Source organism: Panicum virgatum, chromosome 3N (assembly GCF_016808335.1).
Source record: "Panicum virgatum strain AP13 chromosome 3N, P.virgatum_v5, whole genome shotgun sequence".
In the NCBI taxonomy this organism is placed as follows: Eukaryota; Viridiplantae; Streptophyta; class Magnoliopsida; order Poales; family Poaceae; genus Panicum; species Panicum virgatum.
This window is the reverse complement of record NC_053147.1, coordinates 30,029,371-30,156,886: the sequence shown is the minus strand read 5'-3', so window position 1 is coordinate 30,156,886 and position 127,516 is coordinate 30,029,371. Positions and strand designations below refer to the sequence as shown.

General features: G+C 49.7%; 3 protein-coding genes, 2 long non-coding RNA genes and 3 pseudogenes across 21 annotated transcripts; 6 read left to right on the top strand and 2 right to left on the bottom strand.

Moving 5' to 3' along the window:
• Positions 1 to 13,995: 13,995 nt before the first annotated feature.
• Positions 13,996 to 15,470, top strand: LOC120665627. The gene is made up of 4 exons (XR_005671253.1): positions 13,996 to 14,334; positions 14,504 to 14,652; positions 14,741 to 14,893; positions 14,988 to 15,470. It is a non-coding gene; the product is annotated as an uncharacterized LOC120665627 (long non-coding RNA).
• Positions 15,471 to 21,201: 5,731 nt separating this feature from the next.
• Positions 21,202 to 29,311, top strand: LOC120667734 (annotated as a pseudogene).
• Positions 29,312 to 47,136: 17,825 nt separating this feature from the next.
• Positions 47,137 to 63,503, top strand: LOC120667733 (peroxygenase-like). Its single transcript, XM_039947748.1, is given in 7 exon segments — positions 47,137 to 47,332; positions 54,204 to 54,353; positions 54,650 to 54,735; positions 54,945 to 55,044; positions 55,162 to 55,282; positions 55,398 to 55,460; positions 63,413 to 63,503. Coding segments are annotated over 7 exon segments (807 nt in total).
• On the top strand, positions 55,494 to 62,315 carry LOC120665624. Of its 5 annotated transcripts, XR_005671251.1 has the most exons (7): positions 55,502 to 57,086; positions 59,804 to 59,966; positions 60,067 to 60,149; positions 61,206 to 61,279; positions 61,357 to 61,440; positions 61,638 to 61,719; positions 61,797 to 62,315. It is a non-coding gene; the product is annotated as an uncharacterized LOC120665624 (long non-coding RNA). The 5 variants fall into 5 exon arrangements; XR_005671249.1 differs by lacking the exons at positions 61,206 to 61,279; positions 61,357 to 61,440; positions 61,638 to 61,719; positions 61,797 to 62,315 and having other exon boundaries at positions 55,494 to 56,620; positions 56,749 to 57,086; positions 60,067 to 60,611; XR_005671250.1 differs by lacking the exons at positions 61,206 to 61,279; positions 61,357 to 61,440; positions 61,638 to 61,719; positions 61,797 to 62,315 and having other exon boundaries at positions 55,507 to 56,620; positions 57,045 to 57,086; positions 60,067 to 60,611.
• A 51-nt stretch (positions 63,504 to 63,554) lies between the features above and the next one.
• On the top strand, positions 63,555 to 73,871 carry LOC120667732 (annotated as a pseudogene).
• A 1,110-nt stretch (positions 73,872 to 74,981) lies between these two features.
• Positions 74,982 to 78,218, bottom strand: LOC120668101 (annotated as a pseudogene).
• A 1,397-nt stretch (positions 78,219 to 79,615) lies between these two features.
• On the bottom strand, positions 79,616 to 83,798 carry LOC120665623. 6 transcript variants are annotated; one of them, XM_039945233.1, is made up of 7 exons: positions 83,242 to 83,798; positions 83,078 to 83,136; positions 82,255 to 82,321; positions 81,977 to 82,174; positions 80,520 to 80,935; positions 80,193 to 80,423; positions 79,616 to 80,117 (listed from the first exon to the last, which is right to left on the bottom strand). In XM_039945233.1, the coding sequence occupies exons 4-7, from the start codon at positions 82,057 to 82,059 to the stop codon at positions 79,987 to 79,989; spliced, it is 861 nt and encodes a 286-aa protein (XP_039801167.1). In that variant the 5' UTR covers positions 82,060 to 82,174; positions 82,255 to 82,321; positions 83,078 to 83,136; positions 83,242 to 83,798; the 3' UTR covers positions 79,616 to 79,986. The 6 variants fall into 6 exon arrangements, with proteins under 6 accessions (XP_039801167.1, XP_039801168.1, XP_039801166.1 ...); XM_039945234.1 differs by lacking the exon at positions 83,078 to 83,136 and having other exon boundaries at positions 82,255 to 83,073; XM_039945232.1 differs by lacking the exon at positions 83,078 to 83,136.
• Positions 83,799 to 99,502: 15,704 nt separating this feature from the next.
• On the top strand, positions 99,503 to 117,961 carry LOC120665621. 8 transcript variants are annotated; one of them, XR_005671244.1, is made up of 18 exons: positions 99,503 to 99,686; positions 99,921 to 99,975; positions 100,059 to 100,890; positions 111,952 to 113,674; positions 113,752 to 113,848; positions 113,935 to 114,569; positions 114,672 to 114,832; positions 114,919 to 115,392; positions 115,468 to 115,674; positions 115,773 to 115,868; positions 115,951 to 116,052; positions 116,138 to 116,498; positions 116,583 to 116,663; positions 116,744 to 116,908; positions 116,991 to 117,245; positions 117,332 to 117,376; positions 117,497 to 117,619; positions 117,709 to 117,961. XR_005671244.1 is itself a non-coding variant. In XM_039945228.1 (10 exons), exons 4-9 carry the CDS (start codon positions 116,421 to 116,423, stop codon positions 117,587 to 117,589), a joined length of 717 nt encoding a protein of 238 aa, XP_039801162.1. In that variant the 5' UTR covers positions 115,431 to 115,674; positions 115,773 to 115,868; positions 115,951 to 116,052; positions 116,138 to 116,420; the 3' UTR covers positions 117,590 to 117,615; positions 117,709 to 117,810. The 8 variants fall into 8 exon arrangements, 2 of the variants coding, with proteins under 2 accessions (XP_039801162.1, XP_039801163.1); XR_005671246.1 differs by lacking the exons at positions 99,503 to 99,686; positions 99,921 to 99,975; positions 100,059 to 100,890; positions 111,952 to 113,674 and having other exon boundaries at positions 113,699 to 113,848; positions 117,497 to 117,615; positions 117,709 to 117,810; XR_005671247.1 differs by lacking the exons at positions 99,921 to 99,975; positions 100,059 to 100,890; positions 111,952 to 113,674; positions 113,752 to 113,848; positions 113,935 to 114,569 and having other exon boundaries at positions 99,510 to 99,686; positions 117,497 to 117,615; positions 117,709 to 117,810.
• Positions 117,962 to 127,516: the final 9,555 nt, after the last annotated feature.

Here is a 127,516-nt window from a genome sequence, read left to right as displayed (position 1 = left end):
CGTCGTGGCGAGACGGCTGGCCTTTAATGCCTTCGTACGGCGAGCGGTTGGGCGGCGGAGCCGTTTGTCCCTTGTGCCGAGAGACGGCCTCGAGCGAGGCGGAGATGAGTCACCGCTCGAGGGTAGATCCGCTACCCTCGAGCGAGGCGGAGGTGTGTTGTGTGATCGAGGGTCCCGAGAGGGACCCTCGAGCGAGGCAGAGAATGAGTTACCCGCTCGAGGGTATATCTGCTACCCTCGAGCGAGGCAGAGATTGGTCACCTGCTCGAGGGTAGTTCCGCTACCCTCGAGCGAGGCGGAGATTCCCCAGCGGACCCGAGAGGGACCCTCGAACGAGGCGGAGATTGTTCTGCGGGTTCGAGGGGAATGTGAATGGGCCGCACGCTGGGCTTCTTTGAGTCCTTTCCTTTCTTCCGGATGAGAAGCAGGCCGTGGGCCTTCGTGGGCCCAGTTGCCTTGACAGGTGTTTGTGTTTTTAAAGCGATCTTAGTACCCTGATTGTGGTACCCGACAGTAGCCCCCGAGGCTTTGGTCGAGTCAAGGGATTCGGCCAAAGGGTATTTCGGCGATTTCTCCCTTGGCGTGATCGGACACTGCCGTGCCCCCGCCAGGCGCGCCTGGGCGCCGACCCGGCAGATGTGACAACTCGTCAGACGGGGTTGTGCGCCTGCGGGTAGAGTACTTCGAGGCGCGTGCCTTTTTGTTTGTTTGTTTGTTTGAAGGACAAGACGTGTCCGCGCGCTGAGGGGAGCCAGGGCGACGGTGGCGCCCGCTGCTTGGCAGCTGGCGCTTTCATCACGCTGTCCCGCATGCAGGGCCTTGGCCCCAGCGTTTCTGGTTGCTTTGCGGCGCGCCGTTCGAGGGCAGCCGGCCAGAGCCGACGCTGCACCGCTTAGCATCCAGGGGCTCAGCGCCGCTTTATTTTGTTCGGTCGTGTCTCGGTGACCGAGGGCATCCTTTGCTCGTGGAGTGCCGCGTCGTCACGGGCGATACAAGCCTCCGCTCTTCGACAAGCTTGAAGCTACAAGCCCGGCGCAGCTATAAATAGGGGTCGTGGGGTTCCCTTCCCACTTCAACCTCCCAACTCTTTCTTCCAGCCTCGCCTAAATCTTGTAATGTTTCCTTTGCCTTTTTGTGACCGGCCTCCAGATGGGGTGGCCTGGCTTTTTTAGGCTTTTGGCGCTAGAAGAATGCTTGCGAGCGGTAGGGGAAGACCGGAGTGGGCGTGCGCTCCTTCCCTTAGGTTCAGTGGGATCAATAGAAGAGCATTGGGCCCGTGCGGTCCTGCTTCTGCGATGTCCCCTAGCCTGAAGGGGGATGGAGATGCCTGACCATGGCGTTTGTGCCAGGTTGGGTGGCTGTTCTTTGCATCGTCCCCCCGGGCGACAAGGTTGCTCTCGGGGAGACGGTGCGGAGGGCGCTGTCCGCCAGCTCGACCCCCCTCATGGTCTTCGGTGGAGAAGACGCTAGAAGAAGGCTTGCGAGGAAAGCATCCCGCTGGACCCGTGTGGTCTGGGGGCTGGTCCTCGCATCCCTAGCAGCCTCGCTGTTGCGTCAGCTAGGGGCTCGGTGCCTCTCTTCGTCGCTCGCTCCTCCCCAAGACAGGAAAAATTGCCACGTAGGTGGCAACGTGTTTGTATCTTTCGATGGCTTCGCGCCGGTAACCGTTTGTAATCTTTATTCGTATTGAGCAATAAAGTCCCCTTCCTCCTCTGCGGGGAGGATTACCGAGGGTATAGGGGTGTACATAGAGTTACGACCCTCGAATATGTGTGAAGTCACCTTCGCGGGGCCGCGTCAGCGCACCCGCGGGTGTAGCCCCCGAGGCCTTGGAGGAGAGTTTGTGCTCGTCCAAGGGCTATGAACGTTGTCCCACTGGGTAGCTTTACTGGGGCGGCCGTCCATCAACTTTTTCAGCTGCATCGGCACTCTTTCAGCCGGCCTCGGCACTCTTAGTGCTGGTACAGTGGCCCGACGCTTAGCTTAACCATCAGGAGAGCGCACGTCAACAGCGGAGGGTTTGGTTTAGACACGTGGAGTCTTCACGATTGACGGTCGTCGACTTATTCGAGGGTGTGGTTTGAAACGTGGTGTGCGAGGAGCCCCCGAGCCCAGGCCCGTGTGAAGGCGTTCGGGGGAGCCCTCGACTTCGATTACGACCCTCGTCGCCCTTCCGCAGGGAGGAGGGGTGAAGCGCACCATGCTACCCATGCCCGGGCCGCGAGCCATGGCTGCTTCTGTGAGCTATTAGTGGGTTGTTCAAGCGGACGTCCGTGCCCCGTTCGATAGGGGTCGGCTCGTGGTCCATGGACACATCTCATAAAGCGCTCGCGAGGGTTCGCTAGGCGGGGCTTGAACCCATTCGGTAGGGTTCGAGGGCTCGATTCTCTCCCTCGATGGGATCCCCCTTCTAGGCACCCTCGACTGGCCCTGAACACTGCGTAGGATGTCTCGAACTCCGCGTTCCTATTTGTCGTCGAGGGTGGCGCTGATCTGCAATGCCTTGTCGTCAGAGTGACTCGGATCGAGGGGCACCTTCTTGATACCCTCGGCGGGTTCGAAGCTCCCGGCGTGTCGGTGCGTGGAGTCCAAGGCCTCGCTCGCCATTTTGTCGAGGGTGGCTGCGAGGGCCTCGTCCTCCGCTTGAGCTTCCGCGCGCTCAACGCACTCAACGTCGCACTCGTAGGCGTGCTCGAACGAAGAGCCGATGGTGATGACGCCCTTTGGACTCGGCATTTTGAGCTTGAGGTAGGTGTAGTTGGGGACGGCCATAAACTTGGCGTAGCAGGGACGACCAAGGATGGCATGATAGGACCCTCGAAATCCCACCACCTCGAAAGTGAGTACCTCCTTGCGGAAGTTGGCTGCTGTGCCGAAGCACACAGGCAGATCGATCTGGCCGAGGGGTTGGACTCGCTTCCCTGGCGCAACGCCGTGAAATGGTGACTTGCTGGGGCGAAGCTTGTCCAGTCCGATCCCCATGAGCTCCAAGGTGGGCGCGTACATGATGTTGAGGCTGCTGCCTCCGTCCATGAGCACCTTGGAGAAGCGGGTGTTGCCGATGATGGGGTCGACAACAAGTGGATACCGTCCCGGATGCGGGACGTAGTCGGGGTGGTCCTCGCGGCCAAAGGCAATGGTATCCTTCGACCAGTCGAGGTAGGATGGCGTGGCTTTGGTGACGGAGAAGACTTCGCGGCGCTCACGCTTGCGCTGCCGAGAAGTCATATTCGTCATTGCTCCTCCAAAGATGAAGAAGGCGTTCTCCACTGGGGGGAACTCGTCATCTCCACCTTTGTCGCCCGCATCCTTCTTCTTGTCTTCGTCGCGATGCGCGGCGTGGTTATAATACTTCTTGAGCATTTCGCACTGCTCGAGGGTATGGTTGACCGGCCCCTTGTGATAAGGGCACGGTTTCTTAAGCATGTCGTCGAACTGGCCACCACCGCCTCGAGGGGGGCCTCGAGGTCCCTTGCGGTCTGGGGCGGCTACGAAGGCCTCTTCGGAGTCCTCTGCCTGCCCCGACCCGCGCTGGTTCGGTGGGACCGGCTTCTTTCCCTTCCTCCCCCGCTTCTGTTTCTTGGCGGGGGAGTTGGGCTTGACGTTGCCGCCCTCCGCGGGCGCATCGTCCTTGCGCTTGCTCGATTTGTCGTCGAAGATGGCACCAACAGCCTCCTCGCCGGCGGCGAAGTTGGTGGCGGCGTCAAACAACTCGTTGGTGTTAACGGGTCGGCTTCTCGCGAGCTCATGCACCAGATTCCTGCACGTCGTACCCTCGAGGAAAGCGTTAATGACCTCGACGTGGGTGACGCTGGGGAGCTCGGTGCACTGCTTGGAGAAGCGCCGCATGTAGTCACGCAGGGACTCGCGGGGCTTCTGGCGACACCCCTTGAGGTCCCAGGAATTCCCAGGGCGCACGTACGTGCCCTGGAAGTTGCCCACGAAGATGTGGACCAAGTCGGCCCAGTTGTGGATCTGATCCGCAGGCAGATGCTCGAGCCACGTTCGTGTGGCGTCAGCAAGATGAAGAGGAAGGTTGCGGATGATGACCGCGTCCTCCATCGCACCGCCTAGCTGGCATGCTAGGCGGTAGTCGTTGAGCCAGACTGCAGGGTCAGTCTCGCCCGAGTACTTGACGAGGGTGTTAGGTTGTCGAAAGCGCGGAGGAAAGGATGCAGTTCGAATCTCCCGGCTGAATACCTGGGTGCCCGGGGGCTCCGGGGACTCACCCCTGTCGTGCTCGGAGTCGAAGCGTCCACCCCGTCGAGGGGTGTACCTCCTGCCGTCGATGACGTTGCGGGCGTCGCCGTCGCCAGCGCGCCCGCGAGTGTCGCGGATTCGCTCCCTTACGGGAACTCTTCCGATGCGCTCATGCACCGAGGGTGCCCTCGCACCGGGTGTTGCAGCTGCCTTGCCCTTCCGTGCTGGTGACGTGTGCACAGAAGCCTCACGGTCCTGATGCGCAGTCCCGCCAAGCGGCTCCGGGGCCTTCAAGCGCATACGAGACGCAGAACTCTCGGCCTGCTGCACGGTAGCTTGCTCGATGAGCTCCTGTGCCTCGCGGCGCAGGATGCGTCCCGAAGGCGTCAATGGCTCGGGCATGGCTTGAAGTAGATAGGCCGCAGCGACGAGTTTTTCGCCGGCCGTTTGCAGCTCCGGAGATTTGTCGACGTTGTCGTCGGCCAGGATGCGCTCCCGGGCAACACGTCCCGCCGCCTGGGCGTGTGTACCGCGCGCGGCACGCTGCTGCTCGAGTGCGGCGCGCAGCTCCTGAGTTTGTTGACGCTGCTCGTCGAGCTTGGCTTGAAGCTCTTTGAGGCACGTGATGACGAAACGGTAGCCCCGTTCGCCTCGATGCTGAGTTGCGACATGCCAGCCTCGACCCACGTGGGGGAGCTGTGGCGTGCCGCACGACGCCGCTCCGCGCATGCTTGTCGCGAACGCTGACCCGAGCGCCTGTTGCGCCGGGCTGGCGTAGTCGGAACGATGAGGTCACGTTCGGAGGAGAGGAGCTGCATGAGGTAACCGTTGCCGGTTGCCCTGAACTCGAGACTCCCGAACGAGATCACGCGTCCCGCTGGGAACGGATCCGAAACACCCATAGGGTATGGGTTGGATTTGTTCGCCATTCCTGGAGATCAAATGGGAAAAAGAGAGAAAATGTCACGCAGACCCCCCTACCTGACGCGCCAACTGTCGGTGTCCCGACCCGGGGTCCCGGATCCCAACTAGTGAATGCTACATGTTTTCTCGTCCCAGATGATGATGCAAGAGGCAACACAGTAACGCACGGTTTATCCTGGTTCCGGCCGCGGGGCCGTACGTCCAGCAAAGGGGGTGTGCGAGGGCACTGTATTATCTTGCACCCGGAGTGCTTGTAGTAGGGGATACAAGCAATGCGAGAGAGGGAGGGAAGCTCCCAAGTCTCAGCTAAGAGTGGAGTCAGTGGAGATGAGTGCTCAGTAGTCCTTGTGCGTCCTCTTGAGGAGAGAAGCCAGAGAGACCAAGCAGACTAGAGTCCAGACGAGAGAGTCTAAAGGAAACCCGCCTCCTCCTTTTATAGTTACAAGAAGGGGCGGGACACATGAGTGGGGCATAGAAGTCGTCGTCGTTTTCCCCTGAATCGCGGGGTACAGTGGTCGGATACTGTAGTAAGTACACTGTGGGAAGGCGGCGTGCGTCGCTGTCGTCCTGGATTTCGTCCTTCGTCCTGTGAGGATTGCGCCGCCCGTCCTGCAGTGTTCCGTCCTGCAGTGCACACCAGAAGGCCCGGGGGACACGTGGAGGTCCCGGACCTCTGAGAGGAGGGGGGGAGGTCCGGGACTCCGACCGTGTGTGATGAGCGCCCCTTCCGGAAGGACACGTGACATCGCCGGACCCCTTCCCCAGTGGGAGGCGAGTCCGGGTGGTCGGTGTCGGCAGAACAAGAACGGGAGCAGTGCCGGGCCCATCTTATCTCGCACCGCATGTCCCACAGTGTCGCTACAGCCTTCGGGATGGCGGAGCGGTGACCGAAGTCAGCGGATGGGACCCCGGTCACATCCACCGTGGGAGTGGCAGCCTGACACCGTCCACCCTAGGCGTCGTGGCGAGACGGCTGGCCTTTAATGCCTTCGTACGGCGAGCGGTTGGGCGGCGGAGCCGTTTGTCCCTTGTGCCGAGAGACGGCCTCGAGCGAGGCGGAGATGAGTCACCGCTCGAGGGTAGATCCGCTACCCTCGAGCGAGGCGGAGGTGTGTTGTGTGATCGAGGGTCCCGAGAGGGACCCTCGAGCGAGGCAGAGAATGAGTTACCCGCTCGAGGGTATATCTGCTACCCTCGAGCGAGGCAGAGATTGGTCACCTGCTCGAGGGTAGTTCCGCTACCCTCGAGCGAGGCGGAGATTCCCCAGCGGACCCGAGAGGGACCCTCGAACGAGGCGGAGATTGTTCTGCGGGTTCGAGGGGAATGTGAATGGGCCGCACGCTGGGCTTCTTTGAGTCCTTTCCTTTCTTCCGGATGAGAAGCAGGCCGTGGGCCTTCGTGGGCCCAGTTGCCTTGACAGGTGTTTGTGTTTTTAAAGCGATCTTAGTACCCTGATTGTGGTACCCGACAGTAGCCCCCGAGGCTTTGGTCGAGTCAAGGGATTCGGCCAAAGGGTATTTCGGCGATTTCTCCCTTGGCGTGATCGGACACTGCCGTGCCCCCGCCAGGCGCGCCTGGGCGCCGACCCGGCAGATGTGACAACTCGTCAGACGGGGTTGTGCGCCTGCGGGTAGAGTACTTCGAGGCGCGTGCCTTTTTGTTTGTTTGTTTGTTTGAAGGACAAGACGTGTCCGCGCGCTGAGGGGAGCCAGGGCGACGGTGGCGCCCGCTGCTTGGCAGCTGGCGCTTTCATCACGCTGTCCCGCATGCAGGGCCTTGGCCCCAGCGTTTCTGGTTGCTTTGCGGCGCGCCGTTCGAGGGCAGCCGGCCAGAGCCGACGCTGCACCGCTTAGCATCCAGGGGCTCAGCGCCGCTTTATTTTGTTCGGTCGTGTCTCGGTGACCGAGGGCATCCTTTGCTCGTGGAGTGCCGCGTCGTCACGGGCGATACAAGCCTCCGCTCTTCGACAAGCTTGAAGCTACAAGCCCGGCGCAGCTATAAATAGGGGTCGTGGGGTTCCCTTCCCACTTCAACCTCCCAACTCTTTCTTCCAGCCTCGCCTAAATCTTGTAATGTTTCCTTTGCCTTTTTGTGACCGGCCTCCAGATGGGGTGGCCTGGCTTTTTTAGGCTTTTGGCGCTAGAAGAATGCTTGCGAGCGGTAGGGGAAGACCGGAGTGGGCGTGCGCTCCTTCCCTTAGGTTCAGTGGGATCAATAGAAGAGCATTGGGCCCGTGCGGTCCTGCTTCTGCGATGTCCCCTAGCCTGAAGGGGGATGGAGATGCCTGACCATGGCGTTTGTGCCAGGTTGGGTGGCTGTTCTTTGCATCGTCCCCCCGGGCGACAAGGTTGCTCTCGGGGAGACGGTGCGGAGGGCGCTGTCCGCCAGCTCGACCCCCCTCATGGTCTTCGGTGGAGAAGACGCTAGAAGAAGGCTTGCGAGGAAAGCATCCCGCTGGACCCGTGTGGTCTGGGGGCTGGTCCTCGCATCCCTAGCAGCCTCGCTGTTGCGTCAGCTAGGGGCTCGGTGCCTCTCTTCGTCGCTCGCTCCTCCCCAAGACAGGAAAAATTGCCACGTAGGTGGCAACGTGTTTGTATCTTTCGATGGCTTCGCGCCGGTAACCGTTTGTAATCTTTATTCGTATTGAGCAATAAAGTCCCCTTCCTCCTCTGCGGGGAGGATTACCGAGGGTATAGGGGTGTACATAGAGTTACGACCCTCGAATATGTGTGAAGTCACCTTCGCGGGGCCGCGTCAGCGCACCCGCGGGTGTAGCCCCCGAGGCCTTGGAGGAGAGTTTGTGCTCGTCCAAGGGCTATGAACGTTGTCCCACTGGGTAGCTTTACTGGGGCGGCCGTCCATCAACTTTTTCAGCTGCATCGGCACTCTTTCAGCCGGCCTCGGCACTCTTAGTGCTGGTACAGTGGCCCGACGCTTAGCTTAACCATCAGGAGAGCGCACGTCAACAGCGGAGGGTTTGGTTTAGACACGTGGAGTCTTCACGATTGACGGTCGTCGACTTATTCGAGGGTGTGGTTTGAAACGTGGTGTGCGAGGAGCCCCCGAGCCCAGGCCCGTGTGAAGGCGTTCGGGGGAGCCCTCGACTTCGATTACGACCCTCGTCGCCCTTCCGCAGGGAGGAGGGGTGAAGCGCACCATGCTACCCATGCCCGGGCCGCGAGCCATGGCTGCTTCTGTGAGCTATTAGTGGGTTGTTCAAGCGGACGTCCGTGCCCCGTTCGATAGGGGTCGGCTCGTGGTCCATGGACACATCTCATAAAGCGCTCGCGAGGGTTCGCTAGGCGGGGCTTGAACCCATTCGGTAGGGTTCGAGGGCTCGATTCTCTCCCTCGATGGGATCCCCCTTCTAGGCACCCTCGACTGGCCCTGAACACTGCGTAGGATGTCTCGAACTCCGCGTTCCTATTTGTCGTCGAGGGTGGCGCTGATCTGCAATGCCTTGTCGTCAGAGTGACTCGGATCGAGGGGCACCTTCTTGATACCCTCGGCGGGTTCGAAGCTCCCGGCGTGTCGGTGCGTGGAGTCCAAGGCCTCGCTCGCCATTTTGTCGAGGGTGGCTGCGAGGGCCTCGTCCTCCGCTTGAGCTTCCGCGCGCTCAACGCACTCAACGTCGCACTCGTAGGCGTGCTCGAACGAAGAGCCGATGGTGATGACGCCCTTTGGACTCGGCATTTTGAGCTTGAGGTAGGTGTAGTTGGGGACGGCCATAAACTTGGCGTAGCAGGGACGACCAAGGATGGCATGATAGGACCCTCGAAATCCCACCACCTCGAAAGTGAGTACCTCCTTGCGGAAGTTGGCTGCTGTGCCGAAGCACACAGGCAGATCGATCTGGCCGAGGGGTTGGACTCGCTTCCCTGGCGCAACGCCGTGAAATGGTGACTTGCTGGGGCGAAGCTTGTCCAGTCCGATCCCCATGAGCTCCAAGGTGGGCGCGTACATGATGTTGAGGCTGCTGCCTCCGTCCATGAGCACCTTGGAGAAGCGGGTGTTGCCGATGATGGGGTCGACAACAAGCGGATACCGTCCCGGATGCGGGACGTAGTCGGGGTGGTCCTCGCGGCCAAAGGCAATGGTATCCTTCGACCAGTCGAGGTAGGATGGCGTGGCTTTGGTGACGGAGAAGACTTCGCGGCGCTCACGCTTGCGCTGCCGAGAAGTCATATTCGTCATTGCTCCTCCAAAGATGAAGAAGGCGTTCTCCACTGGGGGGAACTCGTCATCTCCACCTTTGTCGCCCGCATCCTTCTTCTTGTCTTCGTCGCGATGCGCGGCGCGGTTATAATACTTCTTGAGCATTTCACACTGCTCGAGGGTATGGTTGACCGGCCCCTTGTGATAAGGGCACGATTTCTTAAGCATGTCGTCGAACTGGCCACCACCGCCTCGAGGGGGGCCTCGAGGTCCCTTGCGGTCTGGGGCGGCTACGAAGGCCTCTTCGGAGTCCTCTGCCTGCCCCGACCCGCGCTGGTTCGGTGGGACCGGCTTCTTTCCCTTCCTCCCCCGCTTCTGTTTCTTGGCGGGGGAGTTGGGCTTGATGTTGCCGCCCTCCGCGGGCGCATCGTCCTTGCGCTTGCTCGATTTGTCGTCGAAGATGGCACCAACAGCCTCCTCGCCGGCGGCGAAGTTGGTGGCGGCGTCAAACAACTCGTTGGTGTTAACGGGTCGGCTTCTCGCGAGCTCATGCACCAGATTCCTGCACGTCGTACCCTCGAGGAAAGCGTTAATGACCTCGACGTGGGTGACGCTGGGGAGCTCGGTGCACTGCTTGGAGAAGCGCCGCATGTAGTCACGCAGGGACTCGCGGGGCTTCTGGCGACACCCCTTGAGGTCCCAGGAATTCCCAGGGCGCACGTACGTGCCCTGGAAGTTGCCCACGAAGATGTGGACCAAGTCGGCCCAGTTGTGGATCTGATCCGCAGGCAGATGCTCGAGCCACGTTCGTGTGGCGTCAGCAAGATGAAGAGGAAGGTTGCGGATGATGACCGCGTCCTCCATCGCACCGCCTAGCTGGCACGCTAGGCGGTAGTCGTTGAGCCAGACTGCAGGGTCAGTCTCGCCCGAGTACTTGACGAGGGTGTTAGGTTGTCGAAAGCGCGGAGGAAAGGATGCAGTTCGAATCTCCCGGCTGAATACCTGGGTGCCCGGGGGCTCCGGGGACTCACCCCTGTCGTGCTCGGGGTCGAAGCGTCCACCCCGTCGAGGGGTGTACCTCCTGCCGTCGATGACGTTGCGGGCGTCGCCGTCGCCAGCGCGCCCGCGAGTGTCGCGGATTCGCTCCCTTACGGGAACTCTTCCGATGCGCTCATGCACCGAGGGTGCCCTCGCACCGGGTGTTGCAGCTGCCTTGCCCTTCCGTGCTGGTGACGTGTGCACAGAAGCCTCATGGTCCTGATGCGCAGTCCCGCCAAGCGGCTCCGGGGCCTTCAAGCGCATACGAGACGCAGAACTCTCGGCCTGCTGCACGGTAGCTTGCTCGATGAGCTCCTGTGCCTCGCGGCGCAGGATGCGTCCCGAAGGCGTCAATGGCTCGGGCATGGCTTGAAGTAGATAGGCCGCAGCGACGAGTTTTTCGCCGGCCGTTTGCAGCTCCGGAGATTTCTCGACGTTGTCGTCGGCCAGGATGCGCTCCCGGGCAACACGTCCCGCCGCCTGGGCGTGTGTACCGCGCGCGGCACGCTGCTGCTCGAGTGCGGCGCGCAGCTCCTGAGTTTGTTGACGCTGCTCGTCGAGCTTGGCTTGAAGCTCTTTGAGCTGCGCCAGCTGGGCTTGTCGCGCCGCCGAGCTTGACGAGGAAGGTGCTGCAGGCGGGTTCGCCGGTTGTTTTGCCCGCGCGTCCGCCCCGGCGTCCCCGTCGTTGCTTGGGGTGTTGTCGTTTTGCTCGTCCGCAAGGTCCACCATGAAGCACTCCCGGGAAGGATCGAAATCCCCCTCGCTGGAGTCTTCGGAGCAGGTGAGGCAGTAAGCCATCGCCAGCTGGAACGAGCAAAGAGCGTCGGGGTCGTAGACCCCGGAGTAGTCCTCGGCCTCATCGGCCGCGAAGTTGTTCATGAAGAAGTCGACGTCGTCGGCGATCGAGCTCGCCGTCTCGGGGTAGGATTCGTCGAGGGACGACGCGATGAGGTTGCGGATCGATAGAAGATGATGACCCGGCAGATCCTCATACTCGGTGAGGTTAGTGCTGATTGAAGAGGCGTAGGTGCGAGCGGCAGTGTTGCGCATCTCGAAGGGGAAGGGCGAAGTCGAGCCCCCCCTGGGAGGCACTAGCGCCGCTGCAGATGACGGTGCCGGCATAGGTGATGCCGAGGCACGTGATGACGAAACGGTAGCCCCGTTCGCCTCGATGCTGAGTTGCGACATGCCAGCCTCGACCCACGTGGGGGAGCTGTGGCGTGCCGCACGACGCCGCTCCGCGCGTGCTTGTCGCGAACGCTGACCCGAGTGCCTGTTGCGCCGGGCTGGCGTAGTCGGAACGATGAGGTCACGTTCGGAGGAGAGGAGCTGCATGAGGTAACCGTTGCCGGTTGCCCTGAACTCGAGACTCCCGAACGAGATCACGCGTCCCGCTGGGAACGGATCCGAAACACCCATAGGGTATGGGTTGGATCTGTTCGCCATTCCTGGAGATCAAATGGGAAAAAGAGAGAAAATGTCACGCAGACCCCCCTACCTGGCGCGCCAACTGTCGGTGTCCCGACCCGGGGTCCCGGATCCCAACTAGTGAATCCTGCATGTTTTCTCGTCCCAGATGATGATGCAAGAGGCAACACAGTAACGCACGGTTTATCCTGGTTCCGGCCGCGGGGCCGTACGTCCAGCAAAGGGGGTGTGCGAGGGCACTGTATTATCTTGCACCCGGAGTGCTTGTAGTAGGGGATACAAGCAATGCGAGAGAGGGAGGGAAGCTCCCAAGTCTCAGCTAAGAGTGGAGTCGGTGGAGATGAGTGCTCAGTAGTCCTTGTGCGTCCTCTTGAGGAGAGAAGCCAGAGAGACCAAGCAGACTAGAGTCCAGACGAGAGAGTCTAAAGGAAACCCGCCTCCTCCTTTTATAGTTACAAGAAGGGGCGGGACACATGAGTGGGGCATAGAAGTCGTCGTCGTTTTCCCCTGAATCGCGGGGTACAGTGGTCGGATACTGTAGTAAGTACACTGTGGGAAGGCGGCGTGCGTCGCTGTCGTCCTGGATTTCGTCCTTCGTCCTGTGAGGATTGCGCCGCCCGTCCTGCAGTGTTCCAGCGGTAGTTACGGCGCGGGATGGCCCCGGACCCCTTGGTCGGAGTGCAGGCGTGCACACTAGAAGGCCCGGGGGACACGTGGAGGTCCCGGACCTCTGAGAGGAGGGGGGAGGTCCGGGACTCCGACCGTGTGTGATGAGCGCCCCTTCCGAAAGGACACGTGACATCGCCGGACCCCTTCCCCAGTGGGAGGCGAGTCCGGGTGGTCAGTGTCGGCAGAACAAGAACGGGAGCAATGCCGGGCCCATCTTATCTCGCACCGCATGTCCCACAGTGTCGCTACAGCCTTCGGGATGGCGGAGCGGTGACCGAAGTCAGCGGATGGGACCCCGGTCACATCCACTGTGGGAGTGGCAGCCTAACACCGTCCACCCTGGGCGTCGTGGCGAGACGGCTGACCTTTAATGCCTTCGTACGGCGAGCGGTTGGGCGGCAGAGCCGTTTGTCCCTTGTGCCGAGAGACGGCCTCGAGCGAGGCGGAGATGAGTCACCGCTCGAGGGTAGATCCGCTACCCTCGAGCGAGGCGGAGTTGTGTTGCGTGATCGAGGGTCCCGAGAGGGACCCTCGAGCGAGGCAGATAATGAGTTACCCGCTCGAGGGTATATCCGCTACCCTCGAGCGAGGCGGAGATTGGTCACCTGCTCGAGGGTAGTTCCGCTACCCTCGAGCGAGGCGGAGATTGCCCAGCGGACCCGAGAGGGACCCTCGAACGAGGCGGAGATTGTTCCGCGGGTTCGAGGGGAATGTGAATGGGCCGCACGCTGGGCTTCTTTGAGTCCTTTCCTTTCTTCCGGATGGGAAGCAGGCCGTGGGCCTTCGTGGGCCCAGTTGCCTTGACAGGTGTTTGTGTTTTTAAAGCGATCTTAGTACCCTGATTGTGGTACCCGACACTAACATATCACCGCCGGTTCGTAATACGACCCGGCGGTGATGCTCTCGAGGGCATCACCGCCGGGTCGTATTACGAACCGGCGGTGATATGTTAGCATCACCGTCGGTTCGTAATATGACCCATCGGTGATGTGTTCTCCACCTATTTTAATTTTTCTCTTCCTCTCTTTCACTCATCTCCCTTACATTTTTTCATCTCTCTCGGACCTTCCCCTCCTGCTCCGCCGCACGGGCCGCTCCCCCCTCCTGCTCCGCCGCACAGGGCGCTCCCCACCCTCCTGCTCCGGCCGCCGCACGGGGCGCGCCCGCTCCACTCTCCTTTGCTCTGCGGGCCTCGCCGTGCCGCCCTCCCGCTCCCCCCCACCACCTCCTGCTCCGGCCGCCGCACGGGGCGCGTCCGCTCCAGATCCGGTGCCAGCGCGACCACTCAAGCTCGGCCGGCGCTCGAGGAGGCCGGATCCTGCCCCGGCGTGGGCGGATTCGGCGGTGGAGTGGGGGCACGGCGGCGGCCCGGAGTGGGACACTGCGGCTGCCCGGAGCGGGAGCAGCGGGGGCGCGGCGGCGGCCCGGAGAGGGAGCTGTGGGGCGGCGGAGCGGGAGCAGCGTGGCGCTGCGGCGGCCCGGAGCGGGAGCGGCGCGGGAACGGGAGCAGCGCAGGAAGCGGCGAGTGCGCAGCGGCGGGGGGAGCGGCGAGCTCGCAGCGAGCGCGGCGGCGGCGGCGGAAGCGGCGAGCTCGCAGCGAGGCGGAAGCGGCGAGCTCGCAGCGAGGCGGCAGCTGGTGTCCAGCAGCAGCTGTGGCGTGATTTTTTTTTGTTTTTTTCAAAGAGCAACACTGTCGGGTGGTGAACCGACGGTATTAGCTGTACCCATCACCATCGAGTTAGATCAAACGATGCTCAAAACCGGCGGTGATGTGTTTTTAGAACCGGCGGTGAAAGGGGTGAATGGAGTAGTGGAAGTTGTTGGAGCTGGACTAATCTCTCATGCTGGTAGTCTTTCCAATCTTGCCAAGTGCCCTGCCTCCACGCTTTAGATACTTGGTGCTGAAAAGGCCCTTTTCAGGTACTTGGGGAGCTGTTTATTTGTCTTTCAGCCTCTTATTGATTTCAAGCTATGCTCAAATCTTAATAGCTACTTGAATCCTGACTTACTGATTATTGTCACAAGTATTGAAACTTGGCCCTTCACGCCTCTGAATTTTGTTCGTTTGTTGCTCTCTATTTGATTACAGAGCTCTGAAAACTCGTGGAAATACACCAAAGTATGGCCTTATATTCCACTCATCATTCATTGGCCATGCATCACAAAAGAACAAGGGCCGGATGGCTCGATATCTGGCAAACAAGTGTTCCATCTCTTCACGCATTGATTGCTATTCAGGTCAGTTGCAAAACTTTTGTTTGCAAACATTACATAAATTGACACCCTGCCCCGAGACTCCTGACTGTTACTTTACTTTGGATTCCAGAGTTGAATACATCCATTTTCGGACAGAAACTGCGCGAACAAGTTGAGGAGAGACTTGACTTCTATGACAAGGGGGTCGCACCTCGTAAGAACCTTGATGTGCTGAAAGCTGCCATTGAGGGTATTACAAAGGAGGTATTGGAGGATGCTGATGGTATGGACCTACTCCCTTCCTCCTTGGTCCTTGAAACATTTCTATTCAACTAGTCATATGTAATTTACACGCATGGCAACATTCCTTTTTACAGGTAATGAAAAGCAAGAAAAAGAAGTCCACAGCTGAGGTTGGCGGCGAAGCAATGGATGTTAATAAACCTGATGCTGGAGAAGATGAACCTAACTTGTTCGAGCCAAGCCCAAATAACCAATATAACCACCATCTAATCACTATGTTCAATACTTATTACACAGGTAAACAAACTAAGATAGAGAAATTGAGAGAGTACACGGGCGCGCCCTGTTCGAGGTAGTCGATCGAAGGAGGAAGATGTTCGCAGTGAGAGTCGAAGGAGGAAGATAGTCATGCCGTCTCCTTCTTTTCTTGTGTTCTTTTGTGCTCGCAAGATTAGGAGACGGGAGTGCTATCTGGTGGTGCTCAGTTTCTGTAGTTTCTTGCTCAGTTTCTGTAGTTTCTGTGTCACGTAGCATGTGAAACGGGCAACTATGCAAATTAATTCTCGCAATTGACGTCAGTCATTATATTATTTGATATTATTTGGACTTGGCTCAAATTATATAAATTCAAGTTATATTTATTTGTCCATATTGGAAATCAATTGGATGCACACTGAAAGAGGCGCACACCACGTGAGTAAAAAGTTCTATAATTTATGGTCATCCTAAATCCTGAAACAAATTCATTGTTGATAGACACTACATTTTCTGCCTTTAATACACTATTTTGTGCAACCGACTTACATAAATTAGACTAATCGACATATCAGTTTTCCCCCTTGTTATTGTTATTAGCATAGGTCACAAAAGTCAATCAAATATTATGTATTTGCCTAGACTAGCAATTGATTTGTTTAGAATAGGCACGTCATCCAATTTCCTCCACTTAATCCACACAATTACTATGTTTATTTATTCCTAGGAGTTTTGTCCCATATACACTGAAAGAGAGACACTGCGTTCTCAAAGAACAATAGTTCTCAAAGAAGAATAAAAAGTTCTCAAAGAACAATAAAAAGTTCTATCATCCTGAATGTATCCTTTTGTGCAACAAACCCCACTTACATAAATTAGACTAATCAATTGTTCACAGTTTTGCCCCTTGTTATTAGCATAGTTTTCAAAAGTGAATCAAACATTTGCCTAGACTAACAGCCATGATATATTGATTTGATTTGTTTAGAATCGGAATGAAAATGTGCACGTCATCCAATTTCCTCCACCTTAATCCACACGATTACTATGTTTATTTATTCCTAGGAGTTTTGTCCCATATTGGAAAATCAATTGGATGCATTAAGACACCACCTACACAAGGTGAGAACAAAGTGAGAACAAAAGTTCTAGAAGAACAGAGAATTGTTCTCAAAGAACAATAAAAAGTTCTCAAAGAACTATGGTCATCCTCAAATGTCCTCTCATTCATCTACTGCATTTTCTGCCTTTAATACACTACTTTTGTTCCTTTTGTGCAACTAATCTAGTTACATAAATTAGACTAATCCACTTTCGCCCTTGTTATTAGCATAGGTCACAAAAGTGAATCAAAGAACATCAACTGTGTATTTAACAAATCGCAATGAAAACATAAATTTAAATGTTTGCATGTGCTTCACACACGTCGTCATCTTTGAAATAATGTTTCCTCCAGCAGGATTACACACGATTGCTGGCCATTTTAGGATTTGAGTGGTAAAACATAGCAGCCAGACCAACCGACCGTTTGCGCCGCAGAGATCGGCTGCTAGCTGCTGGACGGTGTCTCTCTTAACCGCGACAATGGACATGCAGCTGCACGCCGACTTTCACAATTCGGGAATGCGGAGCTCAAAAGCCATAGATGAGCATCTTAACCCTCGACAATCCTTGTCTCTCTTAACCAGCTGCACGCCGACTTTCACAATTCGGGAATGTGGGATGACGAGCTTGGCATATGACCGTTCAAAAGCGTCCATTCTTCTAGCCAGCCATCTATGAATACCCTGGCGACTGGCGAAGAGAACAGAAGGAAGCAGCTTCTCCTTCCTCTGGTGCCTTCTCCTCCTTCTCCTCCCCTCACTCCTGCAGCAAGTCACTGGTGCAGCCAAGCCAGGACCATGGTGTCATCGTCGTCCTCAGGCCGCCACCATCGTCAGCCGTCGCGACCTCCTTCCTCCTCTCCCCCACCACCTCCGCCAGCCCAACCGCCGGCCGGCCCCGCCCGGCTCCGCTCCGCCGCCGGCCACCTCCACTCCGCCGCCCGCCACCTCCGCCGGGCCGGCCACCTCCCCACGACCCCTTCTAAGCCTGGGGGCCCCGGACCCCCCGCCGTGAACACCACAGCCGCCTCCGGCGGGGGGCCTCCGGCGGCGACGGTGAGGGCGGAGGCGAGGGAGGAGGAAGGAGCCGGGCGGCTGGGGGGAGCGGGCCGCACACGCTCGTTTCTTATCGAGCGCGCACCGTATAAGGATTGGGTACGAGGGAGAAGATTTGTGAGACTCGGTACTCGCTTGTGTTAGGCAAAGGAGGGGATTATGTCTGCAAAACCTGGGACTTAATTAGATTAGATGGTGAGAGTCCAACGAAACGGCCATTAGAAAACAGAAGCAATCTTGCTGCAAAGCTGGCACCACCACGGTGGTCGTTTCGTATGGCCGGATGATGTAGGTCGTAGGGGCTCGGCGTGCGGCCAGCCTACACGCGCAGCTTCCAGGGGGAGGAGACCGGCTCGGAGGCAGTCTAGTCGGCGGCACAGCGTAGTGGACGCAGCGGCGTACCGAGACTGCTGGCACGGCAGCGCAGACGAGCCGGGACTGCGGGCTCGCCGGCACACGGGTCTCGGCGTGGGATCTCGCCGGCGGTGCGTCGAGGTGCCTCACGGCCGCAGCCGCGAACGTGGATGATGTACGCCCATAATGACGCGTCGACGTGGATGTGGATGCGGCAAAGGTCGTCGGCTGCGCTCGGAAGGAGGGAGGCGGCGGCAGGGCTAGGGGATTCAGAGGTTGAGCGCACAGACTGAGGATCGGATCGACGGCGATGCACACACAGGAGGTGTACGTGGATGCACTTGCCGGCGTCTTTACGTGTCATTGGATCGTGGCCCATACTTAGGAGTGGGCCATGCTAATTAGGGAGCAATTAGTCTATATTGGGTTTAATCTATATTGGATTTAATCATTTTCAAGCTTAATTTAATTCCAGAAAAGTCCAGAATCAATATTTAATGCCTGAAAAATGCCTTAAAGGCTAAAATTCCTAAAATTGTTTTGGCACCCAACAAACCCAAAGAGAAATGTTTGGAGCTCATGGAAGGATTGTTAAGATCCTCTAAAATTAGAGTTTGCCCTAGAAAAATGAGAAAGGTTTCTAAAAAAATCTAGAAAATTCCCAAAGAGGATTTATGGATGAGGAAACGTGTTTAGAAAACTTTTTACACCCAGAAACACCATGCAAGCGGCATGAATGCAACACTCAAGGCTCTACTAGCTCCTTAACTTGTTTTATTCTAAAAAGGAAAAGATTTTATTTTTCCTATACTAATTGATTGAATAATTATATAAAGGTTGGTTATTTTTAGTAAACATATGAAATTTGTTTGTTAATGTTAGTCCAAACTGGCCACCCCCAAAACGGAAAAACCTAGGGTGTGACAAACTACCCCCTTAACAGGAATCTCGTCCCGAGATTAATGAGAAGGAAAAGGCACACTTATTACAAAGAGCACAAGAACATGCACACAGAGCATATAAGCACATCACATCAGATAAAACTCGATTCTATATGCTGCTTTAAGTAAATGGTGGTCTTTCTTAAAAGGGGGAAACTATTTCTCTAAGGTCATCGACGAGAGAACTGAAGCGGAAGATATGTCAAAGATGAGATATGAGGAAGATGTTATGAGTAGAGAAGAAGATTAGATGGTAGAGTAATTAATATATCTCGTGAAGTAGAGAAATAAGGAGGGAGAATGTATATAAGAGAAGATATAAAGACATTAGAATTGGACAAGTAAAACTGAACAACGAGGATAGGAAAAGGACAAGACAAGGTTGAGTGTGTAAAAAGGCCGAGGCTGTATACATTGTACAATGATAGCAATTTAATAGCAGGAAAGTAAGGATAGAGAAATTGACCTAGGCTTCGTCCTAGAGTGAAACACAACTCTGATACCACTTGTCACACTCTATTTTAAGAACAAAACCGAATGCTAACCATATGCATGCCCAGAAATATAATTCACGCATATGGTGACATTAACAGTGTTACAAAAGCGATAAACCTCTAAAACACAGACTTACAGAACACAGCGGAAGACTAAAACGTAGCGGAGACTCCACTCCACAGGAAAGGCTTGACTTGGGGCACGCACGCCTCAGCACCTCGAAGTCTTCATGGTAATCACCTCCTTCTATCTTTCACTTTGAATCATGTACCGTTTCGAGCAGGTCTATATTGTTGGGAGATAGCAAGGGTGAGCACATGGCGTACTCAGTAAGAATTCATAAACATAAATGCATACCAAAGTTTAACTCACATACAAAACTTAATTATCATCCACATAAGGATCTAAGGCCGCTCATAACCATGAGCACGGCTAATGCATCAGTTTATTAACCTTCTCGAGAAGTTGTACACTTTGCCCACAAATCGTGATCCCCATATGCCACGGATGGCCAGACCCTTTAAACACTTCCAAGGTGAGTCGGCAGTGTTTCACTACAAGGCCTTTACAAAGGGTTACTAGATTATGGCGGCACGTGAGGTTTCCCCGCGACCAGCATGGACACTCCCCAAGGGGTGACTAAAGACAGCAAATAAAACCACTGCACCACCATTAGCCCCCTAGCCTTTTCAGGAAAACTGACCAATAACCTAGCTTCCCACGCCCTAATCGCGACAACCATCGGCACAAACACATACAGAAAGACAAACAGGCACACATAAGAACATTACACCAAACAAACAAAAAGGCTTTATAAACCACGTGCCAAAAGAGAGGGCTCGTCACTATGGTCACGTGAGAAGAAGAAGCGCTAAAAACGGAGCTACGGTTGAAAAGATAAAGCTAACGGAAGATGTGCATAGTTAACAAAAAGAAAAGACTACGTGTTGGGTTTATTTTAATTAACAAAGCATATGCAGAGCGGAGAAATATCTAAGTTTTAGCAAAATTAGATTATATTTGAACTTAGAAACCATTGTTGCACTTAGTCATATTTTATTCATAACAATTTCATATAAGTTATGACGGTTAAACACATATCTTTATAAATAAAAGGGAGACACGTGAGAGCATCTAATCGACATAAGACATGTGTCGTGTTTGGCTAAGCAATTTATTAAATATAATACATTAAAGTTGGTATTAATAATGCTAGTATTTGTTTGTAAAAGATCGGAGTTAAAACTCTAGATTGGTTTTAATTAGAAAAGATAATTAAATAAACATTGAGCAAATTAACATTAATTTAATTGTATAAAATGTTGACATGATAAAACATCGATACTAAAGCGTACCAAACACCGTAATAAAGCTAACATTCTCTTGAAAGGATTAGGCAGAGATCAAACTGATTTGATAACTGATTTGATACGAAAGATCAAAGATTGAGGGACATATGTACACATAGTTAAAGATAGCTTACATGGCCTCACCTGAGGGAGAAGATTTATGAGACTCGGTACTCGCATGTTAGCCAAAGGAGGGGATTATGTCTGCAAAAGCTGGGACTGAATTAGATTAGACGGTGAGAGTCCAACGAAACGGCCATGATAGAAAATGATTGAATTCGTATTAGAAAACAGAAGCGACCTTGCTGCAAAGCTGGCACCACCACGGATTCATCTGGTCGCTTCGTATGGCCGGATGATATAGGTCGTAGGGGCTCGGCGTGCGGCCAGCCTACACGCGCAGCTTGGAGGGGGAGGAGCCCAGCTCGGAGGCAGTCTAGCCGGCGGCACAGCGTAGTGGACGCAGCGGCCGTACCGAGACTGCTGGCTGGTTCGCACGGCACGACACGGCAGCGCAGACGAGCCAGGGACTGCGGGCTCGCCGGCACACGGAAGGGTCTCGGCTTGGGATCTCGCCAGCTCTGCGTCGAGGTGCCTCACGGCCGCAGCAGCGAACGTGGATGACGTACGCCCATAATGACGCGTCGACGTGGATGCGGCAAAGGTCGTCGGCTGCGCTCGGAAGGAGGGAGGCGGCGGCAGGGCTAGGGGATTCAGAGGTTGATGGCGGGCTAGGGGATTCAGAGGTTGATGGCGTGCGGTTTATACAGGCGCACAGACTGAGGATCGACGGCGATGCACACACAGGAGGAAATGTACGTGGATGCACTTGCCGGCGCCTGTATGTGTACGTATATAGACAGCTAGCCATTGGATCGTGGCCCGTACAAATTTAGGAGGGGGCCAGGCTAATTAGGGAGCAATTACCAGAGAAGCTAGAGTTCAGCTTGCTCGATGAATTAAATTAGGTTCATGAGCATATTGGTTTACAATATAAATGAGAAGGAAAAGAAAGAGATTAAGATTAGCCATGGGATCTAGACAGAGAACTATGATATGAGATGCAGTGATATAGGTATGGAATTGGCTAAATGGAGGTCGGCCTCCAATTAGCCTTACATGAAGGTCCTGCCAAAAAAAGAAAAGATTCTGTTTTGAGAAAAAGATAAAATATGCCATAAAAGGAAAGTTTTTTTTTCAGAAGCACTCACATCCTAAAAAGTAACTTTTAATTAGTGAAAAGTAACATTCGCTTTCAGATTTAAAAAGTAACTTTTGTTCGTAAAAAGTAACATTTAATGTATAAAAAGTAACATCCGATATACAGAAAAGTAACATTTTTAAAAAGTAATTTTTGTTTGTAAAAAGTAACATCCACTTCCATCTATTAAAAGTAACTTTTGTTTGTAAAAAGTAACATTCGATGTATAAAAAGTAACATTGTGGCGGAACCGTCCAAGTTAAAATCCCGTTCATGTGCCTCTGCCACCTCTGGCTCTCAAAGCACATGAAAGGGACTAACCCCGGTAGTCCGTCGAGCCACCACGGGCTCGATTGCAAACAGTGCCCGAGGAACTGAAATCAAACACGATAACCCACGATGGGGCCACAACAATTACAACACGATACATTTCATACATCTCAAAGGGATTAATTTTTTTACAACCCGAGTGATACAAAAATGAGCGGAAGCTTTAGACATTTTCAAAGGAAATATCCTCACAGCGGAATATGTTATGCAATATCACAAAAAAATGAGTAAGCACCGAGGTATGGATATGAGCCCACCATTCCACACTCGATCATGCAGCGGATAACCTGTTAAAAGGAGGGAGAAACAAAACAAAGGAAAGAAAACCCTAAGTATTGGATAAGTACTTAGGAGACTATGCAAACCTAAGGCTTAGAAAAGCCTGACTTTATGCCTAACAAGAAGATGATGGCACTTTGGTGGTTTGGCTTAGCAACCTAAGCATTTGCTTACTACAAGTTCATCCTTAGCCACCATTTTATTTAAATGTTCTTGTAGCATAAAGAAATCATGTTACAATTCATGAGTAAAATCAACCATATCATAAAACACTTTTCATATCAAGCATGTGAGAGAATACAACTTGTGAAAACAATTAAATGAACTTGTCTACGTTGCAGGTCGCGACCAGGTACCAACTCGCGATTCGAATCGACTTATATTCCCGGGAATGTTCCAATATGCACAACATATGCTTCGAACCCGCACGGCTTTCACATATGCCAACAAATGTCATATGCCTACTTGCCGCCACGTCTCTCCCCATATGTCCAACCCCGGCCCATTTTGTCCCAAGTTCGAGACACTCCCGCTCGCCCCCTGGGGACGACCACCCCACAGGCGTTATTTCGGTCCCTGACCGGATCCAGCCCCTGTGGGACCGACCCAGGTCCCTACTATGCCATCAAAACGAGTAGGACCGGGCCCCTGTTCTTCGGACAAACATAGGCAGGGCCTCAGGTGACCCCACGTATCACCTTATGCATACTAGCAAAAGTAATACGGATTGCATGGCCCACAATCGAATCAGTCCTTAAGCGACTCGGGCGGAGTCCAGCACTTACCTTTCTCATTTCATACTCAACTTTCAAAACCTCCGCCCGGTCTTTTTATGTTAGACCAACTTAACCATAAAGGTTGTTTCTGAAAAATCTTTTGAATAAGATGAGGCCCTATCTCTCTCGCGAGTGAAACCATTTCACTCGACTTCTACCGTTCCTAAGCAATCCTAAGCATTCGTATATCCAGTGTTTCCTACTCATGCTAGTAGGGTAACAAGAACATGGTAGAAAAAAGGGAATTAATTCATGTGGTTTAAACAAGCAACTCCTGTACCTAATGCACTGAAACAATTTTAAAACATTTGGACCCATGCAAAGATTGAACTAAATAGGATAATGCAGTCATTATAGGCACCGTAAGGGTACCTACCTTGGATGATTTTATTTTTAAACAAACTAACTAGGGTGTTAGTTTGCCGGGTTGTGGGGCTTTGCCCCAGGCAACCCCTTCAAGTCTTGGACTGCTCCTCCGTCCAAGCACGACAGATGGGCTCTCTAGGTCATGCTTGGGGCTTAGTTGGTCTTCTGGACCACCATTGCTCGACGAAGTCCTCGATGGTTCTTCACTTCATCACGTTCCTACAATTAACGTCACTATATGAATGAGAATATGCATATGCTATGAATGAGATGCACAAGGACATATGAGATGCATGAAAAAAATTGAAATGTGACATATTCAAGTTCTTTGATTTGATAGGAAGAAAGGTTATCGATAAATTAGGTTAAAAATTTTTCTCATCTAGTGAGTTGGGTAAATTCCTTTCTTTACTAAGTTTATTTAACTCCCAAGTGTTACTCTTTCTTTTAAACCTTTGGTTCCTCAAAGCAATCAGATCTGAAAAGATTCTAAAGCATGATAAAACAGTAGCATGGTATAGAGCAAGGTTTAGAATTTAAAACCTATAACATAGAATTAATGATTTCAATGATTTAAACATCAAAAGGGGCTTGTTCATTTCATCCTAGGAGTTCCTGTGAACCAACATTCATGAAAATTTACAAAGACGTGCAAAATAACCTCACACCACTACCAGAAATTTTGTGAAATTAAATATGAAACAGGTGAATTTCTAAAAATCGATTAGTGCTCAGAACAAGCTTGTCATTTTATCTCTGGGAGTTTTAGTTATGCAAATGGTATGAAAATTTACAGAGGAATAAGTGAACACATCACCAAGCTACTAGAATTTTATTAGAATTAAATTCCTCACAAAACTTTCCCAAATAATTATTTGGTGCTAAAATCATGCTTATTATTTTTTCTGCGGTTTCATATTTTTATAAATGGGTCTCAAACTTTTACTAGAGTGTATTTAACTTATTTTTAGCCTGCTGGAATTTTTGGGGAATTCGTAGAGCTGTATAGCTTATACTTTCTATTTACTCCCTCTCCTAGGCCTCAATTATCAATATTATTAACTATTTACTGGTGATAAATGCAAAACAGTGGTAAATGTTATCCCAAAAATTCATATAGCACATATTGACAGTAACTATATCATGGTAGAACTTGTAGACCATTTTGAGCATGATAAATGCTACTTTTCTAATTAACTATTTATGTTACCTAGGATATGCAAGTACCCATTTCTACACAAAAATAGTAGCTAGTGGTCATGAAAATTTTCAAACGTGCTCTACTGAATAACATAAGGCTAACATGAAGTTGGATCTTTTATCGAACAAGATTTATATAGAATTATTTTTTTTATGCTTAAAATCACACATATAGTAAGAATAACATTAAAACCATATAAGTTCAAAAATGCTAGGGTTGATTTCAATATATATCACTCAGCAATTTAGGATGATCACACTATCAAAATTACACAATTTTTGGACTTTATTCACCCTACATTTTCTATTCATCTTAGTTTTACATGCTTGCAATTTAACATGAGCAATTCAGTGAATTTCACAAATGCTAATCTATACCATCAGCTAGGTCTAGTCTTAAGCTTTCGAACACATCAAGAATCATATTTTTCTGAGCTATATATAATTCACTACAATTTTTCAAAGATCAATACAAAATCAAAACCATTTCTGTTTTTAAATCAAGCTAGGACTAATCTGCAATTTTCAAGAACTACAGGGAAACAAGCATGTAAAATTACCACACTCATTCAACAGTGCTCGTGGACTGCGGGTTAGAACATTAAAAACCCTAGGGGGTTATCCGCAACCTTCCCTTCTTCTTCCTCACCCCCTTCCCCTTCCTTCAGCTAAGCAGGGGAGGCGGTAAGCCGCCAAGTCCAGGCCGCTTTGAGACCGAGCGCTTGTTCATGTGGTCTGCTCGCAGGTGAGCGAGCGGCTGGGCATGGGTTCGATCCCTGGGATCGTCCCATGTTTTCTCACCGGGATAGTGTCCCATAAATAAAATCGTTGCCTCCCACGGATATGCCACCACTGTCAGATCTTTCAGCCGTGCGTACCATGTGTTGTCCTTAGAGTGTAGGTTGTAGTTCTAGCTTGCGCACAGGGTAGGTGTGTGTGTGGTGGTGTGTGTGCGGTGTGTAGTGCATGAGTTCAGATACTACAACTTGTACTCGAAGGGTGAGGCAATAAAAAAAAAGTCCAGGCCGCTTCCACTCTCTCTCGAAGGCTCTCGTCCAGCTATAGTTGTCAAAGGGGAAAAAAGGGATTTCGGTATTCGCCAGCGGAGACGGTGGTCTCCTCCGCCTCCGATGGCCTGCGGGGCGTCGTGAGGTGGCGGAGACTGCTGATCTCTCGCCGGTGGGTGGGGTAGTTTGTAGTTTAGGTCCTAGGTTCTCTAGGGTTGGGTTTCCATGCGACGCCGGCGAGGCGGTGGCGGCGGCGTCGTGGAGGAATAAGTCCTCTCGGATTCTTCCTCGCCCCGTTGGCACTCTACTCCGGTGACGACGGCGAGTCCGTGGAGGTAGTGCTCCCGTGTGGAGCTCCTCTGCAGGAGTCCATGGCCGGCAGCCTTTCTTCTTGGTGTTCGCCGAGATGAGGTAGGTGTTGGCCTTTTGTTTCCAGGATGGAGAGGAAGTTCTGGGTTTGGCGGCAATGTGGAGGTTGGATCGAGCTCCATTTCCCCGCGGCGGCGGTCGCTGTCGACGGCGAGCTCTGATTCATGGCCGAGATTGCTCGGGGCGCGGCCCCGGCCGATGGGCGTTCTCCGACGACTTTTCTCGTCTGTTTGGACGAGTGGCTATTGCGGCTCTGTGCAAAGCCTTTGGGCGATGGAGCGATCTCAGACCTGGGGTCGATGCTGTCTGTGTGTGCTGGCTCCCGGTGATGGCCGGCGGCGGCGGATGCAGGCGATTTGGGTGAGCAGAGGATCCAGGGCCTTGTTTGTAATTTTTGTTTTTTCAAGGGTCCTTTCTGCTTATAGGGTTGAAGAGCTGTCCTTTGTATCCTTCTGTTGTGTACCTGTATTTGTACTGGTATCTATATGTCTCTTAAATCTAATACGGGTATGGTTGATAAAAAAAACAGGGGAGGCGGCCGGCCGGCTCGGCGCCGGCGGCGCTTGCACGGAGGAGACGGTGTAGGCCTCGGGGAAGTTGCCGAGGAGGTGCGCCCTCTCACACTCTCTCCGTCCCCACGCTTCTTGCCGTGCGAGGGGATGGAGATGACCGGGGGATGATGGTGAACTGTGGCGGCGTTGACGTGAACCGGCGGCAAGGTCGTGATTGATTCGTGGACTCCGGCCGCGGAGGGGGGGAACGTCGAGCGCCCCACGTGGCCTGCACCTCCGTGAACTTGATTCTGGGGTCGGAGTCGCGAATCCGGGCGCCGGTGATACCTCTCCACGGAGAGGTGGCTGGTAGTGTCCGGAGTTCTGTTGAGGAGGGGCTAAGGACGGCGGCGGTGCTCCAGTGGTAGGGGAAACGAACGAGCGAGGATCGGCGGCGGCGAAGCGCATCTTAATTTGGGATTTAGCCGGGCCCCGAGCTTGAGCTCTCGGTCGCCAATGGTGTTAGCCGCCGTGGCATGCGAGGGAGACGAGGAAGGGCCGGGGTTTGGGCGGAGGGGGCGAGGAGTGAGCGAGGCTGAGTGCGGACGTGTGGAGGGGGAGGCCGAGGTAGGGCCTTGGCTTGGCCGGTGGCAGGGCCGCGGTCGGGCGCGTGGCCGGCGTGGCGCCACGGTGGTCGCGCACGGGCGCGTGGCCGCCGCGCTGTCCGTGCGCGCGTTTGGGGGTGGTGGGGCGGCTGACAGGTGGGACCCGCTCGGGCGAATTAAAGAAAAAGAAAAATGGAATTTCCATTCCAGGCTTTGACCAGTAAAAAGGCTGTCTGTTTTGGGCGATTTTGAGCTCAATTGTGGACAAATTTTGTCATGAGCCAATTGACAAAGTTGTATAGGATTAAATTGTCTACAACTTCCTCAATTACACCTATGGTCACTTCTATTCAAAATTTTGGAGAAAACTTGAATTCAAATTCAAGTGTCTAGGTTTGACCAGAGTGAAGACAAATCTTAGAAATTGTAAAACTCTTATTTCTGGGGATTTTCATGAGTTGGTACAATTGACAATGTTGTAGTACTTTTCATGATCTATAACTTCTCCAAATACTTCATCTTATGTTAAGGACATTTGGATAGTTTAAATTTCAATTTACTAAGAAACTGGTGGCTGTCCAGATTTGAAAAGCTTCAGTTTTGGTGTTTGAATCCATATATAATGGCTGTGCATGTGTGTGATCATCTTACAAAAGTTGTTGGGCATGAAATTGTCTACAAAACTCTCAATTGGTGATTTTGAATTTGAGGCCCCTAAGTAGGAATGATTTTGAATTTTCAAAAACCTGTTTGCTGTTTTCAGAAAAACAGTGTGTGATAGACTTGGTCCTGGTTTGAAAAACGGGAGCGCACTACGGGTACGGCGGCGGGTCGGCCTCCTTCCGCGGCTGCTGCTGCTCACCTTCCTGGCGCTGCTGGCCCTGGCGGTGGCGCTCGTCGTGGTGCTGGTGGTGAAGCCCCGCCGGCCGCAGTTCGACCTCAACCAGGTGTCCGTGCAGTACCTCCTGGTGGCCCCGCCGCCGGCGGCGGCGTCCCCGGCCGGCGCCTACCTCTCGCTCAACATCACGCTGCTCTTCACCGCCGTCAACCCCAACAAGGTGGGCATCCGGTACGGCGCCACGGCGCTGGACGTCATGTACCACGGGGTGCCGCTGGGGGTGGCGGCGGTGCCCGGGTTCGAGCAGCCCGCGCACAGCACCCGCCTGCTCCAGACCCGCGTCATCGTCGACCGCTTCAACGTGCTCCAGGCCGACGCACAGGACCTCGTCCGCGACGCCACCATCAACGACCGCGTCGAGCTCCGCATCACCGGCGACGTCGGCGCCAAGATCCTCGTCCTCGGCTTCTCATCGCCCAAGGTCCAGGTACGTTAGATGTAGCCGTCCGTCACGGCTTCTGCTCGCTTTCGCCGCAAGCGCTTGATGCGTTAGCCTCTCCTCTAAGCGGCGGAACCTTACTGACGTGGTGTGTGAACCAACACCGTCGGCCTGCAGGTGTCGGTGGATTGCGCGATCGCTATCAGTCCGAGGAGCCAGTCGCTGAAATACAAGCAGTGCGGCGTGGACGGGCTAAGCGTGTAGGAAGGAACCAAGCCGCCGCCGCCGCCGCCGCCGCCGTAGAAGCAGAGCCTGTAATCTATCCAGTGCTGATGGTTAAAGTGGATGGATCTGTGCGCAGATTCTAATCTCCCTAATCTTTGGGTTTTGATTTCCTTCCTTACTTGGTGGGTCAATTTTTTGAGCTCTTACCTTAGAGGAGAGGAGGCCGCTGATTTTGTGAATTACCGCTGCTTGCAATTAGTAGCGTTAATATTACCATAACATTACCGTGCTTATACATTATCGGTCGCCATGAGCTAAGGGAAGCGGGTAGGAAAAGGTGCAAGGGAGCGGGGAAGCGAGCGAAATCCCGTCGCTTTTGCTGCTCACCTCCTCATCCTCCGCCTCGTCTGCGATTGTTTCGTTTCGTTTCGTTTCGGAGTTGGTGGGTCTGCGCTGTCTGCCATGGCCTGTCTGCTTAACCTGGTTCGCTTCTGCTCGTTGTGGAGCTGTGGGCATGAGGGAGTGGGAGGGAGAAGTTTGGCCGAGAGTGACCTGCGTGGGCGGTTAAGTTTCTCACTTTCATAGGGGTGCTTCTCACTTTCATGGTGGTGGTGGTGGGGTCTATCTGCTTAGTTTTACTGCGATTTACCACTCCAATACTCCATGGTGGGGCGACGGCGACCGCGAGACGTATAGGTGTGGTGGTCACTGGTGGAATCATTGTATGCGGGCTCAGAGAGTAGAAGAGTCTTCTGGCTTGACCGGTGTCGTCTGCAATACAGGTCGGAGAGATGTGCTCCTATAAAAATGTGAGCAACTGACTTCAAATCTCAGTTCGCACATGGCATGCATGGTTTTCTCTGGTGTTTTTCACAAGAGACTTGATGCCAACATGTCTTTTTTTTTTAATCTATCTCATGTATGCTGCATGCTTGTACAAATTCTATGCTGGACTTCAGTTCCTTATTGGCTGACGAAGTGCTTCCGGACTTTAATTCGATAAATTATTACTGAAGCATGCCAATTTGCGGGATTTAAATGTGGTTAGAGGCGTGCGGTTATTGGATTCTTAATTTTTGGTGGGATCATCGTTTGCCCATAGGTATAATAGTCTTCCAGTCGTACAAGGAGAGCTCCTCATCTCTCCTCGTTCGTTCGGATAGATCAGTTGCTACTGTAGAGTATCATTTTCACAACTTGCTGGTTGCCACTGGCGGAGCCAGGTGCAGGCAAAAGTGGGCTATTGCCCCCCCTTGTCATGTAAAATTTCCACTAGATGAATAGTAAATTTGACACTATTTATTATTTTAGCACCTCAATTACCAAAGATTGCCTCTCCTAATTCTTTGTTCTGGCTCCGCCAGGTTGCTGTGGACTTCTCACCCGCTCAGCTTGCACTTGAGATTGAAACTCACGCTGCTTGACTAAAACAACACAGGTCGCTGCATCTCAAATCCGTTGATCGCGGCGAGGAGGGTTCTAGGCTTATCCGTGGTGATTGGCGCCGAACGGTGCTAACTATTTGTTGTTTAGGTACAATACTTGTTACATTTCGAGTTTGGGCAAGACGTACGCCAATTGTGGCTCTTAATTTATAGTATATATATGGACCTGAACCAAGGCAGCTGTGGTTTAGATATTGTCGAAACTCTGATCTGGAACAATAGTCTTATAAGGGGAAAGGGCTAGTATATATCATGCAAAAACACAGCTCGCTCTTATGTCAGCATATATATATATATATATATATATATATATATATATATATATATATATATATATATATATATATATATATTAAGGGCTCAAGAACGTACTACTAATGAAGTTGCAAGCTGACATTAAACGTTCTGATTATTGTGCTTTTGAAACGTCCGGGATCGTAGGAGATTCGGTTTATCTTCATTCATTCCGAGGTCATTTATTTTCATCCATGCACGAACGTGAGTTATGTTCTTTCCAAGTCAGTCAATTTGTCACTCATCATATATATGCTGCGTGATAGATGGGCTTGATTCATTAAATAATTTTCCGAGACAACTTTTTCCGACTTCCAGGCAGGCTCGCTCGCATATTCTTTGTAAAACAAATTAATAGACCAAATATATAATATCACATGTGACACGCAGGATTTCGTCATCAATCAGCCCCGATAGAAGACCTATCGATGGACAAAATAAGCTGCATGCCCAGGGCAGGGTATAGCTGGCCAGATGGGCCTGGCCCGATGGGCCGGCACTGGCACGGGCCGAAAAAGCACGGCCCGAGAACGGTCCGGCCCGGACCTGTTCGTGCTCGTGCCTGGGCCGTGCCAGGCCCAGTGCTGTGCCTGGGCCGCGATCGCGGCACGCGGCCCGAGCACGGGCACGGCCCGTTCAAGGCAGCGGCACGGGGCGGCACGGCGATGGCCGGTCGCCGGTGTCTCGCCGCCTCCTCAATCCCCATCCCTAACTCTAAATCATTCCCTCTCTCTCCAATTCTCCATCGACCAGGACCCCCTTCACGCGCCGCCGCCGCTCCTACCGCCCGCCCGCCCGCCCGCGCGCCGCCCGCCCGCCCGCGCGCCGCTCGCGCGCTTGCCTTATCTCCACGAGCAGCTGATGCGCGCCCGCGTCCGCCGGCCGCCGCAGCCTCAGGTCGTCGTCGCCCTCGCCCCCTGGCCTGCGCAGATCTACTCCGGCCGCCGCCGCCGCCGCCACCCTCGGCCCCCGCCGGCGCAGGTCGTCCCTACCTCCCCGGCCGCCGCCGCCGCCGCCACCATCCGACATCCCCTCCTCCAGTCCTCCCCTTGCTCTGCTCTGCGCCGGGCCGCCGGCCACCTCCGTCGTGCTGCCGTGCCTCGGGGCACGGCACGGCACGCCGGCGCCCTTGCCAGGTCGTGTCTGGGCCAGGATGCCGGCACGGTGGCACTACGCGGCACGGCACGGCGGCGCCGCCGTGCCCCGGCGTGCCGTGCCCCACCGTGCCGGGCCTTGCTGTGCTCGGGCCGTGCCGTGCCCGGGCAGCCCGTTTGGCCACCTATAGGGCAGGGGATGGATCCATTATGAGCTAGCTAGCAATCAACATTAGAGATTGTACGTCGTCTTGCTGCATGCTGCATGCCGAACGCTAGATATATAGGTGTAGATAGCTGAGTCCAAAATAACATCGAAAAGCTAGTACAGAATATCGCTCGCTCCCATCTATCGATCTATCTAATTCATTATTAGATAATTAATACTAGATGGATAGATCTACTAGCTAGCTAGTGGATACAGGAGGAGGAGGCCGTCGTCCTTTTATTGCTGTTGCTGAGAGCAAGTATTATGGAGCTAGGTAGGCGGGCTGGGAGCGAAGCCACGTAGAAAAAATCATCGCTGGCGGAGAGAGAAACGGAGAGAGAATGTGCTGCGGGCGTCTCACAAAACGCCGGCTGGAAGCCGGCGGATGCGCGCGCGCTGCGCCCATTCGCTGTGCTGCTGCTGCACTCGCGCGCGAGCTGCTCCCATTGGCCGGTGGCCGCATGCGCTGTCCGCTGGCTGCCGCTGCCGCCATAAATACTAACCACGCTGGCGATTCTCCCAGCCGGCTGCGGGCGTGCTTATAAAACTTGCTCTGAGTATCATCGATCCTCGTACGGTTACGTTCCAGCCGCCGGCGTCGTGTGTGTCGTCGCATCGTCGTCATGCCCATCCACTACGGGAGACCCCCCACTTTGCCGTGTGCCAGGGGCACACGGCCTAAAGCCCACGGCAAACTCTTTGCCGTGTGCTATATATCGGGCACACGACAAAGGATTTGCCGTGTGTAACTATCGACCCACGGCAAAAAAAAGTCGCAACCAAGGAACGATGACGTGGCCAGGCCTTTGCCGTGTGCCTGTAGACGTGGCACACAGCAAAGTTCAAATGTTTGCCGTGTGCCTTGGCTTTAGCACACGGTAAACATTGGTTTCTTTGCCGTGTGCCATGGTTTTTGCACACGGCAATGGTCCCTGATCCTGTATTTTCTTTTTGTTTATTACGTATATGGTACCCCAGATAATACAAACAGTTGACATATATCATAATAATCATCGCATGCAATCCAAATAAGCATCGGATGCATTCAATATTATCCATAAATGCACAAATACAAATAAACTCTAGTATCGTTCATCGGCAACCACAAGTTTAAGTCAAATCCATACAAGTCCATACAAGTTCAAGTGCAAAACTTGTCTCTAGAAATGAAGTCCATACACTTCACGGGGCCGACGGCGGCGGCGGCGGTGGCGGGTGCTGCGGCCACGGCGGGCGCGGCCATGTAGGCGTCTGCGACCAACCTGGCTGCTGCTGCTGAATCCAAGCCACCCATTGAGGCGGTGGCTACACAAACTGCTGAGTCTGCTGCACCAGAGGCGAGAAGTTAGGATTCACTGGCCCATCATTGGATGCCGCTGACTGATTCTGCACATAAGCGAATATATATTGAGTTACATAAGAATGAAACTACAAGCATTAGCCTAAGTTCTAAGTCATTGTAGATGTATCATAAGATATTATTTTTAAGTAAATCTAGGTTAATGCTAAGTCACTAAGACATTTCGAAACTCGATAGGAGTCAAAACCACTAACGGTAGGAGTTTCTGCACAACAAACAAGTGGGGCCGGAGGGAATTGTGGAGGCGAAACACCCATCGCCGAGCCCAGGCTTTGCATAAATGTTAGAGCTTGATCCAATTTTTGCTGAATGTCGTCCCGCTCGGCCCTCCACCTCTCCTCTGTCGCCTCCTGCCATGCTTGGAAGGCTGCTTCCATCTGGGCCTAAAGGATTTGATCCCAGGGTTAGAATTCAAAGCGAACATATGTAAAAATGGAGGAACGACGGATGAAATAGAAATAACCTTGACAGCCTCAATCTGAGTCTGTGTAGTGTCTGGCCGTGGGCGTATGGCAGGGCTTGAGCTGGTACTCCTGGCTCGAATATGCGAGAGAGTGGGAGTAGTCGCCGTGTCGACTAAGCTGTCGCCAAACCAGTACCGTCCATGCTTCTTGCCTCCTCCCGCCCTCATGACGACTTCTCCATCAATGGGCTCATTGATCGCATCAAACTCCGGCCCATGAACTTCTTGTGCCATCGAGGTGTACCCACTGAGGCGGCAGTGGACGCTTGCGTTGCTGTACACTTCGGGCGGATCCTGCGGGTTGAAGGTGACATCGGACGTCGCCTTTCCTTTGTGGGCCAAACAGTATGCCTGGACTTGGGTGCAAGGCACACCACCATGTGACGCCGACTGCGAAAAAAAGAATATGATTAGAAATTATGCAGAATTGAGCATTAGAATAAAGAAATTAATTAACATACATATCTAGCCGCGTACGCCTTGAGGTTACGGTTGCCCTGATGGTGCGATTCACCTGGCATCAGCAAACGCCGCTGCCGGGCAGCCTCGTGCATCTCCACCCACTCTTGCGAGCACCACTGGTCCACTATCATTTCCTAGCACGGATAATCATTGGCAATCCACCACGGAGGCACCTGCACATCATCAATATCTAATACATTTAAGAAGAACAAATGGAGCATAGTTGATAACTCCTTAAGATTGAATCTTTACCCGCAAGTATTGTTCCCGGGTAAGTCTGATGTCTCTCGCAGGTTTTTTGTAGATCCTCACATTTTCGATCCTAGCCTTGTAGTCGATGACGGCCTGGATGCGTGCCTCGTAAAGCATATCCGCCACCAGCTTGTAACAAGCTCTGCTAGCCACCTGCATCGCCCTGGGCATCATTCCCTCATCACATCTGTAGAAATCCTGCACAAAAACATGAACAAAGTCATTATTACCAAACCCGGTGCAATGAATATGATGTATTCGTAAATGTAGTTCCATGAAGACTTACCCATAATTCGTTCAACACCCGGTGCGCCTTGTTGTCAAATGCCCTGCCTTCCTCTTCTGGTACATCCGGTGCGGCGATGTAGTGCTCCCACGAAGAGGCTGGCTGACGTACCCCAGCAATATCCATGGCGCCTGGGTAGTGTCGCTTGCAGAGGAGGCCCAGGATGCCATTGGCCATGCGGTTGTGAGCAACACCTGGAACAACTATGTCAAAGTTCTTGCTCAAGTTATTGAGAGATAGCATTAGTGTCAGTTGTGATTTTGAATATATCAAAAGGAAACGTATTGAAATCTTGTAAACTTACTTACTTTTTCCCATCAGGTCGGAGGACCGGTCGGTGCTCTAGAGGTATCGGACGATCCGGGAGCCTCGAGGGGCCTCACTGCCAGACGGCAGGTACGCCCAAGTCCTCCTCCTCCTCCTCGTCCGCTCCATCCTCCTCCTCCTCCTCCTCCTCCTCGTGCTCGTGCTCGTGCTCGTGCTCCTCAGCACCGGGATCCTCCATCTCCTCCTCCTCCTCCTCCTCCTCCTCCGCCACCTCCGCCTCCTCCTCCACAAGAGGAGCACCTCTCCTGCGCCTGCTCCTCCTCCCAGCCCTCCCTCCTGAAGCCGTGCCGGAGCCCTCAGCGGCGTCGCGCGTCGACGAACCCGCTCCACTCCTCTGACTTCTCCTGCCTGTCCGTCGAGTCCCCTGGGAGGACTCACCTGCCTGGGTAGATCTGCCGCCCAATAGGTCTGTGAGTGACCTCATCAGACCTCTGCCGCGCCCCGCCATCGCCGAACAATCTCCTGAAATTAAAATGAGTTAATCAATCAGTAAATGTCATTAAAAATAGTACAATTAGTATATAAAGTGAGTACAATGACTAAAATAAATAAAAATAATACAGAAAATTAAGTAGTACGGTTCTTACATGTATTAAAAATAGTCATCATGATCCGGATTAGCCAGATCATATGTCTCATCATCGCTATCACGTGTGTCGATATAATCACCATCGATCTCCGTAGGAGGAACACTGTCATTGTCTAAGCGTAATCGCTCTAGTAATTCTAAGTCCTTGACATTGTGAACCTCATCCCCTTCATCGTCGTTATCAATTCTTTCATTGTCCTGTTCCATTCCCATCGCTTCGGTTAAGTCTATCTGAAAAGTCCCATCTAGCCCATCTTCTTGAAAGAACTCACCGGCATATGTGTTTGGGTCTATGTTGTAATCTTCATTGTTCGGGACAGGTAATTTACCGTGTGGCGATACCTTGTACACAACATCCCAACCCTTGAGACGATTGTCGGTTTGGCACGGATATGAGAGATAATAAACTTGCGTGGCTTGTTGAGCCACAATATAGACATCATCTCCTGGATACACGGACGCTTGTTGAACTTCAACTAGCCCAAGATTCGGAGTCCGTCTCACAGCATGAGGATCAAACCAATGGCATTTGAATATGTCAGGTTTCAGAGGTTTCGACCCATGAAACGTGAGTTCGTATATTTCTTCGATTCTTCCATAGTACTCGAGCCCATCGTCTCCTGGCGTAAACACTCCGGAATTTGTGGTCCTTCTATTCGGCCGACTCTGCTCGTGACTTGTTGTGTGGAAACGATATCCATTCACATCAAAAGCTCCAAATGACTTGACTCTATAGGCACAACCATTGGCAACCTGACGCAACTCGACATTCACTGAGGCATCAGTTTGGGTCTGCAAGTTCAAGCAGGCCAAATTATGTACACGTCCGAGCAACTTGTAAAATCATACTACGAAAGAGCCACGACGTAGACATTACCTTTTGTTTGAACCAAGAAATAAAATCAGGCTTTCCATTTCCCGCACCCTGTCTAAGAAGGGTCTCAGCTTCTTGGAGGGTAGGTATCCTTGATCGATGCCAAAATTGCACATGAAATTCCCTGGTCGAAAGAGAAACAAACGGGTTGGATGCCGAAAAAGAAGTACTCGAGAACTAAATGAGTGCAGATAACTTACTGTATGTACGGCTGCACTTCGGATAGGTTGGTCAACACATATAGCATGACACTGTGCCACTCTTCAAAATTTAAGGTCTTGATGCTCGCAACACTTGCACTTCCGAGTTTCCCTTTGAAAAGGCTGAGGTTCGAGTCAGCTTCCCCAGCATTGTAACGTGAGGGTGGATTATGCACGCTTGGAAGATTCTCAGTATAATATTTCGATGTGAAGTTTGACACCTCCTCTAGAATGTATACCTCTGCGATGGAAGCTTCAATTTTGCATTTATTTTTACATTTAGTTCGAAGGACTTTTTGACATCTCTCAATTGAGTAGCACCAACGACCTTGCACTGCCCCCCCCCCATTCGTGCCTCGTACGGTAGGTGCAAAATCATATGCTGCATCGGGTTGAAGAAGCTTGGTGGAAATATCTTCTCCAACTTACAGAGCAACACAGGCGCCATTCTTTCCATTTCTTCAATCACGGTCAGAGATAACTCCTTAGCACAAAGCTGGCGGAAGAAAAAGCTCAACTCGGCCAGCACTTGTCAGACTTGATCAGGGAGGTATCCTCAAACCATCACCGGAAGAAGCCTCTCTAACCATATGTGATAGTCATGACTCTTGAGGCCGTTGATTCGCATAGTAGACAAGTTGACTCCCCTCCTCAGATTCGCTGCATACCCATCAGGGAACATTAAGGTTTCAAACCACTCTAGCACTTCCCTCCTCTGGGGCCTCGTCAGGACAAAATCAGCCTTAGGCTTTTTCCATGCCTTGCCTGACGCAGGTGGCCTCATGTCTAGCTTCGGTCTATCGCATAATGTTGCTTGATCCACTCTGGCCTTAACGTTGTCCTTTGTCTTCTCTACAATGTCCATGATAGTTCCGAACAGTGCCTCAGCGACATTCTTTTCAGAGTGCATCATATCAATGTTATGTGGAAGGAGGAGATCTTGCATGTAGGGAAGTCTCCACAAGTCCGACTTCTGCGCCCATGCATGTTGCTGACCATATCCCTCAAAACCATCATCTGCATTAGCCACAAGACTATCTAACTGAGCACGAACTCTGCATTATTCAAAAAATGTATCGTTCATTTCATGCAAGAATAAATACTTCTTGCTTCATTATCACGTGCGGATTAAATGTACTATTTCATGCTATTTGAATCCGATATGTACCAATTGAATCACCATTACGTGTTTAACTAAAATTTGTTCAAAACACTCTAAATATAAAAAAAATCGCTCAACCTTTTCTGTTCTATGATTGCACTGACTAAATCATTATTTCATGCAGTTACACCTCCATTTCAATGTATATCATATGTTACTATTTATTGGGGACAAATTATAAAAAATAACAAATACATCTAAAAAATTATGAAATTTTGGCATGATAGATTCTAAGATGTGTATTGCATGTACAAAATTTTTTGAAGTCAACACCCAATTCGACTATCACTTTCACTTGAAATATCAACAACTCCTTCTCAACTCTATAGATCTTCTTTGAAGATCCTTCGGTTTATAAGGAGTACATGTGATAACTTGTGCTAAATATTTTCAAATTTTTTCCATAGCCTCCACTTATAAAATCATGATAGCATAACAAATCTTATATTTTTAAAAGTAAGTTTCATTTTTATAGAATTTTAAAATTATTGGGTCACATGGTTCATGGCATGGCTCATGAGCAAGATCTTCAAATTTTGCATCCATTTTTTAGATTAGAGCTAAAATGGGAAAAAAAAGATGTGAACAACATTTTTTTGCTTCATTATCACTCTATTTAGAATTAGTGCAGTTCAAAGTTGACTTATTCTCTAATATTCCTTTTCACGAAATAGAAATGTTAAATATAGCAAAATGACCGAGAAATTTACCAAAACCTAATGTAGAGTCCCACATATAATATAGAGATAAGCAAAAAAGTTTCAAACACAGAATTAATTTTTTTAAATCAAATTTGCCGTGTGTTTAACAAAAACACACGGCAAAGAAGCCTCTTTTGCCGTGTGTATGTGTTTCCCGTGTGCTGTATTGATCGGCACACGGCAAAGATGGGGCTATGCCGTGTGTCCATCTGTTTGCCGTGTGCTAAACATTTGGCACACGGTAAAGATCCTATTTGCCATGTGCCTGAATGTTTGCCGTGTGTTACCTTATAGCCACACGGCAAATAGTATGTTTGCCGTGTGCCTGACATAGTGCACACGGTAAACAACGGTTTCCGGTAGTGATCGCAGCAGCTGCATGAGAGCAAGTCGCACTTGCCGTGGTCGAATTCGTATTTCTTGCAGCAACGGTTGCATCCCCCCCCCCCCCCCCCCCCCCCCCCGCGCTCGAAGCAAGCGCCTTGACACGGAATTGATCCTTCGCATTTAGCTTCTACCCTCATCATCGTCATCACGTGCTCTGCATGCACGCATGCATATATAGCATCGGAGTTTTGAGCTAGTAGATCGATGGAACAACCAGATCAATATACAGATACATATATGGACTGACTACTTACCGGAAGCAGCGATGATGATGGCGCAGAGGATAAAAGTCAAAAGGACATTGTTCTTCTTCCTCATGCCCATGGCCGTCGTCAACCTCCGATCGATCGAGTCGAGGATCGTAATGGGAGAGAAGAAGCGTACGTACCTGAGAGACAGTATGTATTATACGTACTACTCCAGGTGGGATAGTAACGTGTGTGTGTGTGTGTGTGTGTGTGTGTGTGTGTGTGTGTGTGTGTGTGTGTGTGTGTGTGTGTATATATATATATGTGAATTGGGGGGCCGTCCGGCGGTCCTGCATGCAGATTGCGTTATTTATTTCCTCCTAATTAAATACGTGAACGTACTATATATATACTTTCCTATAATTCTTCTGTTCATACACGGCAAGCATTCAAGTGCTGATCCTGAGATGTGGCCTTGATCACCGGGAATGAAATCAAGCAAATAAAATATGTCTATATGTATCTACGTCTATCTATCTATCTACATTATAAAAGAGTGAGTTTTCTTAAAAATATTTTTCATCCAGCCAAACCATCTGTAGTTAGAAATGGTTGAAAAGGGGTCAAAATGTATAGAACTACAATGTTTTCACCCCTATACAGACCTTACTTTTCTCACTCACCAAGGCATGGCACATACCCACCTTGATCTGCTATTCTTTGGCAAATACACGAGCAAATGCAATCAATGTGGCCTTGATCACCGAGAATGAAAACAAGAAAATAAATAAAATATACCTTTGGCACACATCGTCGAGAAATTACAATAATCAAGGTATGTAATCAAGTTATTCCCTAATAAACCCAGAGTGTGCAAGGCTTTCCATACGGTGTTCCTCCACATCCTGGCACTTTCCTAATCACCCACATACCCATCATCACCGTCAGCATTTTAGGCGGCGTCGCCGAGCGTCGAGTTCGACGAGCACTGCCTAAACGCCGAGCGTCCCCAGCACTTGCCGAGCGCCCAGCACTAGGCTAATTGCCGAACGTCATCCTGCTGAACAACGCCGTTGTCATGCTGCTATTCGGCGAGCAAATACGACGCTCGGCGTGCACGTTCATGCTTCGGTTTGGACGGGCCACGTTCGATCCTATCAGCAGCTTACGCGCTGCCTTCCTCTGCTCGTCATTGCCGGCGAGTTCAAGATCTCTGGATGCCATGCGGGCATCCTGTTGCCTTTGCTCGATTTCTAGGTAATATAAATTTACATCTAGAATACAAGTGAGCGAGTGTATGCTTATATACTCCAGCACCCCCATCACCGCCGGTTCGTAAGGAGTATCACCAACGGTTCGGGAGGCATTGGATTTATGTCGTTGGTGATGAAATGGGCTATCACCGCCGGTTCTAGAACCGGCGGTGAGGGGAGGGGCTATCACCGCCGGTTATTGTAGAACCGGCGGTGATGGGTGGCGCATCACCGCCAGTTCATAAACCGTTGTTTAGAACCGGCGGTGATGACTATTTTCCCATTAAAAAAATATATTCAGATATCAATAATACAACATTTGTATAGCATATATAATATATAATTTTTGCAGCAGAATTGAACCATAAGATATTATACATTGTGTCGGTGTCCCGACCCGGGGGCCCGGATTCCAACTAGTAAATGCTACGTGTTTCCTCGTCCCAGATGATGATGCAAGAGGCAATCACAGTAACACACGGTTTATCCTGGTTCCGGCCGCGGGGCCGTACGTCCAGCAAAGAGGGTGTGCGAGGGCACTGTATTATCTTGCACCCGGAGTGCTTGTAGTAGGGGATACAAGCGAGGCGAGAGAGGGAGGGAAGCTCCCAAGTCTCTGCTAGAAGTGGAGTCGGCTGAGATGAGTGATCAGTAGTCCCTGAACGTCCTCTTGGAAGAGAGAAGCCAGAGAGCGAGACACCAACCTGGCTAAAGGAAGCCCACCTCCTCCTTTTATAGTCACAAAGAGGGGCGGTGCACATGAGTGGGGGCATAGAACTCGTCGTTTCCCCTAAATTGCGGGGGTACAGTGGTCGGATACTGTAGGAAGTACACTGTGGGAAGGCGGCGCGAGTCGCTGTCGTCTTGGATTTCGTCCTTGGTCCTGCGAAGATTGCGCCGATCGTCCTGTAGTGTCCCGGCGGTAGTAATGGCGCGGGACGGCCTCGGACCCCCTGGTCGGAGTGCGGGCGTGCACACTAGAAGGTCCGGGGGACACGTGGAGGTCCCGGACCTCTGAAAGGGGGGGAGGTCTGGGACTCCGACCGTGTGTGCTGAGCGCCTCTCTCGGAAGGACACATGACGTCGCCGGACCCCTTCCCCAGTGGGAGGTGAGTCTGGATGGTCGGTGTCGGCAGAACAGTAACGGGAGCAGTGCCGGACCCGTCTTGTCCCGCATCGCAGATCCCACAGTGTTGCTACAGCAACTGGGGCGGCGGAGCGGTGACCGACGTCAGCGGATGGGACCCCGGTTACATCCACTATGGGAGTGGCAGTCTGACGCCGCCTGTCCTGGGTGCCATGGCGGAGTGGCTGGCATTTAATGCCTTCGTACGGCGAGCGGTTGGGCGGCGGGGCCGTTTGTCCCTTGTGCCGAGAGACGGCCTTGAGCGAAGCGGAGGTGAGTCACCGATCGAGGGTAGATCCGCTACCCTCGAGCGAGGCGGAGGTGTGTCGCGTGATCGAGGGTCCCGAAGGGAGCCCTCGAGCGAGGCAGAAAATGAGTCACCCGCTCGAGGGTAGATCCGCTACCCTCGAGCGAGGCGGCATTTGTCCAGCGGGCCCTAGAGGAACCCTCGAGCGAGGCGGAGATCGTTTCGCGGGTTTGAGGGGGATGCGAATGGGCCGCACACTGGGCTTCTTTGAGTCCTTTCCTTTCTTCCGGATAGGAAGCAGGCCGTGGGCCTTTGTGGGCCCAGTTGCCTTAACAGGTGTTTGTGTTTTTAAAGCGATCTTAGTACCCCAATTAGGGTGTTCCTAATTGTGGTACCCGACAGTAGCCCCCGAGGCTTTGGTCGAGTCAGAGGATTCGGCCAAAGGGTGATTCGGCGATTTCCCCTTTGAAGTGATCAGTCAATGCTGCGCACCCGCCAGACGCGCCTGAGCGCCTACTCGGTGGATGTGACAACACGCCGGTCGGGGTAGTGCGCCCACGGGGGGAGTACTTTGAGGCGCGCGCCTCTTTGTTTGTTTGTTTGAAGGACAAGACGTGTCCGCGCGCTGAGGGGGGCCAGGGTGACGGTGGCGCCCGCTGCTTGGCAGCTGGTGCTCCCATCGCGCTGTCCCGTACGTAGGGCCTTGGCCCCGGCGTTCCTGTTTGCCTTGCGGTGCGCCGTTCGAGGGCGGCCGGCCAGAGCCGACACTGCACCGCTTAGCGTCCAGGGGCTCAGCTCCGCTTTATTTCGTTCGGTCGTGTCTCGGCGCGGTGACCGAGGGCATCCTTTGCTCGTGGAGTGCCGTGTCATCATGGGCGATACAAGCCTCCGCTCTTCGACAAGCTTGAAGCTTTGTGCCCGGCGCAGCTATAAATAGGGGCCGTGGGGTTCCCTTTCTTCCCCAGCCTCCCAGCTCTTTCTTCCAGCATTGCCCAACTCTTGTAATGTTTCTTTTGCCTTTTTGTGACTGGCCCCCAGAGGGGGTGGTCTGGCTTTTTTAGTCTTTTGGTGCTAGAAGAATGCTTGCGAGCGGTGGGGGAAGACCGGAGTGGGCGTGCGCTCCATCCCTCAGGTTGAGTGGGATCAGCAGAAGGGCATTGGGCCCGTGGGGTCCTGCTCCTGCGATGTCCCCTAGCCTGAAGGGGGATGGAGACGCCTGACCGTGGCGCTGAAGCCAGGTCCGGCGGCTGTTTTTCGCATCGTCCCCCCGGCGACAAGGTTGCTCTCGGGGAGATGGTGCGGAGGGCGCTGTCCGCCAGCTCGACCCCCCGCGTGGTCTTCGGTGGAGGAGACACTAGAAGAAGGCTTGCGAGGAAAGCATCCCGCTGGACTCGTGCAGTCTGCGGGTTGTTCCTCGCATCCCTAGCAGCCTGGCCGTTGCATCAGCCAGGGGCTCGGTGCCCTTCTTCGTCACTTGTTCCTCCCCAAGACAGGGAAAATTGCCACGTAGGTGGCAACGTGTTTGTATCTTTCGATGGCTTCGCGCCGGTAACCCTTTGTAATCTTTATTTGTATTGAGCAATAATGTCCCCTTTCTCCTCTACAGGGAGGATTACTGAGGGTATAGGGGTGTACAAAGAGTTACGACCCTCGAACATGTGTGAAGTCTCCTCCGTGGGGGCGCATCAGCGCACCCGCGGGTGTAGCCCCCGAGGCCTTGGAGGAGAGTTTGTGCTCGTCCAAGGGCTATAAACGTTGTCCCACTGGGTAGCTTTACTGGGGCGGCTGCCCAGCATCTTTTTCAGCCGGCATCGGCACTTTTTCAGCCGGCCTCGGCACTCTCAGTGATGGTACAGCGACCCGGCATTCAGCTTAGTCGTTAGGGGAACGTACGCTAATAGCGGGGGGTTCGGTCGTACACGTGGAGCTTCATAGTTGACAGTTGTCGATTTATCCGAGGGTGCGGTTTGAACCGTGGTGTGCGAGGAGCCCCCGAGCCCAGGCCCGTGTGAAGGCGTTCAGGGGAACCCTCGACATTGATTACGACCCTCGTCACCCTTCCGCAGGGAGGAGGGGTGAAGCGCACCATGCTACCCATGCCCGGGCCGCGAGCTATGGCTGCTTCATTGAGCTATTAGCGGGTTGTTCAAGCGGACGTCCGTGCCCTGTTCGATGAGGGTCGGCTCGTGGTCCATAGACACGTCACATAAAGCGCTTGCGAAGGTTCGCTAGGCGGGGCTCGGACCCATTCGATAGGGTCCGAGGGCTCGATGCTCTCCCTCGATGGGATCCCCCTTCTAGGCACCCTCGACTGGCCTTGAACACTGTGTAGGATGTCTCGAACTCCGCGTTCGAGGGTGGCTTGTACGGCCCGTCCCTGCAGTCCCTGACTCTGGTGATCTGGGGCGCCTGTCGAACCCCCTGAAGGGCCAGGCTTCGACCCCCTGATCAGTAAGGCCTCGAAATGCGATTCCTTCGAGGGTAAAGGAACCCCTGGAGGAATATTTTGTCTTGATTCGGAAACGACGCAGAGTCGCGAGTCACGCGCACGGGTCTTCCGCTGGTGGTGCGACACGTGGCCCGATTTGTGTGGTGCGACGCGGGCGCGCCTTTTCAGGCGACAGCCTCGGGTAGATGAAGCGGCGTGGGCGGCGACTGACGAATGGGATAGCGCAACAGTCGCGCCGTGCCCGCCGGTTATCGTGCTGCAGTTATTGCTGCGCACGCGCGTGGGAGACTCCGCGGTCGTGGGGCCCAGTCGTCAGCGAGAGCAAAATCAATGCGGTAGATTTGGGCCGTGGCTGCGGCTGTGCCCGTCGTGGTGAAATAAAATGAAGAGGAGTGGGTTGTTTGGGCTCACCTGGCCATTTGCCTTCATCCCTCTCCGCCTTCTCCGCCTCCCTTGCATCCTGAACCCGTAGCCAAGAGCGAAAAGGAGGAAGAAGGAGAGAGAGAGAGAACCTTAGCCATTTCGGAGCCTTTGTTCCTGCATCCCCCCTCGACTCGCAGAGATGTCGGACATCCAGGAGCCTTTGCCGTGGGGGAAGTCCTCCGCCACCGTGGCGGTTCTGGCGCTGCTGGTCGCTGACCGGCTGCTGCCGCAGAACCCCGACTCGGGGGCGCCGGTGTGGATTTCCCCGCACCCGGACGAGACTGAGCCGAAGCCCCCGCAAGGCTACGTTGTAAGCTTCGTGCGCCTGCACGAGCGAGGCTTCGGCGTCCCCGTTGGCAGGTTCATGAGGGCCTTGTGCGAGTACTACGGAGCGGAGCTGTACAACTTCAGCCCCAACGCCATCTCGCAGGCGGCAGTCTTCGTCGCCGTCTGCGAGGGGTACCTCGGGATAGAGGTGCACTGGGATATCTGGATCCACCTGTTCCGCGGCGAACTCTTCGTCGAGAGCGGGCGAGGCCAGCCGAGGCGGTTCGCGCGCACCGGTGGCCTGACGTTCCACGTGCGCCACTCCCGGAGGAACCTCTACATCCACAGCAGGATGACAACCAACAATGCCGGGTGGAGCCGAGGGTGGTTCTACCTTCGGAACTACCGTGCCGCGCTCCCAGCGTTTACCAATCGGGTCCTCCGGGAGCGACCAGCGAAGTGGGATTGGGGGGTGTCGCCCCAAGCACAGCAGGACAAGCTCGAGGGCCTCACCGACGTGCTGGCGCGTTTGGCGAAGAAGGGGTTGACGGAGGCGGCCGTCATCGCAAATTTCCACCGGCAGAGGGTGATCCCTCTCGTGGAGAGGGTCCTGCCGATCTTCCAGCTCACTCCCGGGAGCTAGGTTGAAGGCTCGAGGATGTCAAGCAAGCTTCTCTCCCACACCACCGCCGCCCGAAGGGCGAAGTACGCAGTGGCGGATTTCCCCCAAAATCCCGAGGACCTCTGGAGGATCAAGATGTGCCCCGAGCCGGGGTACATTTCTCTGGTAAGTTTTGGCTTCGAACTTGGCGTGCGTTGTGTAGCCCTCGTTTTCTAATTCCATCTCGGGCTTGCTTTGCAGGGGTTGAGGAGCGGTATCTCGAAGCCCCCGGTCCCGGAACAACGTCTGATCAATCGCCTCCACGCGGAGAAGATGAAAAGGCGGAAGGACGCGGCGGAGGCAAAGGTCGAGAGGAAGAGGAAAAGGAAGGCGAGGCACGACAAGGCGTGCAACCTCGCTCACGTGGAGGGGAAGCCGCAGCCCGCCATGCCCGAGTCCTCGGAGGAGGACGAAGAGGAGGCCTCGGATGCCGAGGACCACGCTCTGAGGGGCGACGGGGAAGGTGCGGGAGCGAGCCCCCCACCGTTCTACCTGTGGGACGAGGACGAGGGGGAACCAGCGGCGCCGGAAGAGATACCGCACCCATCCCTCGAGGGGGCGGAGCGAGAGTCATCGCCTCCGGCAGGCGGTGAGGATACGCCTGCGCCCCAGGTGCCGATCCGTGGCGACGAGGCTGCGGCGGGCGTGGAGTTGTCCACGCTGCCGTCCTTGAGTCACCAGGCCGACACGAGGGGTGCGCCCTCGGGGCAGTCTTCGAGGGGTGGCTCGGTGACTCGGGCTCGAAGAAGCGCCACGAGGAAGCGGAGCATGAGTGCTCGATCTGGGTAAGTGAATTGGATTTTGTTTTCGTTGCGTGTTTGGTGGACTTTCTCGATCCCGTTGTCCTCAACTCGTGTCTCTTGATTTCCAGCCCCGGGGCCGTTCCCAAAGATGCGGTGCAGCTCGCCCCGGCCAAGGCTCTCAAGACCGGGGCACGCAGTACGCCGCACACGGCGCCGCAGCCCCTGCCTGTTGTGGATCTTGAGGCGGCGGCCGCGAGGCTACGGGAGGCCGTGGCTCGAGGCGCCCAGGCGGCGCAGCGAGCCCGGGCACAGGAGGAGGAGGGTGACGCCGGCCAGAGCGGTGCCGAAGCAGCCGCTCTGGCCACCGACGCCGAGGAGACCGGCCAGGGCGGCGTGGACGGCGCCGCCCTGGCAGTTACTGGAGTTGAGGCCGGTCAGGGCAATGCGGCTAGCGCCGCCCGACCGGACACAGGAGGAGAGACCGGCGGGGGCGCGCAAGAGCGCCCCGCCGACCATGCTGAGGAGGTGACCCTCGTCTTCGAGCCCTCGAGGGCCGAGGGCGAGGGCGTCACAGAGGAGGACATGGCGCAAGAGGCGCCAGGGGTGGAAGGAGCCCCCATCTCGGAGCCCACCGAGGCCCGGGACGAGGGTACCGTCGCGGTAGTGCCCGTGCTAACGGCGCATGGGGGCGCGACGGCGGTGGTGGAGCTGCCGGATAGCAGCGAAGAGTACGGGGACTCGATGGACATCGACCCCGCTGCTGCGGCAAGCGCCGCCACGCACAATGCCAAGTTTGCGTCGGCCGGCGCGGGCATGCTCGATGCGGGGACGTCCGAGGGGGGCCCTCTCGGGGCGATCGTCCCGTCCGGGGTTCCCTCGGAGTTCCTTCGCAAGGAGCAAGAGGAGGAGGAAGCCTGGAACAAGCAGATGGGCGTGGGTCGCGAGATCTTGCAAGCCCTCGACCGCGCCTTCACGCTTCACCAGAATGCGGATTACCAGGTCAGTCAGGTAAATACTTCCCCCCCGAAAATTGCTCGGATTTGGTTTAATTTTTACGCGTCTTCACCCACGTCCTCCCCTTTGCAGCAGCTGAGGGAAATCTCGCGCGAAAAGAGCACCGAGATGACCCGGCTGTACTCCTAGATGCGCCAGCTCGGGCAGCACAACGCCGAGCTGGTGCTCAAGAACATTGACGCCAATACGAAAATGGCGGATCTGGGGGCGCGTCAGCGGGTGCTGGAGGAGGAATTTGCGCGGGCTGCAGATGAGCGGGACGCCCAGAAGGCGGTAGCAGAGCAGAAGACCCGGGACGCCGAGGCACAAGCTGCCGAGCTGCAACGCCTTCGGACGGCGCTCGAGGAGAGAGCTCGCGAGGCTGAGGTGCAGAGCGCTGAGCTGCAGCGCCTCAGCACAACGCTCGAGCAGCAGAAGGCCGAGCTCCTTCGCAAGGAGGTAGCCGTGGTTGCGCTCGCCGGGACCCTCCGGGAACAGGGCGAGGCCCTCGAGCAGAAGGAGGTGGCTCTCCAGAACATGGGGGCTACCCTTAAGGAGAAGGAAGCCTCCTTGTCCTCGCTCGAAGAGACTGCTCGAGCCCAGAGGGAGGAGGCCCAGAAGAACATCACGGGTGAGTACCTTCGATTTTTCGTCGATTTGTTTCTTTTCGTAGCTGACGTTGATTTCCTTTGCTCAGAGCTGAGGCAGAAGGTGGCGGACGAGACCGCGGCGAAGGAAGCGGTCCACACCGCGCTCACGGCGACGCAGATGGAGTTTGCTGAGCTGGAGCAGACCGCCGGGAGCGTGTGTCAAGAGCTCGAGGGGGAGGGTGCCGTCTCGGGCAGTTCGGTGATCAGCCGCCTGCGCGAGCTAGGCGGCCGGATTGCCGAACACGCCAAGAGCACCTTCCGTCTCGGTGTCGTGCGGGCTCTCGCCGTGGCCTCGACACACTACCTCATGGATCTCCAGAGGGTGTCGTCGGGGTAAGTTGTCCCCGATGATGCGGATGCGGACGCCGCGTCGGCCATTATGGACGAAGCCGATGCAGCCGCGGAGGAGTTCGCCACCGTCCTCGCCGAGAAGCTCGAAGCAGACATCCCTCCCATCGCCGAATTCGATGCCCCTGAGGGCCCGCAAGGGGGGGATGGTAGCCTGTAGGAAAACTGGGCCTCGAAGCCCATGTAATAGATTAGTGAATATATCATAGTCGCGCTTTGTAATCGCATCTTATGAATATAAGAGATTTTATTTTCGTAATTTGAATGTGTGGCCCGTCGAGGCCTTGTGCGTTCGAGCCTATATTTCTTTACTTTATTTCCGTGTTCTTCGTATACGACTTAGATAAACATCTGCGAGGAAGTTCGTGTTCATAAGCAACGTAGGCGTAGGGTGGTGAGGGGGGTGCCGTATCCCGGAGGCGTAGGCGGCCCAACGACTCGGCCAGCCCCGTACCGTAGTTGCTTACGCCTCGCGTCTGTTTTTTCCAAGGATACGAGAAGCTTAGGGTAGAGACGGAAATATTTCGAAAAACATTGGCGACTTTTTGGGGACGTTCGGGGGTTCCCCCCCGTAGTAGCCCCCGAGGGAGGCTCGGCTTTGCCGAGGGTAAAGCCGAGCGTACCTCAGTGTTAGCGCGCATCCTAGCCTTCGAGGGCCCGGATGGTTCCCAAAAATAGACAAGTAAAGCATACTTCTTTACTATTTCGGGAAAATTGAAAATGCGAGTACAAACAATGCGCAAATAGCTTGGAATGCTAAGGATAGAAGCGACGTAGCTGTTGTATGTTCCAAGCGTTGGTGAGGACTTCGCCGTTTTCATTTGCCAGCTTGTACGTGCCGGGTTTGAGCACCTCGGTGATTATGTACGGTCCTTCCCACGGAGGTGAGAGCTTGTGGCGGCCCCTGTTGTCCTGTCGAAGCCTCAGCACCAAGTCCCCTTCGTTGAGGTCTCAGCACCGGACCCTCTGCGCTTGATACCTTCGTAAGGACTGCTGGTAGCGCGCAGAGTGGAGGAGCGCCACGTCTCAGCCTCGTCCACTTGGTCCAGCGAGTCTTCGCGAGCTCGCTGGTTTTGTTGCTCTTGGTATGCCTTGAGCCTTGGCGATCCGTATTCCAAGTCAGTGGGGAGAATGGCCTCGGTGCCATAGACGAGGAAGAATGGAGAGAAGCCCGTGGCTCTGCTTGGGGTCGTCCTCAGGCTCCAGATGACCGAGGGTAGCTCCGTGAGCCACCTCCGGCCGAATTTGTTCAGCTTGTTGAAGATTCTCGGCTTCAGTCCCTAGAGAATCATGCCGTTGGCACGCTCCACTTACCCGTTTGTCTGTGGGTGTGCCACAGCCGACCAGTTCACACGTATGTGGAAACTGTCGCAGAACACCAAGAACTTCTTGCCTGTGAACTGGGTGCCGTTGTCGGTGATGATCGAGTTTGGGACCCCGAACCTGAAGACGATGTCGGTGAAGAATTGAACTGCTTGCTCGGATTTGATCTTGCCGATGGGTCGAGCCTCGATCCACTTGGAGAATTTGTTGACTGCCACCAGCAAGTGGGTGAAGCCCCCGGGCGCCTTCTGCAGCGGACCGACGAGGTCCAGTCCCCATACGCCAAACGACCACGTGATGGGGATGGTCTGCAGGGTATGGGCCGGGAGGTGTATCTTTCGAGCGTAGAACTGGCAACCCTCGCAGGTCCGCACGACCTCAGTGGCGTCGGCGACCGCGGTGGGCCAATAGAAACCTTGCCGAAACGCGTTACCCACGAGGGCGCGCGGCGCAGCGTGGTGGCCACAGATGCCAGCGTGGATGTCGCGGATCAGCTCCTTACCCTCGGGGATGGGGATGCATCGTTGCAAGACACCCGAGGGACTGCGCTTGTGTAACTCGTTGTCGATTAGGACGAAGGACTTGGCCCTCCTTGTGAAGCGCCGCTCCTGGGCGCGGTTCGAGGGTAAGACCCCTCGAATCATCCAGTCAAGGTACTGGACGCGCCAGTCTCGCGAAGTGGGGGCCTCGTCAACTTCCATTGCCTCGGCCTCGTCCGCGGAGGTGGTCCCGAAGTCAATGTCCATGGGCTCGACCTCGTCCGCCGGGGGGTTCCTGGCGGAGGGCCCAGCGAACGAGGGGCCTGGCTCCGTCGGATCCTTGAACTCAACGGAGGGCTTGGTGATGTCGCGAGCGAAGATGTTCGGGGGGACAGTGGTTCGCCCCGAAGCGATCTTGGCTAATTCATCGGCGTCTTCGTTGTACTTGCGCGGGACGTGATTGAGCTCTAGGTCGTCGAACTTGTCTTCGAGGCGGCGCACTGCATTGCAGTACAACTCCATCTTCGGGTCGTGGTAGCTAGACTCCTTCATTACTTGGTCAACGACGAGTTGAGAGTCTCCGCGCGCGTCGAGGCGTTTGACACCGAGCTCGATGGCGATGCGGAGGCCACTGAGGAGGGCCTCATACTCTGCCATGTTGTTCGAAGCAGGGAAATGCAAGCGTATTATGTACCGTATGTGTTCTCCGAGGGGTGAGATGAAGAGGAGGCCGGCCCCGGCGCCGGTTTTCATTACCGACCCGTCGAAGTACACAGTCCAGCATTCGCCCCGTATTTGCGGTGGAGGTAGCTGAGTGTCCGTCCACTCAGCCATGAAGCCGGCCAAGATTTGGGACTTGATCGCCTTGAGGGGGGCGTAGGTGAGTGTTTCTCCCATAAGCTCCACAGACAATTTGGCAATTCTACCCTCGACTTCCCAGTTGTGGATCTGATCCACAGGCAGGTGCTCGAGCCACGTTCGTGTGGCGTCAGCAAGATGAAGAGGAAGGTTGCGGATGATGACCGCGTCCTCTATCGCGCCGCCTAGCAGACACGCTAGGCGGTAGTCGTTGAGCCAGACAGCAGGATCAGTCTCGCCCGAGTACTTGACGAGGGTGTTGGGTTGTCGAAAGCGCGGGGGAAAAGATGCAGTTCGAATCTCCCGGCTGAATACCCGGGTGCCCGGAGGCTCCAGGGACTCACCCCTGTCGTGCTCGGGGTCGAAGCGTCCACCCCGTCGAGGGATGTACCTCCTGCCGTCGATGACGTTGCGGGCGTCGTCGTCGCCAGCGTGCCCACGAGTGTCGCGGATTCGCTCCCTTACGGGAACTCTCCCGATGCGCTCGTACACTGAGGGTGCCTTCGCACCGGGCGCTACGGCTGCCTTGTCCTTCCCCGCTGGGGGTGTGTGCACAGAAACCTCGCGGTCCTGGTGCGCAGTCCCATCAGGCTGCTCCGGGGCTTTCGAGCATATACGAGACGCAGACCTCTCGGCCTGCTGCACGACAGCTTGCTCGATGAGCTCTTGTGCCTCGCGGCGCAGGTTGCGGCCCGAAGGCGTCGATGGTTTGGGCATGGCTTGAAGTAGGTAGGCCGCAACGACGAGCTTTTCGCCGGCCGTCTTCAGTTCCGGAGATTTGTCGACGTTGTCGTCGGCCAGGATGCGTTCCCGGGCAACACGTCCCACCGCCCTGGTGTGTGCACCACGCGCGGTACGCTACTGCTCGAGTGCGGCGCGCAGCTCCTGGGTTTGTTGACGCTGCTCGTCGAGCTTGGCTTGAAGCTCATTGAGCTGTGCCAGCTGAGCATGTCGCGCCGCCGAGCTTGACGAAGAAGGGGCTGCAAGCGGCACCACCGGTGGGTTTGCCTGCGCGTCCGCCCCACCGTCCTTGTGGTTGCTCGGGGCGTTGTCGTTTTGCTCGTCCGCGAGGTCTGCCATGAAGAACTGTCGGGAAGGATTGAAATCCCCCTCGCTGGAGTCTTCGGAGCAGGTGAGGCAGTAAGCCATCGCCAGCTGGAACGTGCGGAGAGCGTCGGGGTCGCGGACCCCGGATTAGTCCTCGGCCTTCTCGGCCGTAAGGTTGTTCATGAAAAAGTCGACGTCGTCGGCAATCGAGCTCGCCGTCTCGGGGTAGGATTCGTCAGGAGACGACGCGATGAGGCTGCGGATCGACAGAAGATGATGACCCGGCAGATCCTCATGCTCGATGAAGTTAGCGCTGGTCGATGAGGCGTGGGCGGCAGCGTTGCGCATCCCAAAGGGGAAGGGCGACGCCGAAGTCAAGCCCCCCTAGGAGGCACTAGTGCTGCAGCAGGTGACGATGTCAGCGCAGATGACGCCGAGGCACGTGATGACGAGGCGGTGGCCCCGCTAGTCGTGATGCTGAGCAGCGACATGCCAGCCTCCGCGCGTGCTTGTCGCGAACGTTGGCCCGAGCACCTGTTCCACCGGGCTGGTGAAGTCGGAATGACGGGGTTGCGTCCGGGCGAGAGGAGCTGCATGAGGTAACCGTTGCCGGTTGCTCTAAACTCGAGACTCCCGAACCGGATCAGATGTCCCGCTGGGAGCAGATCCGAAACACCCATGGGGTATGGGTTTGGTCTGCCCGCCATCCCTGGAGATCAAATGGGAAAAAGAGAGAAAACATGTCACGCAGCTCCCCTACCTGGCGCGCCAACTGTCGGTGTCCCGACCCGGGGGCCCGGATTCCAACTAGTAAATGCTGTGTGTTTCCTCGTCCCAGATGATGATGCAAGAGGCAATCACAGTAACGCACGGTTTATCCTGGTTCCGACCGCGGGGCCGTACGTCCAGCAAAGGGGGTGTGCGAGGGCACTGTATTATCTTGCACCCGGAGTGCTTGTAGTAGGGGATACAAGCGAGTCGAGAGAGGGAGGGAAGCTCCCAAGTCTCTGCTAGAAGTGGAGTCGGCTGAGATGAGTGCTCAGTAGTCCCTGAACGTCCTCTTGGAAGAGAGAAGCCAGAGAGCGAGAGACCAACCTGGCTAAAGGAAGCCCAAATCCTCCTTTTATAGTCACAAGGAGGGGCGGTGCACATGAGTGGGGGCATAGAAGTCGTCGTTTCCCCTAAATTGCGGGGGTACAGTGGTCGGATACTGTAGGAAGTACACTGTGGGAAGGCGGCGCGAGTCGCTGTCATCCTGGATTTCGTCCTTGGTCCTGCGAAGATTGCGCCGATCGTCCTGTAGTGTCCCGGCGGTAGTAATGGCGCGGGACGGCCCCGGACCCCCTGGTCGGAGTGCGGGCGTGCACACTAGAAGGTCCAGGGGACACGTGGAGGTCCCGGACCTCTGAAAGGGGGGAGGTCCGGGACTCCGACCGTGTGTGCTGAGCGCCTCTCTCGGAAGGACACATGACGTCGCCGGACCCCTTCCCCAGTGGGAGGTGAGTCCGGATGGTCGGTGTCGGCAGAACAGTAACGGGAGCAGTGCCGGACCCGTCTTGTCCCGCATCGCAGATCCCACAGTGTTGCTACAGCAACTGGGGCAGCGGAGCGGTGACCGACGTCAGCGGATGGGACCCCGGTTACATCCACTGTGGGAGTGGCAGTCTGACGCCGCCTGTCCTGGGTGCCATGGCGGAGTGGCTAGCATTTAATGCCTTCGTACGGCGAGCGGTTGGGCGGCGGGGCCGTTTGTCCCTTGTGCCGAGAGACGGCCTCGAGCGAAGCGGAGGTGAGTCACCGATCGAGGGTAGATCCGCTACCCTCAAGCGAGGCGGAGGTGTGTCGCGTGATCGAGGGTCCCGAAGGGAGCCCTCGAGCGAGGCGGAAAATGAGTCACCCGCTCGAGGGTAGATCCGCTACCCTCGAGCGAGGCGGCGTTTGTCCAGCGGGCCCTTGAAGAACCCTCGAGCGAGGCGGAGATCGTTTCGCGGGTTCGAGGAGGATGTGAATGGGCCGCACACTGGGCTTCTTTGAGTCCTTTCCTTTCTTCCGGATAGGAAGCAGGCCGTGGGTCTTTGTGGGCCCAGTTGCCTTAACAAGTGTTTGTGTTTTTAAAGTGATCTTAGTACCCCAATTAGGATGTCCCTAATTGTGATACCCGACACATTGAAATCAAATGAGAGAGTCCAAACATCATAATAAAAAATATAGAGTCCACACATCAAGTTTAAGAACATCTAGTCCATACACCAAATATATTACAATGCTTGACAAGAACGATACGATCTAGACATTACACCTAGATTATGTTGTACTCAGATTCTGGCTTCACCATGTAGTCCACAAGCCATCCGGCTAGTTCTTCTTGAAGTGCTACTAGCTCGCCCATGAGCAATTCGCTTGAATCCAACTCAGTGTTCTGAAAAAAATATCACAACAACAAAATATTAGACAAGTTAGATAATTCAAGACACTCATCATCAGTCTCCCCCGACCTGGTTTTTGCATGCAGATCTCGCGAGAGCTCTGGAGGCGGTGGACCCGAGCCACCCGAAGGGGACCAAGGGGCGCGACCCCCGCGGCATGAGCGTGCTCCAGCAGCACGTCGCCTTCTTCGACCGCAACGGCGACGGCGTCATCTACCCCTGGGAGACCTGTCAAGGTACGTACGTACGCGACCATCGTCGTCTGATGAACGATCACTGATCCACTGCACTGCACGCGATCGGTCCTTGCCTCTGCCGTTTCAGGCAAGCAGCCGTAGCGAGTTCTCTTACTTTATTGTTTTGTACTTTTGTTTCCATTCAAGTGAACGAACCCGCTTGCGTTAGCGCAGCGTGCAAATTAAAAAAAAAACATAGTACTACTCTGTTTACGGATGAGATGAGACAAGCCTGTGTCGTTGATTCAGCTGTTCTGAGTTGTGACCATGATGTGTTGTGCCTCCTTGGTTTTCAGGCCTGCGAGTAATAGGCTGTGGGCTCCCTGTATCATTCATGGCCACTATGCTGATCCATCTGTTCCTCAGTTATCCCACTCAGACGGTAAAGTTCTCATGTTCCCTTTCGGCTTTATCTTTGCGCGACTTGGGCATCTCAAACGAGTTGCTGCATCCGAATTCTCCTTCAGACAGTCAGTTTTGGGAAAGTCAGTCACTTCCTCTTCAAACGGCTCTCTCAGCTGGAACGATCCTAGAGAAGCTAACGAACGCTAGTATGAGCTCTTGTTGATCAGATTCTCTTTCTGAATTCAGGGATGGTTACCTTCTCCTTTGCTGTCCATCCATATAAAGAACATCCACAAGGGCAAGCACGGGAGCGATTCTGAATCCTATGACACTGAAGGGAGGTATGTACTGATCAAGCTATTATTCCTTCTGAGAGACCTGCAAAGGCAAATTCCATTCCTTCCACCCATAACAACCATATATAACTAGATTTTTACTTGGTCGTCTCGCACAGGTTTGATCCATCGATCGAAGTTCGATGCTATATTCAGCAAGTACGGTCGAACCCATCCGAATGCTTTGACAATACATGAGTTGATCACCATGCTTAAAGGAAACCGCAATGCGTATGATTTTCCTGGCTGGTAAGTCAGACATATAGTTGAACTATAGCAGCATTCTTAACGTTCATCCAAAAATAAAAACTTGTTCATGCATGCGCTTCGATTTTTCGAATGTTCCGTGATCTCGTCCCTTCAGGATCGGTGCTGCGGGTGAATGGTTCTTACTCTATAGCGTGGCAAAGGATTTCTAGAGATGAAAGTTCGTTCCCACCGCGCACAGAAAAGCTGTCCACGTCAGCCCGAAATTAAGTGCCCGTTCGATCGTCATCTGAGGGTTGTGATTCTACCTCAGTTATCCTCTCACGGGCGCTGGTTTTTCAACACGGAGTGTCCTGCGTTCATATTGCTCACGCACGGCGCCCCGCTCATGACCGGCAACTCACTCTAGAGGTTTCCATCCATCCAGAAACTTCTGCTTTTTCATCGGGTTGCTTCCCTTATCTTCCCTCTCGTCTTCTTGCCGCCGGCCATATGTGCGCCAACTTGCTCCAGGAGCCTCCCCATATCGTCCCGCACCTCGAGCTGCCATTTCCCGGGCCGGCCGAGCCATTCCCCGCCGTAATCAGCGATTCCGGCCGGGCGGAGTAGCTTCCCCCGCGGAAGCCCAGCCGCCGTCGACCCTCTCCCTCAAGTCCTCCGCCCGAATTGAGCTCCTGGTCGCGCGCTGTGCCGCCGTGTCTTCGCGCATCGGCCGTTCCGCCTGTCGCGCCCCCCCCGGTGCGCCGCACCTTGGGGAGCCTCGCCCAGCCGCTTTCGCTACCGAGCGCTCATCGTCGATGAGCGTCTGAACGGCCAGCGCACGAGGTCAGCCCGTCTCGGGGCACACCTGGCTGCCCTGCGGGACTCTACAAGTGCGGCTCGATCCCAGGAGGCCGCGTCGCCTCTCCATGGCCACCATTGTCGCCGGAATCGCCCTTTCCCCGTGCTCCTCTGCTTCAAATCGCAACCAAGGACCTCGGACTCCCTCGCTCAAAGGATCTGCATCTCTCCCTCAAGTCTGGATCTCTGGTTCCTTCTCTCCCCCGTTACTCCTGTTTCCTACATCTCTGCAGGCGACGCCCCGCGGCTGACCCCAGACCCGCTGCCCCGAGGCCGACGACGCCAGCCAACGCCGACCCCAGGAGCCACCGTTCCGCGGCCGGCCACCAGCAGCGCGTGTCCAATAGGGGCAGGGTTGGGACAGGCGAGCGATGGCCCACAGGCGCGTGCGGCATGGGCTCCTGCGGCTGGCCAGCGGAGGCCGGAGGCTTGTGCGGCCCCCCACGGGGCTCATCAAGGTGGACCGGGTCCTCTACTCCTCCGTCGTGTACCCGCACAACTATGGCTTCATCCCCCATCGACGTCCTCGTCCTCATGCAGGTGAGGCCGGTCGATATCAGGATTAATTTCAGAAGGCTTAGCATAGCCATGCCCAAACCTCCATCGTGCTCTGCGTTGTTCGTTTTTTTTTAAAAAAAATCTAACAACTGCATGCCATTGGCAACCAGGAACCAGTTCGGCCACCTCCCGTCCACGGTCACCTTCAGTTTCGGCCTGTTGCCAAATCATATTAATATATGATCATTTAGATAATTGTTTATACATTTCTATTCAGCTATATTAATTGTAGACCTCACCAGTGATTGCAACGGTACCTAAAAGCAAATAGAATCACATAAGAGTATATTATAGATCTTCTTTGATTTTTTTGATTTTGGCCTAGAATATCTTTCTTCATACTTAGTCAAGTTATCTTAAAATACCATTTCATATTAGCAGTTGTACGTTGCATATTCATTTTCAGGTTTATTGAAATGCCTGCAAAGTTGAAGAGATTCCAGAAATTGTAAGATTTTCCATACGTTTGACCTTCAGTCTTGATGCTTCATTATTTTAGTTGGGACTGAAAGTTAATACATCTTTGAGAGGCTACCAATCAGGATAGGCATCCTAACTGAAGCAATTCTTGGAAGAGATAGTTTCAAAGTATTGTAAATTCATGTCATTCAGTATGCTAATGATTCACTTAAAATGTGATATGAACCTGTATCACGCTAGCTATTGTACTTATCTAAAAATAGATTTCATTTCTGGGACATATTTATTTTCCCAGAAAGTTAACAAGGAACGACGGTGCAAAAGAATTATAAATTAGTTCAAAGGAAAAGTTGTTTGCCAACCATATTATCATAGTTAATTGTGTTTACATATTGCTGGGTATGCTACAAACAGCTCTTTACACAGCGACCAAATAAAATTAATCTTATCCATGCAAATGTACTAGGTTTTCGTTTCGTATCACAAATAGATCTTGCAATACAATGAGGTCTGTCCAGTAAAACTTGTTACGAATGGAAGAGGGGAAGAAGTGAACTGTCTAATTGTATTGAGAGAGGCCCTTTGGGCATATATAGAGTACAAGAGGATACCCCCAAACCCTAGACTAGGTGCTATGACTATAATACCCTTAACACCCCCCCTCCCTCAAATGCAACGTGAATACAATGGCGTTGCATTTGAAGAGTGGTACTAAGTACATGAGTTGAAAGAGAATAAGAAAAACACTAATACATGACTAATACATCCAAAGTCCTAAAACAACAAGGATGTCGTTGAAGCGTGCAGCTCCTGAACATGTCTTGTAGAACGATCTCCTCCACAAGTGGTGAACCAACCAAGTCTTCACAAACCAGTACATCGACTTTTCGACGGGAAGCTTGCTTTGGAGACTTTCAACTTGACAATGTGTGAGATGCGTCAAATCGAACCAAATGGATGATGCATAAGCCACTGCTGCAAGACGGCAAGCAGTGCACTGCTGCAAAACGGCAGGCAGTGAGACGATGTCATGATGACGACAAATATGGCCTTTGGTCATGACGTGTAGCAAGACGGCTACGAAAGAGACCAAGAGGCAAGGTCGCATCAAGAACGATAAGATTAGCTAAATCGACGTGACTTAGCCAACCATAATATGAAGGATAATTGGTCGATTGACAAAGATTATGTGGACTGGCACAGCTTCTATGAATTTTGAGCATGAAATTGGACTTGGATGAACCCTAGACTTTGACACAGATGCAATGTGACACTGACTGAGATGCTAGCAGAAGGATGCAGCTGGGATACGATTCGCTGCAGCAAAGAACACATTTAAGCATCAAGCAAGGACTGCTAGCAGCTGATATGGATGGACACATCACACATGGGGACTGAATATACTGAAGAAAAAGGACTCAAGGCAGCAGCAGATGACAGCAGCAGGCATAAGCAAAAGATGAGCAGGGCAGCACAGCCGCACACACAGACAGATAGCAGCAGTTTGCAATGACATGGTGGAAGATAAGATAACTTGCTACTTGAAGATGACAGCACAGCCCAAGCAAGAAATTGGAGCATATTGCAACTGCATAACCATGAGAGGCAGGCCAAGGAAACAAGAAGCTTGAACCATAGCTACTGAAATTAGAGGCCACATGAGAGCAAAGCAGTAGCAAAGATGACAGATAATCCATTCCTCTGTTCTCTCCCAAATAAGCAGCACGAAGCTACAGCCAAGGATGTGATTGATTGGAAGAGAAGAGACGAGCAGAGGAGGGAAAATATCACCGCTAGGAAATGGCTCATGGCTGCAGCAGATCGAGGGCCAACAGCTCGGCCGAAGCTCGCACACGGGCGGACGGACGATGCAGAGCAGGGGAGTGGACGGATCCATGGGAAGACGTGCTGCTGCTGCGGAAGAAGGCGCGACGACGGGCCGGCGGCTGCGACGGTGGAGGGAGGCGCGACGGGGACACAGACAGCGCGGACAGGCGGCCGCCTCCAGCAGCCGGATCTGCTACGGGCGCTGCTCCTCCCCCACGGGCGGACGGTGTACGGGACGGAGCGGCGCAGGAGGGAAGGGGACAACAGATCCGCGACGGGCGGAGACGAGGCGGAGGTGGAACCGCGGAAGTGGAGGTGGAGCAGAGTCGCGACGGCGGCCGCGGACGGCGCGCAGACGGTGCGCGGACGGGCGCGGCGACTGCGGATTTCCCCTCCCGCGGGGCGGATCGACGAGGCAGGCATGGAGTGGACTGATGCGCCGGATGAGGGGGGAAAAAAATGGATGCTGCTGCTGCTGCTCTGCTGCGACTCCATCTACGGAAAAGAAATGGGTTTGGGGATGAGGATGCCGCCCCCAGGAGCAACATGAAGCTCCCAGGGGCAGCGCAGCGACGAGGATGAAGGGTGGCGGACGGATCTCACTGGAGCTGTGATACCATGTTACGAATGGAAGAGGGGAAGAAGTGAACTGTCTAATTGTATTGAGAGAGGCCCTTTGGGCATATATAGAGTACAAGAGGATACCCCCAAACCCTAGACTAGGTGCTATGACTATAATACCCTTAACAAAACTATCTAAATCACACCTGCTTACATTCAGTTACATTTTCCATGTTTCCTTTTATTTTATTTTTTCTAGAACTACCTTTTGTTTTTTGCTCATACCAGTCAATTAAGAAGCTTAGCATAGCATCTTTTTTTTGAGCTAATTGTTTACAAATGTGCTCGTATAAACAGTTGCAGGCTGTGGCCGTTTAAAGCAGATTAGTTTGCATTGAAATGGCTGCATGGTTCAAATTTGAACCTTAACTAATATTATCATGGCAGCATCTTGTGAACTGCTTCAACGTCCATCGACTCATGAACTGGCGCAAAAGCAGTCAGCTGTTTTATTTTGCTGGTACGTAATACAAAGCTAATTAACTTTCACATCTTCCTATGCTTCCATGTGCATTTTTTACTATACTAACAAATTTCTTGCACATACTGATTATCTGCAGAAATGTCATGTTATCCCGGTGAGCAAATTTGAAACTTATTACCATGTAGTTCTTGAGATGTATCAAATCTTTGACATTGGCAGGTACTATGAGCTACTTTTCTTCAAACTTATTAATTGTTTGAGTTCTATGGCCAGATTTGGTTGATGTCGGTATTTTGTACTTGAAGAATAAAATGAAGTACCATATATTATAAGACACATCTATTCTTTTTCATATATATGCATGGTTATTATTTAGTTTTGAAAATGCCATGTAGTCTTGTCTGACCTCAATATGTTCCTGAACTAAACTAAGCAGTCCGTACATACTTGGAGTAGTGTATGGAACATCAACTTAAAGTTTGTGTTTGAATTAAAAATGCAGAGTATACTTGGAGGCCTAATGCAATGTTCTTAACACATCTCGGAATTCCTGAATTAGTGTATTGAAAAGTTTGACCTCAAACAAAGATTGTAGGTCTGATATTCAATATTGTAGCAGTGCTTTGCCTTATATGACTATTGCATAATGTAATATTAAACATGGCCAGCCAGCTTGATCAATCAGAGCTCAAACTGGTGGGCTATTATTTCGTTGAAGGTCCTTGATTTTGCTTCTGCATTTTTCGGCATGCATCTTCTAATTAACACATGAACATCTAAATTGTGTCCTATTACTAAATTTACTTCAGCACTGTGGACTGTCACTATTTTCTTATTCTTAGAAAATTTTTTATGTTCTTTTTTTTTTGAAGGATCTCGATTGAAGCATCTCGCGCCATTTTTAAGCATGAAAGATTCGTAGGTTTTTTTCTTTTACTTTTTTCTTTTACTATATTCTATTCGCGTATTATTTTTCTCCCCCTCCGTGGATGCGGTGAAAAAAGCAGTTGAATTAGACTACTATTTCAATCTACTAATCGATTCTATGTAGATTCAAGATAATATAATAGAAAGAATCTAAAGTGTGGTAGAAAGAACTATGTTCATCACCATGGTATCTTAACTCGCTTCGCGAAGTTTGTGTATGGAACCTTACATAGTGTCACTGGCACACTCATTCCACTGAACATTACAGAGTTTATGACGATGAAATCATATATCATGGCCACCCTTTCCTGATACTATATGGATTACAACTATTATGTGCTTGGGCAGGTCTTAAAACTGGTTGCACGCACCGAGGTCATCAGGCTTTGTATTTTCAAATTTCGGCTGACTCACGAGTCCTGGTATGCTTGGTTCCTAAGCTGATCTCTACTTTTATTAGCTGATACATTTCTTTACTGCTGTCAGTTCCTCTTTGTAGTTCAAAGTTTATTTGGAACAATGTTAAATGTCATTCTGTGAAGGATATGCTCTTACGTCTGTATAGCCTGGAAGCATAATACAGGTTAGTGATACTCAGGTCAAACCCAGTATAAGTGAGAATGAAATCACCTCAATGACCTGTTGCACGTGCGCCTTTTCCCACCTCTCCCTCATGCTGCCTCACTTTTTCACCTTCTAATTTGGTAGTTTATTGTTTTCATACACCACTTTCCCTTTACAAGACATTTAAGCCATTCCTGATCTGACATGTGCAAATAGAAATACTACCAGAAGGACAACTCACACCAGCTTCAATTCTTCAGCGCAGAGAAATGACTACATTGGTGGTCAATCCTACAAGGTGATTAATCAATATTTAGATTTCCTTTTCCCCAACTTTGCTCTACGATTGCATTTTCAGAATTATTTCAGCTGCAGACCCTCCTACATGATAGAATGAGGATGTGGCCATCATTTTGTCAAGCATCTACCGCTACTACCAGCCATACTCTAAAGTAGATGAACAACCTACCAATATGAAGCATCCACCTACTTAGTATTCAGTTATTCAAAACTTATCTATGGACAACTAATGTGTAGTATTGAGTATTGTAATTTGCTATCTACTCCCTCCGTTCCAAAATGTAGGTCGTTTTGGCTTTTTTAGATTCATAGTATTTGCTATGCACCTAGATATAACATATGTCTATGTACATAGCAAAATATATGAATATAGAAAAGTCAAAAAGACCTATATTTTGGAACAGAGGGAGTAGAACTTATGTCTTTGTATGCTGGTCTAAAAAATGAAAAAAACTATGCTATCTAGGGTTGAAAACGAAAACGAAAATTTTCGATTACCGGGAACCGTTTTCGAGATTTTACCGAGATTCTGGTGTAAACGAAAATGAAAACGGCTACCGAAAATACGGAAACGAAAATGGTAATTTTATCCGATTTCAGCTTCTACCGATCGTTTTCGAAAATTACCGTATTTATTTGGTAATTTACCGCCAGTATTACCGTATTTGAAGCCCAGTTCAACACATGCTTTCCCGCCCCAATAGCTCGCGGAGGTTCAGCTGTAGTCATTGTCAGCCTGCGGCCCTGCACTAGCACTATTTTTAATGGCATGCTAGTCTTAAGTCTCTATTTGAATTTGGTTAATGATCATATATGACTATGTCATTTATGTTGTGCGCAACTTTGTGCCATACTATCGTGCATGCTACTATGTGTCAGTTATCACGGATTGGTTCGATATTTGGATTAATATCTTAATCGAATCTTCACTACTTGCATATGAGATGTGTCAAGTCATATAGTTAATGTTATGCTCTATTGTTTGATATGTTTATCGTTTTTTAAATATCGTTTTGATGAGTTTCGACTGTTATCGATGTGTTCTCGACCGTATATTTCCGTTTTCGAAAATACCGGAATACCGACGTCGTTTTCGAAAATACCGTACCGCTTTCGTTTTCGATGAAAAAATATGAAAGTGAAAATGGTGGAGTCTTTCGTAGACTGTTTTCATCCCTAATGCTATCAGCTACTTATCCTAATGATGTTAGGTCCGTTCAGAAAGCATGTCAATCGAGAAAACACTGCCTATCAGCTCCTACTTCACATTGACATTTCCTTTTCACCCTCCGTCATTATTACGACACAGGTTTTTTTAGCATCTATTACCACACAGTTAATATTACTAAGTAACATTTAAGCGCTAGCCTTGGCCTCGTTGACTCCATTTCTGCCAAGTCTGTTGATGGGGTCCTTATAGGACAGGCCCAATAAACCAGCCCACCCTAAGAGACCGAATTCATGCTTTTGCACATGGATTATAGCCAATGTCTATACGAATGGATTGAATCACTGACCAACGGCACTAATGTTCATTCACAGTTTATTACATTAATAAACTTCATTCGGTTACAGTTATTACCTTACATCCCTGTATACAATCAGATACCAATAAACGCTGAAGGAAAAAATTAAAAAAAATTGATACAATACCCCCATGATCGCGCGCGATAGCGCGCGTCATGCACTAGTAAGGATGGTCTTTTGCAGCGTGAGACTGTCCGGGGCGCTTTCGATGGCAGCCTGTTTGAGCGGCTGCAAGACTACAAGAAATCCTCCTGAATTAATGCACCGAGGGTCAGGTTGTCCCGCCTGGGAAAGGGCAGGCAATACAAAGCAAATTACCATTTGAACTGGCCGGGTGTCACAAAAATGGCATGGTATAATAATTTCAAGCCTTCTCGCCCAATTAAGAGACGTGTTATGGAGGTTTTTAAGCAGTAAGTATTACACTTCTGTTTCACGATATTGTTTGAAGCTTGCCTTGCTACCCCTTTGAAATGTATTTCCTTACCTGTTTGTGACTTCAGTTTCGACCGGAATGCTCTGGATCTGCTAGAGAGGATGTTAACGCTGGATCCATCGCAGGTGCAGTTTCTTCTTTTTGCTGTTACTTAGCATTGATATGTTTTTGAAATATATTGAATGACTAAAATTCACATGTTAATTCCATGCATTGTTTTAACTTGAACCCTGAATATGGTATTCCTGTGCACTTTTTAGAGGATATCGGCAAAAGATGCGCTCGATGCAGAGTACTTTTGGACTGATCCTCGACCAGATGAGCCTCACACGTATGGTTTATTACTTTTCTTACTTTTACCGCTTCTCGTATCAAGTTGTTCTAAGTCAAATCTTGCGCTTGACTGTTCTTGAATTAATTATATCTATTTCATCTTCGCGTTTGCAGCTTGCCAAGGTACGAATCATCACATGAATTCCAAACTAAGAAAAAGCGTCAACAGCAACGGCAAGCTGAGGAAGCAGCAAAGCGGCAAAAAATACAGCATCCTCAACCACACACTCGTTTGCCACCGATTCAACAATCAGGCCAACCATATTCACAAATCAGGATGGGCCAACCTATGAACAACCCCCATCCTTCAATGGCACCTGGGCCAAGCCATCACTATGCAAGCGCTTTTTTCTTTTTTATGTTTTTAAAAAATAAAAATTTCAAAAATATATGTTCGTTTTGAAATATTTCAAAAATACCTCGGTCGCCCCCATAGGGCGACAGGCCCTAAGTATATTTTTTTTCTTCAAATTTGCAACGAGATCCCTGGAAAAAAAGGGGGCCTGTCGCCCCCCCCCCCACAGGCGATAGGGGGCCTGTCGCCCCGCCCTCGGACGACCACTGGGCCCCGCCCACGGGCGCGGCAGGGGGGCCTGTCACCCCCCCGGGCGACAGGGGGGCCTGTCGCCCCCCCTCGGGCGACCGGGGTAACCCCCCTTATATAAGGATCCACCCCCCATTCCCTCCTCATTTAAGCCCGAAAATTCCACCAAAAATCCAGAAAAAAGAGAGGGGTGAAGAGAAGGGAAGCGGCGAAGCCCTGCCGGATTCAGCACTTGTGATCTGCAGGTTAGTACATTTAGTTTATATTTTTTTCCATTTAAGTACTATGCATTTAAGTAGGAGTAATTTAAGTAGGGGTGAGTAATTTAATTTAATTAGTGCTATAGTAGAACCATTTAAGTAGAAGTTTAATGATACTTTAGTTTGTAGTTACGTAGTAGTAAATTAGTTTAGAAAATTAGTACTACGCATTTATTATTACAATTACAGTACTATTAGAGACGTGTTTATAAATTAATTATGATTTAGAATAGAATTTGGCATATGCAGTATAGAATTTGAGTGTCATCACGTAGTTATAAATACTTATACGTTGTAGTTGAATTTCATACTTAGTTTTTACGGATTATTGAATAAGGTAGTGAAGTAAAGAGTATAACTCGATAAGTATTATGTGATATACAGATATGTCGAGCAAGATGCAGTTTCAAGTATTTTATGGTGACTACAATGTTTTGTATGTGCCAAATGGAGTAGATCTTTCTGCCTTTAAGTGCACTTCTAGCGCCATAAATAAACTTCTGGAAAGGAGTTTTGGTTCCATATGTAAGTGGTTGCAGCGTGGGTTCCGTGTTGATCCGTTGACACATGTGATCACCGTCCAGTCTCTTATTAATTGGGAGATAGAAAGTGAATTATGGGAATTGATGATGATACACAGCACTGATGACTGGCAGAAGTACATGCAAGCAGCTCTAGAGCGTGGGTGGCCTCTGGCCATTCTTGTTCAAATCCGGGAGAAGACACAAAATGAAATCTAACATTGTGCAGATTAAGGAACTCCTAGTATTCAAAGAGAGACCAATTATGTTGAGCAAGATGAGTCAGAAGAGACAGAGAACCAAAACATGGGACCACAGGGCCTTGCTGATGAGGGAGAGATGATACATAGCATTGTGGACGAGATGGAGGCAGAAGACCAAACCGCAATAGAGATGGAAGAATATGAGGGCTCATCTGATGACGAGCAGTACTCATTGCCAAAAGAGTGGAAGGAGCATGGTTTTGGTAGTCATGTCGTAGGAGACGTATGAAATCAGGAGTGGGAGTACAGAGGGAATGAGGTAGTGCAAGGTGCAACATATCCAAACATTGAAGCCGTAAAAGATGCTGTCAGACTATGGGCAATATTATTGAAACAAGAATTCAGAGTCGTAAAGTCTGGCAGTAAAGAATATGAGGTGAAGTGTGTGAGTGATGGATGTCCATGGCGAGTACATGCATTCAAGGGAAAATGGAAGTCGAACTGGAAATGTTCCATTGTGACAGAGCACACTTGTTTGCTGTCAGAAGTTCTTCCATCGCATCGCAATATATCATGCGACTTTATTGCAAAGCAAATGTATGGGTTTATTATGGACAACCTAAATTATGAGCCAAAAATGATTGTTCGACACATTGAGCATTTCAGTGTTGTCTTCCGGTGATCTGCATTGATGGCACATTTATGACTGGAAGGTATAAAGGTCAGATACTCACCGCAATCGGGGTAGATTGCAACAACTAAATAGTTCCGCTCGCATTTACATTTGTTGAGAATGAGAACTTAGACAGTTGGTATTGGTTCCTTTAACGAGTGAAGGTTCATGTTGTTGCTGCACGTCCAGATGTGTGCCTTATTAGTGATAGGCATGCAGGTCTGCTGCAATCAATACTGAAATTGCAATGTGGAACTGCGACAACGCCTCCATTGTGGCCCGATGTCCAAAATAGGTGGTGCATTAGGCATATGGGTGCAAACTTCTATGACCACTTCAAGAACAAGGATCTTAAGAACCTGTTTAAGAGGTTGTGCACCCAAAATCAACAGAGAAAATTCAATGCATTATGGCAGATGCTTGATCAGTTGACTGCAGAGCTAGTGAAGGTAAGGGCATCAGGAGCAGGCACGAGTCAGGCTGCAGAGGCTAGGGATTCAATTGAGAAGCCATTTTCACACTGGATTCGAGGTGCACCTAAGGAGAAATGGTCATTCCTTTATAATACCAACGGAATACGGTATGGTATTCAGACAACGAACCATGCAGAGTGTTTCAATATGGTTATGTGTTCTTGTCGTGCCTTTCCTATTGTGGGAATTGTTGAGTTCATCATGTATGAGTGCATGAAGTATTTCAGAGAGCGTTACACGGCTGCAAGCATAAACATCAGCAACCCCCAAATTCAGTTTTGCAAAAGAGTGACACAATATATACAAGAGAAGATTGAAAAGGCCAAACTGCACCGCGTCATATCGACAGGTACAATGGAGCATAGATTTGAGGTTCTATGCAAGGATAGAAGTGGTCGTGGTATCCGTAGAGATAGGGTGGTACATGAGAGTTTGATTACAGTAGATGGCAAAGCCTTCTGCTCCTGCATGAAGCCTAAGTTATTGCATTTGCCATGCTCCCATCTCATTGCGGCATGTGCAGAGTCTGGGTTGCAGCCAGAAGTATTTGTTTCACCTTACTTCAGCAAGGAAGCAGCTGTATCCACCTGGGGACATGAGGTATACGAGATTGGAATTGTGGGGCCTTTCACTCAGGATAATGAGAATAAGATGTTTATTCCTGATCCAGCCACTAAGAAAGGCAAAGGCCGCCGTCAGACACGTCGTATTCGGAATGGTATGGACGAGTCCGAAGCAAGCAAGGCACAAAAGCGTTGCAGCCAATGTGGAGCCGCGTTGGAGCGTGTCAGTCGCCAGGACCACATGTAATTATGAATGAACTTGGCTCATACATTTCTTTATATTCAATGAGACACCTTACATGAAATTTGTTTTGTAGTCTTCCGATGCTCCAAAAAACTATGGTTTTACTAGGTGGGTCGATTCTGCACCAATTGATTCTGTTCAGGAGTTCATCGAGTACCTCCAGATAAAGATCTTTGATCTGGAATGCAAGGTGAACCATTATGAGGAAGTGAGCGAGGGTAACAAAGACGACGAAGTTGATGATACCAGCAATGCTGCCGGTTCACAGGATGAACCATGCACTATTCCTTACTGCAACTGCCCTTGTCACAAGAAGAAGGGCCCTGCGCCTCCGGTACCACCGCCTGTACCACCTGCAATGGGTGGATACTGCGGAGAAGGCTCAACGCAGTTTGCTACGTGGGGGTACGGCTACTAGGACTACCCTAGTGCTAGTGACATGCTGCATCGTTGTATTTGTTCTGTTTTTTTTAAAAAAATTACCTAAGGTGTGTTAGGTTAGTCCGGAATCTGTTTACCGTGGTTTGCAATGGGTTCTGCCATGCCACTGCATGTGTGATGTGTGTTTCATTATCGTTGTATTATGATGTAAAATTTGATGGTTCACATTATGTAATGCATTTCTTAGTTCTTATTTCTTATCGTTATATTAATTAAATGTGTGCTTTTTAATATTCTAGTGACATGAAAAGCTCCGAGGGCCATGTCCGTGCCCAGCAGATGGCTAAGAGGGTCCGACGCCCTAGGGGTGGTTAGATATATCTGATGTTTGAATCTCTGATGTTTATTTGTAATGAGATAGCTGTGGACCGCTTATTTATACACTTCAACGTTTGCCTCTGATCACTCTCGTATTTTCCATTACATACAATAGATGGTATGTTTATACTTCGATGCTCCATTACGACTAAGTACGATTCAAACTTGACATTATGTACATGTCCAGTGAATGCAAGTTAGGTACGAGACATACATACAAGCATAATACAACATTAACAATACTAAATGCGAATACATCTTAAACCGATGAACATCATATGTTATAGATCATGGCATGAAATCATCTAGGTTGTCATCCCAGTTGACAGATGGTGGTGGTGTAGTATGGCTCGACGAACCTCTTGGCTTTCCCTTTCTCTCTTTTCTGGATCTACGTTCATGTACAGGGGGAGGAACATCATGTGTTGGAGGCCATGGTTTGGGGGGCATGAAGTCATCCATGTCGTCATACCAGTTAACACAAGTTTGTGCTGCAGGTGGTGCAACATGACTTGACGACCCTCTTGCCTTTCCCTTTGTCTCTTTTCTGATTCTAGGTTCATGTACAGGGGGAGAAACATCATGTGTTGGAGGCCATGGTTTGGGGGGCATGAAGTCTTCCATGTCGTCATCCCAGTTAACACAAGTTGGTGGTTGAGGTGCTGAAGCATGACTCGACGAATCTCCGGGCATCTGTTCTTGCGCAGGCCAAGTACTATCACCCGAAGATCTTATCCACCTCCTTCGTCTAGTTTGCCGCATCAGTCCACCGAAGATACATACCAATTTATGGAAATTTGGTATCATTTTGTTAATCAACTCCGTGTCCTCGGGGTAATCCTAGCATATAATTAAAAAACAATGTTACTGTTTCATAAATATGGATTCGAAATGACGGACGGGATTACAACTGAATGAGAGTTACCTTAATGTGCATCTCATACACCTCTGGCCGTATCTATATCTTACAAGAACTTTGTAAGAATCCAATGATATTAGGATGATTCGCTAGTTCACATACTCTAATGTATATCTTCCGACGTTCTAGCAGGTGTCCCTTTACATCTTGCGTCGTAATACCTCGAAATAATGTGAAATCTTTAAACTCTACTACTTTGGACAACACCATCTCTATCGTACCATCCGCTAACGGATCCAACTTCTTACTGATAAAAAGATGGGTCATGATATCAAGTATTATACTAGATTTTTCTTCGGTCCATGAAAATCCTCCACAATTGGAGGCAGCCATTGCCTTATGCTGCAATATCAATAAGGTACTTTCATAATTCTATTCTAATTCATAATTAATTTAAAAACAAGTCTGTAATAGTACTGAAATTGTAATACTAAACGAGTGTTCTAAAGCACCAAATCTAATTCAGCTAATCCGCTAATTAAATTAAATTGTTATACAATATCAATGGATTCATACGGAAGTTACCGGTAGATCACAAGTACGCAATTCGGCAGAGCTTCGCCGCTTTTCTTCTCATCACCCCTCTCTTTTTTCCTGAATTTTTAGGCTCAAATGACAAAGGGGATGACGGCATATGGCGGCCAGGCCTTATATAGGGGGGAGGGCGACAGGCGACAGCCTGTCGCCCGTTGGGGGGGCGACATGCCCCTTTTCTTCTCAGGGAGCTCGTTGCGAATTTGAAGAAAAAAATTACACTTAGGGCCTGTCTATGGCAGTACCGCCCTAATTAATCCGGCTCAAGTGCGTTAACCATCATTTTAAAGATAATCCCGGCTAACATGCACTTCAAACGAAGCAATTCGGCAGTGCTGTTGGGTAAAGTCCCGAAGATTCCACCTGAGCGTCGATCGAACCCAAAGCTTACATGCAACCCACACGAAGGTAAGTCCGGAGAGTATAACAATTCATAGATACATTACATTACAGAGTCTTAACTTAATTATTACAAACCAAGTTCGAAGTCTTCGAAAGGTACTTGAAGTTCGAATTGAAAGTAGTTCAGAGTTCACTGCAGTGGAAATAAAACGAGTTCTAAGCGACGATACATGATGTCATGATGAAGCCCGTACATGACATCACTCGGCATGGCCATCGTTGGCCGGAGTCGTATCCCACTCCACCGACCAACCAGGAGGCAGAGTACACGGCCAAGTCAAACTAGCAATCATGTCCTCAAAAGTATTACCTGAAACAAAATGGAGCCACAAGCAAGGCTGAGTATACTAATACTCAGCAAGGCTTACCCGACTAGGATATAACTAACCCTCTAACTAGACATGCAAGGCATTTGGCTTGAGGGGTTTGTTTTTGCCGAAAGCAATAAAGAGTAAGTCCTTATTTTCCGATTTTAGCTTTCAAGTTCTAGTTTGATTAACCATTCTACATTAGCATCTATCCAATAGCATACATGGTGGAAAAACAATTATTTATCATCGTTCAACCATATTACTCTATGTGGCAAAAGGGTTAAACAGTCTCAATATCCGTGAGAGACGGACGATTCGAATCGAATTTGTTAACCTGGCCAGGCAGACCTAAACACACGCATGGGGAATGCAACCACCCACACGACTTTTCCCCTTTTTCCCCGGGCATGAAACAGGCCCACCGCCCTAGGGTGCCCTGCACCCGTGCATGACCAAAGACCAGATAGTGGAGAGTATGTTCCACGGCCGGTTCCATCAGGTACTTAAGCTTACCGATTACCATATTCTCGGCATGTGGTTAGTACGTTCAAACGCTTAACCACCACTACCACACACCGCGGCCTTATCCATTTTCACTAAACAGACGGGGTATCACAAGTACAACAACCCCGCCCATAAACCTTATATTGCAGTGTGTAGTAAGCATTCAACTCCTATGAGCTCGCGAGTGACAGGAAATCACTCGACTTCTACCGAACCATTAGCATAGCCAACTAGCGACCTACACATACTAGTGTTCAAGCATAGGTACCTAGGATCATGCAACTAAGGTTCCAAACAATTCCTGCAACTTAAATGCACAAATAAATAGGAATATAAATAGTTGCATAAATTTAGAATAGGTAGGACATGCTCCGGGGCTTGCCTTCCTGAGCGGAGCTAGCCTTGGGCTCTTCTGAACTCTGGTTCAGGTCTTCAGTGACTTCAGTTAGATTAACTTGAGCTTCACGCTGCTCTCTCTCGGACTCCGGCACCAACTCGTACGTACCGTCAGGGAGAGTAGTCGAATCTATATGAAATGCATAAGCGTGAGTTATTTTAGTGATACAATTTAATCAATTCTTCACTAAAGAGTTGTAATCCAACGCAACTCAAGATGATTTGCAATATATATTGCTACAACATTTTGGGCAATCATTTAGAGTAATGACCATTAACTGACTTCACAAAGTTACTAGGGTGGATTACTTCACAAAGTTACTAGGGTGGATTTTACCTATTATCCCTATGCAGCAAAAGAAATGATTTTTCTCATTTATTACTAGGTTAAGCATGTCCTTATCATAAATAAAGTTAAACAGAGATTCTGGGTTTGAAAATTTTATGAAGGTACACCTCTGAGTAAATTGCCTACTGTGAAATTTTCAGCCCATTTCATGCAGCCTATTAACCATGAAAAATAAAATAAACAACTACTGCTAGAAACAAAAATGAATTTTACAGGTCAAACTATGCAAGTACTGGTAATGAAATTTTAATTGAGCGTTGTCTATCTAAAGATGAGCTTGCCATAAATTTTTCACAATTAAACAAGCATTGTACAGGGCATGACAAATAGAGCAAAGTATAGCTGCAGGGATCAAAACTAATTTCTACAGACTGTTCTAGCAAGTTACAGAGCCTCATCTTTTATCAGCACGGTTATATACTCAAAGTATAGCAGGGCAGCGGCGCAGCGAGGCACGCGCGGGGCGCTCGAGTGCCTGCGCTCAGGGCAGGGGAGGGTCAGCGAGGGAGAGAGAGAAAGGAGAGAGAAAGGGAGTGGAGAGAGAAAACCAAGGTCACCCGTTTGACAAAGCCCAAACTCAAAATTTTCAAATGAAACTTGAAAAATTTTGAACACGAAAATTGTTCAAAATTAAATTTCCTACAACTTTCCTTTCAGGCAAAACTTCATTTGAGCGATGATTTGAAAGTTAAAAATTTGAGTTCAAGTTTAAATGATCCCACTGTTTTTCGGGGTTTTTCTCAAAATTTCATGTTGTAACTTGAAAAACTTTGAACACGAAAGTTGTTTATCTTGTCAAACTCTACAACTTTCGTGTTGGGCAAAAGTTCACTTGAGCCAACGTGTGAGAGTTGACTTTTTGGTATATTTAAACGGAACTCGGCTTTTAAGTAATCACCAAATAGGGTTTACTGTGTCATTTGATGTTAATGGCATGTTTAAACAGTGCAAAACACCAGAGGTGTTACACTGTCGCCCTATGAGGAGGCGACCGGGGGGTAATTTTGAAATATTTCAAAACGGAAATATATTTTTGAAATTTTTATTTTTAAAAAATATAAAAAAGAAAAAAGCGCACTATGCAAAGCCCCGAGGGCCAGAAGGGCCAAACAGGTATCCACTGGTGGAAGTCAAGGTGGAGGATACCCGAATCGTGGAGGGCAAGGCGGTGGCTACGGAAGTGGCCCTTATCCTCAGCAAGGTCGAGGGCCACCTCCATATGGTGGTGGGATGGGCGGAACAAGTGGCCCTAGGGGTGGAAGTGGAGCTGGCGGATATCAGCAGGCTGGCCCTTATGGCGCAATGCTGAATATGCGGTTGACCGTGAGTTTCACAACTCACGGTCGACCCGTCCGTCTTCCTCCCCCGGGTCACAGAGAGTCCGGATCTCTCTTCCTCCTTCACTTTCCCTTTCCCTATCCCCGTTCCGAGCAGATCTCGCTCGACCCCCTCTCCTTCGAGCGGATCTCGGGCCCCCGCCGCCACCGCCCTCCTCCGGCGGACCGAGCAGATCTCGCCCCCCCCTCCTCCGGCAGATCTCGACCCTCCTCCGGCCGATCTCAGCCACTCCTCCTCCCGTGGGGGGGGGGCGCTCGGCGGCGCTCGGGCGGCGCCCCCCGGGCGGGGCGGCGGGAGGCTGGAGGCGCGGCGGGGCCGGCAGCCGGAGGCGCGGCGGGACCGGCGGCGGGAGCCGGGACCGGCGGCGGGAGGCGGGAGGCGGGACCGGCGGCCGGAAGCGGGAGGCGCAGCGGGAGGCGCGGCGGGTCCGGCGGCCGGAGGCGCGGCAGGGCCGGCGCTCGCCCCCAGCGCCGACGGTGGGTCGGCGGGAGGCACAGATCCTTTTTTTTTGCAAAAAATTTTCAACATTTTTTTTTGAATTCCTTTTTTGTTTTTTCGAATGAATATTTTTTTAATGATAAAAAAAATTCTTGAATTTTTTCTGCTCTCCAAAAATTTTTCTTGAAATTTTTTTTCCGGCTGCTCCTTTTTTTGCTTGAAATTTTTTTTGGTCTCAAAATTTTTTCTCTGTCTAAAATTTCTCTTACAAAATTTTTTCCAAAATCGGAAAACGACAAAAAAATACTAAAAATGGGAAAAAAAAACGGTCCGGAGATCGACCGCACGGAACCCCTCCGTGCGGTTGACCGTAAATTAGCTGTGCCCCCCTTATGGTGCATCTGGTGCTGGCAGAGGGCCTAATAACTATCAACAAGGTGGTTCTCGCAACCCGCAGAAGTATGGAAGCTGGCAATAGTGCAGTGCCATCTCAGTGAAACCATGCGGCATTTTGGGTTGGAAGCGGGTATTGTAGTTTTGTGAGATTTGGTCATAACTCCATCGAAGAATTCTCCGGCTACATTTTTGGGAATCTGGATAAGTTCACAATTCGTATGTATCGCTCTATCATCTGCTATCAGACATTCAAACCTAAACAAATATGTTGGCCGAGGCGACTCTCGAGTCTTCGTTCCCCTTGCTATAGTTCAAGACTCAAGAGGGCGGCGGAGAGGCGATTCCAGTCTCGGCGTCGGTCTCGCCGGCTCTTCTTCGCGTTCGGCGACCGTTCCGGTGCCGGAGGTGGAGAGGAGCCACGAGATCGATGGCCGGTGTACATATACTTTTCTGTTGTAGCTAGTCTAGGGTTCCTCGCTCCGTCTGCGGCGGCGCGAAGGAGAGCTCGTCCCGGTGGCCTAGGGTTCAGGCAATCGGTGCTTTTGTCCCTCCAGTGCTTCTCCGTCGGCTGCGTCGTCGTCGTCGAGTCGTCTACGGATGTGCATGTGAGGTTTGTTCCCTCCTTCCCCGAGAAATCGGGTTGGAGTCTTCAGTTTGGGGTCGATTCGTCGTGGTTTGCTTGGAGGTCGCCAGCAGGTCTTGAGGTGCCAGATTTCCTTTCTCTTGGCGACGGTTTGCTCGGGCGTTCATCGATCCAAGTGTGCATCGGCTTCTTTGGTGCGCCAACTGTTAGAGCGCTAAAATTGTGTGTCGAAGTTCCTTCGTCAAGCTGGGAATCGGCTTCAAGCAGCAGCTCTGGCGTTTCTCTTTTCCAGGGATGGTGCGTCGAGCGGCGGCTCCGGTGGCCGGCGTCGAAGATGACCGGGAAAGTCTTACAAGGACTTGGATGTAATTGTGTTATCATCAGGGTTGTCTTTGTAAGAGTTGCTTGTAAACTTCTATATCAATAAATCAATTCCACCCGGTTTCTAAAAAAAAACAAATATGTTGGCCCATAGGCTTACAACTTCGTACATGTTTGATGCCCTAATGTAATGCTAGCGATCACTACACGTGGAAAAAGTCTTTCAAGCTCGGACTCTGTTTCTCCATTGCTACTGCGGCACCCTGCCCGTGAGCTTTGGCCTTCTAGGGCTCAGGCGCGTCGAGGTTGTTTTCCTGGTAGTAGTGTGGCGCGACCTCCAGCAGCCACTCCGGCTTGATCTCCGTCACCTGCCGCGTGTACTCGTTGGACGTCTCCACCAGCTCGTGGTACACCACCCAACGCGGCGGCGGGTCCAGCCGCGCCATCCCGGAGCTCGGGTGCACGAACACCGTCCGCCAGGTCTTGAGGGTCCGGTACAACCTGTCCCTCCGCCGCTGCGCCGTGTTGCGGAAGAACCCCGCCGTGATGGCCTTCCTGACCGCGTCGAGATCGCCGCCGGAGCAGGAGCGGCGCTCGATCTCCACCCGCTCCAGCAGCGCCTCCAGCTGCTCCCGCACGTCCCGCGCGCGCCGCATGGTGCGCGGCTGCACGAAGTGGTCGGCGCACCACTGCGCCGAGTGCCCGGACTGCTCCCACTCGGTGTAGACGTTGAGCAGCGCGGCGTGGTCGCCGGCGCTGCCCCCCGCGCTGAAGACCTGCCGCGCGGCGTCGGCGACCAGCGCCCTGTCCTTGGGCCGGTAGAAGACGGCGTTCCCGGCCGACAGCATGGAAGCGATGGTGACCACCTCCTCCGAGCACCCGTACCGCTCCGACGCCACGATCGCCTTGGCGAGCATGGGATCGAGCGGGAGCTCCGCCATCCGCCGCCCGGTCTTGGTCAGCTCGCCGCGGCTGTTGAGCGCGCCGAGGGCGAAGAGGTCCTCGAGCGCCCTGAGCAGGCCCTCCGACGCCGGCGGGTCCACGAAGTCGAAGCTGACCATGTCGTTGATCCCCAGCGCCTTGAGCGAGAGCACCACGCTGGCCAGGTTGCTCCGCTGGATCTCGGGAACCGTGTCGTCCGCCATGTCCTGCCTGTAGCTGTGCTCCGTGAAGAGGCGGAAGCACTTGCCCGGGCCGGTGCGCCCCGACCGACCGGCGCGCTGGTCGGCCGACGCCTTGGAGATGGGCCGGACGAGCAGCGACTCGGCGTCCGTGCGCGGGCTGTACGACTTCACCTTGCAGAACCCCGGGTCGACCACGTAGCTGATCCCGTCGATGGTCAGCGACGTCTCGGCGATGTTGGTGGCGAGCACCACCTTCCGCGCGCCCGGCGGCGCCGGCTCGAAGATCTTGGCCTGGAGCTCGGTGGGCAGGTTCGCGTAGATGGGGCAGATCACCAGCTCCGCGATCTTGGTGCCCAGCCCCCTGGTCCGGCGCCGGAGGATCTCCTCCACCGTCTCGATCTCTTCCTGCCCCGTGAGGAACAGCAGGATGTCCGGCGCCGGAGGATCTCCTCCACCGTCTCGATCTCTTCCTGCCCCGTGAGGAACAGCAGGATGTCGCCGGGGGGCTGCGTGACGTGCAGCTGCAGCACCGTGGCCACGGCCGCGTCGACGTAGTCGGCCTCCGGCGCCACCGTGTAGTGGATGTCCACCTTGTACCGCCTCCCGGGGATCTTGAACACCGGCGCCATGTCGAAGAAGTCGCTGAACTTGTCCGCGTTGAGCGTCGCGCTGGAGAGGAGCAGCTTCAGGTCCGGCCGGAAGCGGGCGACGTCCTTGACGAGGCCGAGAAGGATGTCGGTGGAGACTGAGCGCTCGTGCGCCTCGTCCACGATCACGACGCCGTAGCTGGCCAGGTCCGGCTCGCCGAGGAACTCGCGCAGGAGCATCCCGTCGGTCATGTACTTGACCGCCGTCTTCTCCGACGTGCAGTCCTCGAACCGGATGGAGTACCCCACCTCGTGGCCGAGCTTGACGCCCATCTCCTGCGCGACCCTCGCCACCACGCTCATCGCGGCCACGCGGCGTGGCTGAGTGCACGCGATCTTGCGCCCATTGGCGGTGTAACCGGCCTCGTGAAGATACTGCGGTATCTGCGTCGTCTTCCCGGACCCTGTCTCTCCGACCACGATGATAATCTGGTGCTCGGCAATGGCCTTGAGGAGCTCGTCCTTGAACTTGTACACCGGGAGCGTCTTCCTCTGGTCTTCGAGCTCCCTCTGCATCATGGCCTTGGCATCAATTTCGTCGCCCAGTTCGTCCGTCTCGTCCTCCGGCTCGGTTCCAGCCATCGCGGTGGCCTTGACGAACTCGACGGCGTCGTCGAACACGAACTCATATTCACCACCGGCGTGGCCGCGATCCTTGGCTCCAAACTCCAGCTGAGACCTCCTGATCTGCTGGTCTTCCCAGGACTCCTGCTCCGAGAAAGGTCTGCCCTTGCTGCCTCTCGCTTCGCCGCCGTCGTCGTGGCGCCGTCTCGCAACCGAGAACCTCTTCCCCTGGTCCACGTTCGCGGCGTCGTCGTAGGCGTCGGGCATCCTGTAGTAGTCGCCGGCGCCGTCGTCTTGACTGGCGCTGCCGTGGACAAGGCCGTAGATTTCCTTCTTGCGCTTCAACTCCCTCTCCTCGGCGTCCGTCCGCCGGGCGTCGGCGAACATGGCCTCTTCTTCGATGATGTCGTCCCGCAGCTCCTCCACCTTCTTCTTTGCGCGCATCTCCAGGTACGCGCCACGGGAGCACCGCCTGAGCTCCGAGGTGTCGCCCCTGCCCATCGCCTCGGATCGGCGAGCTCGCTCGTCCAGCTTGCGCCTGGACGGCTTCCGGTCCATCAGTTTCCTCGTGCTCGCCTCATCGCGTGCCCGGATGTTCCGTTCGAGCTGGGTCCTGCCAGCCTGGTCTCGCCTCATCTCCTCCTCCTCATCAGGCTCGCCGGCGTCCTCGTCCGACTCAGGGCACCGCCGCCGCCGCCGCACGTTCCGTCCAGGATCGGACAGCGCGGCGCGGAAACGCTTGCCGCTGCCGCTGGCACAGGACGTCGCGTCGACGCCACCCTCCTCCTCCTCCTCCTCCGCGTCATCCCCGTCGTCGAGCAGCTTGAATTCGCCCTGCCTCCTCGCCAGCGCCGCCGCGTCCCGCACCTGCCTCCGGTACTTGCCGTCCCCCTCGCCCTGCCCGCGCCAGCGGCAGCCTGCCGAAGACGTCCGCCGCGAAGGCGTCGGTGTCGGGGGAGGACGGGAACCCGCCGAGATCGACCAGCCGCGCCGCGAGGTCCCCCGCGGAGGAGCACTCCCGCGCGAGCCGGAGCACGAGCCGCACCACGATGCCCTGGGAGTAACCCAGCAGCGCCATCAGCCGGTCCGAGACCCACGTCTTGAGCTGCCCCTCGGCGCCGCCCTCCGCGGCCATGGCCGTGGCCTGGTGCGACGAGGGGTTGGACGGAGGGATTCACGTAGGGCGGCGGCGGCGGCGCGGGCGAGAGGCGGTCGGTTGGAGCCTTGGAGGGTGGCGCACACGCACCGGAGCGCAGGGGATTTTGGGGCGTGGCGTGGGGGCCCCGCCCGGTTTATTCGTAGACGGACCGACCCGATCCCGAAAGGCGGCAACGTTTCTTTTGATCGAGTCAGAAGTTTCCGAGGCGGTTTGCGCATGTCAGTTCGGCCCACACGGCTAGGTCTTGGCGTTCGGCCTACCTGGAAAATTTCGGGTTGAGTTTTTTGGATTTTTAATTTTGAATTTTAAAAACTCCAGCTGGAGATTTGTTCAAAATAAATAAAATCCGATATTTCAAGTACCTGACATTTCGGACTTTTTGGGTTTACTTGAACAACTCGAACCTCTCTAAACTCTGCAACAGTGCCACGCCACCGCTCGACGCCGTCCCTACCGCATGTGTTGCGGCTGATCGGCACCCGCGGCTGCGTTCCTAACGTGCGGCGGCGTAGGCGCGCCGTGCAGCTAGGTGCTCGCGATTCGCGCGAGGACTCGGGCCGCCGCTGAAGGCCCAAAGCCCTACTCGCTGCTGCCACCAGCGAGACTGCACACTATACCACAACTCCATTCTACCGTCAAAAAAGGGTCGGTATAAACACAAAAGTATCATCGTACGGTTGGTCAGTATAGTTTCTCATCCGACGATTGGTCGGTATCTTAAGTTTTCGCGACGAAGCATCTGTCGATATATCACCAAACAACTATCAGTCAGTAAATCCAATTATTTGACTCAATCATCGGTCGGTATATGTAATCTAGGCTTGCTTACCTCCACTCCCGCTGCCGGCCCAACTATCTCCCTTAGAATTCAGCCCACGAATCGGTCTATTGTAACCCTAGCTTCCTTCATGAGTCCTTTACCTGTAAATCCTTATATAAGTTGGTCGTTACCTCCATGCCTCTAAAAAGTTCAGTCGCATCTCTATATCCTCATCCGAACTTTTGTTTTCCCTTGTGACATTTTGGACGGAATTCACACTAACAGTGTCAAATGAAGTTGGAGAAAGACCATTTTGCCCTCATGTGTCGTTTACTTGTATACCCTTATGTAAGTTGTTCGTTACCTCCATACTCCAAAAAAGTTTAATAGCACCTCTATACCCTCGTCGGGTTATGTCTTTTTTTATTTCAAAACTAATGAAAAGTAAGAAAATTAAAAAAATTAAAAAAAAAATTAAAATAGCGCATAACAAGGGGGAATCCGTGAGCATATAAAATTTACTATTATGCCAATTAAGAAAAAAATATTTGATTTGACAATGGAAAAAATAGCAACATGGCCTACGCATATATAGTTTACAACAACAACAATATGAAGCCACACACCATTTTCATCCAGTAATTAGAGCAACAAATATCAGCAACAAGTACTTCTTTTCATCAACATTTAAGCTAATAAATTGACTAGTTTTCATCACATAAGTACTAGATATCCAAACCACAAGTGCCTTAAATTACATGACCATGGCATGAAACATCAAAGCAAAAGAAGTAGTTCCTCCAGACCATAAGTACTGGGCATGCCAAAAGAAACTGATGCTTCATCACATAGGAAAAACTATTCTCAGAATAGCACTCAGAAATCAAACTTTATTCAAGCTGAAGTTTTTTTTTCTTCTAGTATTTGAAGCTGGGTTGGATGGGCTGGTTGTCTCAACTGGAGCCCTCTTTGGTGTAAGCTTCTTCATGATGGCACGTTTCTTCCTTGGTATCTGCATTGTATGTGCTGAGGCTTCATAGCTCCAATGTCTTGATGAAAAGGAGCAGGGTGCACAATTTGGCGAGGAAGAGGATCATTGGATCCTATTCCAAATCCTGCGTGAAAGCAAGAAATGTGTATAAGTGATGTTGTTGTAAATGACAAAGTATTGAAAAGTGAGAACAACTTACGAGCACACCTGCTAGACAAAGTATTGGCAGTACTAGTTGAAGTAGTGGTTGGTGGCCTCTTCCTTTTATTGACACATGTTTTTGTAGATGATTTTTTCTTCCTTTTCTGGTGTGCAGCATTGGCCACCGCATCATTGTGTGGGAGAACCATCCTTAATGTAGGATTAGCCACAACAATGCTAGCCTCTATGGTACAAGGAGCTGTTTTCTTGAGTTTTTCTTTGGTGACCCCTGAAACAAAATTGTTTTTAAAGAAAGTGAACTAAAGTGAACTAATGTGAATTAAAGTGAAAGTGAACTAAAGTGAACTAATGCTATGTAGTTTACCTGCAGCCTCCATTGCAGCTATATCCTCTGGATTTCGATTGTTACAGGTGTACCAATGGTGCCCTAACTCATGGCATATTGGGCACTCATGTCTCTTCTTCCCGCTATTGCCTTCTTCCAAAGCTGATTTTATCTTGTTCTTTCTCCTTTCTGTAGTTGCCTTATGCAATGGAGGATGCATGAAGAAGCCATGTGTTGCTCTAGGCCAATTGGACTTGTCAGGAGTACTAGGGATAGAATCTTCATATGCAACTTTGAATTTCTCAACTGAGTAGTACTCATCCATATAGTCTTTTAGGATAGCACCAGGAATTGATGTGATGTAGGCAATAACATGTTTGCAAGGTATTCCTGACCCTTGCCAAATCTTGCATGTGCATGTCCTCTCCATTAAGTTGACTACAATCCTGTAAGAACTAGCAGAATTGTCCTTAGCACAAATTTCCACAATACCTTCAGGTGAGTTTGTGATCACTTCAATATCAAGGTTGTAGCTGGCTTCCCACAACGTTTGAACTATATGAGGCAAAATCTTTCCTCGAAACATTTGAGAAATCCTTTTTCTTTCCTTCCATTTTATCAAGATCATTTGCCTAATGGTATCCATCAGATCATCCAAGTGCTTGTCTTTCTCATCTTTTACATGCCAATATAGCAATCAAGTGGTTATGTATTACAATTTTTTTTAAATATCAATGCAAAGGCAGTGGTAAAAAGATGAATTTATTGTTTACCCATTTATTGAAGGCTTCAGCCAAGTTATTGATAATATAATCCACATTTGACAATGTGGAGAACTAGCTCCTAGTTCACAGTTTCTTATGAGTTTCCTGAAGACATTTCATAGCCTCTGGTTTGAATGCAGTCATTGCTTGATAGTGTTTTTCGAACATTTAAGATTTCCAAGAATATGCAGATTGCCACAGATGTTGGTAAAAAACATGTTCATTGTACCTCTTCTTAAAATTTTGCACTAGTGGTACATACACTCTCTATATTCAGCTTGTGGAAAAACCTCACTAACACCATTCATCACTGCCAGCCCACAATCAGTGCTGAATGTTAGGCCAAAAGGGGTGCCTATAGCTTCCTTCAACCTCTTCATGAACCACACCCAATTCTCATTTGTTTTTGAGTCAATCACTCCAACAGCTACTAGGTATATCTAGTTATGTCCATCAACTGCACAAATTACGCACAACTGCCCCCTAAATTTTCCATTAAAAAATGTACTATCTACAACAAGATATGTCCTACAGCCTCTTAAGAATCCATCAACACAAGCTTTCAAGGCAAAAAAAAAAGCCTATTGAACCTTATCTTGCTATCGATAGTGTGATGATCAGTGATAACAAAGGATCTAGAACTGCTTTCCTCTATCTGAGCCTTAAATCTATAAAGGTTGTCAAAACTTCTGCCCTAAGAGCCATACATTTTATAGATAGCAAGTTGTTTACCTTGGTAAACTTTCTTGTAGGCCACATCTACTTTGTGATTTTTCTTCAGCTTTTTTCTCAGCTCTTTTCTCCCAAATTTCCATCTTCCTTTAGCCAATCAAGCATTTGATCACACACCCAGAACTATGTCACCCCTACACATGTGCCTGCCCTCCTAGTGCTGTGACACTCCTCATGAGGGTATGGGTTCGTCTTGACTTGCCAAGACAACAATTCAATGGTTATTGTAAGAGGAAAAAATACCGAACAATACAAAGTGACGACAAAATAAAGATTACCTTAACAGTGCACTCATCCTGAACAGTAGAGGCATGAAGTCTCCACCTGCAACCCACATTCTTGCCACTGCAGTACACCGTGTAGCGAGTCTTATCACTCTTTTTAATGTTATAATGAAACTCATATTTGGTAGCATGAGAAGCTAAAACCAACTTAAAAGCACTCATATCTGAATACAAAGTTTCTACAGCCATAGGAGGACCATTCTTATCATAATTCAATTCAAGTTTCTATGCATGCTCTCTATCTTTGACAATCTCATCTATGTCCTCTACTCCATCTTCCTCATCCGAGGAAGATTCGTCAACACCGTCTAAATCATAGCTTGTGTCTAATGGGGATGCTTCAGGATTGACAGGTTTCGGATATTGGGGACCAAGGTCAATATACAACCCTTCGCCATCATTACCCACATGCTCACTGCCTGGGTTTGGGTTAGGCATTTTTTCTGTTTCAGCACATTAAGTCTGAGTTTGAAGGCTTGATTCTGCTATGCTAGGACATGGTACTGAAAGGATGAATGAGTCTTCATCTAACTGGCAGTAGTACTGACATCCCATACAGAAATCTCAGGAGGCTCACTAGCAAGGCTATGATAATAGAAAGTCAAATAGCAGCACTTTGAAGCTTTATATTTTGCAAATATTTCAACTAAATCTTGGTCAGAGCAGACTTGAATGTTGGCCTTTGTATCCATGCATGAGTAAAATAGTTTCACTATGTGACCGAAATTGGGAGGATACTTGTCAACAACTTCATCAACCAAATCTATGAAGTTGGTGAAGTCATCATCTACGACTTTGTCCAAGCTGCAGCACCTACCACGGCAATTGGGAGCAACAATCCGAATTTTTAGATTAAAATGACTCTTTTTGTCCATTCTACAAGATGAACAACAACGCAATCTCATCACATATGCAAGCAAATACAAATACTATAATAAAATTAAACATTCACCACGATTTTCTACAGGGACCGGGAGCTACCTGCTGTTCTTGGCTAGCTGGCAGGCGAGCGACGGAGGGGCCGAGGGAACTAGCGGCAGCCCTGCGCGAAGGCGGCGCTCGATGGCCGAGTCAGGGGCCGAGCTGGCAAGCGGAGCTCAACTTGCTGCACACAGCCAAGGGATTCCCGAGGTGCGCTGGGCCAGTGGAAGTGCCTCCATGCAAAGCATAGCAATAGCAAAGTCTGGAATCATCAAAGTCTGCTCTAAATGCTCCTATTTGTATGTTGAGCTTATAGCTAACTTGGATGCTCGAGTCCCTGGGCGGCCTGCTCCCACGGTGCGCGCTACGTGCTGGCCCCTGCCTCCGGCCGCGGAGGGACGCCGGTGAGGGCGGCTCCGAGCGCAGGCAGCGGCAGCGGCCGCGGATCCCCGCAGCGCGGGCGCGGCCCCGCGAACCCGGCGGCCGCGGCCCCGCGGGGCGGCGGGCGGCCCTGCGCGCGGGCGCCGGGCTCGGCTACTTGTGGCGGCTGGCGGCCCCGCCAGCGGCTCCCTGTGGCGGGCGGCGGGCTAGTGTTCTGGGGTGACTGGAGATGCGGCCGCCTGTCCTGTGCGTGAGAACGAGAAGGGAACCGCGCATGGATGAATGGATGGACCAGGGGCAATATGGCCATTTTCAATGGTAGGTCCCACCTATAAGGACTCCTCTACCGTTATCTTTTTAACCGAACATGGACAGAAGGATAAGGGGTAAACAAAAGTTCGGACGAGGGTATAGAGGTGCGACGACCGAACTTTTTAGAGACACGGAGGTAACGGCCAACTTACATAACGATATACAGGTAAAAAACTTTCCTATCCCCTGATTTATTCTTCCTTCTCCCGCAGCCCTACCCTCGCCACCCCTTCCTTCTCCCGCTAGCCCTCCCCTGCTGTGACGCGAGGGGCCTTGGCGAGTGGGCGTTATCATATGGATTCCACGTGTCAGTAACTCAATGTCATTGAAAATGTTATCGTGCAGTCACCGAGTCTGCGTCCGGACGGAGGTGAGTGGGCCATGGCGCGTGGAGTGGAGTTGCACGGGTCGAGGTGCATAGAGTGGCAGCGTGTGGGCGACAGCGCGCGGGCGGACGAGAGCGGGTCGCGGCACGTGGAGCGGAGGCGAGTGGGAGGCGCGCGGAGCGGTCGGCGCGCGGAGCGGAGGCGAGCCGGCAGTGGTGCAGAGCAGAGCCGCAGCACGGTGAGCCGGCAGCACCGTGCGAGCAGACCCTCTACCTCTACCAGATCAAGGCGGCCCCAGCTGGATTTGTCGTTCTAGCATTATCACACGGCACCAGCTGGATTTGTCGATTTCATTTCCACAAGATCGAGGAGGCGGATGCCGATGGGGACAACCATGCCCTCAGCAGCAGCGGTTCAACATGCTCGTCTCCAAGATCTGCCTCTGCTGCGCAGAAACTCCACCACCGTCGTTTCATCTCTTCCTCGGGTTCTCTCCCCCCTTATCCAGGTAATGGGCTGATCTTGGTTTGTTAGATTTGTTCCTGCCTCATAGCTTCTGATAAACGCTATTGTACAGACCATTCTGTTGAGGAGTTACCGGTCATGGCCTGAAGCTTGCTCGGTGGTACTAGGTGTTGATTCAACTCTAAAATGTTTTTATATATGCCACGCTGGTATAGGTATTACTGTTTTGTTTCTATTTTATCCATTGATTTGACCACTTTTTAGCTAAAAATACTGAAGAGCACTCGTTGCATTGAAAGTGATATTGTCCAGAGTTGAAATTGTCATGTAATACTCCGTTTTTTTTCTAGAATACGCGCGCAGCGTATCATTGTATTAAAACGAAAAAAATTAGTACAATGTTCGGTTACAATTCAAATGGAACAGACTCCAAATGAACACAAGCCGGCAAGCCAGCTGAATATAACCCGAAAGATAAACTCTAATGTAATACTCCGTTGGTGATTCAGAACCTGCATCTTCTTATTTTTATCACGAAACAACAAATTCTCTTCATCCTAGCTTCATTATCAGAAAACTTATTCTCTACCACAATATAATATATGGTAAGTACAACTGGCATTTCTTTTCATAGCATTTAATTCTCCTGCTGGTCTTAGGGCAGTCCCAATGCTTGAAATCATCAGTAGTTTCTATAGTCTAGGAATGTGTACCAAGAAATTATTCATTCCAATGCAACTTTTCTATCTGAACTCTAGATAAAATTCTAGCCAATAGTTTATCATGCAAATCTCTCTCCCGTTGCGAATCCTCTGTGCCTCCGGGACAAAACAGTCTGATAAGCCTGTATTAGCTCGGGTGGTAGCACCATGGGAGGGAAGGAGGCTGCTCCTATGCCAGCGCCATGGGAGGGATGATGCACGTGCAACGAGAGGGAGATGAGCCCCTGTTTAATTGCAAAACTCAAAATTCCAAAACTATCACATCAAAGAGAAATCTTACATGTATGGAGTATTAAATTCAAATGAAATAAAAAACTAATTGTATAGTTTTCTTGTAAATTACGAGACGAATCTAATGAGCATAATCAGGTCATGATTAGACACTAAATTGCTACAGTAACCATGCACTGATGATAGATTAATTAGTCTCATTAGATTCGTCTCGTAGTTTACAGATGAGTTCTGTAATTAGTTTTATAATTAGTCTATATTTAATATTTTAAATGTGAAAAAAAACTCTATTTTAAAAAACTTTACACGTGCAACTAAGCGAGGGCGAGGGGGAGGGAGACGCGCGAGCTTTGCAGGGTGGGCTGCAGCTGCAAGCTCTGCAGGGTGAGCACGTGCAGCAGCCGCGTGACGACGGGCTCGACTAGGATTCGCGGCAGCCATGCGACGACCGCACGAGGCTTCACGACAGATGCGCGACGGCAGGCTTGGCTAGGATTTGCATGAACCGCACTTGGCCTAGTCGACGATGATCTCCGGCTTCGCGAGCGAGAGAAAAAACTGGCGACTAGCGGCGGCACAAAGGATCCCGCAAGGTGGAGGAAGAAAACAGCTGGGTCTCCCCAACGTGGGTTCGTTGGTTTCTTGGTCCATCGATTCACGAGAAGACACGATTTCCTCTCTAAGAAACAGTTTCTCTCTTTTTTCTCTCTCTTCATAATAAAATTGCTGCCATATCAGTAAATTGCTGAGTTGTCAAGGTGTGACAACCCACCTTATTATGAGCATGGATCAACCCTAAGCAACTAGGGTTAAGAAGAAGAAAAGGAAATGAGAAAAAATGAGGAAAATAGAGTAAAGAAAAGTCAAATTGGATCAAATTTGATTAAACTTCGTCCATATTTAAAAAATTGTAAAGTTTGAATGCTATATTCTCTGAAGAGTGTCAAACAACAAAATTGAACAAAAGACACTCACAACTTGAAAGATGGAATCCAAATTTCCATAAGAAATGGATTGAATTTGAGGAGTGACCTCAAAAGACAAAATGGCTACTTGACTATGTTTAACAGCTTATAATTGAAGATGTTGCTAAGCAAGTCAATCATTGGTTAGCATGAGAATACAATACAAAGTGTATAGACATATTGTAGTTTTGAGGCACAATCTAAGTCATGCTCACTTGGATATCAGATAGTCTTCCTTTGGGTGTGCGCGAAAAAATGGGAGGGGATTCCATCTGTCATTTGCGGGTGTTGAGATAGATTTTGCAGTGCTCCACATAAATAATCAACCTTGTATTTCGATCTACTAAGGACACTTCATTGCCTTGAATCTCATATATATTTCAAAGCTTAAACTTCATCCTCTAGCATGCATTTTGATTTGGAAATGCCCAGAACAAATAAACATTGCTTCCATTTTTTTCATTCTCGGGTTGACATGAAAAAAGTATGCACACAAGGAAAGATCTATTGTTCGTTTTCATTGAATTGGGAAAACAATCACTACAGCACAGCCTGCCTTACAAGGCGTTTTGCTGCCGGCGTAATTAGTGAATGCCTTAATAACTTTTGTTTAAAGGCGTTTTAGTTGAAACGCCTTAGTCTACCAAGCAGTCCACGGCGTTTTAGAGAAAATGCCGCAAAATCTAGCTGTTTAGGAGGCGAAATTGCATAATGCCGTAATAATTAAGTCTTTTGAGGGCGTTTCTATAAAAGTACCTATTATAAAAGTACCTCCCTCCCGTCATCCCTCCCGTGAAGGCAATCGGTCCAGGAAAAAAAACAGAACAAGGGCGCTAGGGTTGGGGAGCTCGATCCCCAACCGAGCCGCCCCCGATCCTCCGCCCAGCCGCCGCCGGATCCTCCGCCGAGCCCCCGTCGGGATTCTCCGCCCAGCCACCGTCGGGATCGTCGCTACTGCTGTAACATCCCAAAATTCAATAAATTAAATCATACGCTAAATATTTTCAAAATCGTTTTCATCGTTGAGCTCAGTTATCTCTAAACCCTAATACCCCCTAGAATCTTTCGCCGCTCCAACACTCGATTCCATTTGTCGTTTCTATCTTTTCTTTTCGCCGACCGTACCTCACTCTCTCTTTTTCCTCGCTGCCATCCCATCCCGTGCCACTCGGCGGCCTGTCGCCCACACACGACCGCCGACCGCGATTATCGCCGGCCGCACGCACCGCTGCCTCCCCTGGCCCGCGCACCCGGCCGCGCACGCCTCCCCTGGCCCGCGCACCCGGCCGCGCACGCCTCCCTTGGCCTGCGCACCCCGCCATCGCCGCCGGCGCGCACTCACTCCCCCTCTCCCTCTGCCCTTTTTCTTTTTCCCATTTTACTTCCCTTTTTCCCTTTTCTATTTTCTTTATCTCTCTCTCTCTTCCCTTTTCCTCTTCTTTTTCTCCATTTTCTTTTTCCCTTTCCCCTTTTTCTTTTCTCCCTTCTCCCTTCTCCTTCCTTCCTTCTCTGCTCCTTGGCCACACGCGCCCGCGCACGCCCCAGCCCCTGCTCGCCGCCCCGCGTGCCGCCCCTCCCCCCCGCGCGCACGACCCCGGCCGCCTCCTACTCTGCCCGGCCTCGCTCTCCACCCCTGCACGCGCGCCCCGCTCGGCCTGCCCACGCACACATGCACGCGTGCGCGCACACATGCACGCGTGCGTGCACACGCGCACGCAGCGACGCCCGCGCCGCGCCACGGCCGCCCGAGCGCCGTCCCTACTCCTCCGCCCATATGCGTGCGCACCGCCCCGGCTGACCCCACACGCGGCCCGCACCGCTGCTGCCGCCCGCTGCCCACGCCACGCGAGCCGCGGCCGCGCGCGCACGAGCTCACCGCGCTCGGCACGCCGCGCCATGTGCGCTCGCCGCGCCGCCGTCATTTAGCAACAGCGCCGCCTGCACGCCGAGCCCCGCCACCGTCGCTGCCACCTTGCTGTGCTCGCACAGCGACGCCTGCACCGCTCACCGCCTGCCCGAGGCATCGCGTCACCAGTGCGCACCTCGCCGCTCGCGCCGAGCACCATTACTCCGCCCCGCACCGCCCGCCGAGCCGCCACCGGCGCACCCCACCCTCCACCGCCTTACTTCGCCTTTAAATAGACCCCCAGCGCGGCTCACCCTCCCCACAACCTCACCGGCGGGCCCTAGCCTCCCTTCCTAGCCCGCAACTCCGCCGCCGCAGCCATCTCCGCCAGCCGCCGCCGGCTCGTGTCGCCCTGCCTCTGCGCGCCGCCCCAGCCCGAGGTGAGGCCGGGAATCACACCAGCACACCTCCCTTCCCCTTTCCCCCTCGTTCCCGGCCGCCGCCGTGGCTCAGAACGTCCGATTGGCCGCCGCCGCCGACCCGTGGCCGCCTCCTTTGTTTCTCGTGGAGGGAGGAGGAAGAAAGGGGCATATTTGCCCATAGCCCCCTCCCCTTTCTGCTATTTGCTTAAGAGCCCTCCCACCTTTTAACATTTTTGCAAATTAAACCCTTCCTTTAATATATTTCGAAATAAACCCTCCTCTCATATAAACACATTTATAAATAAACCCCTGACCCTTTGAGAATAACCCAAATAGTTTCTAAAATACAAACCAAGCCCCTGCCTTCTTAAATAAAATTACAAATAGGCCCCTGAACTCTGATTTAACCCCTGAACCTTTATATAACCTATCATTTCATGCGCCAAACAACATCCGATCGACCCAAAACATTACCACGCCTCTCATAACATAGTTTTGACCATGCCATTAGGAAACCACCCAAAGATATTACTTCTATCTCCATATCTTAGTTATTTCCGATTCGAGCTCAACGATAAAACTTTTATTTCTTTTTCTTGATTGTGTGTTTGTTTGTTTGCGTCGTAGACCACGGTGTGAACGAAGGAGAGCCCGTTGAAGAGCAGTACTGTGAGCCAGCGAACGAGGACCAATTCCACAACCCCGAGCCCGAAGGACAGTGCTTCGACCAGGACCTCCCCGAAGGCTTCGAAGACGGCAAGTTCAATCCCGCCCTTTGATGCATGTTTTTTCATAGTTTTTATAAACACAACCTATTGGCCTGTTTTACAAAATTGCATATGTTTTGCTTGCTGAAAACACAGTTGGATAGCCACCCCTTGATTTGTTATAACCATTCCTTGACCACCTAGATTAATGTCTGAATGTGTTTGTTTGGACGTTAATCGCTGCTAGAACGCTTAGGATCTTTTACACAATACAACTTGTTTTAAAAAGAAAAGGTGTGCGTGTGTGGGAAGGGATAAAAGTGGATTTTTGAAAGATGAGTCTAGACGGGATGGATGTCATTTCTGTGTGATTTGCTGATTGGTATGCTTGTGCCTGTGTGGCAGAGCAAGGAAGGGAGATATCCATCTTGTCACCCCTAAGGACCGAGTTGGTGTGTCATCTCATCTAACTCCACTATCGTGCAAACCACTCGACCGTTGTATGGGCAACGGCTTAGCATAAACCCCACTAGTTAGTCTGATAGCCATCAGGAGAGCCGAGAGCAACGGGTGATCAAGGAGACGGGATTAGCTCTGTGTGACTTATGCCCCAGTTAGAACCTCTGTGATAGGTCGATAACCCCTTGGTGCATCCCGTGATGGTGTTGGCGCTCCTTAAGTACCCATTTTATCCCTTGTTTATCCTTGATAATGGCATGAATTCAATATCAAAATCACTAACCGTCCTAGCCCCCGGCCTAATTATTGGTCATTTTCACATATGCACATATATTTTGGAGGAACTTCGTTTTTGCAGGTTTTTGGCCTATTTTGGAGCATGAAATGACGAGGCCCGTGATCGAGCGCTAACACGGAGAAAGACGAAGGCCAAAGTCCATGTTGATTCGAAGCACATTCATGCACATCCATCCTCCAAGAGAGCCCAAAGGACCAAGCCCACGAAGATGAGATCAAGATACTTCGGGATTAAGCAAAGCAAATGAAGATTTAAGGAAGGATTCCCTATCCTATCCTTTCCTCGAAGATATCTCCAAGATAACAACGTCCAAAGGGGTGCAATCGTGAAGGACAGAAACTCTAGAAGATGCGAGGAGTCTACACGCCAAAAACGAGACCGAGGCGAGCCCGAAAAGGGGTAGGCCGGCCGGCCTAGGCCCATGGGGCCGGCCGGCCCAGCCCTTTTCTGAGGCGGTTTGCCTTCCCCTTCGACCGGTGGCTTCCTCGGCTTATAAATAGCTCGCACCTTATTCAACTCGAAGCATCCATCCAACCAGAACTCGACGAAAACCTAGGGCCAAGACCGGAGGGAGACGACGGCCGCCGCAAGTCTTCGAAGTTGTTTAGGAGATGGCTTAGGCCATCCCTAGCCACCATGGCCTCCCTGCGTGGTTGTGTCATGGTGGAGTTCATGAGCTAGTTGGAGTCGTCAATGGTGTATACGCGGTGGTGGCGATCCAAACGAATCTATTATGTGAGTAATGTCTTCATGTCATCCGATCTATTTAGCGATCATGTCTCTCCTCTTTCGATTTCGTTCTTGCTTTGGGTGCGCTTATTCCTAGATCTATTCTCGAGATAGATTGCATGGGGTGTTCTTGTAGCTATGGTGGCTAGGAGTTCATACCGGATCTACCCAAAGGGGGTTCGACTTGCTTCAGGGTATTCCGTTGAAAGGGGGTGGCGTCGTGACAGGCCGTTGCCACTAAGTAGGTTGGGTATCGAGGGATCGGATTGGAGGTTTTGATTTAAAGAGGCTTTGGATGAGATGCATGTTGATCTTACTTGTTTAGCTAGAACTACAACTAGAATGCGTGTGATAGGTTTAGTCATGCCTTCGGTCATGTTTTATCCTTACCGATGTTCATGGATGAGATCAACCTTCGTACATCACTCATATCTATCAAAGGTTCACCTTTTATATGCAATTAATGCTTCATGTTAGGATAGATCCGTTAGATTAGATGGAAAACCCTAGTAAGTTCATTGTCGATCCACGGATTGATAAACCTTGGGGGAATACTCTAAGGGAAAAGCTACCACGAACCGTGCGCTTGCGGTATACAAATCGGGGGCGTTAGTGAACGTCAACAGATGGCTAGTCAGGTCTAGCTAAGGTGGGTAATGGCTTTGTTGGGATCTGCACCGACACTAAGGTGATCGAGTTGCGGTACCCCGCTTGTGGGTAAAGTTGCACACCTCTGCAAAGTTAAGAATCTATTCGAATAGCCGTGCCCACGGTACTGGGCGAGTTACGGTGTGGTCACATAACTAGTGTTTACTTTGGGATGGGTTGGCGTGAGTTGTTTTGGAAATGTGTCCGGCAGTTGTGCCGAGTGCTACGGCGGATGAGGAGTCCGGTAGCAGTCTTAAAACTTGGATCCTGTGCGGATCAATCCTTGGTGTTACTCGGTACAAGAAAAACTGGTTTTGGAAAATGCTTGCTTTCAAATGAACCCTTGCATAAAATATCATTTTCCGCAAAAGTAAACCGTAACCTTATCCTTGAATTACCCTGTGCATATTACTCTGCTTATACCACCTCCGTGGGTGTGGTTGGACTTGCTGAGTATGTTTGTACTCACCCCATTCTCTATTTTTACAGAAGAAGATCCAGATTTTGTACCCGACGACGTTGAGTACGGGTACCGTCCTACACCCAGCCTTGCCTGTGGATTAGGGTCACCCGCAGGAGATACCGCATGGCGCAAGACTCTGATGACTTTCTTTTTATATTTAATATCGTTGCGTGTGTGTGGATTGTAATCCTCGCGATAGTGGCGCTTCTCTGCTCACTACCGCGTAGAGTTGTACGGTAATGAACATTTGATGTAATAAATGTGTCATCAGCCTCCTGGGACTGATGTTTGTAACACATTTAAGTCTTCTCTTAGAAGGGGGCGCTTCAGGTGGTATTAGAGCCGTAGGTTGGCCGTAGGACGTGACCCTAGGAGCGAAACCCTTTTTCTGGCCCTTTCACATTAGGACTTTTCTTTCCTTAATCCTTCTTTCACACAAACACTCACCACTGGTTCTTGCCCTATTCTAGATGGCTGACAATGGATGGATTGGCGGAATCTGTCACGCAGAGCCCGGCCTTCCTAAGTTGTTGATACTCAGCCTGGAACGCATCGGAGTTGTGAAACCACCAGAGTTTATCTACCGGGAGTACGACTCCAAGGGCACTCTTCGGTGCGACCTGATGATCTTCGTGGGAAAGAGCATCCGCTACCCAGATGTGGACCCTTGGTTCATCTCCACCACTGGATTTCGTTTTCCTGACACCTACCGGAAAGCCGCCCGTAAAGCCCTCCGACGTCTGCGTGTGATCTACAAGCACCACCTTCAGCGGACTCCTATGGGATTTTTCCCGCCGACTGAAGGAAGAGGACGCACGTGGATTGTCCGGATGAGAGGACTTGGAAGAGAAGAAGAAGACCTAGAAGATACAGTCTCCCACCTATCCATCTATCTCACCGGCCTGGATGAGCTCTACCGCGAACAAGCGGCACAACTGAAGCAACAAGTCCACAGAGCAGAAAAGGCAACCCAGGAGCTGGACGAACAACGAACAAGGGCCGCATGCGCCGAGTATTTCCTAGCCACTCTCCAAGCCCAAATGCAAGAGTGTGAGGCAAAACTGGAAGAACAACAGACAAGAGCCACACGCGCCGAGAATTCCCTAGCCGCTCTCCAAGCCCGAATGCAAGAATACGAGGCTCGCAGAGGAATAGGTCGGTGGATAGAGGAAGAAGAAGAAGAAGAACCCGAAGAAGCTCAATGGGATGTATGCACTCAGACCGAAGAAGAAAAACCCGAAGAAACCTATTGGGACATAGGCACTCAGACTGAAGAGGAAGAACCCGAAGAAACCCATTGGGATAAAGGTACTCAGACCGAAGATAACGTGATGGATTAGTATCTTCCACTGAAGAAGCGCCCCCTTAGGATCGAAGAAGAATCCCCATGATAGGAGTAGCACCCCAAGCTAGAACCTTTGCCCTAATAATCGTGTATCCATGAAGTCTGTATCCCACCATGTTGCAATAATAAATATCATCTACTCCCTTTGTGTACCCCAAATAATTGTGCAAGTTTATTCACCCTATCTTTGTTTTCAGATGGCTGAGGAAGGATGGACCCAGGGCAATTGCCAAGCTGCACCTGGCTTCCCCAGCCTGTTGATCAACGCCCTGGAAAGCCTTGGCGTTACGGAACGCCCAAGGTACTATAGCAGAGAGTACGAGCACCATGGTACCCTCCGCTGCAGGGTGATCCTGGTCATCGCCAGGAGTGATCGCTACCCCGACATCCAGCCGTGGCGAGTGACCGCTACGGGGTTTAGGCACCAAGACACCTATCCCTTGGCCATCAGAAAGGTGCTCCGTTACCTGTGCCGGATTTTCGAAGAACACCTAGCCCCCACGCCAATGAGGTTCTTTCCGCCGGCCATCAGAACCCCAGTTTGGGAAGCACACATGAGAAGTCTGGAACGGTGCCACCATGAAGAAGATCATCTGTACCAAGTGGCTACTTACCTAGCTGCCTTGGACCAGCTCTTTGACGAGCAAGCCAACATTCTGAGGGAGCAGACCCATCGAGCCAAGCAAGCAGAGCTCGCGGTGAGACTGCAACAAGTACGAGCAGCCCAAGCCGAGGTAAGAGCCGTAGCCGCGGTCAGCAGTGAAGCAGTTGCTCAGGAGAGCCTCAGGCAAGCCCGAGACCGGCGTATGCAAGAAGGGACCAGAAGTGGAACCCCAGCCCCAGCAATTGGGGAAGACCAAGTTCTACTCGGGACATCCGTCATAGGATGGGGACCACTCGTGATAACCCCACAAGCCCCACCCGAGAACCCTGGAAGGTCTACTGCTGCCAATGAAGGAGAAACTGCTACGCAACCCTTGGAAAATGGAAACCTAGAGGACGGTGAACAAGGACCACTCGTACACTCCGCCCCAGAAGAAGGCTCGCCCCGCGAGTAGAATGCCCGATGCCATCCTAGTGTTGTACCCTCCCAGCTTCCCTGGCTTAAGTTGTACCCTGAAGTGTGAACCTGTACCCAGTCGTGTAGTACGCGTTTTAGTCTTGCCCCGTGTTGTACCCTCCCTTGCAGTATTAAAGTTGTGTGTGCTTGTTGTTTGCTATGTTTATGTGCTTGTTAGTTGTGTGCTTATCGGCAGAAGGTAGATTCTGCCTTTTCAAAAATACGATTTAAACAACTTAAACATCACTTAATACTAATCTCATAAAAACTCTACCCAATTTACAGATGGCTTCCCGAAGCATTACGAGGGCCTCCCGTATTCGGAACCCTGCAGTCGCTGGCACGGGAGTGCAGCCGAATAGACAGAACCCTCCCCAGGATGAACAGGAAGTGAGTCAGAACCGAGGAGAGAATCAAGGAGAAGTGCCACTGCCACCACCTCCACCCCTCGGAGATCTGGCCCAGATAATTCACAACCAGACCCTCATCTTGGAAACACTGGCCAATGCTCTCGTAAACAAGCAGCCCCGAGAGCAAACCATGAATGACAAGCTGACGGCTTTTCTGAGGACCAAGCCGCCCACCTTTGCTGGATCCAGCAATCCCTTGGATGCAGATGACTGGCTGTGTGTGATCCAGAGGAAGCTCGAGCCGTTTGAATGCCAGGACCGAGACAAAGTCCTTCTAGCAGCTCACCAACTCACCGGGTCTGCCTTAGCCTGGTGGGAGAATTACTGCGCTGCTGCCAAAGATGCCTCCACCATCAATTGGAAGGAATTCGTGAAGGAGTTCCGCCGCTACCATATCCCCTCGGCAACCATGAAGTGCAAGGCGGATGAGTTCCGCGCATTTCAGCAAGGGAGTATGTCGGTGGAAGAGTATACCCACCAGTTTATGGAGCTGGCTCGCTATGCACTAGAAGAAGTGAACGACGACGAGAAGAAGCATGATATGTTCAAGAAGGGACTAAACCCAGAACTCAGGACCCTGCTCACCCCTCAGATCTATCCTGATTTCAACACTTTGATGAACAAGGCAATCCTCACAAAGAAGGCCAAGATTGATGAAAGAAAGGATAACAAGCGCAAGTTCCTGGAGAGCAAGTCTCGCCAGCAGGATCGTTTCCAGAAGCCCAGAAGCTTCAGCTACAACGCACCAAGGTCCCAAGCTCCAATGCAGTACAGAACTCAGTCTCAAGTGACAGGACCATGGGCCCCTAACACCCAGCCCAGAAGCCAGAACACCATGAGGGCCCCGCAGAATAATGCAAGCCAGGTCACCACCAACAACCGCAATGTGAGGGCCTGCTTCAACTGTCGTGAGACGGGACATTTCATCGCCGACTGCCCCTAAGCCAAGAACAAGCCAGCTACGTCAGCCTTCTCTAATACAGTGAATGGACCAAGGCCAGTCCTGTCGAGTGCCAACCGAGTGCCCATCCGCAACAACAGCACCACCAACAACAACAGTCAGCAGATGAGGCAGCCCCAGCAGTCATTTGGACGAGCCCGCGTCAACCACATCAACGCACAGGAGGCTCAAGGAGCTCAGGGCATAGTACTCGGTGAGTACCTAGTCAGCTCAGCCCTTGCAACAGTGTTATTTGATTCTGGAGCATCACACTCATTCATATCCTCAAGTTTTGTGGAAAAACACAATATACCTACAATACTACTAAAGACACCCCTATTAACCCGAACGCCCGGAGGTGACATCAGGTGTCAACTGGGTTGTCTACGGGTAAGGATCAATCTAAGTGGGGTAGAATTTTTAGCAGATCTAGTAGTACTTAAGTCAGAAGGGATAGACGTGATCCTTGGAATGGACTGGTTAAGCCGACACAATGGCCTCATAGGATATACCGACAAGGTGGTACACCTCATGAACCCAGAAGGAGTCCAAGTGACCTGTCATACCCGGGAGAGTGGATCGAACCCGATGGTGTTTAGCATGGAAGCCAAGTCCTTGGAAGAAGTCCCAGTAGTGAATGAATACTCAGATGTCTTTCCTAAAGAACTTCCCGGTATGCCACCAGATAGGGATGTAGAGTTTGTTATTGACCTTGTCCCTGGAACCGCCCCTATAGCCAAGAGACCCTATAGGATGGCAGCCTCTGAGTTAGCAGAATTAAAGAAACAGCTGGAAGAACTACAATGAATTGGCTTCATCAGGCCAAGTTCGTCTCCTTGGGGAGCCCCGGTTCTATTTGTCAAGAAGAAGGACGGAAGTATGAGGTTGTGTGTAGATTACCGGGCACTAAACGAAGTCACTATCAAGAACAAGTACCCCCTTCCCAGGATCGATGACCTTTTTGATCAGTTAAAAGGGACCAAGTACTTCTCCAAGATCGATCTGAGGTCCGAATATTTTTAGCTCAAGATTAGGGAGAGCGATATCCCGAAGACAGCCTTTATCACCCGATACGGGCAGTTTGAGTTCACAGTGATGTCTTTTGGACTGACAAATGCACCTGCCTATTTCATGAACCTCATGAACAAGGTGTTTATGGACGAGTTAGATAAGTTTGTCGTAGTCTTCATCGACGATATACTTATTTACTCGAAGAGTATTCAGGAGCACGCGCAGCACCTGAGGGTAGTTTTGGAAAAGCTGAGAGTGCATAGGCTATACGCTAAATTCAGCAAGTGTGAGTTCTGGCTGGAGAAAGTAGCCTTCCTTGGTCATATTCTGACCGCGGAAGGAGTAGCAGTGGACCCCGAGAAGGTCGAAGCAGTCTCCAACTGGCAGCAACCGACCAACGTCAGTGAGATCAGAAGTTTTCTCGAATTAGCTGGGTATTATCAGAGATTCATTGAAGGATTTTCCAAGATAGCCCGGCCCATGACAGAGCTACTTAAGAAGGAGAAGAAATTCACCTGGACGGAGTCGTGTGAAAGGAGTTTCCAGGAATTGAAGCGAAGACTGACGACCACCCCAGTGCTGACCCTACTGGACATTTATCGGGACTTTGTCATCTATTGTGATGCATCCCGACAAAGATTGGGTTGTGTACTCATGCAAGACGGGAAAGTCATTGCATATGCTTCCCGCCAGCTCAGGCCTCATGAGCAGAATTATCCCACCCATGATCTGGAACTTGCAGCCATAGTGCACGCACTTAAAATTTGGAGGCATTATTTGATTGGAAATAAGTGTGAGATTTATACTGACCATAAGAGCCTGAAGTATATCTTCACCCAGCCGGATTTGAACTTAAGGCAAAGAAGATGGCTATAATTAGTTAAAGATTATAATTTGGAAATCCATTACCACCCTGGCAAGGCTAACGTGGTAGCCGATGTCCTAAGACGGAAATCCTATGGACCCAAGGATGATCATCTACGAGAAGAAATGGCACGATTGAATGTGCACATTATCCCTCGAGGTTCCAGCCAAGTGCTGAACGTTCAATCCATGCTAGAAGACAGAATCCGAAAGGCACAAAGTTCGGACAAGGGGCTGATGGAAATCCGGAGGCAGACTGGAGAAAATAAGGCACCAGATTTTAGAGTGGATAATAAGGGAACCTTATGGTATAAAGATAGAATTTGTGTGCCCCAGAAAGGAGACTTCAGGCAAATAATAATGGATGAAGCTCACACTCGGCATATTCCATTCACCCAGGATCCACCAAAATGTATATGGACTTAAAACTTGACCACCTAGATTAATGTCTGAATGTGTTTGTTTGGACGTTAATCGCTGCTAGAATGCTTAGGATCTTTTACACAATACAACTTGTTTTAAAAAGAAAAGGTGTGCATGTGTGGGAAGGGATAAAAGTGGGTTTTCGAAAGATGAGTCTAGACGGGATGGATGTCATTTCTGTGTGATTTGCTGATTGGTATGTTTGTGCCTATGTGGTAGAGCAAGGAAGGGAGATATCCATCTTGTCACCCCTAAGGACCGAGTTGGTGTGTCATCTCACATAACTCTACTATCGTGCAAACCACTCGACCGTTGTATGGGCAACGGCTTAGCATAAACCCCACTAGTTAGTCTGATAGCCATCAGGAGAGCTGAGAGCAACGGGTGATCAAGGAGACGGGATTAGCTCTGTGTGACTTATGCCCCGGTTAGAACCTCTGTGATAGGTCGATAACCCCTTGGTGCATCCCGTGATGGCTAGTCAGGTCTAGCTAAGGTGGGTAATGGCTTTGTTGGGATCTGCACCGACACTAAGGTGATCGAGTTGCGGTACCCCGCTTGTGGGTAAAGTTGCACACCTCTGCAGAGTTAAGAATCTATTCGAATAGCCGTGCCCACGGTACTGGGCGAGTTACGGTGTGGTCACATAACTAGTGTTTACTTTGGGATGGGTTGGCGTCAGTTGTTTTGGAAATGTGTCCGGCAGTTGTGCCGAGTGCTACGGCGGATGAGGAGTCCGGTAGCAGTCTTAAAACTTGGATCCTGTGCGGATCAACTCTTGGTGTTACTCGGTACAAGAAAAACTGGTTTTGTAAAATGCTTGCTTTCAAATGAACTCTTGCATAAAATATCGTTTTCCGCAAAAATAAACTGTAACCTTATCCTTGAATTACCCTGTGCATATTACTCTGCTTATACTCCCTCCGTGGGTGTGGTTGGACTTGCTGAGTATGTTTGTACTCACCCCATTCTCTATTTTTACAGAAGAAGATCCAGACTTTGTACTCGACGACGTTGAGTAGGGGTACTGTCCTGCACCCAGCCTTACCTGTGGATTAGGGTCACCCGCAGGAAATACCGCATGACGCAAGACTCTGATGACTTTCTTTTTATATTTAATATCGTTGCATGTGTGGATTGTAATCCTCGCGATAGTGGCGCTTCTCTGCTCACTACCGCGTAGAGTTGTACGGTAATGAACCATCTGATGTAATAAATGTGTCATCAGCCTTCTGGGACTGATGTTTGTAACACATTTAAGTCTTTTCTTACGAGGAGATGCTTCAGTTGCTCGGCCCTCATCCTCACGGTGCTCCATCTCGTCCTACCCACCGCCACGAGCTCACCGTACCCGACGGGATTGATCTCCTCGTCCTTGCCGCCACGAGCTCACCGTACCTGACTCAATTGATCTGCTCGTCCCCGCCGCCACGAGCTCGCCGTCGGCATCGCCATACTCGTTATCCTCGTCGTCACCGGTGAGAATCCCTTCCTCTCCTCATCTCCATGGTTGCCTCTACATCGTCCTCGCTTCCTCACCCATATCATCACTGAAATGCTCCCCTCCCTAGTCGATTCCATCACTGAATTGCTCCCCTCCCTAGTCGATTCCATTGGCTCCAATTTGATCACGAAGGTTTGATTAAACTAGCTCTTCATGGAATTAAAGTCCACTTAGTCTGATTAGTGCTAAAACATATTATTATTTTCAGAAGTGTTTGGTCTGTTGGTTACAGCAATGGACAAGAGGTGGATGAGAACACCTAGGTAATACGAGTCACACAGAGCTTGTCAAATTGAAAGTTAATTAATAGCTCAATCTATGACTTACTGTTTGCAATCTATACTAGATCCGCAGATGAGTACCGGGAAGGAGTTAAAAAGTTCGTAGAATTTGCTTTTGCCAAATCAGCAGAACACAATAGGATCCTTTGCCCATGTAGGTTTTGCAGAAATGCATATTGGTTTGAGAAACAAGAAATATTGGATCATTTGGTTTCTGATGGGTTCATGGCTGGCTATACATCATGGATTCATCATGGGGAGGGCCTATGGTCATCCGATCCAGTTGTTGCCTCAAGCTCGCGATGTGAAGATGACAATGCTAGCAGTGATAAAAATAGATCAGATGCTCTTGGAGGCATTTGGGATGTATGACACTCGTGCTCTGGGGAGGATGAGGAATTGAAGGATGAGTTAGATATTGATGCTGAAACTTACTACAAGCTAGTCAATGATGCCAGTAAAGAGCTATATCCGGGCTGCAAGTTCTCAAATCTTCAGTTTCTTGTGAGGCTCCTTAACATAAAGAATATTGGGGGGGGGTCAGCGATAATTGTTTTGATGAACTTCTTTCATTAATTAAGGATGCCCTTCCAAATGGTGTAGCCTTGCCTAAGAATTTCCATGATGCTAAGAAATTTGTGAAGGCCATTGGTGTTTCTTATGAGTGCATCGACGCTTGCCCAAATGATTGCATACTGTTTAAGAAACAATATGCAGATGCTACAATATGTCCTGTGTGTCATGCGAGTAGGTGGAAGAGTGAGAAAGTTGGGCTTGATGGAAGACGAGTCCATAGGGTCCCTCAAAAGGTGGTTCGGCACTTCCCGTTGAAGAGGAGGCTTCAAAGGCTATTCATGTCTTCAAGGACATCACCACTCATGAGGTGGCACGAGGAAGGTGAAAGCATCTAGGCCCCTAATTCGAGTTTTGGTAATTAATGACAACGGTTTGTGGATTAACGATTTCATTTGAGATAATGAGTATAGGTTGATCCACGGATGAAAGAGATTCGGTTGTGTACGTATGGAATTTTGGAGATGATGAGCAAAGCTCGGGCTCAAGGCAAAGGTATAAAATAGGGCCTTTGTATTTTACCGGTCACAAGGCGTTTAGTGGTTGAAAAGTGACCGGATTTGTTGGATAGTTAGCCGTTCTATCAAGAGGGGTTGTGTACTCATGCTTGACGGGTCTTTAGTGCCATTTTGCTCAAAATGTCTAGTTGCATGCATGAGGGCTAACGGCGTTTTGAAAAGATTTGAAATAGACTAAGTTCGAGAGCTCACTGAGTAACGGCGGACAGTCCGCACCTAAGGGGCGGACAGTCCGCGCCCGTTCCAGAGAGCTTGCAGAGGCTCTGGTGGGCTGGCGGACAGTCCGGCCCAGAGGGGCGGACAGTCCGCGATCGTTCCAGAGAGCTTGCAGAGGCTCTGGTGGGCTGGCGGACAGTCCGGCCCAGGTGGGCGGACGGTCCGCTACTGTATTTCTTTTTTGTACCAGAAAGGGTGTCTCTCTGGTGTGGGCTTTAAAGTTGAACAGCGGACAGTCCGACCATGGGGCGCGGACAGTCCGCCGGCTAATTTCAAATTTGTACCAGAGACGTTGTTTCTCTGGTTTGGGCTGAAAAGTTAAACTGCGGACGGTCCGCTCCTGAGGCGCGGACGGTCCGCAGGCTAATCTCAAAGTTGTTCCAGAGACGATGTTAGTCTCTGGTGGGTTGGAACTCTTAACTGCGGACGGTCCGCCACTGGGGCGCGGACGGTCCGCCAGGGCTTAACGGCTAGTTCTGACATGCATTAAATGCACTCTGACTCACTGGTTTATAACGGCGGACAGTCCGGTTTTTGAACCGCGGACGGTCCGCGACTTCGCAGAAAAGAGTGTAACGGCTAGTTTTTGGAGGGATGTCTATATATACCCAATGCCCGGCCATTGGGTGAATCTCTTGGCCATTTGGATAGCATTCTTGACACATTAGAGCTAAGGCATCCCTCTCTCACACACACTTGCTTAGAGATTGCATTTTTAAGAGTGTGAGAGCTTCCTAGTGCATTGCATCAAGAGTTTGAGCTTTGTGGCATTAGGGAAACTTCAAGCAAGCGTCATCAACTTGTTACTCTTGGGAGTTGCCGCTCCCTAGACGGCTTGGAGAAGTGGATTTCGTGGAGCACCTCCAAGGAGATTGTTGAGGAGCCCCGATTTCGGTTGTGAGAGGTCTTGTGCTCACCTCACCGGAGTGGTGAAGAGCAACTCTAGTGGAATCGAGGTGTGGAGCGGTTCCTTGATTCAAGCCGGCTCAAGATCAAGAGGTTCTTGATAGAGGAGCGGTTGATTCTTGGAATCCACCTCAACGTGGATTAGGGGTGACCGGCAAGTCATCGACACCACGGGATATATTCTTGTGTCAAGCTCGGTTACTACTCTTGCTCTCTTTTATTCTTGTCTTTACTTTGAGCAATTTACTTTACTAGAGCTTGATTCGTGTCTTGTCACCCTAGGTTGCAAACCTATCTAGAGATTGTAATAGCTTGACATAGGGCTTTCCTTTGTTACTAATTAAATTTCTCTAGTGTTGTTGGTTTTAGATTTTAAACCGCCTATTCACCCCCCCTCTAGTCGGTGTTCTTGATCCTACAAGTGGTACCAGAGCTAAGTACTCCATTAATTAAGGATTTAACCATCTTGGAGTAGAACAATGACTAGTGATTATGGGATTCATGTTGGGAAGCCACCGTTCTTTGATGGGAACAATTATGATTATTGGAAGACTAGGATGTCGGCTCATCTCAAAGCCATGAGTAGAAAGCTATGGAGAGTAGTAAATGATGGATATGTCATTTTGGATCCAAAGAGTTTGACACCCCTAGATGAGGAAAATGAGACACTAAATGATCAAGGGGTTAATGTGCTCTTTAGTGCTCTTGATGTAAATGAATTCAATAGAGTCAAGAGCCTCACAAATGCAAATGACATATGGAAGAAGCTCATGGAAATTCATGAGGGTACATCAACGGTGAAGGAGGCCAAGCTATACTTGCTTAAAGGAAATTTTAGTGAATTCACCATGAAGAAGGATGAGAGCATAGCCGAGATGTTCAACCGGCTAAATGACATTGTAAATGATCTCAAGGGACTTGGATTTGAGGTACCGGATGGGGATTTCAACCACAAGTTTCTTAGATGTCTTCCGGAAAGATATGACACAATTGTGACCTTACTTGTAAGGTCAAATGTGAAGACCGCAACTCCCACACAAATATTGGGAGAAATTCTCACCCATGACATGTTCAAGAATTCTCAAGATGAAGCTCATGGTGGAGAAATTGATATGAAAAAGAAAAGTGTGGCATTCAAAGCTCAAGATAGCAAAAATGAAGAAGAAAGTGGATGCCAAGAAGAAGAATCGGATGAGGAGATGGCTCTTTTTGTCAAGAGATTCAATAGAATGATGAGCAAGAAGAGCTTTGGCAAGAGAGGTCAATCATCAAGAAAAAATCCTTTTGTGGACAAGACTTGCTTTAATTGTGGTGAAGTAGGTCATATCATTGTCAATTGTCCAAACAAGAAAAAGGACAAGAAAAATGATGAAAAGAAGAAGAAGAAGTTCATCAAGAAGAAAAAGAATGGCCAAGCTTATTTTGTTGAATGGGATTCCGATGCAAGCTCCGATGATGATGATGATGATGATGACAAGCCATCCAAGGGAGTTGCCGGGATCGCCATCAAGGAGACTCCATCACTCTTCTCTACACCACATTGTCTTATGGCAAAGGGTGGTGCAAAGGTGAATTACAAGTCCGGGGGAAGACATTGGGTGCTTGATAGTGGATGCACTCAACACATGACCGGAGATCAAATGATGTTTTTCTCTCTAGATGAGAATGTTGGTGGCTATAGTGACATTATCTTTGGTGACAATAGCCGGGGCAAAGTCAAAGGAGTTGGTACAATTCCTATCTCAAGCAATCATTCTCTCTCAAATGTATTGTTAGTTGATTCTCTCAAGTTTAATCTCTTAGCGGTCACTCAACTTTGTGATTTTGGATATAAGTGTAGTTTCACTAAAGATGATGTTGTAGTGACTAGCTTGGATGGAAAAGATCACATCTTTACAGGATTTAGACATGAGGATGTATATCTTGTGGATTTTGCAACTAAAGAGGCAAATTTGTCCACTTGCTTATTCACTCAATCATCTTTGGGTTGGTTATGGCATAGAAGGCTTGGTCATGTTGGCATGAAACAACTCAACCGACTTTTGAAGCATGATTTAGTAGTTGGCTTGAAGAATGTGAAGTTTGATAAAGATAAGCTTTGTAGTGCATGTCAAGCCGGAAAGCAAGTTGCAAATACTCATCCCACTAAGAGTGTCATGTCAACCGAGAGACCTTTGGAATTATTGCACATGGATTTATTTGGTCCTACAACTTATAGAAGTATTGGTGGAAATTGCTATTGTCTTGTGGTAGTTGATGATTACTCAAGATACACATGGGTTTTCTTTCTTCATGACAAGGCCGATACATATGACACATTCAAGAAATTCTTTACAAGGGCCGAAAATGAATTTGAGCTCAAAGTGAAGAAAGTGAGGAGTGACAATGGAAGTGAGTTTAGAAACACAAGAGTTGAGGAATGGTGTGATGAGAAAGGAATCAAGCATGAATTCTCAACCAAATACACTCCGGAACAAAATGGTCTTGTCGAGAGGAAAAATAGAACCTTGATTGATATGGCAAGATCAATGCTCTCCGAGTATAATGTTTCGGATAGTTTTTGGGCCGAAGCAATCAACACGGCTTGTCATGCCTTAAATAGATTGTATTGCCATAGATTTCATAACAAGACCCCATATGAGTTGCTCATTGGAAGGAAGCCAAATATATCATATTTTAGAGTGTTTGGTTGCAAATGCTATATTCTCAAGAAGGGAACTCGGTTATCAAAGTTTCAAAGCAAATGTGATGAGGGTTTTCTTCTTGGATATTCATCTAGTAGCAAGGCTTATCGTGTCTACAACAAAACACATGGCATTGTTGAAGAAGCATATGATGTTGAGTTTGATGAAACCAATGGGTCTCACAATGAACAAGAAAATCTTGATGATGTGAGAAGTGATGGTTTGAGAAATGCAATGAAAAATATGTCAATTGGTGATGTTAGACCAAGAGAAGAAGATGAAGATGAAGTTGGTCCTTCTATCTCTATTAGAGTTAATCCTTCAACTTCTATCTCAAATGATCAAGCACAACAAAATATACAAGATTCAAGTAATGATGATTCTCAAGTACAAGATCAAGTTGGTTCATCTAGTGCACCTTCTTCATCAACTCAAGAACCCATTATTCCTCAAAGAATTCATCATGTTCTTGCAAAGGATCATCCGGTGGATCAAATCATGGGTGATATTAGTAAGGGTGTCCAAACTCGATCTCGCATTGCTTCATTTTGTGAACATTATTCTTTTGTATCTTTTCTTGAACCTAACCGTGTAGATGAAGCATTGAGAGATCCGGATTGGGTGAATGCTATGCATGAAGAATTAAATAATTTCACCCGGAATCAAGTTTGGGATTTAGTTGAGAGGCCCAAGAATTATAATGTTATTGGCACTAAATGGGTCTTTAGAAACAAGCAAAATGAAGATGGAATGGTTGTGAGGAACAAGGCAAGATTGGTCGCTCAAGGCTTCACTCAAGTCGAAGGTTTGGATTTCGGTGAAACTTTTGCTCCCGTTGCTAGATTAGAAGCTATTAGAATTTTATTAGCTTATGCTTGCTCTCACAACATTAAACTTTTTCAAATGGATGTGAAAAGTGCTTTCTTGAATGGCAAAATTAGTGAACTTGTTTTTGTTGAGCAACCTCCCGGTTTTGAAGATCCCAAGAAGCCAAATCATGTATACAAGCTCTCTAAAGCTCTTTATGGTCTTAAGCAAGCTCCACGAGCTTGGTATGAAAGATTGAGGGATTTTCTTATCTCTAAGGGCTTCAAAATTGGTAAGGTTGATACTACCTTGTTCACTAAAGATATTGGTAAAGACTTGTTTGTTTGTCAAATTTACGTCGATGATATTATCTTTGGTTCAACTAACCCAAGTTTTTGTGAGGAATTTGGTGAAATGATATCTAGGGAATTTGAGATGTCCATGATTGGTGAATTGAGTTTCTTTCTTGGACTTCAAATCAAGCAACTCAAGGAAGGCACCTTTGTGTGTCAATCAAAATATGTGAAGGATATCTTGAAGAAATTTGGAATGGAAGATGCAAAACCAATCAAGACTCCTATGGCCACAAATGGGCATCTCGACCTAGATGAGGGAGGTAACCCGGTTGACCAAAAGCTTTACCGTTCTATGATTGGTAGTTTGCTTTATTTGACCGCATCTAGGCCCGACATCATGTTTAGTGTTTGCATGTGTGCACGATTTCAAGCCGCACCTAGAGAATGTCATTTGACCGCCGTCAAGAGGATCTTGAGATACTTGAAATATTCTCCTAATATTGGCTTATGGTATCCCAAGGGTGCTCATTTTGATTTGGTTGGATTCTCGGATTCGGATTATGCGGGGTGCAAGGTTGATAGGAAGAGCACTTCCGGTGGTTGTCAATTTCTTGGAAGATCTCTTGTATCATGGTCATCAAAGAAGCAAAATTCCGTAGCTCTTTCAACCGCCGAAGCGGAATATATCTCGGCCGGAAGTTGTTGTGCTCAATTATTATGGATGAAGCAAACTCTTCTAGATTATGGTGTGAAATTTGATGAAATTCTCTTGTTGTGTGATAATGAAAGTGCCGTGAAGATTGCCTCTAATCCGGTTCAACATTCAAGAACCAAGCATATTGATATCCGCCATCATTTTCTTAGAGATCATGTGAACAAGGGTGATATCAAGATTGATGGTATTGGCACGGATGATCAATTAGCCGATATCTTTACCAAGCCTTTGGATGAATCTCGGTTTTGCAAGTTGAGAAATGAGTTAAATATCATTGACTTCTCAAATGTGGCTTGAAAACTAGCACATGTGGCATATGGTTCTTTCATGCACTTCTTGTTTCATTTTTTTTAGGTATTTTTGAGCCATTTATGAGTTTTCATGATTCTACTCGATTTATTTTTGAATTCTTGTTGAAACTTGCTCATATAAGTCGTTTGAAGGTTTTCATGCAATATTTGAGATTTTTGGATTTTTATATGAGCAATGATCCCAAATTGGAGTTGGAATTGAGAAAATTGGCAGAATTCAGACTTGTCAGATTTTTGGTAGCGCGGACGGTCCGCGGGTAATGGGCGGACAGTCCGCCGTTAATTGGACTTGTTCACCAGAGGCTCTGCAGAAAAGTTGTCAACCGCAGAAATTCAAAGGCGGACGGTCCGCCAAAGGACCGCGGACAGTCCGCGACTGGACAGAATTGTGGGGTCGGCCAGACTTGACTTATATTGGATGTCCCCCTCACCTCCCCCACCAAACCGAACACATACTCCAAAAGTGTCTCTCTCTTTCTCTCTCAAGCACGTGGGGAAGACGACAAGGTCAAGCCCTTTTGGAGTGGTTCCCGGACGGTCCGAGCACATCCCCGGACTCTTCTCAAGATAGTGCATCATGTCCTCGCGGTATTTCAATGAATCCCTAACTCTTGTTCTTGGATTTCTTTATTGGAAAGAGTTAGGGTTAGATGCTCCGATCTATTTTTTGGCCATGGATTCTTGAAAATACTTGGGGGATCTTATTCCTAGTGATGAGGAGATGCTATAGTTTAATTTTGGTTGGTGAATTTGAATCGAAACTCAAAATGTGGATGAATCAAAGATGAGGGCGATTTTGTGTTCCTGCGCAGAACAGATGGGTCGCGGACAGTCCGCCTGCTGGACGCGGACGGTCCGCCGTGGTAGTTCATGAACCGCGGACGGTCCGCGTTCAGAAGTGCGGACGGTCCGCTAGTATCAGATTTTTCAGATCAGTGCTGAATTGAGTTATATCATTAAGGATTCATTCTATTGCTTTAGTAATTGTTCTTATGGTTAAATCTTGATCTCAGGCCACCCCGGAAGATCATCAAGGTAGCTTCTAAAATCAAGAAGGCTATGTCTTCCAAAAGACAAAGAGACAGTGATGACTCGGATGATGTGGACTATGCTCCAAATGTCAGTGAGATGGCTGCAGCTTCTTCAGTAGGAGATGCAGGTGATGAGTCTTCAGAGGAAGAGACTGAAGGGGTTGATGATGATATTACAGATTTAATGGGGCTAGATCTACCTAGCCGTCAGTGGACTGCAGAGAGCTATGCCAATGCAAGAGCAGTGGATCAATTCAGCTTACCTCGTGACACCAACATTCTTTTCTTCAAAACCGAGGTACAAAAAGATGTTTACTTTGGTCATCTAGTTAAGAAAAATGTATTCAAACATCAGACCATTGACATAGGCTACATGAGACAACAACAAGTCATGACTGATCTAGTAGATAGATTTCAGCACATGGGGTTAGCTAATTTTCTGCAGCATAGGTGTGATTGGAATGAAACTGTGATACGCCAGTTCTATGCCACCCTAGAGATCAACATGGTTGAGGAAACTTTTAGGTGGACAACTGGGAAAAGAACCTATGGTGCTACATTTGCACAGTTTGCTGAGGCAAATCAATTGGATTATAATTTCATCAATAGTGAGCAAAGCATGAATGTTGTGTTAGAAAACCCACTAGATGAAAATGACTAACCCATGTTCTATGAGCCTGCACATCTTGGAATTGCTAGAACTTTTGGGGGCACTCAGGGTCTGAGGCATCATCCTGCAGTGATCAATAAGATTGCTAGAGTCACATTCATGCCTAAGAGTGGCAACAAGGACAAGATTAGAGGACACTATTGGAATGTGATATCTCATGTCATGAATGGAAATAGAATAAATGTCATTGCTCTTATCATGGATCAGCTTGCAGACTTGAGGCTTAACATGGAGATGAACTTGTACTTTGCTCCATACATTATGTCCATCATCAAGGTTAAGACTAGCTTCAGAGGGTTATGTGAAAGCAAGCACACTCCTTTCAGGCCATTCAAGAATGACAATGCTTTTCTCTTGAGGCCTTTGACTCCCTTCCCTGGAGATGATATGGATGCCGAAGCACAGGGGCAAGATGATAGTGATGATGATGCTCATATGGGAGCAGCTGCAGCTCAGCATGCCATGCCACCACCGCATCCTCCAGCACAGCAGCAGTGGGCTCCTCCAGCTGGCTACTTTGATCCATACTTTGCATCCATGCAGGAGAGCATGTCCTCTCAGATTGCGGGGTTGGCTAGTCAGATGCAGAATCAAATGAACCTCAACTTTCAGAACATGCAGCAGCAGATGTTCCAGCCCATGATGACTCAGATGCAGGGGTTTCATGAAAGCTTACACTCAGATATAGCAGCCCTTGACTCACGTTTTGAGGATTTGCCCTCCTCTGAGCAGTTTGAGCAGCTTGAGCAGAGACAGGAGCAGCTAGAGCAGCGCTTTGATGCTTTCAGCACAGCCTTCACAGGGTTTTCTGATCATTTCTACTCAGTGTTTCCAGCTCCAGTGCCGCCTCCAGAGTTCTACCCGCACCAGCCGTTCTACCCACCGCCACCTCCTCCACCAGCCGTTTGACTTTCTTGGCAATTGATGCCAAAGGGGGAGAAGAAGCTTTGGAGTGCTTGGATCTAGGGGGAGCTCATGGACATCTCATGGAGATCATTCGCTTTTGGCTTCCGCTTGCTACTCATGCCTATTTGTGTCTTGCTTGATCTCTATTTAAGACTTGTGTTTGGATTTGAACTTTTGGGTTGTATTGTGTGATGAACTATGTTGGTTTGTGCTACTCTTACCTATTTATGTTCATCTTGTGGTTGTGAGGTTGTGCTAACCATGTTAAAGTTCATATCATATATATCTCGTATCTTGTATGCCTCGATTTCCACTTGTAGGGAAAACTCCGTCAAAAGTTTCAAATATATATATGTGTGCTTGGTATTCATGAAAATTTATATGCACATATCAAGGGGGAGTTCTCTCTACTCTTCGAACTTGGGAAATTTATTCATACCATATTCTGAATTTTTTCAAGAAAATGAGTAAGTTCTTCCAAAGTTCAATTCCAAGTCCACCTTATGCCTAGTGTATAAAGTTGACTTGAAAACTACTATCACTCCAAAATTTAGTGTTGTCATCAATTACCAAAAAGGGGGAGATTGAAAGCATCTAGGCCCCTAATTCGAGTTTTGGTAATTAATGACAACGGTTTGTGGATTAACGATTTCATTTGAGATAATGAGTATAGGTTGATCCACGGATGAAAGAGATTCGGTTGTGTACGTATGGAATTTTGGAGATGATGAGCAAAGCTCGGGCTCAAGGCAAAGGTATAAAATAGGGCCTTTGTATTTTACCGGTCACAAGGCGTTTAGTGGTTGAAAAGTGACCGGATTTGTTGGATAGTTAGCCGTTCTATCAAGAGGGGTTGTGTACTCATGCTTGACGGGTCTTTAGTGCCATTTTGCTCAAAATGTCTAGTTGCATGCATGAGGGCTAACGGCGTTTTGAAAAGATTTGAAATAGACTAAGTTCGAGAGCTCACTGAGTAACGGCGGACAGTCCGCACCTAAGGGGCGGACAGTCCGCGCCCGTTCCAGAGAGCTTGCAGAGGCTCTGGTGGGCTGGCGGACAGTCCGGCCCAGAGGGGCGGACAGTCCGCGATCGTTCCAGAGAGCTTGCAGAGGCTCTGGTGGGCTGGCGGACAGTCCGGCCCAGGTGGGCGGACGGTCCGCTACTGTATTTCTTTTTTGTACCAGAAAGGGTGTCTCTCTGGTGTGGGCTTTAAAGTTGAACAGCGGACAGTCCGACCATGGGGCGCGGACGGTCCGCCGGCTAATTTCAAATTTGTACCAGAGACGTTGTTTCTCTGGTTTGGTCTGAAAAGTTAAACTGCGGACGGTCCGCTCCTGAGGCGCGGACGGTCCGCAGGCTAATCTCAAAGTTGTTCCAGAGACGATGTTAGTCTCTGGTGGGTTGGAACTCTTAACTGCGGACGGTCCGCCACTGGGGCGCGGACGGTCCGCCAGGGCTTAACGGCTAGTTCTGACATGCATTAAATGCACTCTGACTCACTGGTTTATAACGGCGGACAGTCCGGTTTTTGAACCGCGGACGGTCCGCGACTTCGCAGAAAAAAGTGTAACGGCTAGTTTTTGGAGGGATGTCTATATATACCCAATGCCCGGCCATTGGGTGAATCTCTTGGCCATTTGGATAGCATTCTTGACACATTAGAGCTAAGGCATCCCTCTCTCACACACACTTGCTTAGAGATTGCATTTTTAAGAGTGTGAGAGCTTCCTAGTGCATTGCATCAAGAGTTTGAGCTTTGTGGCATTAGGGAAACTTCAAGCAAGCGTCATCAACTTGTTACTCTTGGGAGTTGCCGCTCCCTAGACGGCTTGGAGAAGTGGATTTCGTGGAGCACCTCCAAGGAGATTGTTGAGGAGCCCCGATTTCGGTTGTGAGAGGTCTTGTGCTCACCTCACCGGAGTGGTGAAGAGCAACTCTAGTAGAATCGAGGTGTGGAGCGGTTCCTTGATTCAAGCCGGCTCAAGATCAAGAGGTTCTTGATAGAGGAGCGGTTGATTCTTGGAATCCACCTCAACGTGGATTAGGGGTGACCGGCAAGTCATCGACACCACGGGATATATTCTTGTGTCAAGCTCGGTTACTACTCTTGCTCTCTTTTATTCTTGTCTTTACTTTGAGCAATTTACTTTACTAGAGCTTGATTCGTGTCTTGTCACCCTAGGTTGCAAACCTATCTAGAGATTGTAATAGCTTGACATAGGGCTTTCCTTTGTTACTAATTAAATTTCTCTAGTGTTGTTGGTTTTAGATTTTAAACCGCCTATTCACCCCCCCCGCTAGTCGGTGTTCTTGATCCTACAGAAGGCCGTACTAAAGATGGTTTGCTGCGGCATCCTGCTGACTCACCTGCTTGGAAACATTTTGACGCAATGCACCGAGACTTCAAATTAGAAAGTCGAAATGTCAGGCTAGGTCTAGCAACAGATGGTTTCAACCCCTTTGGAAGAATGAATGTCTCATATAGCATATGGCCTATATTCTTGATCTCATATAATCTTCCCTCGTGGATTTGCATGAAGCAGTCCAATTTTATTCTCTCTGTGCTCATCCCAGGTAAGAGATCACCGGGGAAAGACATGAATGTCTATATGCAACTAACTGTTGATGATCTGCTTGAGTGTTGGACAAAAGGTTTCATAACTTATGATGTTTCACGCTCCGAGAAGTTTCTCTTACGTGCTGCACTTTTGTGGACAATAAGTGATTGGATTGGACGGGGTTGCTTGTCTGGAGAATGTCTATCTGCATGCTCTCAATGTCTCCTAGACACATGTTCACTTAGGCTGAAACACGGGCACAAGACTTGCTACATGGGCCACCGGAGATTCTTGGGTGCTGGTCACAAGTTTAGATTTCAAGCTAGATCCTTCGATGGTACCCAAGAGCTTCGTGAACCTCCTGTTCCACTCTCAGGGCATGAAATATCTGAATTGACAAAAGACATGAAACTGTATATGGTAAAACTCAGAAGAACAAGAATTCTAACAAAAGGAAGCATAGTGGGGATGAAGAAGGAGAGGAGAGAGACATCTCATGTGTGTTTAGAAAAAAGGTGTTGCTTGTTTCAGTTGCCGTATTGGGAGACATTGCTTCTGCGCCATAATCTTGACTTTATGCATATACAAAAAAATGTCTTTGACAACACAGCCAATACACTTCTTGGTGTCGATAAGAAATACAAGGATAATCTGAATGCACGTCTTGACCTTAGGGAAATAGGCATACGACCAGATCTTCACCCATCTGATATTGGGAATAATAGGTCATACATACCTCCAGCACTATACTCCATGGATTCTAAGGAGAAAAAGTTGTTCTGTGAGGTCTTGAAAGGAGCTAGGTTCCCTGATGGCTAGGCGTCCAACTTGCATAATAAGGTGTGTGTAGATGAGAAGAGATTGATAGGGCTGAAGACTCATGATTGCCATATTATTATGCAAGATCTCTTACCCTTGGCTATTAGGGGTGTTCTTCCAGAAAGGGTATGTATCCCACTTATCAAGCTTAGCAATTATTTCAAAAAGTTATGCTCCAAGGTTATTTCTGTGAGTGAGATGCAAAGATTGGAAGTTGAAATTCCTGAGACCATATGCCTTTTGGAGAAGGTTTCCCCCCCTACCTTCTTCGACCTCATGGTTCACTTATCTATCCATCTTGCAACGGAAGTGATGCTTGCTGGACCAGTACACTATTGGAATATGTATCCTATAGAGAGATGCCTGTACACTTTGAAAAGTATGGTTCGAACTCAAAGTCACCCAGAAGGAGCAATAGCCGAAGGCTTGCTGTTTAATGAAAGTCTGACATTTTGCTCACAGAACTTGCATGGTTGTGAAACCAAATTGTCTCGAGTAGGCCGTCACAGTGATAGCACTGCCTATAATGCCTCATCTGATCAGCTTACATACTTGAGGATTATTGGACGTCCTTTGTCAGGTTCTTGTGCTATGGAACTAGACAACATATCTTGGATCCAGGCACAACGATATGTGCTGATCAACTATCCTAAAATTAGTTCATATGCTGAGTACGTTTCTATCCTCTCATTCCACCATAATCTTTGATTTAGCCTTTGTGGATTAAATGTTATCTTTATTTGTGTAAAATGCACCTCCTTATCTTATCTGCCAATAAACACATAAAGAAACGTGATATTGAATGCATCCATCATAGGGACTTCCACAATTGGTTTCCAGATTATGTAAGTGGCTTTCATACGTGGTTTTCAGATCTATAGAAGGGCTTAGGAATTCCTTTTGATTTCCACTAATAGCATTTTGTCTTTAGGTTCAAAAATTAATTGATACAGGTAAGGAGGTTCCAAAAGAAATTAAAATTCTAGCACAAAAACCTTATAGGATGGTGAAGAAGTACAACAGCTATTCCTTGAATGGGTGTACTTTCCACACAAGGAGCTTTGCTGAAGGAAAAGTTACACAATGTGATGGCGTAGCAATGATTGCAAAGACTTCGAGTTTCTCAAGCACAAGAGATGATAATCCATCTATAGGAGATGTTGCATATTACGGCCGCATAACGGAAATAATTGAACTAAATTATTTGAATACTGGATACGTGGTGTTATTCAAGTGTGATTGGGTTGATAGTGTTCAGGGCAGGGGATTTCGAGTGGACAAATATGGGATAAAAGAAGTGAACCATTTACTTAATAGTGGATCCAATGCCTTTCATGAGCCATTTATCCTAGCAACACAAGCTACCCAAGTTTATTATGTGCAAAATCCTATAGAGAAGGACTGGCATGCTGTGGTTGATTCTCCTCCAAGGGACTTCTTTGATATGGAGGCTACAAAATTTCATTTGCCTATTGAAAATGATGTTGCTATGCCTAGTCTTGACGGGGAGGATACAAACTGGACTAGGAATGATATAGATGGAATTATAGTTGATAATCCTCCAAGGTTAAAGTATTTGACTGAATTACTACATAAGTTTACTAATATATGACTTTGTTGTATTACTTCTCAAGTTTGATAATATATGACTTTGAATCAACTTTGCAGGAAGGATGAGCCGAAAAAGAACAAGAGGCAGCGGAGAAAGGTTTGAGGATGACTATGGGAGATTGAGGGGACCTAGGAACTTTTCTCTGATCATGGAGTCACTAGGGAGTAAAGATGCTGAGATGAAGGGAAATCTTCCTGCAACAGTTTTAAACAGTCAGGTATGATTTTCTTTGAGATTTGATTGCAGATCTTTCTTGGTTATTTATTTCTATTGGTTGATGAAGAAGAAAAACAAACCCATCAGGATGCAAAGGATGGGAAAATAAATGAAGAAATTGATGACTATAGTGACTCTGAAGATCAATATGACACTGAAATGGACAATGATCTATCAAGTTTGAACAATATTGATGGCATGGAAAAACCAGGCAAGTTCTTTTAATTTATAATAATTCTTTTAGATAACATTGATGTACATCTCTTTGATTTTGCACATGAAAATCAGACCAAATGTTGACTATTCTATATTGTTTTTATGAAGCTGAAAAAAAAAAGTAAAAGGGGTCCAACCAGAATGGAATCATTATGGAAAGATAGTGATGCAGACAATAAAATAAATCTGAAGGTTAATCGTTTTGGTCAGCCTTGTGGTCTGAAGACATGTAAATTAACAAGCTTCATAGGCACTCTTGTTAAGGGAAAAGAGATCTCATTGGCAGCTAACAATTGGAGTAGAGTACCAAAGTCCGATAAAGAAAAGTTGTGGCTGACTATTTAGGTACATTAATAGAGTCTACCTTGCTTTCATTCCATCCTTATCAGTGGATATTATGCTAATTTAGCCTTTCTATAGGCTTTCTTTAATGTTGATGAATCTTTCAAACCTTGGGTGTTGAAATCTGCAAGCAAAAAATGGAAAGATTTTAAGGTTGTTTTGAAGAGGAAATATTTCAATCCTAAATTAACAAGAAAACAAAATATCTGTAATGGTTGTGGCAAAAGGTTACCAGGTCCACAATGGGAGTGGCTGGTAAGGCATTGGAAGACAAGTGCATCACAGGTACTATCAATTTGGATATAATGTAATACTCTTAGCCAAATGATACCAGTACAACTATTCATACTTATTTTTGTATAACTTTTGATCAATTCTTCTAGGCTAAATGTGAGAAAAATAAAGCCACTCATGCAATTCAGCTCAATGGGACTCACACTAGTGGATCTAGAAGCTTTGCTGTCACACTTGATCAATTGGTATTGGCTGAAATTCATATGCTTTCATATAACCCAAGTTTCTATTTACATGTGCAATTATTACTATTTGATAATATTGTAGGAGATGGAAGAAGGTAGACAAGTTGAGCGTGCTGAACTGTACATTGTTACACATACAAAGAAAAATGGCCAGCCAGTTGATAAATATAGTGGTGATAATATTGTAAGTTCCTTGTACTAATAAGCTAGTAATACCACAATTCGTTGAGCAACATATATTAACTCATGATTCGAATTGAATTTTCCAGAATGAAATCAGAAGACAGCTTGCTACAAATCCTTCACTTGTAGGTGAGGAAGCTCGTGATGGGGATGTTTACTCAGGGCTCTTTCCTAAAGAAAGGAGCGGAAGGTGGCGAGGACTTGGTTTATTAGTAGGTGGATGAGCTTCAATGGAACTTGCTGAAGTGAAGGCTGAACTGCAAGAAAGCAAAAATGAAAATTTGAGGCTCTAGAGTGTAATCAAGACATTAGAGAAGAATCAGTCTTCATTGGAGGACAAGCACAAACAAGCACAATGAACTGAAAGCTATGCTATTAGCATCTCAAGGTCATGAAAAAGCAGGGAGCAATCACAAAATTGTACAAGAACCCAAGGAGGATCTGGAGGTAACTTGTCATTGGAATTTTAATTTTTCGGGGTCTAGAATCATGTCCATTGCATTCCTTGCTGAATTTTTTTTTGGACACTAGGATATGGTGGCTATTAACAATGAAGAAAAAGAAACTCCAACTTCATCTAGAGCTAGCAAGAGATCCAAAGTCAAAACTGAGGTATTGCAGCTAGATGAATGTGTATATTTTTCTTTTCCATATGACTCTATGTATATATGATTCTATTTATTGATGAATAGCTTGTGGAAAAGGTGATTGTGTCAACTCAACAAATACCAAAGAAAGGCCAGCCAACCCAGCAAGAGGAGAAAGCTGCTCTTAGTCTTCAGCAGAACAGGGAGGACACTATTGCAGATAAAAATCTGCATAAGAAGCAAAGGAAATTTCAAACCCCTCTTCCAAAGGTGCTATATGTTCTTTTTCTAAATGATCAGAATTCTCATGCAAATAGATAGTCTTAAGCTTAAGAGTTATTTGTTTTTTTAGGGTGGATTGACTGTTTTCAAGCGTGGTTTGGAGGTTGGTTTGATTTCCCCACAGAGCACTAGTATGGTGGCATTTGCAACTATTCAAGCAACTGATAGCAAATCTAAGGCAACAGATGGTCAACCCCTTGGTGATTGCGTTGAGGTCCTTATCAACACTGTGTTTTCTAAAACCACCTTGCTACCCCGCTCACATGGAAATATTAGCAAGCTTTCAAACGCAGTTGGAAGATGCATTCAATGGCCACGAAAAAATGTAAGATTTGTAGAAATTACTATTTCTTTGCAAAGTTTACGCATAATAGCAGCTTATGTTAAGCTTTTTTTCTAACCATATTGTAGGTTGAGCCACTCAATGATGGTAGTGGTGATGGGCCTACTCCAAAGGTACGGTATACCATATCTATACTAATACAAGTATGATCAATTTGATTATTACTGAATTTGAGGTGCCTAGACCTTGTTAATGATTCAACCAATGAAACCTGATTTATACTTAAACTTCAGGTATCTGTCAATGGAGCAATCAAGGAAAATTCTAGCAAGAGAAGGAAGGTGAAAAATAGCAGCTCAATCACCTCACCTGCAATTTGCACATAACAACTCTGGTGTTGACAGCAAGATAAGTAAGTAAGAGTCTGAGCCTCTATGTAATCCTGCATAAACAACTTTGCACTCACAAGTTGTTTAGATTAATTCTGTTTTGTAAACTGGTGCAGGAACATCTTTGGTTGTACTACTCATCAATGTTAAGGCTCCGTTGATTCATCGCCTCTACCGTTGCTGTTAATCTATTATGCAAAAACTTGTAAATCTGCCACAGCTTAGAACATGAGCATGACAAATGTGAAGATTCTTTCATGTCTAAATAAATTTGGTTGTACTCTGAGTTGTTGGACATCCAAGAGTCTTGTTCAACTGTGGAGTTCATTATGCAATTAAAGACTGAAATAATATTTCTGTTATGAGTAACAGTATGTGTGTGATACTGTGATGTATATGGGTTGTGAAGTTGAATACAACAACAACAACATAGCCTTTTTTCCCAAGCAAGTTGGGGTAGGCTAGAGATGAAACCCGAAAGAAATAAATTCAAGGTTCAGGCACATTGATAGCTAGTCTCCAAGCGCTCCTATCCAAAGCTATCTCTTTAGAGATATTCCAATCCTTAAGGTCTCTCTTAACCGACTCATCCCACATCAGTTTAGGTCTACCTCTACCCCTCTTTACATTATCGACCCGCTCAAGAACCCCATTACGCACCGGCGAATCAGGAGGCCTTCGTTGGATATGTCCAAACCATTTCAACCGATGCTGGGTAAGTTTCTCCTCAATTGGTGCCACTCCGACCCTATCCCGAATAACTTCGTTCCGGACTCTATCCCTCCTTGTGTGCCCGCAAAACCACCGCAACATCCGGATCTCTGCTACACTCAGTTGCTGGACATGTCGCCTTTTTGTAGGCCAACATTCAGCACCGTATAGCATCGCCGGACGAATTGCTGTCCTATAGAATTTGCCTTTTAGCTTTTGTGGCACCCTCTTGTCACAAAAGATGCCAGAAGCTTGCCGCCATTTCAACCAGCCAGCTGAAATTCTATGCCTAACATCTTCATCAATGTCGCCATCCTTTTGTAGCACCGATCCTAAATACCGAAAAGTATCCTTCTGGACCACCACTTGTCCATCTAGACTAACGTCTCCCCCCTCATGCCTAGTCGCGCTGAAATCGCACATCATGTACTCGGTCTTGGTCCTATTAAGTCTGAACCCTTTCGACTCTAACGTGCGTCTCCACAGCTCTAACTTCCTATTAACCCCTGCCCTACTCTCGTCAACTAGCACCACATCATCAGCAAAGAGCATACACCAAGGGATCTCACCTTGTATATCCCTTGTGACCTCATCCATCACTAAAGCAAATAAATAAGGGCTCAATGCTGACCCCTGGTGTAGGCCTATGTTAATAGGAAAGTCAGTGATGTTGCCATCACATGTCCGGACAAACGTCGTCGCATCCTTGTACATATCCTTAATGAGGGTAATGTATTTAGTTGGGACTTTGTGCTTCTCCAAGACCCACCACATGACATTTCTCGGTACTTTGTCATATGCCTTCTCAAGGTCAATGAAGACCATGTGCAAGTCCTTCTTCTGTTCCCTATATCTCTCCATCAATTGTCGTATTAAGAAAATCGCATCCATGGTTGACCTTCCAGGCATGAATCCAAATTGGTTTTGGGTCACACTTGTCACTCTTCTTAGGCGATGCTCGATAACCCTCTCCCAAAGCTTCATCGTATGGCTCATCAGCTTAATCCCACGGTAGTTAGTACAACTTTGAACATCACCCTTGTTTTTAAAGATAGGTACTAATATATTTCTCCTCCATTCTTCCGGCATCTTGTTTGACCGAAAAATGAGATTAAAAAGCTTAGTTAACCATACTATTGCTCTATCTCCTAGGTATCTCCACACCTCAATGGGGATACCATACTGTGATGTATATGGGTTGTGAAGTTGAATGGTGTGGCATTTTTTGAAAACGCCTCCTAAAGGCCTTTTAGGCATTTTAAAAAGAGGCCAGATAATATATTCCAAGGTGCTTTCAAAGTTGCCTAATAATGTACAACAAGGCATTTAATAAATGCCTCCAAAATCCTTGAGGCGTTCATGAAAATGCCTCCATATATGACTTTGGAAGGCGTTTTTTGAAAATGCCTCGTACGACATTCCCCTTCACTGAATACTGTAGCATTTTTAAAAGTGCCGTCTGATGTCTTTTGAGGCGTTTTTTTGACCCTACAGAGGCGTTTTAAAATGACTTGTATTAGCATCTCTCCTGTAGTGAATATTCTTTTGAAAATGTTAACGCGAGGCCACCATTCCCTTTTGCTGCTAGTGTTTTTCGAACTCCTTAAAAACACTAGTTTACTCTTAACTGAACATACTTTGTGGATTTTCATTATGCAATATAGACAGCTAGAATTATCTTCATAACAATCCTATGGCGAATGTAGAATTAGCATCACAGCAATCCGATAGCGAATGCAGAATCGATGCATACATACGACATCAACTCAGCATAGGTATTGTTATTTTAGAGTTAAGGAAATGTTTGCCCTTGATGAAACGATGCTATGGATGGCCACTCTCCTTGCGCTAAATATTCCATACTGTTTGTAATCATAAACTTTTTAATTGATAATCATGAATTTTTGTAATTTACAATACATTAATTTGCACAAACTCGGAACTAGGATGTTTGAATCTAATCTATGTTTGAAACAACTTTTACATGATTGCTATCTTTTCTATGAATTTAAAGTTCTAATTTACTAGATTTTTTTATGAATATAAGACTTTTAGGGACATGACATGGAGGCAGGCGAGGAGCGCGGCCGCTCGCCCCATGGGTCAAGATCGCCGGGTCGAGGAGGCAGGGCTGCTCCGTCGGTTTGGAGCTAAAAAATGCTTAATAGCTACAAATAGATGATTAAGCTCCCCCCCCCCCCCCCGCGTTGCTCCCCCTAGCGACTCGGGGGGGGGGGCGACCTCCGCCGCCGCCGCCACTCCCTCCCCAGGCCGCCTCCGGTGGCCGGCGGCGGCGGCGGCGACCGTCCGGGCGGCGGCAGCGGCCCGCGGCTGAGCCGAAGACGGCCCAGCCCTCCGCTTCCCCTCCCTTCCTCCTCTCGTTTCCCCCCTGCCTCCCTCCTCCGACCCCAGTCCTGACCGCCGCTCGCCGCCGGCCGGTAGGGCTAGATCCGGCCTCCCCCTTGCCGGATCTGGTGCCTCCTGGGTTGGATCCGACCATCGCGGGACTTTCCCGGCGCTGTGTCGCTTCGGCCCACGCGGGGGCGTGGCTCGGCCGGCGGCTATCCGGGCGGCTTGCGGTGCTCGGCCGCCGCCACCGGGGCTCTCGTGCCTCGTCCATCCCCAGCTGGCGCCGGTGTGGGGTGCTGTGTCGCCTCCTCTCGCCATGGCAGCTGCTCGCGAAGCTCGGCCACCATCGCAGCCGTCCTTGGCTGGCGCTGGCGGGGGCGCTACGTCGCCCCCCTTGATCCGGTGCTCGGCCGCTGCCGGGGCCCTCGTGCCCTGGCTGTCCTCGCGGATGCCGAGGGGGTTGCTCTGCTGCTGTTGGGCTGCCGGGGTCAGCCGTCGCCGCCTGCTTCCCCCGATGCCCATGTGGTCGGAGGGCTGTGGCCGCCTGTTGGTGCTTCGCCTGGGCGTGGTGCCGAGTATCCTCGCCGCTCTCGGTGGCCGTGTGGCCGTGGCTGCCGCTGCCGGCCTCCGTGGTGTGGCCCCGGGCGAAAGCCTTGGTTCTGCTTGCGGACCATTGACGACGACGCTCGCGGGCGCCGTTTACCTTCTTGAAGGCGTCATTCTTCTGCCCTTTTTCTCCCTCTCCAGCGAGCCTTTCGGGTGAAAACCTAGACCATGTTGGTCGGACAACGACGGCGCCTATGGAGTCGTTTCCTTCCTGGAGGCGTTGTCTTGGAAGCTTTGCTGGTGGCGGTCATCTGCTCTTCGCGGAGAGTTGCTGCTTCTACGCCTGCCTTCGCCTCATTTCATCTGCATCGTTCGGATCGCGTTTGGTCGTCGAATTCTCTTCGCTGGCGGATGCTTTGCCGCCGTTCCTGTCTAGCGGATGCTTTGCCGCTGTCGTCGCTCCGGGCGGATGCTTTGCCGCCGTGGTCGGTTGTTCGGTGGATGCTTTGCCACCTTTGTTAGGTCGTCGACCTTTGCTATCTGGACGTTATTGTTTGTGCTTGCAGGTTTAGTTTTAGGGTTGTGGGTTGGGGTGTGGGTTGTGCTCCTTGTCATCTCCGTGTTGCTTTGCTACTGTTCGTGTTGTCATTTTGTTTCTTAGTTTGTGTGTGCGTTTTTTTAGTGTTTCTCTGTATTTAGTCCTTTGTGCTCTTGTGTTGGTCAAGCTCTGCTTGGCCGCATCAAGTTTGTGTATGTAACTGTTTTTTTCTTAATGAAATATGTGCTCAGGCACGTTCGCGAAAAAAAAAGAGATGTCAAGCCTTCTGGGCACGGTGTGAGCATAAGAATTTTGATTTGCAGGGCGGATGTTTATGATTGCTGCCCTATAGCGAGTCCACAATTTCGATTGTGAGCATAACGCATGTCCACACAGCAAGGAAGCTTCTTCGATAGTATCGTGCGTTGTTTTTTGTTTGAATTAGTATCGTGCATTGGTTGGGCAACACACCTAGCTATCTGACCTGTTGTAAGGATCGATGGACCAAGAGGGGGGTGAATTGGGCCTTTTTCAATTTCTAAAACACAATAAAGCAACCTTAACCTATGCAATGCTAGTAAGGCACCAATTCACCAACCGGATAACTAAGCTACCTACACAAGCTAAGAAAGAGGTAACGAGAAGTAAAGCCTAGCAAGGTAGAGCTAAGTTATGATCTCTAAGTCAAGCACATGAATAAATTGCATGAAATAAAATGCTTGAATAAAGAGAGTGGACAAGAGACGACCGGATTTTTTCCCGTGGTATCGATGTGTTGGCACACACCCCTAATCCACGTTGTGACACTCACAAAGAGTCTTGTCACTTCCCAAGTCACCGAGACGAGGGCGCTCACTAAGAGTCTCCGTTCACCATCCCGGCGTGGTGGAGATCAAGCCACGTACAATCTTCTTCTCCGGGCTCCCACAATCCTTGGCAAGCTCCGCGAGAAACACCTCGATCACCAAGATCGCCTAGGTGATGCCAATCACCAAGAGTAACAAGCTAGGGCCTTCACTTGAGCAAGAACCGATCACCAAGAACGGATGCACACAAGCTTCTCTCTACTCAAGTCCTTAATCTTGCTTCTTGATTGATTGGATGAACAAGTATGTGAAAGATGAAGCTCAAGGTGGCTCTTGACTATAGTATGAGTGTTTGGATGTTGCCTGGTGTCAAGAGTGGCAAAATGACCCATTGGAGGGGTATATATAGGCAGCTCACACGAATAGAGCCGTTGGAGAAAAGCTGCCAGAAAACTGCGTAGCGCCGGTTAATCCGACGTACCTCCAATAGTCAGCGTCGGTTTAACCGATGAATGTAAACTGCCCCTTCTGAAAACTAGCCGTTACAACTTGGGCAGATTAACCGACGTATCATCGGTTTAACCGGTGAGTGTAGTTGTCCTCTGATCAACTGAAAAACCAAGTCTCTGGACAATGCACCGACGTTAACTCAAAACAATCGTCGGTTTAACCGGTGAGTACAACTTCAGAAATCCATGGAAAAACCATCTCACTGGTCAATTGCACCGACGTCTCATTTCAAATATCGTCGGTTTAACCGGTGTATAGAACTTGAATTACCCTGGAAAAACCAACTCTGGACTAATGCACCGACGTTAAATTCAAACACGTCGGTTTAACCGGTGTATTGACTTGTCCAGACTCTGCTGACTTCGTTTAACCGACGTATATAAAAGGGAGAGCGTCGGTTAAACCGGTGTATAGACTTTTTCCTGATTTTGCCTTTTCTGATTTGAGTCTTGAATGAAATCCAAATATTCTTGAGATATAAGTTAAGAACCACTTATTTGAACTTCTGAAAACCTGAGTGACCATAGTGTGCATCCATTTTTGATTGACCATGTCCATGCTCAAGTTACTTGGCCTTAACCCCTCTTAATAGTGCGATCACTACAAAACTATAAAACCTATACTAACCTAAGTGTCCTTCTCAACCTTATGACACTTAGGACTAGAAAGATCCTTAGTCTTGACATATAATTGAGTTGAATACCGAGATCGCCTTTTTGAATAATGAAATTGAGGGGCCTCTTTTGACATATGACCAAATGAGCGATAATGATCTATTAAGCTGCACAAACTCATTAGTCACAATAATGGTTGTCATTAATCACCGAAACATACCTTGAGGGCCTAGATGCTTACACCTGTTTGGTACAGCTCCAAGCAGCTTCATATCCTAAAAAACAGCTCCACTCCAAATTTTTCTAGCCAAACGCCTCAGCTCCAGGAACTCCAGATCCGCAAAAAACATGGATCTAGCTCCCAACTCCACCAATTCCATGGAGCACCTCAAGGGTGCTCTGAAAATTCTAGTTTTGTAGAGTTGGTGGAAATTACCCACCTTTGCCATCTGTTACACATACCCTTTTGCTTCTTTTTATTCTGTCGTCTCCCAGCCGTGGCACTTCTTCTCCCGACATCTCTTCCGATCGCCTCCCCTAGGCGACGGCGCCGCCAATCATCACAGCGTCCGGGTGGCCGGCGAGCTGCCGGGATGTCGAACTCGGTTCCTCCTCCACCGCCTTCGCTGTTTTCCTCCAATCAACCCAGAAGAAACCCTAGGGTAGGCCTTTGTCATCCATCTGCAGGTGACGGCGTGGCTGGCCATGACGGCCTTGGGGCGGCTGGCGTTGGGGGCCTTGGTGCGGGCAGCGGTGTGCAGGGCGTGGGCGCGGCTGGCCTTCATGGTCTGGGCGTGGCCGGTGGCCACCAGGGCCTGGGCGTGGACGACCTTCATGGCCTCAGCATGGTCGCCGGCCAGCAGGGCCTGGGCGCGGCCCGCGGCCAGCATGGCTCGGGCGACACGGCCGGAACTCCATTGGGTGTTAAGGGATTGTGATGATTAAAGTTATATTTCTTAGCGTTTGAACAATTGATGTGTGTTAACGGATTGTGATGATGAAAGTTATTATGTGATCAAATGGATGGCATGTTTATTTGATATTTGCAAAAAAAAAAGACACATCCTTCTTGCGCCATGCACGCGCAACAAGAAAAAAACAGCAAACAAAAAAACCAAGGGCAAAAAAGGAAAATCCAATCAAAACCTCTGTTTCCAGAGTTGGAGCTGTTATTTTGCCAAACACATTTCTTCATCTCCAGAATGAGAGCCCAGCTCCGCACTAGAGCTGCTCTGTGGTGGAGCAGCAGCTCCAGAGCTAGTTTGCCAGACACGCTAGGGCTCGGCTCCGGCGTGGTATCGTGCGGGGTGTATAAATAGGGTCGATCGGTGCGCGGATGCTCAACGAACAATATGATGCCTCCTCAGCGGCTCGTTGCGATGTTCTTTCTTGTCGCTGCTACTGCGGCATGTCTGGGCACGACCGTCGTCTTTGGTGCCGACCCTCCTCATCAGCATGAGGACGCCGAGACGGTGACGGTGCGACGGCTGAGCGGTGAGCTCGAGGCCGCCGACCCTCCTCATCAGCACGAGGGTGCGGGGACGGTGATGGTGCGGCGACTGAGCGGTGAGCTCGAGGCCGCCCTGCGGGGAAAGCCGGATGCAGAAAAGCGAGCCGCACAGCGCTCGGCGGCACTCGGCACTAACGTGGCCGAGCTGCAGCCGTGGACGCCCTCGGAGCTGGCCAAGGTAACAACGTGGTTTTCTTGTTTCAGTGTGGATTGGTTTGGTTTGCGATCAGCTGAATTGAATTGAGACTCTTATTTCAGTCTTGCAGGTTCAGGAGCGGGCGGTCGCTCCCATCAGCGCCGTCCCTCGTCAGCTCCGGAGGGGCGAGCGCACGGGCGGCAACTGGTGGTGGGGAGAACAACAACTACGCAGGTATGCCTTTCATAATTTTCCTTTGAATGGCGATGGAATAGTTCTCAATCTCGGATTTTGACTCTGTCCTGATAATGTGACACAATTTGTGTTGACACTTTGACAGTCGTCTCGATAATGGGGTGATATATGATCATGCGGTGGCGCAGGCGCCTTTTAACAAAAACAAAGCCTAACCGCCAAAAGAAAAAGCCAAAAACCAAGGCCGCGTGGTGTTTTGGGTGATACTGAGTATTTGCATTCTTGGCTTCTTGCTCTAGTGCTCTTCTGCCTATAGACTGCACTGTTTTTCTGGAAACGAAAACAACGTCAGTTGATCAAATTGCCACGGATAATCATGTTGAGGGGTGACTCTCTCCACAGTGAGCGAAGGTCCCCACAGTGAGCGAAGAGTAGCTATCTAGAGTAGGCTGTACCATACTGAGTTCAGTCTCCTCTCTTCTTTCCAGGGAGTTCCTCGGGTAGGGGGGCTTGTGCCCCCTCGCTGGCTCTGCCCTTACTTTACCTTTGCAGACTCATCACACACTCACCCCCTAGACAATGAGCAGCAGATCAAGAGTAAAGCAGCTAGCTAATGTATGCCTCAAACACACACAACTAGCAACTGGACGGGGATGACGAGAACTAGAAGCGCCCACGGCAGAGCTTCTGTCGGCATCAAAGAAATGGGTCCCGAGCGCAAGGGATTGGTGGAGGCGCTCTTCTGCCATGTCACACAGGGGTTGGGCCGCCAAGAAGGTCAGCCTCACTTTCAAGACCCGGGTGCCTCGAGGACCTCGGGATACTACTACAAAAGGATCTTGGGTGACGAGAAACTACCTTCGCCCCTAAGGGCGGCCGTAATGGTAATAGCTAGTACTAGCTATTTAGTCTGTTGATGTGGAAGTGAGGTAGAAAAGAAAAAATTATTTTATACTATTGGACCTACATGCTCCTCTCACATGTTTTTGGACTACGTGAAATAGATCAACTATTTGCTCGTCGCTAGTGGCTACTCTCTCTCCTACTTTTTTGTTGCCACATCACATCTAGCTAACTAAATAGCTAACCATTACGGACGCCTAAGGAAAGACTCTGACAGCTCCAAGAGCAGTCATCACTGAACAGCTCCTGCAAGCGTGCACGTGGATAGCCTGCACACATGCATACGGCAGGATAGCACAAAATAAGATCAAGAAGGGCTTCTCCACGACAATGCATGAGGCCACAATGCGTGGTCCTAAGACAAGATATGTCATAAAGAGAGGGGGCGGCCATCTGCTCTCTCTTCTCTCTCTCTGCCCACTTAATGTGGGCGCATGCAACTTTAAGCTAAAAACTTACACATGTTAAAAACATTGTGCCTAGACATTAGTCAAACATAATGCTACACAATGCTAGTTAATTTTCACATGTTGAATGGTTATGTATATGCATAGACAAACATAATGCTAGTTAATTTTCAAGTTAAACTATGGCTTTGGTCCCTATGAAACTCTAAGCTAACCAGTAGTAGGAGCATGGTTTCTGTTCTACAGTTGTACAGACATTTGGTCATATTCATTTTCCTCACGTAATTATTTGGTACAAACATGGCTAGAGTATTTTCTTAGTCACCAGGAAATAATTTGACTGCTTGTTCTCCATTATGTTACATATTTCCACATTCTGCAACTCATTTTGTTTGTTCAATAATCCTTTTAGAACTCATTCTGAGTGGAAAAGGTCCAATTTACTACCTCCAAGTATATGATTGGTCCAAATGACCCCCTAAACAATATAATGGTTCATTTAACCCCTTATTTTCTCTAAACCAGATTAAATTCACCTTTTACGCATATCTAAAACTAGATTTTCTGACTTGGCCGGTTTTAATGACTAAGACTAACACCTTGGTAGTCATACATGGCAAGTATCTTTTGATCCAAAATAGGCCCTCCAGTGCCCCCCCCCCCCCCCAACCCCCTTCTCGCTCATCAATTTTATTTCAC

Coding starts and splice junctions, on each gene's coding strand:
- LOC120665623 (XM_039945231.1), bottom strand. CDS start 81,126: ATGGATACCATTAGGCAAATGATCTTGATAAAATGGAAGGAAAGAAAA. Junction 80,424..80,519: donor AGCTGCAATGGAGGCTGCAG/GTAAACTACATA, acceptor ATTTTGTTTCAG/GGGTCACCAAAGAAAAACTC. Junction 80,118..80,192: donor TTTGTCTAGCAGGTGTGCTC/GTAAGTTGTTCT, acceptor GCTTTCACGCAG/GATTTGGAATAGGATCCAAT.
- LOC120665621 (XM_039945228.1), top strand. CDS start 116,421: ATGCTATTAGCATCTCAAGGTCATGAAAAAGCAGGGAGCAATCACAAA. Junction 116,909..116,990: donor TTCAAACCCCTCTTCCAAAG/GTGCTATATGTT, acceptor TTGTTTTTTTAG/GGTGGATTGACTGTTTTCAA. Junction 117,246..117,331: donor TTCAATGGCCACGAAAAAAT/GTAAGATTTGTA, acceptor ACCATATTGTAG/GTTGAGCCACTCAATGATGG.